This window comes from Silene latifolia, chromosome 2, assembly GCF_048544455.1.
Source record: "Silene latifolia isolate original U9 population chromosome 2, ASM4854445v1, whole genome shotgun sequence".
Classification (NCBI taxonomy): domain Eukaryota; kingdom Viridiplantae; phylum Streptophyta; class Magnoliopsida; order Caryophyllales; family Caryophyllaceae; genus Silene; species Silene latifolia.
In genome coordinates this window covers 193,351,536-193,493,923 of record NC_133527.1, presented here as the reverse complement: position 1 = coordinate 193,493,923, position 142,388 = coordinate 193,351,536, and the positions used below count along the sequence as shown (strand labels likewise).

Sequence of the window (142,388 nt, the reverse complement as noted above, 5' to 3'; positions counted from 1 at the left end):
ATCAAATACTACAAATATATTACCTCAAATCAAAAAAATTACAAATAAAAAATAAAAAATATAAACTATATATAACAAAATTAGCTTAAAATCTCAAAAAAAACACCTTTCATAAAAATTGAAATCATATATATTTAAACTCTTAAAACTTAATATTTCTCGGATTTATATATAATATTTTGAAAGTATCATTATATATAAATGTTAAATATAAAATAATAATACTAAATTACAATATGAACATAATTTAAAAAAATAAAAAGAGTTTTAGATCTATGAAATTCACTACAAATCTAGAAATTTAAAAAAAAAAAAATTGGGCTTTAATTACGATTTGAACATAATAAAAAAAATCGAAACAAATAGTTGGACAAAAAGAAATTAATCATAAATTTATAACAATCGAAAAAATAATATAAGGAGTCAAATAAATACGATATCAGTAAAATCAATAAAGTAATCATATATAAATTGAATGAAGTCGTCCTGTAAAATTATTTTTTTTATAAAATAGTATATTTATTTAAGAAAATAACAATATCACGATCATAATTATGCCGATCTAACAATTTTAAATGACATGCAAATGAATGATTGTTTTGGAAATTGATTTTAAAAACATTTAAAGTTATTACTTACATGAATCTTTTTACATATTTAACCCAAATATCTTCAATATTGACCGGAAATGTCTTAAATACATAGTAATAAATTGGGTTTAATAAAAAAATGGGAGAACGATTGGATGAAGGTAGATGATGAAAACCCATATTTGAGGAAGATGAGTGAGGGTATGAGTGGCACTAAATACATGCGTTTAATTTGGAGTTTTTTAAGAGAGGGGAATGAGTGAGAGTGGGATGCGGCAATAAACAATTTTTGCTTATTAATTGACTCGAGCTTTTAATTGAACTTTTACATATATAGTCCTGGTGTGTTAACCGTTTTGATCAGTTGGACATGAAATCAGATCAAAACTTTTAGCTTGCGGAGCCTAAAAAATAGAAGCTCGAGATTCACTCACTCAGAAGATATGAAGCTCGCGGCTCTAGTTTGGGAAGAGATTGGTCAATGCAATAAACAAAAGACGGTTGTTAGATTAGGGAGGACCGAAGGACTAAAGAGGAACAATCAAGGATCTGGAATCGAAAATTCAAGTTATCTTCACAATTTCTCGCAACTGAACGTTCCTAACAAAATTCTACACATGCAGCTGAGCAGGTCGATGCAAACGCTGCTCGAACAAACATTAGTTCCTAACTAATGAGGATGTCAGCTCCGGAAAAAATCAACATTTTAGAACTTTCTGATGTTGCCTCCTTGGCCAAACGTTGACGATGATAGCTTGGGACTGGGGACTCTATCATCCGGCGCCCCAAAAAGTAAACGAGTCCAATTCATGGGCCTTTCCTCGGGCCTAGAAGGAACTTGGTCACTATCTTCTCCACCAGAAGCCTCATATCCATCACTGGTTGACCTCGACAGAGGGTCCTCAGCCAACAAACCGCCTCCTGTCACTGATGCGCTAGTAAGCCGTCTAGATTCCTTGGCCCCAGAAGAGGAGACATGGAATGGATGAGCGTCAGGTGATTCCAAGCTGCTATCAGGAGAAGATCCCACTGTATTACCGGCACTTGACATGGCCTGGCTGGTCCGAAAAGCGCTCCTAGCTTCTAGTTGAAGTGGGGCCAAGCTGCTGGTTGCTTTTGATGAAGCATTCACTAGCTGCTCCAAAGCCAGATCCGTGGGGAGTCTGACCTGATTATTACCCCGTCGTCTACTGTAGTCGAGCCGTGGGACCATACGTCGGCCACTACTACCGAAACTGCCGTCCCTTTCTACATTGGGTGGGCCCTCCCGTCTTATGACAGGCTGCAGTATCTTAGATCTCTTCTTCGCCTCTGAAGCCGCCTTTGAAACCTCTTCCGCATTTAAACGAGCTAGAGTCCATGGGCTGATCTTTACAGCAGGGTTCTTCTTCTTGATTGGTTCTTCCACACAAGACCTTTTACCATACGAACTTACGGATCCCGTGTCTTGAGGGACTACATCAAACTGGACAACCAAATATAAAATGCAGACATCAAGTAACCGGAAAAATGTTCAAAGTTTCATAGTAGTCTGCCTCTTGTAAGGTACAGGGTCTCAATACGAAACTATGTTCCTAAGCACATGGCTGACAATGACATGGATTAAGAAAAGTTACCTGATCCTCGACAAAAAATCTTGGAGGCGTGCACCAAGCACCTCGACGGAAAGTGTTAAATGAACTAGCACTGCTCATCCCAGTAAAAGAGCTAACTTGAGACATTTGGGGACTCTGTCCACCACCGACCTCTTGTTGCTCCTGCTCTCTCAGCGCCACAATATAGTCATATGTGCTCAGTCCCTAAAACCCAATTTTTCAAGAGAAAAAAAAAATGTACTTAACAACTGCTGATATAAACGTCAACTTTACGATTAACTTCTTCAAAAATTTGCCTGAGGGATTTATCAAAAACTTTTTCATATTGCCGTTTTTGAAAAGGTGTAGCTATAGTGTATTGTGAAAAAATCAGAAAATAAAAGTCAAGTTGACATCGGTTGACCACCAAAGTCAAATGAGAACGATATATATAAGGTGGTGGAAACATGTATTGTAAGATTGTAAGAGGCGACTGAAGCATAAAAGGTTCAAGTTACGAGAAATGAAATTTACAAGAAACCGTCACACTCACCTTCTTGATAAGGAGAATGTGGAAAAATAAAAGTTGAGCCAAAGGCAATGTAGCTATCATGGCTAAAGCAGTGCACACAGCCTACAAAAGCATAACATAATTCAAGAATTTGATTAATGTTATGTTGAGACACAACCAATCAACAATTCTCCACAATTACGAACGAATGATGAGAAGATTCAAAAATGAAGCAAAATTCTAAAATGGTAGAAAATCCCGAGAGAGATACGAAGCTAACCACTACAATGACAAAAGGCACGATAGAGAAACTGCTTCCAAGCTTTGAAATAATCTCCATTTTGAATCTCTTCCTCTCAAGAAAAGAACAGACCAAAACATAGATCCCAGTTGACCATTGCAGAATTAGCTGCAGTCCAAAATGTTAACTGTTAATACGGAGTACTACTCAAATTTTATGGAAAAAAAAAAACAGCTTGTTGAGATTCTATCTTATTGGAGTCGTAGGAGAATCGGTCATAAGCTCCCAGGCACTTGGTATTTACGGACTACTCTGAACTATATAGACGGGTTTGACAGAAGAATGACTAATTAATGACTTTTGTTTGATCACATGGGCCACGACTGTGTCACTTACTAGGAGGTGAAGCTTTTACTTACCAAAAGAAGCGATACCATCATGAGGGTGAAAAACTGCCTGTAGTTCCTTCTGCCTATACAATTATTGAGCCACTGCATACGAATAGTAGTATGCGAGAAAAGCTGGGTCAGTAATCAAGGTAGATCATAACTCAAGTAGTAGATAGCAAGAGTAATCTCAAATACCCGGCAGTGGTGATCAAAACTGTCAACACACTTATCGCAAACTCTACAATGCTTGCTGTACTTGAAAACCTACATCAGAGGCAGAATATGCTTACTTAACTTCATAGAAGGTGAAGAATTACGGTGAATATAGTAAGTACTTGTAATTCTAAATACCTCGACTTCACATAAACTGCAATAAAACATCCCATCTTCACTTGTTTGTCTCTCTGAAGATTCTTCAGACGGACTGATACATTTGCAAAGGAAATTACAAGGAAAGAACAAAATTCCACAGAACCAAGAAGAACAATGGGCTGATCTAGTTTGATGTTCATGTTCGGCATCAAAATCTTCTATGTTAGCATTTTGCTTTGATGAAATGGACTCCCCACCAAGGTTAGCGTCTTTTGCTTTTGAATGTTCATCAAAATTTGATGTCTTACAGTATTTCTTAGACCTGAAAACTCCTGAGTCTGCCGGATCAGCTGCTGCACACCAGATATACAGGCTCACGGCACCTACTATCTGAGAGAAAAAAAATTCATGATAAATTTTCTCTAATATAAAATCAGGCAGCAAGCAAGTACAAATGTTCAATACATGGGGGGCGGGATTCAAAGTTTAAACCTATGGCCTATCATCCCGAGAGCTCAACCTCTTTTTTTTTTTTTTTTTTTTCTGAGACAGCGACCATTATATTACTCAAAAATCAACATGAAATCACCTCAAATCAAAGTTAACATAAAGTCAGAAGAAACAATGTTCGCTATATCCTCCGGCCCCAAGCCCATCCAAAAGTTTAAACTCTAATAGAGTAGTCTATCTTTAAGACAATGTCAAGGCCTCGAGACTGTTTACAATAATACAAATCAGCAAAGGAAGCTTAGCAATAGAAATGTAGATCAGATTGGCGTCACATTTGCTTTACTATCACCAATGATTTGCCTAATACAGAGTATGCAGTATTAAACCATGTTCAAAAATCATAACTGAAAGGCCAGGGTATTCACCTTCACATTTGCATAATGGTCAACATTTATCAACTAACAGTCTAACACTATCTTAGATTGTTGCGCTTAATGATCAGCTACAATTACCTCATACTAAATGCTCTCCACAATTGGAAGTACATATATTTTAACTTGTGCTTGCTTTCAAGCAATTATTATTTCAGATCCCATAAAAAGCAAGGAATTAATGCAAACTATGCATAATCGTTGAAACTCGTGACACAAAAGAGGAGCGTTACACCATGACACGAGGTCCATCCCCCAAAATTTCTAAAAAGCCAAGACCAAACAACGGTAACATCCAGTTGGTCAAAATGACCAATCTATAACAAGTTCAAGGCAAATCACTTAAGTTCTGCACCAATTTACTCAGTGAAGAGAGCAATATGGATGAGTTTCTAAACCCAAAGACGGAATCTAAAACTACACTTATCACAAATCCATCCCCACCTCAATGTTAAGCCCAATGAAACTACGCTCACTTATCACTCACTCGATTGACAATGTACCTCCTACATCTTGTTTTTCAACCCTTTCTGAGCTAATAAATCACTAACTATGACAAAAGCTACCAAAGAATGAATTTTGAAATAACGCGAGCAAAAACCAGTAGTATTATTATGAAGTAATTTCATGAAGGGCAGGTAACTAAACCTAGTATATCATCAAATGACAATTTAAACAGCATAATTTAACCTCCTAAAGATGGTAATTAAATTTGGTATAAAACTAATGCTACAAGACAAATAAAAGGCACATTCCTGATCAACAAAACATGATTCTTTAAGGATGTATGGTGACAAAAACAAGAAACAAGGAAATTATCAAACACAAACCCAGAAAAGGAAACTAACCCATTTGAGTTGAAACTCATAATAACCATATGAACCCAAATAACAACAACCACCACATAAATAAAAGCATAAAACACCCAGATCTCAACTTTCCTTAATCTCACATAATCTAACACAAATACTAGAATAAGACGGTCTCACACTGTGAGACGGCCCTTTTTTATCAATAAAAGTGTGATTTTTATATAAATGGACAGTCTTGCAGTGTGAGACCGTCTCACACAAACATGAATCATCATTTGAAACCGTAACTAATAGATAATCTAATACAAACTTACAAGAGGAGTATAAACTCCCATGATTATGTACTGATAAATCATCTTTTTTCCAACAAATGGAGCAAAGAAAACATAGAATGCAAACCCCAATGCTATAAACACTGCTACAGCAACCACCTGCAACAACAACAACAACAACAACAAAAAACAAAAATTCCATCAACATTAATGAACAATCTTTGATAAAATAATTACCCATTTATTAAATTTAATAATATTAAATGGGTTGTTAATTAATTTACTTGGAGTGGATGATAAGGAAGCTGCCATCCATGCTTTCTCATTTTTTTTGGTAACTACAATGTTGAACTTAGTAAGAAAATTAATGTAAATTAACAGATAAAATTCATAAAAAGGATTTAAAATTTAAAATGTTAGGTAATTTTTTTTTATTAAAAGAAATAATGGGGGAATTATATCATTTATATTATTATATATGTCCTAAATTCCCATAATTTGAAGGGAAATGTGGGGAATTTTGGACTAGAAAAAGAGCCTCATTTTTTGTGTAGAAAGAGAGTGAGTCAATGAGATGGGTATGTAAGACCATCCCCAAGCAAGGTCAATTGCTTGGTCGTGACCTTGCTTGGTCACGGTTAATCAAGTAATTAGTATTGTTAATGTGTGACCAAGGGTGGTTAATTTGTGACCAAAAACAAGAAATGGTCAATTTGTGACCAAGGTTGGTCAATTTGTGACCAAGGTTGATCAAAAGAGGAGTCTTATTGACCTTCTACGTGTCAATTTATTATTGGTTGAACAATTATAAAACAATAAAAAACAATGATTGAGAATGTTGTAAAATGGATAATGATTGGGTTGATGACCTAGGTCGCGACCTTCTGCTTGGGAGGGTGAAAATGAGTCAAGGTTAATAAGTTAGGATTAAGAGTAAAATCGGATCGCGACCTAGTTAGCGCGACCACTGCTTGGGGATGGTCTAAGAATGAGTGATGGAGAAGTAATATTCAGATTGTTTTTGCACGAATTTAGAGATGTTGGATGGTGAATTAACACAAATTATCGTTTAATATGATAATATTCGTCTTAAATTTAAAAATAGTTAAATACAATAGATGAGGAAAAAAAAAGAATGTAAGAATTGTTATTTAACTCGTTTTTATTTTAAAATGGATACGGTGTACTTGGGTCTAGCGTGAGACTTAGGCCGGTTTTTTCGGATGATAGAAGCTGAACTGAACTAAAATGAGTTAAACTATGAGTTAATTTGTGAAAACATGAGTTGAACGGAACTGAATGAAGATAAACGACCTGAACTTAAATGAGATAAAATTAAGTTAGAAAGAACGGAACTTTAATGAGTCGGGATAAATAATATTTGGGTCTCTTGTGAGTTTTTTTTTTAGCAAATAGGAATAGAGAAAGAGAGATACGAAAAGGATGGTGGGGATGGTGGGGAGTAAGCTTTAGTCAAGACTCTTAACCGTCTAGAGGGTGAGGTCTTCTCCAGCTGGAATATTTTTGTACTCACTATAACGACATTTGATCCAATTATTATAGGCTTGATTGGACTAAATTAAATTACGAATAAATTTGATGAAATAGAAAAAAAAAAACTAAAACTCTAAAGAATGAAAGAAAGAACTTTAAAAGAGTGATTTCTTAATCACATTGATAAAATTGGACAAAAATATCTAATAAAATTAGTGAATTCGTTGTTTATATGAATTTAGAGTGTATAACCGTAGCATATAGGGGTAAAGTCCAGTATAGTAGTAGTAGTTGAAATACTTTTATATGTTGATAATTGCGATAGTCTCATCCTGAAAGTTAATTAACGAGCATTCCCTTTATAATTTATCTTTCTTATTCGGCAAAATTCCAGATCAAAATTCTCGTTACTAATTAAAAAATGAGACATTTATCACTTACATAGTTACATTGTCATTCATGAATATTATATGAAGTACTCATTTGTCATGCACTTTCACTTATACAATTATACCTTCCAACCTAAGCCAGCTTTCTACAATAAACTCGAGACCCCAAATCTTTGAGAAATTTGATAACAAAGATTAATAATGCCTTTAGGGCACATGATAAGAAGCTAAATAGGGATTTTCAACATTATATCACTAATTATGGTAAATATGAATTTCAACTCTAATTTATATGATATATTCTCAACAAATTTTTCCTAATTAGCTTAAGAACATATATTAAAAATCCAGAATAAATATTATTGTCTCCATTTCATAATTAAATACTCCATAGGATACTCGGAAGTCTCGAAAGAGCAGATTTTGGATAGTAGCGGTTGAGATGTTTTTTAAGTTTCTATACCCTTTGCATTGTGGCTTCAACTTACCTCCCTCATTCGAAAGGATGAGATAGGTTGGTCCTACCCTAGAGGATCAATCTAGTTTTCTTACCTAAAAAAAAAAAAAAAAAAAAAAAAAAAAAAAAAAAAAAAAAAATACCCTTTGCATTGACATTTGCAAAGCCTGACACAATTCTCCACAGATTCTCTCACTTGATAAACACAAAATCTCATTTGTGACGGCACATATCCGTCACTCTTGAGTGACGGATACCATTTTACCTCACAAAGTACCCACTTTTTCTCTCTCTGCAATACTATTCATGTGGTCCCCTTTCTCCACTAACCCATTTTGTTACCATTTTAACTCACAAAATATCCGCCACAAATGGTAACCCGTCACAAGGGAGACCAATTGCTTGATAAATAATTACTCTACAAATTTAACATAATTTTTTCTTAAATATAATTATTGATCTTAAATTTAAAACAGGTCAAATATATTCATATGTATATAGAATAAATAGAACAAAGATAGATAATATTGGAAAAGGTAAAAGATTTGTCTTCTAATACCTGTATGAGATGATATTTGACCCGGGATTAAATTTAAGACTGGTTATAGCGTCTTAAGAGACTAGGTGGATTAATTGATTACTGATATTTCTTGTTTAATTTAGTTCTTCGTCCACATGCATTTGGAAGGACATTGATTAGGTTATTCCTTTGTATCATTCTAAAGTACAATATCGACCTATATTCGTGATTTCCATTTAGTCAAATCATTGGAATTTGTTGTGTTCCATGCTCATATTTTATGATCATACGTACGTTACATCTTCAGGCTCGAGGAATTTGTTGTGTATAAACTATCAATGTTCGATTCTTACATTGTTTGTCGGTCTGATTGAACATTTGTGTTTTTTTAACAACATTTGTTCAAAACCGTTTTATATAAGAATTTGTAGGTAGAAGAATTAATAAATAAATAGATACAAACAGATGAATAAACAACGATAGTTTTATAGGTAAAAATATTTATAAGTAAAGAATTATCACTTATTTGCTTAAACGATGAAAGGTCTTCCCCAAAACAAAAGGCAAATACCAAATCAGCTAAGAGCATCCACATTGAAGACGATTCACCGTCCTCTTAGTCTTAGATGAAAGAGAATGTTAAGAGCATGTCCTCTTCATTGTGGATACATACTCTTTGAAGAGGAAGAGGAAGAACATCCTCTATTTATGGAGGACGTCTTTGTCTTGGCCCTTGTGCCATATAAAAGAGAAATATGGTGGAAAGGTGGAAAGGAGATGAAGAGAACAACCTCTTTGATGTGGAGAAAAAAAAAAAAAAAAAGAGGAAGAGGAAGAGGATGAGGATGAGAAATTGAAAAGTGCGGCGAAAAATAAGTGAAAATATTGTGTAATGAAAAAATTAGAAAAAATAAAGGAGAGGAAGAGAACTTACTCTTCAATGTGGATGTTCTAATGCTCGACGTCAAAAAAAAAATTCATCTAAATACTTGCATTATTTTGATATTGCAATGATCCAGTTATTGAAAAAGTAACGGTAATTTATTCGTGCCTTAAATAATTTTGACTTTTGAGTGACCATTTTAAATTTTAAATTTCATGTAAGATGAATAATCTTATTTGGAAACCATTTTCTTTATAAATATTTGGACCTCTTCTAACATATTTGGGCCCAATTGGGAGTAATTTGATATGGTACATTGGGCTGAGTACTTAACCTTCATTTACAGGCTTTTCATTTTATGTCCAAATAAACCACTTACAACAACTCTTCTATATGACCGTTTTATAGCATAGGATTGACCCAAAAAGAGAGAAACCCAAAGATAACATTTAATTTAACCTGCCTACTAAAGATCGTCGACACATTACTAATTATCGTCGACAATTATTAATAAACTTCCTTAACTACCCCTCCCGCACACTCCCCCTTATATTTTTCATTTTCTCCAAAAATCACCATTTCACACTTAAAACTTAAAGAAAAAAACCCGACTCACATAACAACGAAAACACCGTCTTCAACCACAACATTTCCGTCATCAAATTCAAACATTCAACAAGGTATGTGTTCTTTAGTAATTTTTTTTTTTAATATTTTCTTAATTTGTATGTTTGTGACGGAATTAGGATAGATGTCTTTATTGGAGACGGAATTAGGATAGATGTCTTGATTTGAGACGGAATCAGTCGAATTGCAACATTTCAATCGATTTTTTTTCAAAAAAAAAGAAGAAAAAAATACACGGTTTGGGCTTTGGACGAAGAACATTTTCGTCCAAAACCTGGACCAGACGAAAATTTCTTCGTCCAAGGCCAATACTGGACGAAGGAATTTTTCGTCCGGGTCTGGATTTGGACGAAAAAGTTCTTCGTCCAGCCCATTTTCTATATATTTTTTTTTTCGAATCCATTTTTGACTAATTCCGTCAACAAATTGATAAGTCCATAATTTATACATATTTATCCCATTATTTAACTCCATTTTATATGTATTATGCACTACCTTTGGTGTTTATGAGCTAATATTTGCTTTCTAGTTCCATTTGTATGTTTTCTCATGTTTTGTAGGAAAATGAGCTACAATGAGCCCAATTCTACTCAATTACAAATACTAGAAACATGAGCTAAGCTAAAGAAGATATGATGGACCAATATGGAAGATGTGCATGGACTTGCATGGATAAAGTGATGAATTAATTTGAGAAATGCAAAATAAGATCTTATGCAAAGTCAAGCCCAAGATTTCAAGTCCAATTAAAGTGGAAACTTTGGATGCTTATTAAAGCTTTGGATGCTAATATCACATTTAACCAAGTGATTAAAGAGGCATTAAGGATTTGCATGGGATTCCTCTTGCAATTACTCAAAAATTGAAAGAAAATTAAGAGTGTGCTTAGGATGCCATTTAAGAGCCTCTACAAATTTTACTCTCTTATTTCCTATATAAGGGGTGCTAATCACACACCTTTAGACACGAATTTACACACCATCTTTCTATACACAATTTCTCATGTTTCTGTCTAAATTTAGTAGTTAGTTTAGGTTAGCTCTTAGTTTAGTTTAGTTTAGATTTACTTTATGTTATTTACATTTCTTATTTACATTACAAGTTATAAAACAATTTACATTTACAAGTTATTTATATTACAAGTATTGTTCTTCCATTTCCAATTGCAAGGTAATTTATTATTCATATTTTCATTATGTTTATCATTTCATTTATCATTAGTTTAATTTACATTTCCACCATGTTAGAGTAGTTGCATTTGTCTAAGGAGTAAGGGGAGCCATGCATGTTTAAGTAATATGTAAATGTCAAAATGAGGATAAGTTAATATTGTCTAATTGTTTCTATCATATGGTTGCACCTTAATGTTTAATCTTTGTTTAAAGGCCTTATTCATTGATTAAGTTTGTTCATTCGTTCTAAAAGTCGAGAGGCATAGAATTGAATTAGACTAAGCATGTGTAGTAGGACGACCTAGTCATGGACGAGAGTTTCTCTAGGACCCGATCTATGGTTGACACTAATATCGTAAAGTGGGTGTCTTTAAGCCTAAACATTTATCGTAAAATTAACTTCTTAACTTGACATGAGCAATTACATAATTAGCATGTGTGACCCGACCTCCCTAGACATTTTATTTATTATTGTTTTATCACTTTAACCCAATCAATCAATTGATAATCTACCAAGGTAAAATTCAATTCATAACTACAATTAATTAAATAACTTCCATCTCCTTTGGGTTCGCCCCCTAAGTACTACATTAATTTGTTACCTAGGGTATAAATATAATCTTTGCATAGGTGTGCGATAGCCATTTAAATTTACTAAACTTTTGTCACTGTTTATTAGTATTTTATCACAAATATTACTACGTTTGTTAGTATTTTGCAACGATTTTTGTTATTATTGTTTTCTGTTAATCGTTATTTCATATATATACTAGCCACCTTTTCCTCCATTTCTCTCAAATCAAACTCAAACCTAATTCAAAATTCAAAAAAGAAGTTTCAGTTTGGCTTTCTAATTTCAAATTCGTCGTTGTTTCTCAATCAATTGTTCTATTATAAATTTCAAGTCTTTTAGTATTTGTTCTTGAGTTTTATAATTAGGGTTTTTGTCAAAGTTTTGCATTCTATTTGTTTTGATACTTAAATTCATCTTGTTTTCCTCAATATTTGTTTTAAATTCGAAAGTTAGGCTTTTGATTCTCTGTTATTTCTTGTTTTTTAAGGGTTTCTTATCATTAAAATCTTGTTATTGTGCTTTGATTTTCTTAGTTTAATCATGGATTTTAGCTTTTTGTTTCTGATTAAAGTTGGTCTTCTGATTCGGCTTTTAAAGTCTCTTACTCACTTTGAGATAAACCTTACTATGCACGTTTGGTTGTATCTGGAAGTGGCATTGATATCACTCATGTATCCAATTCCAAAACCATTAACATGAGTATGTTAAGTCAAATTTTCTTGGTTATTTTCAATATCAATATGCTCGAAGTTATGATGCTATTACCATTAATTTTGATTCCATTGTCAACTTTCTTCAAAGTGTTGTAGCCACTGAGTTTGTTTGTTTTGAGAAACTTAGATTTGAATCTTTTGTCCGTTGTCAACTCGTATGTTCTACTTTGTTTGTCCTATATTTGTTACTGTTTTACATGTTTTTTTGTTATGTTTGTTCAATTTACATGTTTTTGTATTAATGGATGTTTTTTGATTTTCAGGTATTCAAACAGATTTGTCGTTATTGATGCCAGATACACTCTCTTGTTTTGTCTGCTCTCCCTCTTCTGATTCTAGGATGTACATGCATCGTACTGCTTTGGTTGCTCTTACAAATGCTTTAATGGACAAGTTTTCTGAACTATACTTTCCTATAATTTTGTTTCGGCGAGACGGTCGAAGAACTGCGTTTATATCTGTCGATAATACTGTTCTGGTTCCAAGCAATTCAATAGGAGGTTCGACGTTCTTTGCTCAGTTTGTAATTCGCCAATCGTTACTCTTTTCAATGATATGCGATTTGTCGTTTGTGGATTGGACGTTTGCCCTTCTTGCAGACTCATCCCTTCTTATGGAGTTCTTTCTGCCCTCCTCTTGGTCATTCAAGATACTTTTAAATAAACGTAGTTCAAATATTAATTGTAAGATTATTGGTAGTCTTGAGACAAGACTTTTGAAAGTCTTAAGACAAAATTCACTCAAAACTACCAATAATCTACCAAAGTTTTAACAAAGTCTTAAATTGAGTCTTAGAAACTTAACGACTTTGGGTAAGTCTTGACCTCGCTTTCAAAGGAAATTATCCAGTAAGTGAATCTCATGTGTCATTTTTTTAAAAAAGTTTGTAAAGAAAAAAGAAATGAAATGAAAAGGTAGAGTCTCGGGTGGGTGTGAATGGTAATGTATGGAGTTATAGGTGAGTTTGAATTGAGTCTGAATAATAAGAAAATAATAAAAAGTTAATGAAAAGTGGATGTGGCAGTCTTAAACGTTTAGTGAGTCTTACTGATAATGTTACTCTAAGTACTTAACCATAAACAAGCGTTTACTTTTCATAACCAAACATTCTTATGTCACAATATAGAGATGACAATGGACCGGGTTGAATCCAATTTTACATAACTAAATTCGATTTACTAAATTAGTGAAACTCCGATCCATATCCAAAATTTTATTAAGTCGTGGCTTTTTTAAATCATAAACATGGATAAAAAAAATTTATTAAATTTTTTTTTTATATCTTGTTTTCAAAATATAAGTTAGACCATATCAAAATTGTTGTCATTTAATGCTAAGTATAACTTATAAAATATTCAAAGTATATACTCCGTATAATTTTTGAGAATGGTAAACAAATTTAGATTTTTCTTTTCTTGATAAAGTGCTCCAATTTAGAAGTTTTTTTTAGAAAATATTAATTTTCAATGGAAATAAAGGTATTAGTAGTTTGGAGGAAAAAATTGTGATGGTAGTAGTTGTTTTATTATTTAGTATAAATAAATAGATATATTTGGAGTCAAGTGACTGAGAGTTGTTCTAAGACCATCTCCAACCATGATCATTACTCTTGCTCATCTCACACTCTCTTATCGCTTCTTACTCATCCACCTCATTAATCCTCAACTTTTGAATTTTACATCTCCAACAATAATTACACTTAGGGCATTAGCAATAAGGGGTTTATAGAGAGGTTTGTCCATTATATTTAGAGGTTTGTGGACAAACATCTCTATTGTTGGACAAAGTTAAGAAGTTTCATCTATGGGAATGGTTGCAATATTGTATGCAGGTTTGTTGATAGTAAGTGAGTTCTTATGTGTAATAATTTATTGTTATTTATGTATTTTCTTTGTTTGTGGGCCCATAATATGAACCCTCACAATTTTGGTCTATTGTTATGAAGAGTTTTGGTGTTAGAAAGGTTTTTATGATGGATGATTTAGCATGAGATAAACCTCAGAAGAGGTTTGTATATTGCTAATGTCCTTATTCATCATCATTTTCTTTGATCATTTATCTCTCTTACTCTAACATACCCCCACACATTTTTTACATTAAAAATCTATTTTCGGAATTTGCTCGGTTTTTCAACTCGATAATTTATCGACTTCGGTTTTATTATAGAAGAAAGGTAAGACGTTTTATTTCTTTAAAAAAAAGTTATTTTCCAAGACAATTTCTAAAACATAAAAGACATAACACTTAAAACATTGTTTTACAATGTTACATTAATACAACATTTTAAAAAAAAACATCAACGATTACTACCTATGTGTAGAGAAAAAAAATTAGGAATTATGGTGTAATTATTTTTTTCAAAATAATTACATATAAATTATTAGCAGAAATATGAAAATAATTGAGTTGGTGTACGTATATGTTCACAAATAAGATTATACATCCAGTTGTACCACAAGCATTGTACAACCAAGGTATAAAAATTCGAGCTTATATGTATTCTTTCTGAGCTAATTCAAATTTCATTGTTTTATTGTGTAAATGGATGAGTTCAATACTTTCTAATAAAGCTCATATTCTTTAACATAAAGCTCGAATATTTTATCACAAAACTCATATTCTACACGTATAACATATACAACTGGTTGTATAGTCCATGAATTGGTATATGTTACACAAACAATGGCAAGTTTGAGAATATGATTTCATTTTGTGAGCAAAAGGACATTACGTGATTTCCATTATCTCATTTACGCGCAGCGTTTTCATCTTCGAAATATCGCTGCACGATTTCATCCTCAGCTATTTGAAGACACATCTTCACCACTGGACCACTCATTTTTGTATCGGTCGTGTTAAATATCGTCGATACTTTTACTAATAATCGTCGATAATTAACACATCTTTTCAATTTTGCCCCCCATTAACTTCCCCTTGTCTCTCTCTCTAATCTTTTTAAAACAAAAAAAAAGACGGTTTTTCGGGAAAAAAAATCGTAATTTAATTTACGAACTTTTTATTAGGAGATTGGGCCTATACTAGGCCCGGCTACCATTAGGGTTAGCCAAAGTAGGGTTAAGTTCTAGGATGAGTGGTATTATAAATACCCTCACCATAATCATGTAAGTCACAACATCAATAATAACATTTCCTTATGCATTCTCGCCCCCTCTATAATCTTATCATGGTATCAGAGCCTCCTTCCTGAGAGGACTCTTAATATCGCTTCCGCCATCTTGCCGGTGGGCGAAAATGCATGACGCTCACCGGCGGGATTTACATGTGAAGATATATTAATTAGTTTTTGAGTTCGTATTATTTTTAGTTTATTATATTTCAAAAAAATAAAAAAATAAATAAAGAAGATGATAGTACAAGATGCTGCCGTGAGCAATATGGACAAGGCCAGAAGCATCCCCTGATTTGTAGATTGATTTTCGAAGGGAGTTTTGCAAGTCGAAGCATTGAAGCCTCTCGTTAATCAAGGAAATTATTGAAATTTCTTCTTCTTGAAACTTGATTAAAAAGCATCCGACTCCGTTTAAGGTGGTATAAATTTGATCAAGAGTTACGCAATCTAATTTGGAGTCCGAAAAACTTAGCGTTCTCCAAATATTGAAATTAACGGATAATTTTCCGTTTTACTTAAATTTGTTAGGTCCGATTAGTGTTCCTACAAATTATTTAATATTCGACAAGTTCGAAAAGCTTAACGTTCTTGTTCGAAGAAATATTTCTAGCGAGTTTTATACTCGTTTATCTTGCCACCTTGCGAAGCCGATGCAGATTAATGAAGACTAAAAGTTGAAGATTTTGATTATTTTTTTCCTATTTTGATTTTATTTTGTAATTCTCCAATCGTAAAGTTCGTACTACGTCGCCTTTACGATTCTTTGGAGGGTATTAGGAGATTGGGCCTATACTAGGCCCGGCTACCATTAGGGTTAGCCAAAGTAGGGTTAAGTTCTAGGATGAGTGGTATTATAAATACCCTCACCATAATCATGTAAGTCACAACATCAATAATAACATTTCCTTATGCATTCTCGCCCCCTCTATAATCTTATCACTTTTCGATTAAAACGGTTCTAAACATACGGTAACAACGATCAAGTTAGTAACGATTTTAAAAAATTATAATGAAATTCAAAAATAATATATATGAGCTCAATTATATTTTAATTTTTGACATAAAAAAATTGAAATATAAATCAAAAATTATAAAAGCTCGAAAAAAAGACACTTAGGCTCTGTGTTGTACTCCCTCCGTAGACGGTAGTTTACATTTACTTTATTTTCTCTCTACAAAATAATGTAAATGTAAACTATTCACTAGAATATAAGCATATATGAAGTATTATTTATCATGAGATTAATAATGTGGGTGATAAAGAGCAGTGACGATCCTCTGTTACATTTGGTGTCCTATTATATGTGTCACACTACTTACCTTTTAACACGTCACCAAGTTTATATATTTGTTGCAATATTTTATTTTGCCATAAGTAATGTGTTAAAAGATAAGTAGAGTGACACACAAAATGAAACAAAAAAATGAGATAAATAATCCTCACTAGATAACAGATAAAGAGTAGAGTGATATATCTAAGGGGGTGTTTGGTTGGTATCATTGGAATGGATTGGAATGGATTTGATCCATTCCAATGTTTGGTTGGAGCATTTTGGAATCGAGTTAGATACCCAATGGATTCTAACTCTATTCCAATCCCTTGGAATCTCATACCCACCTCCTTCCCATGGATTCAAACTCCATACCTTTATGTTTATTTTTCTAATGAACCAAACAAGTTTTGGAAGGTATGGAGTTGGAAACCCATACTTCTATGGTTTCTCATTCCAATCCATTCCATTCCTAAGCAACGAACCAAACGGCCGCTAAATGTAATCACTTTAGCTTCTCCATATGACAAAAATACGGTCAAAAGTGATACTTCTAAAGTCTAAAACCGTTAAAAGTATTGGCTATAAATCCTATAATAATATTTTGTAGCACGTACTTCTATTAGATGTTACTATTAAAACCGAAAAAACGAAAATTCAAGTTTAGGAAAAGTATGCACATTATTACCTTCAATGTCAAAAGAAAACTTATTCCAATTATCGATAGAAGATATTCCTGAATCCTGATTCATACCTAATATTTGCCTAATAAAGAATATTCGCTACCTAAACTAGTTTTCAAATAATTTGATTTCTAACTCTTTTAAATTAAAAACCATCATTTTACCCATTAATTGCATTCAATATCCCAATAGAAATTGTTCCACAATTCCACGGATGAGATTTTTTTTAATCAACATCCAAAATAAATTTCTCAACCAGAGAATAGGTTATGTTGTTGACTTCTTGTATACACCGTACTTGTCTAGCTCAACTGGAGCTATAGATGTTATGGTTACATGTCAACATTTCATTGCGTGTGAATGAATGGACCGTTAGGCTCCGTTTGACACGACATTTCAGGTAGCTTATTTGACCAAAATTTCAGCTACCTGATTTTTTTGCAAGTGTTTGGCAAGTAGCTTATTTTGTCAAATAAGGTACCTGAAATGAAATGCTATCTCAGGTGGCATTTGAGAAATCAGGTACCTGAAATGACTTATTTTCCATTTTTTACCCATTTATTCTATAATATTAAATAATTTTCATATCCTTTTACGTCATTTTATCAAAATCATTACCTTTTCAATTAGTTTGTCAAACACATTTTTATATAATCGATTACCTTATCACCTCCTAATTTTCAATTTTGCTTTATCGATTCTTACCTTTTCGAGTTTTGATTAGCTTTTCGGTTTTCAAATCCTTTTTCGAGTTTCAACTACCTTTTCAGGTAGTTTTGCCAAACAGAGCCTTAGACTAATACTCCTTCTGTTTTAATGAATTCTTTACGTTTGGTATATGTATGTACATCAATGCTTGTTTTCTTTTCTTCAAAATTATAAAAGTATGATATAATCAGTTAGTTTGCCAAACACATTTTTATATAATCGATTCCTTATCACTCTAATTTTCAAATTTGCTTTATCGATTACCTTTTCGGGTTTCAGTTAGCTTTTCAGTTTTAAGCTACCTTTTCAGGTTTCAGCTACCTTTTCAGGTAGTTTTGCCAAACAGAGCCTTAGACTAATACTCCTTCTGTTTCAATGAATTCTTTACGTTTGGTATATGTATGTACATCAATGCTTGTTTTCTTTTCTTCAAAATTATAAAAGTATGATATGATGTATTCGGTAAGACAATCCCCCTACTATTAAGAGAATAAAAATTCTCAATAATTTTCCCTCCAAAAGGAATCTATTTAAATAAGGACACAAGATTTATTTTTTATTAAATTATTATCTTTTAATTAATATATAATCTTTTTTTCAATTAAATTATAATCTTTTCATTAAAATAAAAAAAACGGGTATAAATCAAAAAATTCGTATATTAAAAATCTATAAATTGATATTATTAGTTTCGTGTAAAAACAATTTACCACGTACTTAATTTGTATAAAAAAGATATGAACTGATAATATTAATTTCGTGACAAAAAAATTCTTTAAAACTATTTGAGAAATTATAAAATGAAATTATTTGTCTTGTGGTAAAAAAATTCATTAAAATACACATTTTATTACTTGACTTAATTCTTTTGATTAGTTTTCCATTTTAAATTTTTATCCTTATTAAAATATGAAAAATTAATAATGTGTCAATTTTAAATTTATAAATAATACATTATAAATTAAATGATTTAGAAATACCGCGCATGAATGTGCGGGATCTATACATTATAAATTAAGTTTGTTATCTTTTATGTTATATAGTGAAGTTGTATTAAAGATTCTACCGATTATGAATGATGCCCAAAAAATAAAGGTAGAGAGTTTAATGGAGCGGACAAAGTAACAAACTTAGAAAGTAGGCCCAATAGGCCAATAAGAAAGCCGTCGTATTTTGCGCAAGATGTGGAGGGGCTGACCCTATTTTGATGGACCCACATTAAACTCGACCCTTTGTTGCTTTCCTATTTCTTTAGATCCTTTTTCTGTTGTTTTCGTTCTCGTTGCTCTTTTTTAAGACAGTTATATCTGTCTTAATTATAAAACGTGTTAAATATTGGAGTACGGTATATAAATGGATGAGATAAAAAATTGTCATTTCTTAGATTTTTTTTTTTAATCTCATTTTACTTGATCCAATTTATTGCTTAAGAATTAAGACGGATATTTCAATCTTATATAAAATTGTTTTTTTTGGTTATTTTATCATACGTAGTTGGTATATCATCTTAGCTGCAAACCATTTAGTTCGTCCATCAAAAGTCACACACTTGTATGGTGAGTTTTTGGCTCTAGTGTTTTCTAGCAAGAAATAAAACCCAGGTTAATCCCGAATACTGTAATTATCATTGTAAACAAAACATGAGAAAGAAAATTAGTAACTTTGAAATCACCTACAAATTAGAGAATAGTGACATTTGCTCTCAATAAAAAAATTCAAAAGAGTGTACAATATAAATAAGTGAGATTGTCCGTTCAGATAAAAATAACTTCATCACGTTCACAAATTTCATACAAGTATATACTACGAGTATGTTTTAAGCTAAGCACTCGATTTTTCATCTGATCAATGTTATCCTTTCATTTATAAACTAATGTGATATATCTTACCCGACTCCTATTCGAAATGATCATATATCTATTTTAAATTATCCGACTTTGACTAAAATTATTGATATCAAATATAGTCTACAAATACCAAACATGATATATATATGAATTATGAAGGTAGGCCGTATGTATGGCCCGTATATAATGATTTAATTAGAGCAATTTATAAGGATGCATGCATGAATGTAGGAAACATGAATCAATATTGTTGAATTGTGTTGGGTCATAGGCAATAGGCATGGCCAATGATTAGGGTTCGTAGGTGGGAGGTTGGCAGAGAAGAAGCGTTAGTTGAAGGGCTTGTATATTTATTGTGACTAGTTCAAAAAAGGCTCTCTTTTGCTTTCATTTTTCATATTCAAATGTTTTTGCTATAATCACCTTAAAAACATACCAAAAGACAACCATAGATTGACATGTATGTTTGGAAGGTATTTGGGGGTAGGTGATTTGTTCCGTTCAATTTCCACCTTGTACAATAACTTTGACAATTTCTTATTGTACTAGGTGGGATTGTTATATGGTTGGAATTGGTTCGATTGTCGGGTTAGACTACATATGACAGTTAGTTTAGTTGGTAAAGTCATGAGAACTGATACTCCTAACATGAGTTTAACCCCGCTGACATTAAAACTGTCCTTGTGTCTACCCTTTACACCCAAACAAAAAAAAAGAAATCGGGTTAGATTGACATCCTATATGAAATGAGATAAGTGACTATGCATGGTATATTGGTATGTAATGTATATATGCAAAATATAGTAGTTAACTCATTTATTGAATGAGATATTCAAAGTATAAATGTTAATATAAGTTTTTTTTTTTTTTTTTTTTTTTTTAACGAGGAGGTTGAATCCCCCGGGCCCATGCATTCCCACACCACCAAATGGACCATGTAAGCCACCCCTTCGGGACTGCAGTGGCCAAGTGATCATCGCCTAATATAAGTTTATAATATGCTTAAAACAGTTGTTTTTGTAATGATCTAACTAAAACTTTAAAACGTACATATCTATTGACTATTCGTATTGTATATTAATTCTTATATATTTGGATTTTGGAGATAAGTTAAACCTTTTTAATTTATATGTCGCTATTAAAATTTACGAGTAAGATTTTGTACTTGTAAAAATTTATGCCTACATTAATAAAATTTTAATTTAATTTTCTACCCTTATCGGCAATTTTCTTCTCTATTATAAAAAAAAAAAAAAAAAAAAAAAAAGCTAGCGAATCGTCCTAGATATTGAGGACGACTTAAGTAAACCGTTGTTATATCGAAATTTAACATACCTCATAATTCTAATTTTAGCCATTAATTGCCCTAAAGAAAACAAATTATGATAGAAATTCAAGACTAGCTTAACTAGTGTAAAGTCATTTAATTTGTTAAGGTGTGTTTTTACTTGCAGCATGTCTCATTATAGACGGGGGATATCCGTCTATAATGAGAGACGGATCGGATCCCTCTCAGACTCTCACAAAGTGGTAAGTGGGAGGCCAAATGGTAACCCATTTAGTTTTCCACTTGCCCTCCCACTTGCCTCTTTGTGAAAAGGATCTGATCCATCTCTTATTATAGACGGATATACCCGTCTATAATTAGAATATGTGTTTTACTTGATAGATGAATTTTCCAAGAATGGGCTGGCAATAAGACAATATCAAATTTTCGAATTTAATTGGCATTTGGTTGTATAGATGTCAACATTGATTACTAACTGAAATCTGAATAAATCTGTTCTACACAACAATTCCAACTAAAAATTCAATTGAAAAATCAATCATTGTCTCCGATTTGGAGATTAGGTGAGACTTAGACAGCGATCGACCTTATTAAACACCATGACCTTCAATTAATAGCTTCTAAACTTTCTTTTTTATAGTAATAATACTCAACCAAGTGAAACACGGGTGCAATCCCGATTACTTCAAAACTCGTTATATATGGAGTAGTATATACCTTCTTTAATCTAAAATTGTCTTTCTAATTTGACTCTTAGTTTTCAAAACTGTCAAAGTGGCAATTTGTCCCTTTAACTTTGTTCAATGGTGAAATTAAACCCTTAACTTTTAAGTGTAGCAATTAAGCCCCATAACCTTAACAAAAAGTGAAATATAAACCCAATTTTTATTTTTCACTTAAATTGCAAAAAAAATTCATTTTATATTTATATTACACAACTAATAAACATAAAAATTACTAATTTTAACCTTATTAATTTATATAAGTTTAGTTATTCATCTAAAAAATAATTTTACATTCATCTATAATAAACAAAATAAAATATGATAAAATTTTATGAACTATTCTTACATTTAGAATAAATAGTCTAAAATTGTAAAATTATAAAAAAATACTCGTTATTACAATTATAGATTGTATACAATTTATAAGGTTATAAAATTAGATTTTATATTTCATTAATTCAATTATAAAAATGAATTTTAGTGGAATTTTGTGAAAAATCAAACAATGGGGTTTAATTTCACTTTTGACTAAAGTTAAGAGGCTTGACTGCTACAATTGAAACATAAGGGGCCTAATTTCACCATTAAACAAAGTTAAGGGGGCAAATTGCCACTTTCGCGTTTTTCGAACACGACTTTAACTTGATTTTCTCCATTTATAAAAATATTTTTATTCAAAATTTTTGTGAAAGACTTTTCTATGATGAATGTATATATTTTAGTTTTATGTTATAGTTTTAACTTATTTTATGGTCAAAGTTCAAAGTTCTTAAACTTTGACCACAAAACCCAAACTATGAAGATTATTTTGAATGAAAGTATTTATGATTACATAAATCAGCCAACTAGCAGTTTTTCCGGTTTAACCGAAAATTGCAAAATCGACTCCATATATACATTACCATTCTACTACATAATTGGTATAATTCTACCCGACTCGAATCTTAATTAAACTGAATGGTATTTAAAACACTCAATTTCGGATTAATCGAATGGTGAAACAAGGAAAAAAAGAGGTCCTAGTCAAATAATAATTGTTATTGAGAAGCTAATATAGTTGCTAAAATGTCCCATTCATAACAGCCGTTCCTAGTTAAACAACATACGTAAGTGTTAGAACCTTTTATAGTTCGGTGACATACCAAATCCATTACGATTACATTTAATAACAAAATTAAGTGCCTTTCTATATACAAGTATTCTAATTTTGTTTTTCAATTTACAAGTATGTTGACCTTTATTGATTAAAAAGTTTAATAACGTAGTTAATGGATGCAAGCAAGAAGCATGCACTATGAGATTCTCATAAGATAACTTAATTGGTAGACCTCTTTTTAATTTAGTTTTTCATTCGTAAAAATCAGAAATCGAACAACTAACCACTTATTTAAGAAATGCGATGTGAACTTTTAACAACCAACTTTGTTAGAAGTATGTTTGGCACCATTTAATGTTAGATAAGGTAATCTTCTATGAGTAGTTATGGTATTTAATAATGTAATAAATGAAATGTAGATTGCAAACACCAATATGTTAATTAATCCATACCAATTATACCAAGCAAGAAAACATCTTAACCTAACTTTGTTAATTAAAACTACGGGTTTTAGTCGAACCTGCTAATAATACAAAATTTGTTATTTATAATCTGTTTTTACAACATGCTTCTAAGTTCTTACAATTTTAATCTCAAATAGGGTAGTAAATATATTATCCATATGGACTTTTTAATTAAAAATACATATATAAAGCATTTAAAAGGAAAGTCTTTCCTGTTAATTAAAATTGAAAGTTAAACCCATTAATATAAAATCTGTTTTTATAATCTGTTTTTACGATATGCTTCTTAGCTGTTAGCCTGTTACAATATTAATCCGCGAAATGTCAAATAGGGTAGTAAATACATAACCATCATACATTTTTGGTTAAAAATACATATATAAAGCATTTAAAAGGAAAATATGTCATACTCCTATATAAGTAAATTACTAGGAAAAATAAAAGGATAATAGAGGTAAAGAGATTGAGAAAAAATAGGTGTGCAAAAATTCAAAATGGGGCAGACAAAAATTGTGCCATGCGAAGAAAACGGATAGGGTGATTGCAATTTTATTCACATTTACATATTTTTATTCCTATTTTATACCTTTATTATCTATCTGTTCTTTTCTTTTTTCTTGTCCTCGATCTTTGTCTTCTCATCCAATAAATTTACTTTTATCGATTTAACGACAAAGATCAAAGAGGAACATTTTTGTTGTTAGAAGAATTTTGAATAATATTTATTGTTGTGGTGTTTAGGGGTGTGAATTCGAAATTTCACCACCCCGACACCACGTTTTTGTTATCAAGATTAATCAATTTTTCACATTTTCCCGTCACAGGTTTGCATTACTTCAATACTACCTTTACGTGGCTTAATCAATGACATTATCCTGTTTTATGATTGTTTTTTAACATTTTTATTATGTAGCAGATGTTAACTAGCTTAGCTGGTGACCCGGTTTAAAATCGCATTTTACATTTTTATTATCTAGTTATGCATGTTACATTTGATAAAATATCTAGATAATCAAGACAATGATAATAATTAACTAATTTTAAGTATACATCATAGATGTTCATATCATAAGATTCACCTGATCAAATACTTTATTTTTCCTCCAACTTGCTTGATTAATTAATTTAATCTATAGACAAATTGTCACATCATATGTTAATTAAACATTTGTTTTAACAAAACATTGAACTTTATTATACAAATCACCTTTGAAAGATTGTTTGAATGGCTATTGGTAGGTCATCTAAAAGACTAATATTAAGATAAACTTTACACATTGTTTTAAAATATATTTAAGTGACATTCTTTGTCTTCTTTTAGTTTGTGATGATGGGGACATTTAATGAGAACTTTTGTATATTTTTTTTTTGGTACCTTTCACTTTCCATTAACAACTATTGATTGAATATAAATAGTGTTTTGCTAATCATTAGAATGTCCCTGAATTTTTCTTCTTTGATTTTCACATTATATTCCTAAAAATTTAACTCGGAAATAATCATCAAGCTTCGGTTTTGGGTTCCAGTAGGGTAAGCACAAAATCTCATTTGAAACTGTCTTAACTTTAAGCCTGACTCTATTCATGCAACATTAGTTCATGTAAATATGTTGCAAGTTTAAGACGATTTTATAATATTAACGTTGGGTAAGAGATAAATATCATGTTTTAAGTATTATTTTTTTTGTATGCTTTTGAATAGTCTTCAAAATGTGTTTCAGTTGACTAAGTTGCAAGTCTTTGTGTAGAATTTTAGTCTTTTTCCCTTTGTAATAAAATATATTATTGTATGTGTTGAAATGTTGTCTAAATACAGTTTACTAACTGCATAAGTTTCTTAATATTTTATAGGGATTGCCAAAAAGAAAGTGTTTATCACATGAACTAAAGATTAATTAATCACATTTGGAAGAAAGCAAAGATCTCTTGTCAAGTGTCACTGATTTTATTGAGGTAACTTTAACTTATGTGTATAAGTAATAATTAGTCTCTCTCAAGACGGAAAACTGGTGAAATACATCCAGTTTGTATAAATAGGTCATTTTGTTTTTGTTTTACCTATGTTATTTTAGTTGTTTGAAGTTGAGTCAGATATTCCCGTCTTAAACAAGAATTTATGTAATAAATTAATGAACGAGATTTTTTTTGAAAAAATTTTAATTTAATTTGCAACTCTTGATGTATGTGCAAAAGTCACTATTACTGATGATGATGTTTGTGATGAAAAATATTAAAATGGACCACCAAAACTTGCAATATGATTAGCTTTTATATAAAAATAATAATTTTCTGGTGGCAATGTCTTCAAAATATAATAAAGGTAGACAAGTTTGTTACTTATGAATATGATGTTTCAATGGAGCATTTTCTCAGTTTGAAACATATATAGATAAAGTTATACATTTGTGTATAGGGGAAGTACTCTAAATCCCAACTTCAATTGTTTTCTGCATGTTTTATTTAAAACAGGTAAATTTTCTGTTTTTTAGTGACGGTTCATGTTAGCCGACCTAAAATCATTTATTTCCGACTAAAATTTAGTTGCTGTTGTTGGTGGTTGATGTTATTTTGTTGTATGTATATTTGGAATTCTTTGATTTCGGAATATAATGGAACAAAAAATAAAAATGACTCGTTAAACTGTTTGCACACTTAATAATCGATGTCTTTTTAGTTCTGTTTCTTGTTACAATTAACATGAACTGCTGTTTTGTTGAATTGAAATGATTTAGGTACTTAATTATCGTCTTCCAGCTAAGAAGAGCGTGAAATCTTCTTTATCGGGTTTACACAATTTTTGTTGGTAGTCGTAAGGAAATTAGAAATGGGGGGATGTGTATCGACTTCACACTCAAGAGTAGCTCCACACAGGAAGAAGTATACCCGGCATTCTAGAAAGGGGCATGGAAAGATTAGTACACCCATCTGTGATGCACCAATCAAAAGGCTTAGTGATGCTGGAAGTCGTATTTCAGTTAGCGAGTTTGTTCAAATTGATTTTGAGAAGGGTGGCACTACCACCTGCAGACGATCAGAAGTTTCTAACAAGTCGTTCCATGTTACTCAAGTTCACTGGAACCATGTCGATGAAAATGGTATCCTCACCTTTCCTGTAAAATTTAGCAAATTTATGTTATACTAGTTCACCCTGGGAATTGGGACGGTTCTGAAGGATGATTCTACCAGCTGACCCCAAATCATTTCGGGATTAAGGCTCTGATGTTGTTATATTGAAATTCACAGGCATATGTCAGGAAGAAGCATGGTTTGATTCAGTAAGCATCCTAGATTCCGAGTCTGATGATGACTTCAGTAGCGTATTTGGAGGTTAGTTATTTACTGGTTTGTTAATTTGTCGATATGATTGCATTTTAATTTCCTGCAGTCTGATGTAAGCATATATTTGGGCATGTCTGCTAGATGGTAAGCTACTCAATATGTCAAGCCTATGGGCAGGTTCACAATTGATACGTCCCCAAGCCGGACTTTTGGTTCCGTGTGCAGACAACGAGAAGGTAGCACCACCCGGTTCCTGGTCTGCCATTTCCCCTTCAGTGTTTAGGGTTCGTGGCGAGACTTACTTTAAGTGAGTTGCTGATTTTATTCTCTGAAATTTTTTCACCTCACTGTTTATGTAAATTCTTTGGACTGATTTTTGACAATTTCGGAAATTCAGAGACAAACAAAAAAGTACAGCACCAGGTTACTGTCCATATACTCCCATCGGTGTTGATTTATTCGCTTGCTCTCAGAAGATTAGTCACATTGCTCAGCACCTTGAGCTTCCCTCTGTTCAAGGGAACGGAAAATTACCGTCTCTATTGATTGTTAACATTCAGGTTTTTGCCACTTTGCCCTATTAGCTTCAATCTTTATATCTCCCACTCTTTCTGAAAATGTATCTCATTACAGTAGCATTCCTGTGGTTGTCTTTGCAGATGCCTGCATATTCTCCGTCCATGTTTATGGGTGACACTGACGGTGAAGGCGTAAGCCTCGTACTGTATTTCAAACTGTCCGACAACATTGACGAAGAAATTCCATCAGAATTCATCGAAAGCATCAAGGTACTCATGTCTGATAGATTTTTTTTTCAAGTCCATTGGTTTTGATTTATTCGACGTGTAAGAGAATCTGTCAAACCCTAATGCAGAGATTAGTGGATAATGAAACCGAAAAGGTTAAAGGGGGGTTCAGTAAAGAGTCAGTGGTTCCTTACAGTGAAAGACTTAAAATCTTAGCCGGAGTTGTAAATCCCGATGATCTTCAGTTAAGCTCAGCTGAAAAAAGACTCCTGAATGCTTACAAGGATAAACCAGTGCTATCTCGGCCTCAGCATGAATTCTTCAAGGTTTGAGATACACATCTAAATTTCGACAAAATTAGCAAAATAAATCGAATTAGAAATATGATTTACTCATGCTGTGGTTCTCTGTCCATGCAGGGACCTGATTACTTTGAAATCGACATAGATGTACATCGTTTCAGCTATGTACCACGAAAAGCTTTGGAATCACTCCGAGAACGCTTGAAATTAGGAATTCTCGATCTAGGATTGACTATTCAGGTACTAATTACCTTGTTTCGGGTTTTTTAAGGGTTCAGATAGTTTTTTTTTTTTTTTTTTTTTGTGGCATTAACACAATCACTGCTGTTTTGTTTCGAGTGTAGGCTCAAAAGCAAGAAGAACTTCCTGAGAAGGTGTTGTGTTGCATGAGATTAAACCAACTAGATTTTGTAAATCAAGGCCAAATCCCGACTTTAATGACAGTAAATGATGATTAACTGCAAAAGAGCTTAGCTTGCAGCATGAAGACGATCGACACATTATTTGTATAGTTGGTTATTGGTATTCTTCATTGTATTTTTTAGCCAAAGAGAAAAAAGGCCAGAAAATAATGAATCCAATTTTTTTTCCTAATACCATATTTCCGACATGAATCAATGATAGTTTGCCATTGGTGAACTAACTGATCTCGGCATAGTATTAGCGCCCGATAGTAAATGAAGATTGTTACAGAAAGTATTTATTTATATCTCATATTCTCATGTACAAAAGAATACATGTCAAAAACAGTAAGCAATATAGTGTATAGAACATGGTACTGAATCTCAGTTTGAAATTTGATCTGGCTATTGGTAGTTGTGACCTAATGTCGACTGTTATAAATATGACCTATACGTCTCAAAATATGATCACGGTAAACTTCAAAACCTTTACTAATCGGTCAATATGCAGCAACAGGAAGTCAGGAACTGTCAAATACAGTACAGCTGGGAAAATCCTGTTTCTAACAGTCTCCGCTTTTCCGGTGTTTAGAAATCTGTATTCTTTTATCTTTTCCTGTTATAGCCAAGGACGACAGGAAGCCGTTTAGGTGTTACGGGCTGTTGAATGTTATAGGTAAAACTGTAAGGCCTGATCTGACTAATCTGAGAGGTGCTATTGTTGGCGGTACTATGGCTACTAGTCCTGGCAGCCGGAGTGTCGTGAATGTGCTTTCCTTCGTAAGTTGTAACAACTGGTTTATGGTCTGTGGCTGCACGCTCGATATGCTTACGGACATTGCATCCTGCATAAGTGCATTTATACTTGTATAGCAACTCCTGTGTAAAATACAACATGTTTCAGCAACCACCATACATCGCTTAACTGCTAAGTCTGATTAACCCAACTAAGGTTTTCGGAATGGTATAAGGTTGGACAACTCAGGTTGTGCCCTAACAGCAAAATACAAACATGTTTCAGCAACAACCGTACATCGCTGAACTGCTTAAGTCTGATTAACCAGAAACCCAGCCCGGTCAACATTGCCTCTAAATCCTGTAGCGGATGTTAGTGCTGAAGTGGCGGTGTCGTCTGTGATACAGCATCGTTATCCGCCATTTTCATCGTCTGTGTTTTTGTCTTCCACTTTTTGAGTGCTGTTAATTGGAGCGAGCAGAAAATAGATTTTTGGCTTGTTTTGGGTGCCGACTATTTTGAGTTCATGACAGGCTTTTCGAAAGTACCATAAGACACGAGGTGTGAGACCAACTGTCGCGATATTTACATTTTTTATTTTTTTTTTGCAATACGCTTTATTTATTTTTGTTCGAGAAAAACATGTCATGTTAACTGTTAAGTAAAAGATGCTAACTCGAGATCAGAAGATCCAACATTTGTAATAGCAGCTTCTTTATTTTTATTTTTCTAGGTATTCCAGTTACGTAACTACTCCCTCCATTCCGGTCATTTGTTTACCTTTGGTTTTGGCACAAAGATCAAGAAAAGAGGAATGGGCAATTATTAGATGACACGTGGACCAAATTAAGTGTGATGATCAAATCCCCCATCAAAGGCATTCCCAAAATAGAAAGGTAAACAATTGACCGAAACGCCCCAAAAATGGAATAGGTAAACAAATGAGCGGAAGCAAGATAGTAAATCGTTCATGTTTTCGGTTCAAATTGTTACTTTCTAGTTTCTATATCCGAGTACCTTGGGAGAAAATTTAAGAAAATGGAGAGGGGTAGGAAAAGATCATATTAATTGATCATATGTATTCATATCCTATTCTGAAACGAGAAAGATCATGGATTCCATGTTTTATATTTCGGCGACTCTTGTTTTTCCAATACAACAGTCAATACATGAATTTTGCATCAGACAATTCTAGCATAAATGGACAAACTAAACGAGCAAACACAATCGCAGGAACATGCGAGTTTTTTCAAAAGGATTTTTTGCATTTCGCCACTCGTTTCTTTAAAAAAAGGCCATCGTAATCTGAAGCAACACTATAGCTAGCTGATATATTCACTAAACAGCGTCACCCATGAGAAATGGCATAGTTCAAACTTCAAAGCACCAAAACATCAAAATCAAAATTACACCCAACTCCCCAAGTGCCCCCTTTATTACTCAAATCACATACCGCCTAAACTGGACCTGACCCTAAAAAACCCATCAGGCCAGCACAAATAGTAGACTATAACTCGCCGAAGACGAGAACAAACGAATACCTAATGCCGATTTCCCAACACAAACTTATCATAAAGATTTCTGACTGATTAGTAGGAATATAAATCTTTACTCACATGTCAACACTGTTTACCAATCACTTCCACTTAACCGTCAACACTATTCACTAATCACTTGATCTACTTCCGCTAAACCAAATTGTTGACCTAACCCAAAAATTCAAGTATAATCGCAGGACCTGCTATTGGCTCCTTATTTTGTCCGAATTTCAAGTATAATCGCAGGACCTGCTATTGTTGACCTAACCCGAAAATTCAACGAAAGCCACACAGATAGTATAAATAGAAAACTTTGACCGACAAAAACATTTACACATCTGGAACGTTCATCTAAGCGGGAATGTTACATTTGGCTTAACTTGGAGGAAGTAAATTAAGAACCAACAACACAAATAGTATACACAGCCAAACACAGATGTCTTTATAAAGCTTCAAAGCAAATCAGTCGAGTTCCTCAAGCCACCCCGAAAATTGAGCAAACAGTAAAGAACCCAAGAGTATAAATCTTAGCAAGCTAAAATCAGATATAACATACTACAGTATGTCTTGAAGACTCATGAACACAACTTAAGCAAAAGTAAGATTATCTACTTGCCTCCTCCAATGTCCTTGACACCACAAATTTGTTCCTCTCCCATAGCCGACTGAACACTCAGAATCAGGTCTTTCCCCTCCGCAAATCCGGTCTTGATCTGTCGGATATAAAACATTGGATTATGTAACATTTCAAAAGTAACATTTCACACACCTGGTGAATAACTTCCCCCCACTAACACAAAAACGCAGAAAAAGTAACAAGAATCCTAGTTGTATAATCGTGAGATGATGTACAGCACTTCATGCAGAAGCCATCTAGATGTACGTGCAAAGCATTTAACAATGGTAAGGAAATCTTATAACGGGCGAAAAAACATCTATGGGCTACTATATTGTGCATTTTAGCCAAAAATCAACACTTACTATATGCAGCTAAATTCTCTCCTTGTAAAAATGAAAATGAGTTTTAACGGTCCATTTTGTAAAAATGACAATGAGTTTTGACGTTTAGCACATAGGTTAAGGTGTTCCAATTCCTTCTTTCTTCTCCACTACTACCTAATGACTAATGGGCGGTAATGGGAAAACAGTTTGTTAGACCCAGGACAAGTATATCAAATTTCCATTATCATTCCTTTATTTTATGACTACATTACCCATACCAAGAATTGGTTAAATTATATTGTTACCTCACAAACCACTCGGCTTCTAGCAAATGAATATCGCTAACATTAGCACCAACTAACATGACTCATAGTTCACACAATATACAGCCTCACTCCAAGTTGAGACGGGAAAATCATGACAATGTCAGTACAAACCTGTTCAAGCAGTTTGTCATCTTCTGGCAGCTTCAAATCATCCTTAGTGCCTCCGTTATCAGTCAGCAGACTAACCTGAAATTTGAAAGATCCATGTGTCAAGCAATGGACAACAGGGAAAAGAAAAAGCTACAAGCCCAACAAAGTTTCTGAACTTACAAAGTCATCCTCGGATATGTCAATGAGCTGGTAATCGGTACGATTAACATGTGGCACCTGAAAACCAGCATGCATTCAACTTCAGATAAAGGGCAGAATAACATGATCAACCAAACTTAAATATAAAGATTAAGAAAATTAAGAAATCTAGGACCATACATCACAATTGTGAGACGAAGGGACAATATCTTCAAGCTTCTTGCCATTGAAAATATCAATAGCAACAAAGTGACATTTTGCATGACCATGCTTGCCAGTCTTGGAAGTGGAAACTTCAACAACCTGTCATGCGCAAATAACAAAGTGTGTGAGACTTCATCCCAGCAAGTATGTCAACGGTGCATTGCTGGACTCGCTCAACCCAAAATGAATTGTTTATCAGTTTGAGCATGTTATATCACGACACTTACTTCAAATATATGTATATAGTACAGTGTTTTAGAGCGTGGAGGTATTGGTTGTTATGTATACGTTTAGAACTAGGTAACCATGTCCCAGCTTGCTCCACAACTTCATAACATAGAACTTATTATCGACAGTCATTCAAAAACTCTTCAAGGCATTTCAGGAAAATCTCCTATATATATTCAGAATGAATATGCAACTGCAAAGGCTACAGGCAAGAAAACGGCCTGATGCTAGACTTCTCAAAGACTTCAGAAGAGCAAAACACTTGAATTTAACACTTCCACGTTTCTAATAACCTCCCACAATCTCGAATAGCCCCATTGATTAATGAGAAGTGACAGCTCATACTCATTTGGTAAAGAATAAGCATTCCACAAATAAAATTGTGCACGAAAAAACAATATGCTGTCCGGCAATTAAATCATCGTCACCACCCAAAAAAATTGGACGTGTTAACAAGTAATCACAAGAAAAATCAAAGTATAACAAAGCACTAATAAAAGCAAAAGAAAGACGAACACCAGATGGTTTCATACTCCCTCCGTCTCAATCAAAGGTAAACAAATGAGTGAGAGGGAGTGACTAACAAGATATTCCGTAATTGATATACACCGTAAAAAAATTGAATTCATCGACTGTAGAACTGTTTTCCTATGCAAACAACATAACCTCCCAAGCTCTTTGAGAATGGCCAAATTATTGATTTATCAGTCAAATTTCAACGTTTCTAGATAAAGGAACACATATCACACATAAACAATATCATCATAACTTGAACAGCCAAAACCCTACGATTACAACCACAATTTATCAACATATCAATCCATTTCTGATAATTTCCACAAGAATAACTAACTGATTATGATCATTACATAATTCCTGACATATGAACGATAATTTAACAATAATTCAATGAAAACCTAATAACAGCAACATAGCAAAATTATAAATGATTGAAAAATTGACGAAAATTGGAGGAACAAAAGGGAGGGAAAAACCTTGCAAGGACGATTTTTGATGACGATATAACCACTCTTGCGAATAGTACCAGCTTGTTGAGGATAAGTTTTGGAAGCACCTGCGTCTCCCTTTGATTCGAATTGATGTTCTTCGTCCGACATTTTGTTTCTTACCCAGAAAAACCCTAATTTCAGTGGAACTTCCTCGTATTTGATTTCCAAAAGGGGGAAGAATTATTTGATGTTCGCGTGAATTTGAAGCGTATTTGATTTTTTACTTTCCTTTTTTATTCGCTTTTTCTACACGGCGTATATATGTAGCCTTTTCGCGATAAAAACATTTGTGTTTAGAAAATGTTTTACTTTGATTCAAACATTACATAATTTTACTCAATTTAATACGGAGTACATTTTTTTGTCGTATTTTTCATTTGTGTAATATTGATTAAAAAAATCCAGTAATGTAATTCTCTCAACTCCTACAATATAAGAATACTATCTCTCAAATTAATCAAAATTTTCAATTGTCAATCTCATTTTGTATGAAACGTGTACTTGATTCGTTAATTATGAATTATCATATTATTTGCTTGATTCATTTTTTGGCAAAAGTTTGGTTGATTCATTAGTGTGTTAGGATAGGGTTTGGTGTTTGTGTGGTGGTCTAGAGGTAGACCGGTGGGACGACGAGATGGTGATTGAAAAGACGACATATGCGGTACGCAAAGCTGGTCCTGAATTTTTTGAAGCCCTAAGCAACATGATAGATGGGCCCCCTTCAAAAAACATATAATACATAATAAAAAAAAATAAAACATACGATACACTATTACATATCTGTTGTTTATACAAAGTTTTAATCATAAAGAGATGGGTTCCATTAGCATTCCGAGATGCAAGATCATTGATGATAACATCAATTTCAATGTTTTTCAAAAGCTTATTCTCGATTAACAAAATTGAAAGATTGAAATTTGAAGATATCAGAGCCCCTTTTTAAATTAGAAGACGAGTTTTTGCGTTTAGAACTTGGAGAAAGAGGATTAGACTACTATAGAGGGAAAGCTTAGTGGGAGAAGGCGAGCCCCTTTTGTGAATGTATCATAAGGGACGTCGATTTAATAAGAAATAGTAATATATTTGTAGACTTACCTTTTACTTTAGGTCTTTTAACTACTCCCTCGATTCAATTCCAAATTATAAGTTTCTCTTTTGTACACTATTCACAAGTGAACATTTAATGTCAATTTTCTCTCGATATATAAGTGAAAATATATTCATGTGAGATCTTATTTGATTCGTCTTTAGGAGTACATTAAGAATATCTAACTTTTATAATTTTTGCAAATACGTAACTTAAGATATTTACTGCGTAAAACACGCGTTGACAAACGTGAAAAAGCAAATTTGTAATGTGGAGTTAAATAAAGCGAGTAGTTTATTATTTTAATGGAAAGTTGTTATGTTGTTTTAAAGTACATTTATATTTTAAATTTTAAGAGATTGGACCCCTTATAAGATTGGACCCTTGTCATTTGCCCACCTAAGAGCTGGCCCTGGCGATACGTGTGGTGATTGTGGTGGGCGACGCAAAAGTGGCCACTACTTTATCAAGATATTGATTGTTATAAGGGGTGGTCGTGGGTTTGGACAATGGTCAACGCAGTGTTGGTGGTTGACGACTTTTTGGACAGTTGAGCAGAGGTGGCGTAAGTGGTGGGTGGTCGGTAAACGTGTACAAAAAGAGAATAACTCAAAGTTAATGTTCAAATATATTGATTCATATTGATTCGAGACCTCAATTCAAATATCGGATAAATACGAATCAAATTATTTCAGATCAGGTCATTTAAATCGGGTTTACATGATCCACTATTACAACGTACAAGCCATAACCATGTTTATGCACTTGGGCCTAGATGCCTAGATAGGCTACCAAAAGGAGAGTCGCGACACGAAATTAGTGAAGGTGAATAGGTGATAAGCATTTATTGATGCAGGTAGTGGGAAAATGGGACCCATAGAATCACAGGCTTCTGTTTTTATGACGTTCTGATTTGATGCTTGAAACTTGGGAAGTTGTCAGCAAGACATATGTGCAATCATGGTCCATGGAACAATTTCAGGCATGCTCACCATTTTGGCATCATCCCATCACCAATTGTTGTTTCTATCACAAATTATAAAATAATCAGGTTTCGTAATATTACAGGTCGGTTCATTTTTATAAGAAAATTATTTATTTAATTCTAATAAATAGAAGTTCTTTTTAGTAATGAGGTCGTGTTTCATAGTATAAAACCGTTTCACGCAATAACTAAACGACTTTAAATAGTATTCTCAATCATTTTTTTTAATTAAAATACTCGCGAGAGAAATAGAAAAATGTAAACAAAAAAATAGGAGATAAGACAAAGGAAATATTAGATAGCATTGGTATTATTTAAGACTGTAACAGTGTTTGTATATTATCAATTTTACAAAAAAGTAATTATGAAAAAAATTATAAAATTATAACTTCAAATATCGATATTTATAGTACAATATGTCAAACACAAAGAGTGACGGAGTCATGATTTAGAGCCAACCGGGGGGCGAACACGTTATAATATAGAGTAACCTAAAATTTTAACTAAAAACTTCAAAAATTTCCTATGATTTAGAGTTAGTGGGGGCGAACAGGTAATAACAAACGTTTGGATCTAATTTAAAAACTTTTTTTTTTGTGTAAAACTGTCTTATACAAGACTAAATGATAATTTACCAAATAATTTCCGCTAGAGTAAGTCTTGCTTAAGACGGAGTATCTGTCTTAAATCGTAAAACTGGTTAAATACTACCACATGAAGAGAATAAAGACAAAAATTTTAGCATTTTCTAAGTAACTTACCATATGATTATATACTTGATCGTCTTAAGCTTAAGACGAATAATTTCCGTTCTAAATGAGAAAACAAAGACCTAGTGTTCACCTAATCACCTGATTAGCTGCACTGGTGCTATTCAGTAAAAATTAAAGCCCAGTGCATCGTTGTGAGCCCATCAAAATATGCCTGAAACATTCCAGTGGACCTGTTCAACATGCAGCCCAATTTGCCAACCTGGCTGCTAAAGGTCGTCGACAAATTACTAAATATCGTCGACAATTTTAATGAACTTCCTAATTTGCCCCTCCCTCACATTCCCCCTAATATTTTCCTTTTTATTCAAAAACTACCTATCACATTCCAATTTTTGAAAAAAAACAACCCGAGTCAGATTTTGAAGAAAAAAACCCGACACAAACGTATCGACCGCATCTTTTCCGTCACGAATTCAAACATTCAACAAGGTATGTGATTCGGGATTAAATTTTTTTTGTAGTATTTTGCTTAGTTTGTAAATGTGTGACGGAATTAGGATAGATGCCAAATTAGTGACGGAATTAGGATAGATGCTTTGATTTCAATCGGATTTAGGCGTGTTAAGCGAAAATCAAACGCAATTATCGTAACAATTAATCGAAAAAAAAAAAAAAAAAAAAGGAAAAACGGAATTCTGGGCTGGGACGAGGAACTTCTTCGTCCAAGACCAGGCCCAGACGAAAGGAGATCTCGTCTCATATGGGCTCTGGACGAAGGAAGTTCTCGTCTGGGCTGGATGTTGGACGAAGAATTCCTTCGTCTGGCCCAATTCTCGTTTTTTTTTTTTTTTTTTTTTTTTCTTTTTGTTTTAGAATATCTCGTCTTGTTTTGTTATATTTTTTCCGTCTCGTTTTGTCGATGTAAAATATAAATTAATTATTACTAATAAACTTCTTTTGGTGATATTTTGTTTTTATATTTATTATTTAATTTACTTAAACTTATATTTGTAAATTCTTTGTTTTATTAATTTAATTAATCAAGTTGTTGTAAAATAATTTTTGTTGCGTCTCGTTTAGTTTACGTAAAATATTAATTAATTATTATTAATAAACCCCGTTCCGGGTTATTTTGTTTTTTTTTTAAATTTTTAATTTACTTAAACTTATATTTATAAATTGTTTGTTTTATTTTTTGAATAGATGGCCGGTGGAGGAAATGACCGTCAAGTTCGAGCTCGAAAGGGCTCCGGTTCGAGTCGAGGTTGGAGATGGTAGTACTGATTCGTGGACTGATGAGCGGTTGGAGGAGGAGCTGGTTCGGTCAGGTGATGTGATAGGTGAGGAGGGGTCGGGTTATGAGCGAGTGCGTAGGGTGCCACGTAGACGGAATGAGGAGGGCCGTTTCCTGCGGAGGTCGGATGGTAGTTCTAGTAGTGTGGTGGCTCCGAAGAAGAAGTCGGGTAAGGATGTCTCTTGGTTGATCGATCATCGTGTTCCTGGTGGTCCTGACTTTCCCCACGTGATTTCTAGCTTCGGGGGCCACATTGCCAACACCATATGGGCGACTCCTAATGAGGTTGGTCGACCAGTTTTGACGGTTACCACCGGTTTGGTAAGACGGGGTTGTTGAGTTGTTGGCGACTCCCTCCGGCGTTAAGACTATTTATGACGGTGATCGGTCTTTCTCACCTATTAGATTCCATGGCCGAGAATTATAACATGCCCCTTATTTCTCGCTTTTGTTGAGAGATGGCAACCCGACACCAACACTTTTCACATGCCTTTTGGGGAGATGTCCATACTCCTTCACGATGTTGCGCGAGATCTTAGGCATTCGGGTTCTTTGTGTAATCGTTGTAAGGTGGAGAGTAAAGACGGGACGTTGGCGGATCCCCTTATGTATGTATGTGGCTTCTTTGGGATTTCATCGAGAGCGATTGAGGTTGCCGTTAAACTCTACTAAGAAGGTCCCTATTTACAAGAGTGGGGGTATATTGGTAGATGCAGTTTGTGAAACGGCGAGAGCTAATTGTGATGTTGTTTTTGCTCGGGGTTTTTGGTCAGTGGTGTTGGGGTCGACACTTTTTGTCGACAAATCGGAGTGATAGGTTACGTCCTCGGTTGTTTCCTTTAGTGTATGATACTTGATAGTGTACACCACTACGCTTGGGGAGCCGTGTACTTGCCTTCATGTACCGACAGGTTGGGGGTGGCTTCACGTCTTTGGTGTGAAGACTATTGGTGGTTGCTTGACCTTGTTGCAATCGTGGATCTATGAGTATTTTCCTATGTTCGGACCCGGTCCACCTTCGGCAATTGACTCTACTCAGCCTCGGTCGTGTTCTTGGAGATCCGTTGGTCCTTTCGCTCAAAATGCGGAGAAATTGTTGGAGTATCGGAGGTTGTTAGATGGGCTTACTTGTGCTTCCATTAGGTGGGATCCGTACGGGCCGCGTCAGGAGGAGTATCATCCTCGTACTTTGTATACCGGTTGTATTCGTTTCATGGACATAGCGGAGCCGTACCGGCTGATCGGTGTTTACGACGGTTTGGGTATGTGCAGATCATACCCAATCCCATTATGAGATTGACAACGCATCGTCCGGCCGGGGATAGGGTATGAGGTTAGGGGGTGGGGTTGCGGAGATCGATCATCTTTGGGATTGTTTGGCGGATCACGTGGTTCGACTTTCTCGTAAATCGAGACCAGTTAGCTTCCCGGGTGAGACGGAGCCAGAGTATGAGGCTTGGTTTAATGGGAATTCTCACCCGTTGATCATTGATCCCGACCACCATGACGCCCCCGCGCCACATGAGGATTTTGATATCCCTGCTGAGGTAATAATATTACTTACTGATGGGGCATATTCTGCACCGCTGACCAAGTCAACACACTGAGCAAGGTCAAAGATATCCACAAAGAAGTCAACGACTCGATCGCTTAGCCGATGCAGCCGTCGGCCCGTCGGCACTAGCTAACGGGGGTATCGGCATGGCAACCCGCCAGCCGGGGCACATATCCGCGTACTCACATCCAAGACCCTCGGCCGGCTGCGCCGTAAGTCCATCGGCCGAGGGTAGAACGGTCATTCCACCTGATAAGCCACTTGGCCACTTGGCCACTACGTGACAAAAGGTGAAAGCCTATAAATACTCCTCAACCTTCATTGAGGAAAGGATCCAAGACATCTCACAACCTAACCTAAATACACTATTCATCCGTAATATCTCCCTTATCTCTCTACAACACACATCTAGCCAAGTAACACGGCTTAATCCTTTAAGTTTACTGACTTGGGCGTCGGAGTGAGTACGCTTGGCACAAAGCCAAGCCCTCAGTTCGTTCATTGTTGCAGGAGAGGCCGAGAGGAACGATAAGGACAAGAAGAATCCAACCCAAGACATTACTCTACAAGCCACGGGTGGTAACGATACTTGCTCTGGAATTACACCCGGAACAATTGGCGCCGTCTGTGGGAATAGACACTAGAAGCTAGTCACATTCATTCCCAAACAAAAAAAAAAAAAAAAACCCGACAAAAACCCACCCAAAAAGCTAAGAAAATGTCGAAACAACAAGATGCAGTCGTAACCGACGAAACTGCATTTTACCAAGATGATACTTTCAACAATTCTGGAGTCATACAGCCCTCCACCGGCGGTGTAGTCCAACCGGAGTTCGGGATGCCATCGATACCCGACACGCCCGCCCGATAACCAGGTCACCATCATGGGACATGTGGTTGACATAGCAAAACTGAAAATGCTCCTAGACCTAATTAGTAGTACGCCCGCTCACACTTTGTCACATCGACAAGAGCGGCGGAAACGTCCGGGAGACCGGGCCCAAAATGTGACTCCGAGAAATTTGGACGGAGCACTAGGAGAAGCCGACCCGGCCAAGCCGCCGGGGAGCCCAAAGTGGGCGCGGTAGACCTAAGTCCTTCCCGCACTCGTGGGAGGACAGCGTCCCCGCCGCACGAACGAGGCTCACCCCGAAGAAGCCGAGAGGAGTCCGACTCGGCAAAAGTTGGAGAAGAAGTCCAAGTCGAAGAAGGAGCCCCTCCCGCTACGGGGGGAGGAGCCAGGTTAGGGACCCACGGAGCCGATCGCCGCGTGCCGTTCGACACGTGGTTAGGCAACCCCTCAACGCCTACGTCCTCGAAGTCCCGGTGCCGAATAAACTCAAGCCGCCACCTCTCGTCATACAAGGAGATGGTGATCCGATCGACCACGCCGAGGCCTTCGAGTCTTACATGTCGGTATGGGAGCAGCCCGATGAGGTCAGTGCCGAATTTTCCCAACAACTTTGCATGGGATGGCTCGGAGCCGGTACAAAGGGCTTCCCGATGGCTCGGTGTACTATTACGCCGACCGAAGGGCGCTTTCCTAGCCCAATACTCCCGCATAAGAGAAGGGCCGTAGAGACATCGACCTCCCGACTATCGAGACGGGGGGGCGAGTCTCTCCGGAGCTATGTGAAGAGGTTCGATGGAAAGGTCCAGCAGATTCGAGAAATTAACCCCGAGCCGGCGGCCTTCGCATCGATGAAGGGCCTCCCGAGGGGAGCCTTAAAAAACGAGCTCATCAAGAGCGGAGGCCTGGGCCTGGACGCCGCCAGAAAGTTGGCCGACCAAGCCATCAAGGTGGAAGACTACCACAAGACACGGGAAGATCCCCGCGAAGCCGAGCAATCGAAAAAGAAGAGTCACGAAGCGGGACGGTCGGACGAAGGACGCCGCGACAACAACGGCTCGCGGTCCGACGGTCGACGCCGTGAGAATAACGGATCACGAACGGACCGACCGGCCAAACAAGACTCGGCGGTGCGGGTGGAATTCGAGAACGTACCACCGAGAGGCGGTATAGTGAAAAAACCCCTCTCGTCGTATCGGCCGCCGAAGTCTTCGCCCGAGCAAAAGCGAGGGCCAGAAGTGGGAGAGACCCCCCAAGCCCAAAAGTGACGGTGATACGAGCCAGTACTGTGAGTACCACGGCCACACCGGCCATTTAACCAACGACTGCCGCCACCTGAAGAATGCTATAGAGGAGCTGATCCGGAAGGAAGCCTCGGCAAGTACGTTGCAAAGGCCAAAAGACTGACGCCAGCAATTCGGATAGGAAGTCCGTCTTCGAGCGGATAGGCGTGATTCATGTTGTCATCGGGGGCAACGAGAACGGAGGGTCCGCTCATGGGCACAAGCGGCACCTAAACGAGCTATATCAGGCCATCAACTTTGTGCCCAACTCGAGGATCCCCTCTGCAAGCATCCCCGATATAACTATCGGAAGAAAGGACTACGAAGGGGTCATCGCCCCTCACAGCGACCCGCTTGTAGTTAATTTGGACATATCCAACCACCTGGTCAAGAGGTGCCTGATTGACACAGGTGCATACACGAACATCATGTTTAGAGAGTGCTTTCTCGGCCTCGGCCAAGATCAAGGACTTAAGCCCCGCACCAACCCCTATACTGACTTCTTCCGGGGCCGGGCTGGTACCGCTGGGATCAATTAAACTCCCGGTGACGTTCGGCGAGAAGAACGCGGCTAAAAATATCCTAGCTGAGTTCGTCGTCATTGACGGCTCATCCGCCTACAACGTTCTCATAGGCCGAGTCACCCTGAGCGAGGCTGACGCAGTGATGTCCATCCGGGCCCTAACACTGATGTATGTCTCGGACCGGGGGGAAGCGCATAAACTCGTCTCCAAAGACGAGAAGGATGAGGTGGTCAACGTCCAGATAGCTGCCCGAGGCTGCAACATGCAATCCCTCAAAGAGGCGAAGAAGTCCGAAAAAGGAAAAAGCCCGTCCTTACAAAGCAGGAGGCGACCTCATGGATGCGACTAGTGGGCGATTGGGGGGGGATGTGCCTGGGATGAGCCGTTAGGGCATTGGTAATCTTGTAAAATTTATGTAGCTACGGAGGTGTCCAAGATAGTCAGTGGACACCCCAACGCATGTTTTTACCTAGTGAAAAACCACCCGCGCCTTCCATCAAAACAAAATTTTCCCATCAGTTATTTATCAAGAAATGGACGCCGGCTCACACTGTCATACCGACAAGAGCGGCGGTCTATGTCAAGAAACAGACGCCGGCTCACACTGTCATACCGACAAGAGCGGCATTCTCTGTCAAGAAATTAGCGCCGTCGCAGTCACCCCAAGTAGTAGACGCCACGGCGAGCACCCCAAGAGGTTTGATGCCGTCGCATCACTCCAAGTGGTAGACGCCACGTAACACGCTATCAAGAAACAGCGCCGGCTCACACCGTCATACCGACAAGAGCGGCATTCTCTCGTCAAGAAATTAGCGCCGTCGCAGTCACCCCAAGTAGTAGACGCCACGGCAGCACCCCAAGAGGTTTGATGCCGTCGCATCACTCCAAGTGGTAGACGCCACGTAACACGCTATCAAGAAATGACGCTGGCTCACACCGTCATACCGACAAGAGCGGCATTCTCTCGTCAAGAAATTAGCGTCGCAGCCATCACCCCAAGTAGTAGACGCCACGGCAGTCACCCCAAGAGGTTTGATGCCGTCGCAGTCACTCCAAGTGGTAGACGCCACGTAACACGCTATCAAGAAACAGACGCCGGCTCACACTGTCATACCGACAAGAGCGGCGGTCTCTGTCAAGAAACCAGTGCAGGCTCACACTGTCCATCCGACAAGAGCGGCAATCACCCTCATAAGGCGGATACCATGACAGTAACGGCCATCACACACTACACTCGCAAAAACAGACGGAGTGTCTTGGAAGCGTTGAAACACAGTTGAGATACGCACTCTAAAACGACCACGGCCAAGCCGAGGCGGAAACAAAAGGGGCGCTCAATTAGGAATACAGGAAGACAATTCTGACAAAGATGAGATAAAGACCTCGGCCAAGCCGAAGGCGAAAGAAACGAACCATTATTAGAAGATAAGTTACAAAATTACAAGTGAAAAGAATACGGACGACGGCCGTCCCCATAGGGATAAGCCGAAACACAACCTACCGAGATTGTACAAAAGAAGACAAAAACTACCACTATGTTCATGTATCAAGAGGCAGTAGGAAGGAAGGGCTGAGTAGCTGGCCCCCGGACAGCTGAAGCAGATCTGCTGTAAACTTGTTCTCATCAAGCAGCACGTGGTAGCACGTGAGGAGCTGAAACAGTTCTGCTGTAAACTTGTTCTCATCAAGCCGCATCTTCTTCAGCAGGCAACCCAGCAGCTCTTCTAGCAGCCTCAGCCTTGGCCTCAGCATCCTCAGCTGCCCTCATCCTTTCGGCTTCTTCTTTGGCTACCCTAGCCTTCTCAGCAAGAGCTGCCTTTTCCGCGGCCGCCTCCCTCTCCATCTTCGCCTTCACCGCCTCCTTGGCCTCCTCCACCGCGGCTTTCTCCTTAGCCTCGAGCTTGTCATCAAGCAACGCGTCGAACCCGCCCCCACGGAAGGAACCATCAAGAGGAAAAAGCTCCCGATAACTTCCCTAGCGAAAGATCTTCGGCCAAATCCGGAACTTGGCGCACGGTTTGGGAAGCATGTCGGTTTGCGATCTCGATGTCCGCCTCCTTTTGCTTGATAATGGCATCTCCGCCCCGAACCACCTCCGCCCGAGCCTTAAACAGTCCCGGACTCGTTCCTCGCTGAGATAGAGGTCGGCACGCCCGAGCGAGCTCACATTTCCTCCGCAGCTTCCGCACCTTCGGCGGCCGCACCTCGCTTTAGCCCTCTCAAGAAGGACCTCCTTTTCAGCGTCCTCCCCGAGTTTTCCCTCCGCCAAGAGCGCCTTCTCGCCTTCTTCCCTAAGCCTCTCGCTCATTGAGGAGACCCGCTTCGCCGATGCGACCACCGCTTAGTGGCATTACGCTCATGAACACGGCCCGAGCCACGGCCTTCTCTTGCTCCCGAGACGAGCGGCGGTAGCCACGTTCCACCTCGCCAGCTCCCTAATAAGCTTCGTGCCCTCCTCTATAAGCTCGGAGACGGAAGCCTTCCGGGATGAAGGGACGGTGGTGGCAATCCGCCACTAGCTGCGGGGCCGGGAGACGAAAGTTTTCTGGGATGAAGGGTTGACGGTGGTGCCTTGACCACCAACCTGTGCAGAGGACCCCACCGCCCGCCGCCCAACGTGAGCAATAGCCGATCGCGGGCCGATCTGCGAAATCGGTTAAAACATCGATGTCGTGTCGACCCATCGAAATACCTAGTGGCACGGCTGAACTTAAGCCACGAGCTAGATAGGTACCATGTTTGGCCTTCTTGACCGGAGAAGGCACTTCCTTGCCCGGCGGTAGAAGGCCGTCCCTTTCCTCTTACGGATAAGGGGAGATCCCTCTCGCGTCGAAATCCCCCTCATCGGGAATCTCAACAATCTCCATCTTTTTAAGGGAGGGGATGGGAGTTGAAACCGGTGTCGACGCCGTTGCCACCAAGGGCCTTGTTTTCCGCGTCCGACGCACCACGCCGCTAACAACCCTCGCTGCGCCTCCTCTTTGCTCAAGACCTTCACCATTGCTCCATGAGATCGTCCGGCGACATCCTGCGGTCATGGGCTGCAGCCTTGGGATGCAAGTCAGCAACAGTTTTATCTTTGTGCAGCCCCATTCTCCGAAGAAGATCCTCAGATAGGTCCGGTCCAAAGTGGTCTACGAAAGAAACAAAGCAAGAGTCAAGAAGAAGAAATGAATCGAAATTCGAAGACAAAGAAACATTGAGAGCGGCGGAGGGCCTCACACCGACCCCACTCACCCCATGCTAGGGCCGGTATGAGGCCGACATAGCAAAGCGGCTCATCCCGAAGAATGATCTCGCGTCGGGGAATCCATCTTTTCGGCATCCCACGCTTGTCCACCTCAAAGAGCCTCATTGCCGCCTCTCTCATCCTCCGTAAGAGGGACCCTGCTAGCATCCATTTTAAGATGCTTCCGAGTGACCCATCTGTCATGCTCCGCCCTAGTCTCACACCGCAAATTAACCCGGTCTTTGGAAGGAGCGGGCGGCGGATAGTCATTCGGCACTTTAACATACACCCACCGACCTTGCCAGTCCTTGCAAGAAGAAGGTTTGTCAGCAGAGACATAACCCTGCTCCGTCTGTACACTGTACCATCCAACACGGCCAGAGAGTGACTGTTTGAGATGATGGAGTCGGCGGAATAAATTCACCGTCGGAGCCTCTCCTTTAAAAAGACAAAGCCGACAAAACCAATTATGGTCCTCATGGCCGGCGGTGCGGTTGGGCAACAAAGAACGTTCATGGCTCTAATTATGGCCACAACGTACCCATTCAGGCGGAACCGGAGCCCGTACTCCAAATGCCGGAGGTATACGCCGAAGATGTCTGACCGACGGAGGACAACATACGGCCTGACCCTCCTCGGGGATAACAATTTCGTACCCCCTACCAAAGAAAAAATGATCCTCGAGAAGTTTCCCACGGAGCAACGGCAAGCTTACGGGACCAAGCACGATCAAGGTGGATCTTACAGACATAGCCGTGATCCATGACGTACCGTCTCCCCTCACTAGGGCGAGACCTTTCCGCATCATCACCAAAATCATCACCAAGATCACCAAAAGAGTCGAAATCCTCCCATTCCTCCGAATTTGAGGATCAACTTCGAGAGAAGGAGACCTCGGGCCCCCGACGCAGTTTACTAGGTCCAAAGATCGCGAAGACATGATTCACAACAAATTATTAGCAAGGAAAATGAAAAGTTTGCTTGTTTACCTTAAAGAAAAACACTCGCCGGATCAAATCTTCCGAAGATTAAGAAGACAAAGACAACCCTTGAAAGTTTGGAGAGATGAAGGTTTTAGAGAGAAATTTTCGAAAATAAAATGGAGGCCAAAATCACGGAATAACTACCCTATTTATAGAGAAAAGCCCATGAAGAAGGACCAATCAGGGCACAGCCCATGAAGCGTCAACCAATCAGCGAACACACACGTGTCAAGCATGCAACCGCGAATGTCAATCGTCGCAACATTGAATGTCAATCAATGCAACAACCCAAACGTCTTCAACACGCCTATTCACATCTCTTCGATTGTTCATCTCCCTCAAACAGATTCCTAGGTACCCGGTCTCCGCCGGCTCATCGATCAACCAAGCCAGGAAGCACCGGCCGGGGGCAATCCAAATCAACCGGCACTCTCAGCCCTGGTCTCGGCCAGCGTCATGTTCTTTTCCACATCGGATACCCTTTACGCATCCATGTGGAGGGGGGATATGGTATATGGAGCGGCCTAGCAAGAGCCACGCTGGTACACAAGAAGACACCGATACAGAAAGATTTTCGAAATTTACTCTGCAGAATATACGCTCGGCATACATCGGAGCCCATACCACGGCATATACTACGGCTGGGGCAAATTGATGGGGCATATTCGCACCGCCGACCAAGTCAACACACCGAGCAAGGTCAAAGATATCCACAAAGAAGTCAACGACTCGATCGCTTAGCCGATGCAGCCCATCGGCCTGCTAGCCAGGGTATCGGCATGGCAACCCGCCAGCCGGGGCACATATCCGCGTACTCACATCCAAGACCCTCGGCCGGCCTGCCGTAAGTCCATCGGCCGAGGGTAGAACGGTCATTCCACCTGATAAGCCACTTGGCCACTTGGCCACTACGTGACAAAAGGTGAAAGCCTATAAATACTCCTCAACCTTCATTGAGGAAAGGATCCAAGACATCTCACAACCTAACCTAAATACACTATTCATCTGGTAATATCTCCCTTATCTCTCTACAATACACCTCTAGCCAAGTATCACAGCTTAATCCTTTAAGTTTACTGACTTGGGCGTCGGAGTGAGTACGCTTGGCACAAAGCCAAGCCCTCGCCGTTCATTGTTGCAGGAGAGGCCGAGAGGAACGATAAGGACAAGAAGAATCCAACCCAAGACATTACTCTACAAGCCACGGGTGGTAACGATACTTGCTCTGGAATTACACCCGGAACACTTACAGTTCTTGTAATTATTGTTTAACTTTCTTACTGTTCGTCGATAATGTTTATAATGTTTTAGTTGTTCTTGTCAATTTGCAGATCGCACGTCTTTGTAATGTTTCATTTTACGAGGCCAAAAAAATTAAGGATGACAAGAAACACTTGCCTTCCTCCGCAAGTGATGAAGAACGTCGACCCATTGATTGAGAGGGTGGGGATATCATACACGTCGGCGAGGACCTCGTCAAACACCCGGTGATGTTGTTCAACAGTAGAGCGATGGTGTTTATACTGATAGCGAGGAAGAGGATAATCAGTAATGGGAGACTAATTTGTGTTTGTTTTCATTTATTTTGTACGTTTTTGAAGACATTATTTATGTTGGATGATTATGGTAGTTTACTATTTGAACGTTGTTTATTTCAAAAAAATTGACGGTTTTAAATTCTGAAATTTCATAAATTTCTTGAATACATAGCAACTGATGCAAATTCATACATTTCTGGAAATAGTAACTACTTCATGACAATGGCCAACATAATGAAAACAAACAAATACAAGATACACTTGAAATAAAACTTCATCATCCTTGTCATTTCCGAAATCTCCTTTTTTATACCTATCACTTGCTCTTTCATCACATTTCCACTTGATGCATCATCACCTTCATCTTGACATGCTATATTCAACTTTTTTGTTATTGTTAAATGATCTTCAGTCAACCACGACACAAAACGATTGCAAGGTACGCACTTAAAAAAGCTTTCTTCGGATTAGTAGTCATCCGGAAATCATAATGATAGCGTTTCTTTGACAACGGTTGCAAATTTGATTCTTAAAATCAAGGCCTTCAATTGGTCGGGTTCCCCACATTGAGGATGATGTTGACATAAGTAAAGATTTGAAGAAGAAAATGGAAGATGATGAAGATGATTGGAAAATAGAAAAGGTTGAAGATGAGTGCAAAATTACAACATTATGTAGATGTTTATATAGGGAAAAATGTGACCGTTATAATTCAAAAATAGCCGTTATAATTCAAAATAACCGTTACAATTAAAAAACAGCCGTTATAATTCAAATTTTATCGTTATAATTCAAAAATAGCCGTTATAATTCAAATTTTACCGTTATAATTCAAATTTTACCGTTATAATTCAAATTTTACCGTTATAATTCAAAAATAGCCGTTATAATTCAAATTTTACCGTTATAATTCAAATTTTACCGTTATAATTCAAAAATAGCCGTTATAATTCAAATTTTACCGTTGTAATTCAAAAATAACCGTTACAATTAATAGGTTATAAATAGGCCATTCTATGTCAATTTCAATCACAACATCCAAATCATCTTCACTCACTACAATACTAATTATTCACTCACAACATCCAATCCTAAAATGGTTCTCACAAATGCTTTGAAAAATCGAGTTTATCAAATAAGAATCGATTTAATTGTTCAAAATTTACCAATTCTAATTGAGCGTCTTGAATCAGTGGTTCCTAGTGACACTGTATGGCACCTGCTTGAAGAGCCTCCAATTGGTACCCTTTGTATAATTTTACAAGGAAACCCGGATCATGTTCTAACTCCAGCAGTTAGAGATGAGGTTGTTTCTGATGAAGTACTAAACGAGAAGATGTGGGAGTTTCGTAGGTTAAAAAGTGATATCTTTACATATTTTGAGCGCATTCTCACCGTGATTGATTACCCAAGACTATCAGACTTATGTGCTGGTAGATTGCCGGGGCAAGGAATTCTATATCTCTACTTGAATGATTTATTGACTCAATATATGTCTACCCAACCTGAAGAAATTGAGATTCAAGATCATGAAGAAGATGAGGAATCGTCATCTTCATCATCGGAAGATAATTAAGTTCGGTAGTTATTTAATTATGTTATGTTTTAAGTTGGGGTTTGGGGTTTGGGGTTTAGAATTTGGGGTTTGGGGTTTACAATAATCGGAAAATTAAATAAAAAAAAATATAAGGTACAATATTCAGATATATAAAATAGAAGGTACAATAATCGGACAAATAAAAGCTAAGATGAACTCGCAAATTCGCGCCACATACGAAACTGATGTCGATACAGGCTATTATAATGATCTACGCTTGCATCATGTACCCAACAAGGGGCTAATGGAGGCATAGGTGACAAGGGGCGTACCCGGAGCCGCAAATAGTGGTTTCCCGCATGTAATACCCATAAGACACCATATGGGGTACGTACTCCGGGGGGGGCTCGTAAAGGCAAATAAGTAAAACAACCATTCCAATGTCGCTGACCTTCTCGATCGTCAAATGTAGAAATACAACATATCACCCAATTGTACATCGTAGCATAACCATATAGATCGAAACCGTCCATCCAATTACCCGAGCCACACGGTGTCTGATCCATAAATGTAATTCTAGCTACCTCCGTATCAAATCTCCCTGGGCCATAGATATGATCACGGTAATCGGGACTACGAATTTCCCTAAGTAAATCTGTTCTAGCCATCGTGAAATGAGATTGGTCACCCCGAACAGCATGTGAGATAACTCGAAAACCACAATGACCGTCTCCGTAAGGATTAAACCATGCTTCTACATACTCGTGAAAAAATGAAGGCAGGTAGTCACGATAAGGAAAATACCTCAAATCACCAATGGTGTAGTCGACCTCAAGAGGTGCGCAATACGTTGTGCCGAAATTCCTCGTAGTCGTGGTAGCAGTGGTAGACGGTGTACCGGGGCCCGTTTGAGTGGACCGGGGGGTTCGATACGGAGTAAAACGAACCGACGGAGTAGAACGGGGAGTAGAACGGGGAGTAGACGACGGAGTAACAGGAATCGTCGGAGTAGAACGGGGGGTACTAGACGGAGTACGTTGGGAAGACGGAGTACCTACTCGAACACGAACCCGTGCATGCTCAACGGCGGACGGATCTCTACGAGTTCCCCTACTCGGACGTCCTCTAGGGTTCTCGTTGACCCGAGGCTCGTTTACATCCTCCTGATCCGGATGTATCTGAGAGTAAAGGGCATCGAACATGGATGATCTCATACTCGGATCTGCATTCCGAATTTCATCGAATAACTCCTCCAACCGATCATCATCACAAGTCGGCATTGCCTCCGAACCATCGTAATCCAACTTCCTCCAAAATGCATGTAACACATCAACAGGGACCCGAGATCCGTTTCTAGAAATGCGGTGAAGTGAACAAGCACATAACAAACCAAGTGTAGTAGCCTTTACACAACCGCAATCGATCGACAAGGCATCTTCCGTCATCTTGGCACCTCTTTCGAATTCTTTACGCAATTCAATGATGGCATTCTTTGATATTTTGCAAGAAAGTCTGGAAAATAATCGCTGAATCCCCGTCAACCGCCTCGATCTAGATAACTCCAACGAGTGTCGGATCTCAACATGTTGCGTTTCCATCAAAGAATGAAACCGACTCCAGATGCTATCAATCGCCCGGTTTCGCTATTCACCATCTCTTCAAATTCGCATGAGCCGACTCAACCCGGGATGTAGAAGTATTGCCAAAATGAGTTATGTTGTTCGTTCTATACTTGGCCCATTTTTCCAAGTGCGGGAACCATTGCCTCTCAATATAAGCCGCCACTCCCGCCCATTCCCTTGCCAATTTGCCCCACGCAACATTAAACTTATCTTCGGTCTCCGCCTCGACAACCGCAGTAAACAAGTTAAAAGTTACGTGCTTAGCCCAATTATCTTGACCCGTGATATCAAGTGCTTTCGTCTCCACGTTAGAATATATATGCCAAAGACATAGCAAGTGAGACGAATCCGGAAAAACAATAGGAATCGCGTTCAACAAACCTTTCTCGCAATCGGTAACAATAGCATTAGGTTGAACGGCATCATTGAGCAGGGCCTTCAGTTTCCGTAGGACCCACAGATATTTCTCCTCCGACTCATGCGTCACAAGAGCATACGCGATGACAAAGCTCTTCCCGACGGGTGTGACTCCAACCATCTCAACAAGCGGAAGACGGTAGTCATTTGTCTTGTACGTGGAATCGATCTGTACCACATAATAGTATGATCGAAACATCTTAACCGCTTCTGGATGAGCCATGAACACGTGGGTTAGCTCATCGGTCTCCGATCGCTGACCCAATAATGAACGTACTTATCTTTGAACCGCAAGTGCTAACATCTGTTGTGCCGGGTTTCTCCCATCTCTTTCCTCGACCCTTACTTTCTGAGAACGGTTGTAGATTTGTCGCCGATTAGGTCTTGACTTTTCCGGATTCCGCTGATGTAAACCCGCACTAATAATTGCCGGTCTAACGTGAGCTCTAACTTGGGCATCGATAAAAGCCAACTCCTCGTCATCAAACTTTGCAAAGTATCTGTCGCCGTCACAATACAACGTTAAACCATGATTATGAAACCCGGATCTCATCACAAGCTGCCACTTATTCTCTTCTAATTCAACAACTTTCATTGAAAATTTGCAATTGCACCACGCGGTAGCGGTTTACCCTCATTAAAGAATCGGCATCCTTATTTACGGGACCTTTTCCACCCATCCGACAAACAAAATAACGTTGTCTCAAATTCGTGTTACGACCAACTTTCTTGTTGCTTGATTTTTTTATACCAAACCCGAGTCGGAGCCCGATCTCATATGCCCAATTAAACGCTTCAGTACTAGATGCAAAAAATCTGGTTGTCGTAAAATGATCTGAGTAATCAACACCGTCTCCATCGTTAATCACCTGCGCACGCATTTCAATAAATTAGTTATTAATTAATTATTTGCTTCGGAAAGAGTCGGAGTAAATAAAAAATATTAATGAAAAAAATGAGTCAGAAATATTAATGAAAAAAATATAATATAAAGACGGTCGTTAATTATTTGAAATGTCGGAAAAAATAAAAAATTAAAATAATATAATACAAAGACGAGACGGTCGTTAATTATTTGAATTGTCGGAAAAAATTAAAAATTAAAATAATATAATACAAAGACGGGAATTAATTATTTTAATTGTTTTATACAAAAGGAGCCGGAAAAAAAAAAAAAAAAAAAAAAAAAAAAAAAAACACGAATTGGGCCTTGGACGAAAGAAATTTTCGTCCAAAACCAGGCCTGGACGAAAAATTCTTTCGTCCAACATGGGCCTTGGACGAAAGAATTTTTCGTCCAGGGCCTGGTTTTGACGAAAAATTCTTTCGTCCAAGGCCCATGTTGACGAAAAGAATTTTTCGTCAAAGACCGAATCCTGGACGAAAATTCTCTTCGTCCAGGCCCAGTACGTGTACTTTTTTTTTTCAAATAAATCCGTCACAAATTCTATCATAATTCCGTCTACATTCATGGCATCTATCCTAATTCGGGATTCAAACGATAATAAAACATAAATTTTTAACAAAACTAAATCGTAAACTAACCTCGTTACTAGCTTCATTGTTGGAATCGTTGTTAAAATCGTTCCCGTTCATGTTGTTAATTACAAAACCCGACTTTTTTTTTTTTGTTTGAAATATTTTAGTGAGACGGTGACTTGTGTTTTAGTGAGACGGAAATTGCATTTGTGTTTTGAGACGGAAATTGCATTTTGGTGAGACGGATATGGAGTTATGATATGGAGGGCAAACTTGGAAATTTACGTTAATTGTCGACGATATTTAGTAATTTGTCGACGACGTATAGCAGGACCCTTTGCCAATTGCATGTGGCCAACAACCAAGACTCTTGAGTGAGATGAAGTAGTCAAATTATAGGTTAAGACGGTTTTTTTACACAAATAAAAATGCCTCACAGTATAAAATCGTCTCACACAATAACTACTTGGTGAAATATGTACTACCTAGAATCAGGGGCGGACCCAGGAATTCAGTCTATCTAGGGCTAAATTTTAAAATATACAAAATGCTAATTTTCTCCGGAGATTTGTAATACAATAGTACAATATAGGCTTGGTACGTAATTCAATACTTATAAAAAGGTTTTATGGATATACATTTTACGTATCAGTTTTCTAGCCTTTGAGCCAAATATAAACAGCCACTAATAAGTACAAGCTATTAACTATCATCGATATTATAATACTTATGTTGAATTGAGCTAATTTGTAATTATTCTAACAATTTTGATAGAGAACTATTAAAATTGCGCTTGTAAACAATTTTAGTGAAATTAAATTAAAATAATGTACTCATATTCCCTTCCAAAAGAATGTACATGTTTTTTAAATTATGAGGTAAATTTTGAAAATTGTATATTCCGTACCGTTTTTATAATGAGAAAAGTATATAATTAACATTTTTCATCTCATATCTCACTTGTTATATCCTTAAAATAGTTGATAATTGATGGAAAACAAAAAATAAAAGAAAGAACAGAAGATGTACAAGTGAAACAAACAACAAAACTTTGTAAAGAAATGGAAAAAAATAGTCACAAACAAAAACACTGTAAAGAAATGGGAAAAAATATTCTCTATGGAGAATTGAACCTCGGGTGATTGTGTGAAAACCAAGTACAATACCACCAGAACACAGGGCTACTAGTGATTCTCTACTAATGCAAACAGTATATATTTTTTCCCTCCTCAGAAACTACTCGGGCTTTAGCCCAAGTAGCCTACCCCTGGTTCCGCCCCTGCCTAGAATTGACTTATCGTTTATCTCCTCTATTTGGTTGTAACTTTTATAAGGAAAATGAGATAACGTGCTACATGTTGAGTTTGTTACTAGCATACTCTCATAAAATAATTTTATTCAATATATGATTATATTACAAAGTACTCAAATTTTATACTGTATTAGTAAGAACTAAGAAGGTACTGAAAGTCAATATCATCCTATAATATTGCGCAATTTTCTTTTTTCTTTCCCCATATAATATATTTTCTTAAAAAGTACGACTAATGTATAGGTTTTTCCCTAAGAAAACAAAATATACTTTTTTTTTTTTTAAACTTTTTGTGTGTTGAGATTGCATGGTTTTGTACGTTATTCCTTGCTACGAAAAAGTGAAAAAATAGTACGAGTAAAAGAGTATTACTCCTTGATACGAAAAGTAGAGTACTTACTACTCCATAGTCCATACTATATAGGTTAAACCGTTAAATAGTGAAAAATATCATAATTCATTAATATTGTTGTTATGTAATGTAACTAATTAACTATTACACATTTTATCGTAACAAATCTTAAATGAGTTAGTTCTACGCTTCTACCTCCTCAAGTCTCTTCGATGCTCGATAAAAATAATAAGATTATAAAAATTCACAAAAAATAATACCACGAAGATAAAGGAAAAGTAGGAAATATAGCTATACAGCTAATCTATTTCCATGGTAGATACCTTACTTTATAAATGACCCAATAAAACAATCCTACAAATGCAACATTCTTAAACAAGGCTAATTAGATTATCCTTTTCAGTGTGAAATAAGTATACAATACAAACACAAAAAGAGGAGAATATGAATCTTATACCATATTTCCATGATACATCGTTTTAAGACTCTTACAATCAACATGTGTAAATGTGTTTATAAAGATAAAACCTTAATATTTCAAACTTAACCCTACTTCATTAATCCAATTCAATCTAATACTAATATACTACTCAATTTAAATTTGCAGTACAAAAGAATGAGACCTAAAACGACCTTTGGTAACAAACTTGTCTCCCCTACTATTAGTGTCGGAGCTAGAATTTGAGTTGGGGTGGGAGAAATGGGTAATAATATAAGCCACTATAAGGTATATTCGAAAAAAATTCGAAAAATATAACAAAAAAACTTCGAAAATTATTGTAATTCATGGATTATACAACCAGTTGTATATGTTGTATGGTGTAGAATCTGAGTTTTGTGATAAAATATCCGAGTTTTATACCCATTCTATTCACTATAGTCTTCCCCTTTCCTTTTTGCATAAGAAATAAAAAAATGATTTTGGATCACACAAAACACACTACCCCACATGTCATTGAATTTAGACCACACAAATCAACCCAAAAAAGAAAATAGGAAAGAAAACCCGAATAACCGAATAAGGAAATAGAGAAGAAAACCCTGAATAGGAAGGAGTATTAAATAATATGAGCTTTATTAGAAAATATTGAACTCATCCATTTATATATTAAAAACATGAACTTTGAATTAGCTCAGAAAAAATACATATAAGATCGGATTTTTATACCTTAGTTGTATAATGTTTATAATACAACTGGATGTATAATCCTATTTGTGAAATTATTACTCCGTACGTTTCAACTTCCAATCATTTATTTACCGTTAATCAAAATCTTCGCAAAAGAATCTAAAAAAAAAATACTAATATTCAACCCGTTTTAAAGTCAAGACAGACCGTTTCAAAAGAACCAACCAACCAAATGACTACAAGATAGAAAGCCGAGAAAGGTGAGGAGAATAAACAAGGAGACCAGAAGTTGACAAAAATTCATGTCACTGTTGTTACAAGGTCGTTTGGTAGTGTGATCTCAAGATTTTCTTATCTAGGATCTCTCTCATTCATTCCCTCTTTCTCTTTCTTAAATAAAAACACATTTTTCTTTCACTTCTCTCTCTACAAAATTAAAACAACATTTTTCATCTCTCTTATTTCTCTCTCTACAACTAGATATTCTATTATAGTTTCAGATTGTGGCCCAGCAGATCGACATCTTCCTTCTTTTTATTCACTTATTAATCCAATTATTATCATCAAATTTTTTTATCTTAAATTTTACTATTTGTTTTTGTTTTTTTAATTAATAAAATAATATTTTTGCCTCTTTTTGTTGAAAACCCATTTGTAAAGTTCATTTCTTTTTTTTCATTCATAGAATTTAATGATTAGACTTTTATTTTCCTTTACTTTATTGTATAGTTTTAAAAAGCGCAAATTCTTGTTTAAGACGGATATATGTAAAGTGGGAAATTAGAGTGAAATAAGCTTGTTATTTAGTGATTATAGGAGTATCATTTTTGGTCAAAATTGTTTGGAAAGAATAATATTTTAGAGAGAGAAGTGGAGTGATCCAAGGATGTGGGTCTAAAGGTAAAATCTTTGTTGTTGTTTTTTAATTTCTTTAATTACCCTTTATTTATTTTTCATTTGTTATCTAAATTAGATTAATGGGGTTTTAATTTCTGGTTGTATTTATGAATTTATGATAATTTGCTCTTGTAGTTAATTAATGATTAGCTGTTAGCTCTTTTATTGCATTAATTAGTTAATTGGTGTGTTTAATTGGAATATTTTCTTGTGTAATTTAGTGTTGGAAATCTAAAGTTTTGTGTTTTACTGTCTATTTTAATGTACACTAGGATCTGTTGCTTCATTATCAATTAACCAGTGACATACCCCTGTCTCGATCATTTGTTTACCTTTGATTTGATTAAAATACCCCTCATACGAAATAAGAAAAAAAGAGGCAAATAAATGATCGGGACTGAGGGAGTATACGGGTTTTGACTATTCAAGGTCTGGTTTAGAGTAATTTTTTCCCCCTGATGAACAGATTTAGTATACTTGGGACTGTACTTATATGTGTGCTCATTTTGAGACTCCTCTACTCTATTTTTTTTCCTTGCATTATTTAGAATTGCAATGGTAATTAGATTGAGTGGTTCTAGAATTCCTTATATTCATGAGGTAATCTTAGCCGATTCGAATGAGTTTAGCTTGTCATTTTGAACATTAAGGTCTGGAATCTAGATTTGTTGGGGTTTTTCGCCACATTCGTAATTGAGGTCTGGATGTTTGTGTGATACTGTTTTTGGTGATGTCATGTTGCAATGTTATTTGATTACATTACAATTTTAACAAAGTTGAGGAATCCTGAGTAGACTTGAAATATCTTTGGGTTGATCATTTCGAGTATGCTGCAATGTCAGGTCGCTTTGGGTCATTTCAGGTTCGACCATGCTTTAGGAGTTTAGTTTGGCTATTGTTTCAGGGTTTAATTTGGCTATTGGTCGGGTATGGGCCGGGGCTGACTCAATAATAATGGAACTGAATTTTGTGATCTGTAAACTTGTGCTCGATACATAAATATAGCGGCCTTTATGTTATGTCATAACTTAATTTAATCCTCGTTACGAATATGTTTCTGTAACTGTCTTTTGTATGCCAACCTACGCTATTTCGTTGTTATTATAATATTCTTACTATAGATGTTTCTTTTGTAATTATTATAGTTTGGTTATGGATTAGCAGGTATGGCAACAAAAGTTCAAATTGAAAACTGCTTGCGTGGCCAGTCTTCGACAAGAGACATTAGTCATGAATCGAATGGTGGCAGTTGGCCTTCTTGTTACACCGATGGCAGCTTGCCAAAAGGCCGATTTCATTATAGCTACTTGGCAAGGACTATAGCTGATTCGCATCCTGGGTATGACAAGGATGTTGTTAAGCAGACAATGCTTGAGCATGAAGCCATATTCAAGGATCAAGTACCCTCTCGAACTTTGCCTCATTTTCTATATGTATTTTTGTAGCAACATTGGTGGATTGAGTTAGTGATGGGTAAACACGGGGATATAATCATGCTTTAGGTTTAACACTTTGGCTCACTAATCTTGGAAGACCTGCTTGCCCGGGAAAAGAAAATCTGTTAACCATATGAGTTCTATACAGTTAGATGGCCTTCTTAACTAGTCTTATTAGAGACCGTCTCTCATATAGAAATTATGAGACGTACAATAAATAATGGTCTAGTTTTATGTGTTAATGGGTAATTACAAAGTAAGTGATAGTCACACAAAATAAAAAAATGAGGGACTCTCTCTTGGAGAATTTCTGTTGAGCATATTCGCTTCTCAAAAATATCCCCGCTTATATATCTGTGATTGCTGCTCAGGTCTACGAGCTGCATCGACTATACAGAGTGCAACGAGGGCTGATGGACGAGGTTAGGAGGAAAGATCCGCTCACATGGAGTATGCCAAACGAGGCATCGTCGTCTTCTAGCCCTCTGCCATCGCATTTGCAGTTTGATGCTGCTCAAAGATGGAATGGTTCTAGTTATCCGCAGGGGAGCCCTTGTTCTGGTAGGCCTCTTATTTCAGGCACAGATATTGTGCAATCGTCACCTAATTCCATGAAAGGAAAGAGCATACTGGCTGGCCCAAGCCCATTTCAAAATTGCTATAGCCCAAAGACCTCAGAGGCCTCAGAGTTCAGACCCACAAAATTTAGAAAACGAACACTTGATCTTCAGCTTCCAGCCGATGAGTATATTGACACAGACGAAATAGAGCAAGTTGGCTGTTCAAAAGATTTACATATCAGTAAGCGTAAAGCGTTGGCTGATTTGAATGAGCCTTTACATGTTGAAGAAACGTCCACATTTTCAGCTTTCGGCATCTTAGGCCATTCTGGCAGTCACAGTGATGCTTCATATAGGGATCTTCCTGCGCAACTTTTGAGTTCATCCAAGGACACTCCACATAACTCCAAGAAACTTAACGGGACTTCGCACAATTTACCTGAAATTCAAGCAAATGGCCAGCATTGGTTTCGGCATGCATTAGGGTCAGGTAATAATTTCTCTTTTAGAAATTCTTGTACGAGACGGTCTTATACTATATATTGTAAGACCCTCCTTTTATAGTTTTGTTGGTTAGACCATCTTTACTGTCGCTTAAGGAAACTTATTGTTTCTCTCGAGGGAATTCTCTTAACGGAATCAGGAAAGTAGATAATCCCTACATCTTGAAATCGTAGCGTACATACCTAAATTAGCAGTGCTACGTGTTAAATCAGTGTATCCGTCATTTTTATGCCGCAGAACAACCTAAAGCCTTTGTGAGGTCCATTGATCAAGAAGTCACTCCAGAAAAGGCTCCTGTGGTTTCTCGGCCAGTGCAAATTTTGACAAGCGAACACATAAAGAGGGAACCTTGGAAAACCAATTCTACTGTTCTCAGCCAAATTTCTGATTACCATATTCTGGGGTCTCATGGTTCAAGTCAAGCAGGTTTGTCATGGAATCGATCTGCTTGGGGAAAACCCAACCTTCCGATCCCGAAACCCATTTCAATCCAGCCAAGCTTGTCTCATACCTCAGTTCACAGCAATGATTTTTTTGGTAAGAGGGATCAAAATAGTAGTCCTAGACCTAATGCAGCTTTTGGTAGTGAACCGTCTGTGAGAAATGGGTATAGCCAAGGTTCATCGGCAGCCTGTACAGAACTACGAGCTCGTTTCCCTAAAGCTGGCTTTGATGATTTAAACTTCAACTACAATGAAAATAGGGCAGCTAATAACCGTCACAACTCCATAAAGGCTACTACTTGCAATAATATCAACCCTGTAAGAGATATAAATTTGAATGATTCACTTCCTAATGGTGTATTTACCGATAAAATGGAGGAGGAGGATTGCAAGCCAGGGGACCCTCTTTCTGTCTTGCCATGGCTTAGAGGAAAGGGTAGTATTGAATCTAAGATGTCGGAGAGCTGCCAAAAAATATTGGGGGTTTCGATATTTGAAAACCCTCCCAAGAAAAAGGACGCTCTTGATATTAGTCATCGATCACGATGTGAAGAGGTTGAATGTAGCAAGGGAAAACACTTATTTGATATGAATCTTCCTTGTGACGACACTAGTGATTCTGAAGTAGGCAAGATGGTGATAGATGAAGTTGTTGTTGTCGAGAACAAAGAAACTAAGTCTGTGAGTTTCCGGAATAATTTTGACCTGAATTGCTGCATGGCCGAGGAGGTGGGCACTGGTATTGATTTAGAAGCCTTAATTAGTCTTGAAATTGAAAACGGGATTCTTTCAGAAGAACATTCTCAAATAACGGAATCAGAGAAGCAGCCACCCGAGGTACTACCCGGAAACAGTGCAGATGATGGAGATGCCGAGTCAGCAGCGTCAGCCATTGTTGCCATGTCATTTTGTGTTAAGTCAACTCAGTTGTCAATGGAGGAAAGAATATGCCTCCTTCCAGAAGCTCAAGGAGATGATCCCTTGCAATGGTTTGTGAGTATAGCTTGTTGTACAGAAAATGACGGGTTAGACGATTTTGAATACATGATTCTGAGACTGAAAGAGTGTACTCCTGAGGAATACTTCCCGAAACCAAGCATTCCAGATTTCACGATTATTGAGAACAACAGTACATGTATGTTGACATCCAGAACACGTAAAGGGCCGGGTCGGAGAGGAAGACAGAAACGGGACTTCCAGAGGGACATTCTCCCAGGTCTTACAACTCTTTCAAGGCATGAAGTCACAGAGGACCTTCAGACATTTGGTGGGCTCATGAGAGCAACAGGTTATTCTTGGCAGTCAGGGCCCAACAGAAGAAATGCGGCCCGAAACGGACGTGGCCGCGGGAGGCGACGATCTGTAGAAACAACACTTGTACTGGAAGAGACAGTATGTGCCCTCCCATTGAAGCAACCAGAGGTGCACTGTGATCTTGTGGAAGTGAGTGTAGTGGATAGAAGCCTGACAGGATGGGGGAAGACGACTAGACGCCCCCGACGACAAAGGTGCCCTGCAGGTAATCATGCCATTCAGGTGACCTTAAGCTAACTATTTGGCTGAAACTGAGAATCTTATAGAAGATATTAATACTTGAGTAGTTTTTTTTCGTTAAGGCGTGTTTGGACCGATTTTTTTTTTTATCTTTTCCATTTGACAAAAGGGGTTTGCCTTTGTACATGATTTTTTTTAATCCATAATTTATCCCCTTCATTGTCTTTGCAAGTTTGCAACCAACTTTTGCATTTGTTTCATGAATAATTGTGCTGGAGTCTTACAGGGCAAACTGTTCTTAGATGTTTGAGTAGCTGGGCTAGATAAAGTTGTACAGCCAGATTAATGTTAGATTTTGTTGTATCTTCATTGTCTTCTATACCGCTTTCATCTGTAGTTATTATGTTGGGATACCGGATACCTCTGGATCATTTATCCGTCTTATCATAACTCATAAGACGGTTTTATAGGAGAGTTGTTAGCCGTATCAAACATCGAAAATGGCTTACTAAACGCAAGCCTACATAGCTTAGAATTTGAAACAAATAAGGCCTAATGCAAGTTAGTAAACCCATCAAGATAGGGGCATACTAAATAACGTCGGCACATTACTAAATAACATCGACAATTAGTGTTGAACTTTCAACATTGCCCTTTATTATTCACATAACTTCTCACTAACCTCCCACTTTGAAATTAAAAAAAACCGTTTCATCATGACGACAATGTACAAATCAAAACCACTAATTAACTTAATGAAACTAACCGAATCAATCTTTTAGCCACCGCTTTGAACGACTATCACGAATGACCTGTGACCATTCAAGTTTTCAAGGTAAATACATGTGAAAGAGGCATATACTAACAACACCATAAACGAGCATTAGAACAAAAGTTTAGAAGTATAAGCTATAAGAACATAAACCTCCCCCAACCCCGAAGTTTGGAATCCGTCTACAACAAGGGTCAACTTTAAACGATCATTACTTAAAGCTTATCCTCTTACGGGTCTAACGGTAGATTATTGTTTGATAAAATTCGATTTAAGGAAAATATTTTATTTATTTAAATATATAAGTTTGATAAAATTAACGAGAATATTGAACTTAACCTTAAAAATAGCGTGAGTAGTAAAAAAAATAACAATAACCAAATGAGTACCGAACGTAATAGTATTAATAACGTGGAAATAATAATATTAACGCAATTATATTTTATAAAAAATAAAAAAATAAAATTTAAATGGTAAATAGACATAGCTCGGACGGAAAGTCGGAAACGAACACCAAACCTAGTTTCGGTTAAAGAGCAAATAAAAATCTCGGAAAAAAAGAGACCAGAAGTTGACAAAGTTGATGTCATTGTTGTAAGAAATGAGAAGTTCGGTTGTTAAGTTAAAGTGTGTCCAGATTTTCTTCCACTTCTCTCTCTAAAAAATAAAAACAAATATTCAATATTCATCACTCTTTCTCTCTCTATAACTACAACTAATTATTGGAAGAATTTACGGGAATAATCCCACCTTTCACTCATCTTCCCATAATAATCTCACCTATTATTAATCTCAAAATAATACCACCTTTATATCATGTCTTCTTAAAACAAGCCATATAAAAATGTTACTTGCAATATCAAGTCAAGTGCATATTAGTCACTCCCTTTACCCTCTTTAATCATCATCCACCTCAACTAATCATTTTCACTCCTCCATCATCAATTCATCACCATTATCAAATCTTTATGCCCACATCCGGCCAAATTAAAAGCTGGCGTAGAATCGAGCTCCGGAAGACCAAAAACCTAATCTCCAATTTAGTTTCTCTAGTATTGTACTAATACTATCACCATTCACCAACAGCATAGCAATCATTGTAGTAGCATCAATACAATCACCAACAACATAACACAAGTGCATAGCTCAATTAATCTCCTTTTTAGTTTTTCTAATACCATAAACCTTAATTAGAAGCAGGAAACATTGTAAGTTGTTCTTGACTATAATATCGATTCAGTCCCAATGTAAATCATCGCTTGTTGAATCATCAAATTATTAACAATCATTTTTCTCCAAATAATTTCTCCTTCAAAGAAGCCAATAACCATAGCAACCATCGATAATCTCTACTTTGAAAATGAATTGATAATAGCCTTTCTTCCTTACTCCCTCTTCAATTTAGTAATGTTTTCTTCTAATTGTAAATATCCTCTTTTTCAATTAAAAATTGTGAAAAATAATTTCTTTTTTAATTTTTTCATGAAATAGAGATGAGAAGGAGAGAGAATAAGAGGTAAAAGAAGGATAAATAACGGTGGTGAATTGGTGACGGTGGAGGGACTACAAAGGGATAGTGGTAATGGTGATGGGGGAGTTGAAATCAGAAGAAGGAAAAAAAATGATGGCATGAATGTTACAGGAGTATGAGGATGAAAGTGATGGAGGATGGTTGAATTATTAGGGAAAAAAAAGTAAAAAATATAAAAATTAACTAATTAACCAAGTAAGTAAGTAACCAGTCACAAGGCTTATTTAGAGAAGATAGTATATAATGGTGAGATTATTATGGGATTAACGAAAGGTGGGACTGTTTTCGGAAGAGAGCTAAAAGGTCGGATCATTCTTGTCAATTTTTCCTTCCCTAATTATTCTATTTAGTTTCAGATAGTGACCCACCAGATCGACATCTTCATCTTTTATGCACTTCATCTAATTATTATCATCATCATCATTTTATCTTTTTAATCTTTTTTTTTAATACTAGTCGGAAATGCGCGTGCGCCGCACGCGGTGTTTACATTTTCTTACTTGCAGAGGTATACTAAAGTTGTTTAAGTCATTTAACGAAATAAGAAAATAATAACATTTGATACGAAAAATTGAAGAGCGTCCCTCCAGAGTTTTTGTGTTTATTTATACACAGTAAAATAATAATTTGAATTTTAAAATTAGCTACAATTAATGCAGCAAATGAGAAAAGTTGGATGCTGAGTGTGGAAAACGCAACAAAAAATTCAGAAGCATGTTTAACCGCAATGAAAAATTCAGAAGCATAGCATCTGAAAACGCAAAAAACATCCACATAAAAAACCATCCACAACAATGACTGTTATGTGTCCTTCGAAAACTTAATTTGTGACAGCACCAAATTGATACCCATTTGTGAAAGAATTGTAAGGTCCATACGAGATGGTTCGTCAAAGACACTGTAAATCGACAAAAGGAAAAAAAAATAAGCAATCTATTATTCATACTAAAAATGATACTGAGTTGATTTAAGCTTGGACCAAAGAGTTGTTTGTCGGAGAATAACCACGTCATTCTTGTTACTATACAACTCCGCAACATCAGAGGTGCTGATGGAGCGGCCTGACACGAGCGTGTCGACGCAGCAAGGAATATAGAGAAATAGTTCCTCCTCCACTATTATCATCAGCTCGAAGTACTATAACACATATTTAAGCAAAGGTACAATATAAGTGTCCAAAAAATAAAATCCAAAATATCTCTTCATTTATCTCTGAATGCTCAACGTCTTCAACAAATGCACACATATAGATATAATGGAGATGCACTTAAATTACCATTTACTACTCCCAAGATTTGATAAGCCGATAACTTGCTTCCATGATTCCTTTTGTTTCATCATAATCATTAAAAAATAAAAAGATCACAATTATTAGTTTGACTATTTCGTGTTCGTCTTCAAGAAAATCAACAAAGTTTTAGTTGCGGGAACTCAATAAAATCAGCAAAATTTAAACAATTCTTTCTCAGAAAAATTTGTGAGCGTAAATAATCCATTGCCAACAATTGTCACTATGAAACTTTCAGAATGCAGCGTTACGTTTCCTATATTAAGTAGGCAATTACTCAAAATCAGACATTACATGCTTTACACATATTCCCAGCTATCAGGCAAGCAAGCAGACTACCCCAATCGAAACGGCAAAAGCTGAACTGCATTGCCGATTTTCTAAGGGATAATTAGTGTATGGTGGAAGTGAGTAAACCAAGTAGTCGATTTATCTCGTTAATATAGCGAACTGAAGTAATATGCAGTAAAGTATGCCAATGCAAAAAAAAGTTGTCCGATGAAACACCAAATCAATGCATACCCTATAATACATCCATTTACGTAAAAATTAAAGGAAAATTAACAATTAAAGAAAGCGCAGAAAAGGAGAGGAGACCAAACATAAACACAAAATGAAAGAAACTGACCTAAAACTCTAAATTCTGTGGTTCAAAATGAAATACCATTGGAAATCTCAGCGAGATCGGTGACGATGTCTACTGACATTCAAAAGATAAGAATGAAAACATGTAGAAGATGAAAGAGCGTTGTGGAAAATTGGAGACCCAAAAAAATTAGAGTAATGGAGAAATACCATTGGAAATAAGTACGAGATTGTCGATGGAATCCATTGATGATCAAAAGAGAACACTAATAGGCAGAGGGTATGAAACTGGTTGTCGACAATGGAAGTGGCTCCCTCAAATTTGTTCGATTATGATGGTTGGTAACTTGGTATAGCACAAGAAAGAGAAAGAGCACTAAAAATATGATAAAACATAAGTGGTGCATGGTAGACAGAAGAAAGCTACGATTAAAAATCTGTAAACAACGACGTAAGTTACGGGAACACGCTGTCTCGCCAAAAAAAAGGTTAAACTAATTAAATCCAATTCTTAAGCAGATTTACATAGTACCTGATATTCATGTATTTAAAAAGTAGGAAATGAGAATATCATGGCCTAATACAAGCCATGCCATTTTCATGTTGGTCTATTACCAATTCAGTATAGAAAGTAACGCTTCCAAGAAGACAACGTCGTATTTATTTCGAAATACCTCACATAAAAGACAAACTAACTTTTGATACATGGAAGTGATGGAACACAATTTTATATTTTTCGCATTATTACATGAGAAAAGGATTTTGAATAAGCTTCCAAATTGACTCACTGCCAAGTCACAGAATCGCAATTCTACGGCTTTTCAAAGACTAACACATACTCACAGAAAGGCCTACCGAAAAAAAAATCGCAAAGTAATTAGAGTAAAAGCTCATAACTCAACATTTGTATCTAATTTAGTACAGAAACCAATTTTGGCGACAAAGCTAAGCTAAGTCAACTCTATAATCAATTCAAAGCTATGTGATAATTTCTAAACCATGGACATGACAATACGACATGTATAAAAAGATTGCAAGCATACACTAAACCAACCTAAAATAATTACTTGAACTACCATTAGATAGAAGAGGAATGCGAGGAAAAAAAAATGACAGAGGGCCTGAAAGAAAGAGCATTTCAGTTTTAATTGGGACAATTCATCGAACACCTGATGAGCAAACGCGGAAAATAGAGTCGTGCTAAGAAAATGTCTGTACCAAATGTCGAAAAACCATCATAACTTGTGATGCAATCTATGGCATAACAACAAATGAAGAAACAAAAATAGCAACGCAAGAAACTAAGAAACTCACCGTAATAGGCAACTTCAGTACGACGAAGGCGTAGACTTCAATAAGTTAATCATTTAATTCTTTAGGCTTAGTTAATTATGTATGGGGAAAATGAGGGATATGTAGAAACAAAATGAATTAGGAAACCAGAAGACGAACTTAATAGGGATATACATGTAGGGAAGACACTAAAACATTACTGAAGATAAGTCAAACCCATTTCATGACATTTGATTTTCCGCCTTCAACTTTCAGCTTCCGCCTTCAACTTTCAGCAACAAAACTCAAGTTTAGAATCAATTCAAACCCCAAAATAATGGGTAATAGGGGAGTAGAGAGAAGCAGAAGGGGAGCTATGAGAAAGTTTAATAATCAGTAAAGGCGGCGGATGAGAAAGATACAAAAATACAGGAGGAAGCTTTAGGGAGTGGCTTTTCTGTAAATAATGATGTCATACAAGGACAACAAACATGAAAGAGGAAAGCTTTAATACATACAGACAGTATGAGTTGTATGACAATAAAAAATAGGAGGAATGGCAAAATTGTAAAAACTGACGTCATAAAAGGGCACAAGCACCTAAAGTATGAGTCATACCAGTATCCTCTTTTATAATAAGGATAGAAATAAATTAGTGTTTTTTTTGTAATTAACTGTTTTTTTTTTGTTACTTTTAAGTGCCGGGTTTTATTGTAAAACCGTCTTACACAAGACTTACGCTTTTATTTTTTTGTCCTAAACCCATTTTATAAAGTTCATTTTTCTGAGAGAGATTAGAGTGAATTGAGCTGGTTTTGATTAATCATTTTAATAATTTTAATAAAATTTTGTTGAGATTAATGTTTTAGATAGAGAGAAGTGGAAGGATTGAAGGATGTGGGTCTAAAGGTACAATCGTTTCACTTGTTATTCAAATTTAATTGATTGATGGGGTTTTAATTTCTGGTTGTATTTATGATCATTTACTCTTGTATGTAATTAATGAATGATTAATTGTTAGCTACTATTTTTATTGAATTAGTTAGTTCTTATTGGATGCCCAAGACGGTTTCAAATGATGATTCATGTCAGCCGACCCCAAATCATTTCCGGACTTTGATGTTGTTGGGTAATTTTAGTGGATTGACTGTGCATATGTCGGACCCCCTTACCCTGCAATTTGCGAAACTATTGAGGCACTAGTGTTGGAAATCTAAGTTTTATATTTTAAATTTTAGTGTACTATTGCATTTTATTTGATGTGGGAATTTCTTTCTATATTTTTGATTGATTGTTGATATATATAACACAAATTCTCATTTAAGACGAGCACTATCCGTATATATAATGGGGATCTATTTCTTCATTATCAATATAATCAGTGATATATACTGAGTTTTGACTATTCAAGGTCTGATTTTGAATATGTTTTCAGATGAACAAATTTAGTATATGTGGACCCATTTTGATAATTAGTTTCAACTTGACCCCATTTGGATAATCTTTTGATTGTCATCCTGAGACTCCTTGTACTCTTTTCTTTCTAGCATTATTTAGAATTGTTAATTTAATTAGATTGAGCCGTCTCGAATGTTTATGATTCATGTTTGATTGGAGGAGCCAATCTTACTAACATATATTTAACTTATTATAGCAGAATGTAATCAGTTTAGCTTGTTATTTTGTACATTAAGACCTGGAATCTGGACTTGTTGGGGTTTTCACTTACATTCTGGCTGGCCGGGTGACATTGTGTCATTTCAGGTTCAACCATGCTGTAGGTGTGCTAATATAGGGTTATTTCGGGAGGTGGGTCAGCTTTGGAGTAGTAAAGTTCAGGTCGGGTTGAATTGGTTCTAATCAAACCTGGTTTCAGGGTATATTTAGGTTATTGTTCGGATATGGGTTAAGGCCGGCTTAATTTGGGTCGGGTGAGTTTTGTAATGTGGCGACCTTTATGTGTTGGTGTGATGTAATTTGATCCTTGTTATGTTTTAGAAATATGCAAAATTCTTCTTGCCTGTGCTATTTTTTTTTCTTGTTATTGTTGTTGTTGTCGTGTCGTACTGTTACTATTTTTGTAATTACTATAGTTTGGTTATGGATTGGCAGGTATGGGAACAAAAGTTCAGATTGAAAACTGCTTGCGTGGCCAGTCTTCGACGAGAGACCTTAATCGTGATACGAATGATGGCGGTTGGCCTTCTTGTTACACTGTCGGAAGCTTGCCAAATGGCCAATTTCATTATGGTTATTTGGCAAGGACTTTAGCAGATTCACATCCTGGGTATGACAAGGTTGTTCTTAAGCAGACGATGCTTGAGCATGAAGCCATATTCACGGATCAGGTACACTCTCGAACTTTGCATAGTTTTCCACGTGCATTTTTTGTAACCAAGTCAATCAGCTATGCTACATAGCTGCATTTCGGTCACTATATAGCAAATTTGGTGGATTGAGTTAGCGGTGGGTAAACACGAGAGTCTAATCAATTACGCTCTTCGTTTAGCTCGCTGTTGTTGGATAATCTGTTTGCCTGGAAAAAAAAATGTTGCCAATATGAGTATACAGTTAGATAGCCTTCTTAAATAGTCTTAAAAAGAGACCGCTTCACATATGGAAGTGTGAGACATACAATTCAGAATGGTCTAGTGACCGAAATGCAGCTATGTACAAAATATAACTTTGATTGTTATTCAGGTCTACGAGCTGCATCGACTGTACAGAGTACAAAGAGGGCTCATGGACGAGGTTAGGAGGAAAGATCAGCTCACATGGGGTATGCAAAGTGAGGCATCATCGTCTTGTAGCCCTGTGCCATCGCATTTGCAGTTTGATGATACTCAAAGATGGAATGGTTTTAGTTATCCACTGCCAAGCCCTTGTTCTGGTAGGCCTCTTATTTCAGGCCCTGATACCGTGCAATCGTCGCCTAGTTCGGTAAAAGGAAAGAGCATACTGGCTGGCCCAAGTCCAAGTCCATTTCACAATTGCTATAGCCCAAAGACCTCGGAGGCCTCAGAGGCCAGACCCACAAAATTTAGAAAACGAATACTGGATTTGCAGCTTCCAGCTGATGAGTATATTGACACAGATGAAGTTGACCAATTTGGCTGTGCAAAAAATTTACCTATCAGTACGCGTAAAGCGTTGGCTGACTTGAATGAGCCTTTACATGTTGAAGAAACGACCGCATATTCATCTTTCGGCATCTTAGGCCATTCTGGCAGAAACAGTGATGCTTCATATAGGGATCTTCCTGCAAAACTATTCAGTTCATCTAAGGACACTCCACAGAATTCCAAGAAACTAAGCCTTAATGGGACGTCGGAAAATTTTCCTGAAATTCGAGCAAATGGTCAGGACTGGTTTCACCATGCATTAGGGTCAGGTAATAATATCATCACTACTCCTTGACACGCTTAACCATTTTCTTTTTGAGGAGCTTAGATATTTACGCTGATTGGCTTACCATTTCTGCCTACTGTTGGAAGAAGCTGCATTAATATTCTTCCATTTTGTTTGGTCGAGAGTCTTCTGTTTAGAAATACTCGCATGAGACGGTTTTAAAGTATCATATTATATGACCTTCCTTTTATACTTTTATTTGTTAGACCATGCTTAGCGTCTCTTAGGAAAATTATTGTTTTAGTTAAAGGAGTTATCTGTTAAATTGGGAAAGTAGTCAATCCCTAGTTCCCTACATTAGCAGTGCTGCTTGTTAAATCATTCTATTCGTCATTTTTATGCCGCAGAACAACCGAAAGCCAGTGTGAGGTCCATTGATCAAGAAGTCCATCTAGAAAAGGCTCCTGTGGTTTCTCGACCAGTGCAAATTTTGACAAGTGAACAGATCAAAAGGGAACCTTGGAAAACCAATTCTGCGGTTCTCAGCCAAAATTCTGACTGCTACTCTATGTCAAACCACCATATTCTGGGGTCTCATGTTTCTAATCAAACAGGTTTGTCACGGGATCAATCTGCTTGGGGAAAACCGAACCTTCCGACCTCAAAACCCATTTCAATCCAGCCAAGTCTACTCCAGTCGTCAGTTCACAGCGATGGACCGTTTGGCAAGTGGGGCCAAAACAGTATTCCTGGACCTAATGCTGGTTTTAGTGGTGAACCGCTTGTGAGAAATGGGTTTAGTCAAGGCTCATCGGCTGCGTTTAAAGAAATACCATCTTATCAAGGCAATAACTCCACAAAGGCTAGTAGATGCAATAATGTAAACCCTGTGAGAGATATAAACTTGAATGAAACACTCCCTAATGGTGTATTTTCCGATATCAAAGTGGATAAGGATTGCGAGCCAGAGAACCCTCTTTCTGTCTTGCCATGGCTTAGAGGAAAGGGTGGTATAGAAACTAAGATGTCGGAGAACAGCCAAAAAAAATTAGAGGTTTCGATATTTGGAAAGCCTCTAAAGCAAAAGGACTCGCTTGATAATAGTCATCAATCACGATACAAAGAGGTGAAATGTAGCAAGAGAAAACACTTGTTTGATATGAATCTTCCTTGTGACGATTCTAGTGATTCCGATGTGGGCAAGATGGCGGTAGATGAAGTTGTTGTTGCAGAGAGCAAAGAATCTAAGTCTGTGAGTTTCAAAAATCATTTTGACCTGAATTGCTGCATAACCGAGGAGGTAAGAACTGGTATTGATTTAGAAGCCCTAATGAGCCTTGAAAATGAAAACGAGCTTCTTTCAGTAGAACATTCTCTAATAAAGGAACCGGAGAAGCAGCCGCCAGGACTACGACCAGAAAATAGCGTAGATGATGGAGATATCGAGTCAGCAGCGTCAGCCATTGTTGCCATGTCATTTTGTGTTACGTCAACTCAGTCGTCAATGGAGGAAAGCATTTGCCTCCCTCCAGAAGCTCAAGGAGATGATCCCTTGCATTGGTTTGTGAGTATAGCTTGTTGTACAGAAAATGACGGGTTAGACGATTTTGAATACATGATTCTGAGACTGAAAGAGTGTACTCCTGAGGAGTACTTCCCGAAACCAAGCATTCCAGATTTCACGATTATTGAGAACAACGGTAAATGTATGTTAACATCCAGAACACGTAAAGGGCAGGGTCGGAGAGGTAGACAGAAACGGGACTTCCAGAGGGACATTCTCCCGGGTCTTACAACGCTTTCAAGGCATGAAGTCACGGAGGACCTTCAGACGTTTGGTGGGCTCATGACAGCGATGGGTTATACTTGGCATTCAGGGTCCAACAGAAGGCATGCCGCCCGAAATGGACGTGGACGTGGGAGGCGACGATTTGTGGAAACGGCACTTGTACTGGACGAGACAGTATGTGCCCTCCCATTGAAACAACCAGAGGTGCACAGTGATATTGTGGAAGTGAGTGTAGTGGACAGAAGCCTAACAGGATGGGGGAAGACGACTAGACGCCCCCGACGACAAAGGTGCCCTGCAGGTAATCATGCCCTACAGGTGACCTTAACTTAACTAAATGGCTGAAAATGAGAGATCTTATAGAGAATATTAATAGTTGAGTAGTGTTTTTCGTAAAGGCGTGTTTGGAACCGATATTTTTTTTTTCCCATCTTCTTTTCCTTTTTCATAGATAAAAGGGGATTGCCTTTGTACATGATTCTTCAACCCCTCAATTGTGTTTACAGTTTGCAATCAACACTTGCATTTGTTTAATGAATCACACATTCATATTTAAGACGGATATATCCAAAATTAAATAGGGATTATTTAAAAATGGTCACTATTTACTCAAAAATAGTTATTTTTTTTTTTTTTTGCAAAATAACATGAAAAAGACCGTTACAACAGAATTATGGTCAAGTTTAAGATAAATATTGTCGTTTTTTTTAACAAAAAAATTGTGTTGAAATTACCAAGGTCCAATGCGAGTTAGTGAGCCCATTAAAAATTAGAATGGAACTGTCCAGTGATCAGTGTAAGAGCCTCTGCACTCCTGCAGTCCAATTTGAGCAACTGCATGTGGACTACAATTAAAAGAATAAATTTTCTCAAATGAATACTCTATTTGGCTTGTCTATTCCCTTGGTAAACACAAATTCTTATTTGAGACGGGCTGTTTTTCTGTCTGAAATAGGATCGATAAAATATTGACATTTTTTAAGAGAATGTAACCATTTAATTCACAGAATATTATCACTAGAGGCGTCACTTTTTACCCTAAAAATAATTGTGAAAAATAATGGTAACATGTTATCAGAAAATAACAACATTTTATTGTAAAAAGACAACATGTTGTCCGTCTTATTTCAGACGAAAAACAACCGTCTAAAGCAAGACGAACTGGTAAGTAAATTGTACAGACTCCATAATACTCCCTCCGTCCCGTTTTACCGTTTCCATTTTTGGATATCTTAGTTATTTGTTTACCTTTCTATATTAAACATGTTTCTATTGAATTATTTGATCATCCAATTTTAAATTTTTAACAGTGTCTACTTGTCATCCAATAACATTACCCTCAAATAATCCCCTCCCATCTTCTTGGTCTTTGTACCAAAAGTATATGTCATCCAATAACACAATTGTTTCTCTTTCTAATATATAGTGATATACGAACGACTTGCGAGTTGCGACTGTATACTACTCGTAAATGAATTTTTTGTACATTCAATTTGTTGACTAAAGTATTTTCCTAAGATAAATATGTGATTCAAAATTATATATCGATTATAATGAGTGAAATAGTAGTCCCTTCGTCTCGATCAATTGTTGATTCATTTTACATTCCGTTTCACTTGATCTTGGTGTTAAAAGTAATACATAACAATTAATTGAGACAAAGAAAGTAATATTTATAGACCACACCGAAAAATGACAGAAGGCCCCCTACTAGGCTCCATAAGTATGATTCATTAACCTGAATCTTGAAAATTGTCTTGACCAAAAAATGACCAATTCAACATGTACGATAAGGTCTAAAATAACCGATGTGAAACAAAATCTTTTCTAATATGACTAGAATTGGTGAGAAAGATCCGAGTGACTCAACTAAATCAAAAATTTTCTAAATCAAAAATAACTCGATTTGATAGTCTCGTTTTCCACATCTCCTGAAATGTAGATAAGTAAAACGAATTTAAAAATCACAAATTCTCATTTGTGACGGTTGTTATCCGTCAGAAGCTTGTGATAAGTTAAATAAAACCTACATGGGAGGATAAAGACAAGTCATTTGCAATTTCAATGCATTTTACTTTTTGTCTTATCTACCCATGTGGGTAATACTTGACCCGTCAGAAGTGAGACCTACTCCGTTCATTCAACTCCACATTACAAGTTTTTCTTTTGTACACTGTTCACGAGTGAACATTCAATGTCGATTTTCTCTCAATATATAAGTGAAAATATATTCATGTGGGATCTTATTTGATTCGTCTTTAGGAGTACATTAAGAATATCTAACTTTTATAATTTTTGCAAATACGTAGCTAAAGATATTTAGCTACGTATTTACAAACGTTAAAAAGCAAACTTGTAGTGTGGAGTTGAAATGTTGAATGGAGGGAGTGTTATTATTTAAAAATAACATTTTCATTTGAGGAGAGTTGAATTATGTGTAACATCTCTTTAAATATCAAAGAAAGCACATGAAAAGTTGAAAACTAAACACTTATGTAAAACAGATTAGAGATATGTAGCGACAATTCTAAATTCCTTTCTAAATATTGATACGAAATAATTCTCAACTGAAGTCTCTTCGCCACATTGTACCAAAAATTTTGAATAAACAAATTTTGAAAGTTGTAAAAATGAAGGGAAAATAAGATTTTTTACGAGATCAATGTAACTTTAACTAAGTCATATTTGATGACTTGTGACCCTGTCTTTTCTGGCTTAATTTCATCTTTCATTTAGCTCAACTTAATTCAGACCACTTTGATTTAGCTTAGCTTATTTCAGTTTTATTAATATCTGTAAATTTCAATTCAGCTCCATTCAACCCAATAAAATAGAAATCTTAATCTATACAAATAATAACATAAATTAATTATGCATCACATACACCGTAACATTCTTAATCAATCACACAAATGTGACTTAACAAGCATAAAAGAAAACTAAAATTCGAACCCGCAACCTATCGTCCACAATACCTTCCGACTTTAAACATAGAAGTCTAAGTACACAACTCCACAAAAGTAATCCGTACAAAGTATTGGTTTAGAACACATGAGTAGTAAAAGCCGAGGAAAAAAGAGACCAGAAGTTGACAAACTTCATGTCATTGTTGTGATAACTCACAACGTCGTTGGTTATGTTGAAGTCTTCCAAGATTTTCTTATCTGGGATCTCTCTCTCTCTCTCCCTTTCTCTCTCTACAAAATCACATTTCTCTTACACTTCTCTCTCTAAAAAATAAAAACAATTTATCAAATTAGTATAATCATAATTTTATAATCTTTTTTAAATAATTACATAATTATATTATTTTGTTGTTATTTTAAATTCCCTTTTGTGCTAAACCCATTTGTAAAGTTCATTTTTTTTTTATTACTTTTTGTCTGAAATTTAATAATGGGAAATTTATTTTGTACTTAAAAAGAGAGAAATTAAAGTGAATTAAGGTTATTAAGCTGTTTTTTTAATGATTTAATCCTTTTTTAGCAAAATTGTTTTGAGATTAATGTTTTAATAAAGAAAGAAGTGTAGTAATTGAAGGATGTGGGTCTAAAGGTATAATCTTTTAACTTGTTATTCAAATTAAATTAATGGGTTTTTAATTTCTGGTTGTATTTATGATCATTTGCTCTTGTATGTAATTAGTGATTACTCACCCGTCTCGATTATTTGTTTACTTTTTTATTCTTAAAGTGAACAAAAACAAATGATTGGGACAAAGGTATTAATTTTTAGCTCTTTTATTGAATTATTTAGTTAATTGGACCAAACATTTTATTTGGTTTCAAATTATGTATCCTTACATTTTATTTGATTGTGAGTAAGGCTGCGTACATCCGATCCCCTTACCCTGCAAATTGCGGGAGGCACTCGGGTAATGTTGTTGTTGTTGTTGTGTGTGTATGTACAGGGGATCTGTTGCTTCATTATCAATTAATCAGTAATTCAGTATGATAGAAAAGTTCTTTCCTTTATGTTTGAGGAATTGATGGTAGGGTTTTGACTATTCAAGCTTTGATTTAGAATAATTTTTCTTGAATAATAAAAATTTAGTAAACTTGGTCTTTATTCATTGTTTAATGTTTAATGTATTACTTTTGACTTGTCTAACAAATTGTGTAAAGAGTAAAGACACTTGTATTTTTTTTTTCCTAATTGTTTAGAATTGTGATTTTAATGAGGTTGAGTGGTTTTTAGAATGTTCTGTGATTCATGGTTGATAGTCTGAGGTAATCTTACTGACATACTCCATCCGTCATAATCATTTGTTTACCTTTGATTAAAATACTTCTCACAAAGAATAAAAAGGTAGACAAATGATTCAGCCGGAGGTATTATTTAAGTTATTAGCAGAATTTTATTAGTTTAGCTTGTTATTTTGAACATTAAGTTCTGAATTCTGGACTTGTTAGAGGAGTTTTGTGATTGAGGTCTGGATGTTACATGATCCCGATTCTGGTAATTTCGTGTTGCATTGTCATTTTGTTCAGCTTTTTATTTTAGCTAAGCTAGGATGCTTGAGTAGACTTGACAAACGGGCTATTAGGGTCGATTATTTCGGGTATGCTTGAATTAAGGTCGGCTTGGGTTTTGTTGGGTCATTTTGGATTCAGGCATGTTTCAAGTGTGCTACTATGGGGCTCCGTTTAGACCGTTTTAGGGTGCATCTTGGGTATTCTGATCGGTATGAGCTGGTGTTGGGATCAGGACAATTCGGGTCAGGTCGGTTTTGTAAGGTTTATGAGTAAGGTTAAGATAACACTTAAAGCTGTAACTGGGTATTGGAAGAATGGAAGGGTTGGTAGAAATCATCAATGTTGGATATAAACTCGATTTCAAGTCTTTCAAAAAACTTCTGGTGATATGTTGGATTGACTGTCATCTCTTTTAAGGCCTCGGCTTCTGCTTCTGTTGTTTATTGGGTATTAGATCTACCTTAATTTATTTTTGGTGGTTGTGTATTTACAGTACCGAAGACTGAGATATGTTTATGGATATTATTTTGTCTAACTTAACAAATCCTTAGATTGCCTATTTTTGATATTAATCATTATGGAATTGAAGTTCGAGATCTGTGGACTTGTGCTTAATATGTAAATATTGTGTCCTATTTTTGGTCATGCCTTAAATTTAATCTTTGTTCTGTTTTTGCCAATGTGAGTTGTAGCAGGTTTATTACTTAAAATTCAACATTCTTCGCTTCTGTAGTTCCGTGTGCTATTTCCTTATTGTTATTATCTTGTAATCATCATAGTTTTGTTATGGATTGACAGGCATGGGAACAAAAGTTCAGACTGAAAATTACTTGCCTCGGCAGTCTTTGACGATAGATCTTAGTCGTGAATCTAATGGTGGCTGTTGGCCTTCTTATTACACTGAAGGCAGCTTGCCGAACGGCCAATTTCATTATGGATTTTTGCCAAGGACTGTTGCAGATTCACATTCTGGGTATGACAAGGATGTTCTTAAGCAGACAATGCTTGAGCATGAAGCCATTTTCAAGGATCAGGTACATTTTCAAAATTTTCGTCGTTTTCCATCCGCTTTTCTATGCACCCTAGCTGCATTTAGATGACGATATGGCAATTTTGGTGGATTAAGTTGGGGTTGGGTAAACATGACAATATATCCTGCTCGAGGGTTAGCTCGCTAAAACTGGAAAGTTTCTTTGCTTATTTTTGGTTAGGAGAAATTGTCAGCCAATTGACTAATTGAGTATACAGTTCGAAAGTCTTTCAAAGATAGTATCCCGAGGAGACTGTTTGGTTTTGTGTATAATGGGTAACTTGAGGATAAATGAAGCGGTCACAAAAATAAATAAATAAATTGGTGAGACCGTGTTTTTGAGAATTTGTTCTGAGCGTATTCATTTTCTCAAAAATATCTCTGTTTATAAATAACACGGATTGCTATTCAGGTCTACGAGCTGCACCGGCTATACAGAGTGCAAAGAGGGCTGATGGACGAGGTTAGGAGGAGTGAACCATTCAAACATGGTATACAATATGAGGCATCTTCGTCATCTAGCCCTCTGACATCGCAAAGGCAACTAGATGGTGCTCAAAGATGGAATGGCTCTAGTTTTCCGCTGACAAGCCCTTGTTCCGGTAGGCCTCTTATTTCAGGCCTTGAAACTGTGCAATCGTCACCTAATTCGGTGAAAGGAAAAAGCATACTGGCTGGCCCAAGTCCTAGCCCATTTCACAATTGCTATAGCCCAAAGACCTCGGAGGCCTCAGAGGCCAGACCCACAAAATCTAGAAAACGAATACTGGATTTGCAGCTTCCAGCTGATAAGTATATTGACACAGATGAAGTTGACCAATTTGGTAGTGCAAAAGATTTACATATCAGTAAGCGTAAGGCATTGGCTGACTTGAATGAACCTTTACGTGTTGAAGAAACGTCCACATTTTCATCTTTCGGCATGTTAGGCCATGCTGGCAGTCACAGTGATCTTCCATATAGGGATCTTTCTGCAAGACTTTTGAGTTCTTCTAAGGACATGCTACAGAACTCCAAGAAACTAACCCTTAACGGGACTTCAAAAAATCTGCATGAAGTTCGAACAAATGGTCAAGACTGGTTTTGCTATGCATTAGAGTCAGGTAATAATAATATAATCACCACTATTCATTGATACACATGATACTTTTTTTTTTTCTGGGATTTCCCTTTTAGCGAAATCGGCCAAGTAAATAATCAAAATTAGTACTGTTCCTGTTAATCATGGTCTTCATCATTTTTATGCTGCAGAACAACATAAAGTCAATACGAGATCCATCCATCGAGAGGTCCATGCAGAAAAGTCTCTTGTGGCTTCTCGACCAGTGCAAATTTTAGCAAGTGAACATATCAAAAGGGAACCCTGGAAACCCAATGCTGCTGTTTTTACCCAAAGTTCTGACGCTTTCTCTATGTCAAACTACCATAACCTGGGGTCTCATGTTTTAAGTCAACCGGGTTTATCATGGGGTCAATCTGCCACGTCTTGGGGAAAAGCGGAGTTTATGACCCCAAATCCCACTTCAATCCAACCAAACTTATTTCAGTCGTCAGTTCATAGCAATGAATTTTTCGGTAAGTTGGATCCAAACAGTAGCCGTGGACCGAATGTAGCTTTTGGTAGTGATCCGCCAGTGAGAAATGGGATAATCCCGCCTGTGAGAAATGGGATTAGCCAAGGCTCGTCATCTGTCTTTGAAGAACGTCCTGCTTGTTTTCCCCAAGCTGGCTTTGATTATGTAAACTGCAATTATGGTGAAAATACGGCACCTTTTAAACGTAATAACTCCATAAAGGCTACTAGCTGCAATAATATCGCTGTGAGAGATATGAACTTGAATGAGGATTGCAAGGCAGAAGATCCTCTTGCTACCTTGCCATGGCTTAGAGGAAAGGGTGGTATCGAAGCTAAGATGTCTGAGAGTAGTCATAAAATTTTAGGGGTTTCTATATTTGGAAACCCTCCCAAGCAAAAGGACCCGCTTGATCATAATCATGGATCACGACATGAAGAGGTTGAGTGTAGCAAGAGAGAACACCTGTTTGATATGAATCTTCCTTGTGATGAGGCTAGTGATTCTGAAGTGGGTAAGATGGCGATAGATGAAGTTGTTGCAAAGAAGAAAGAAACTCATTCTGCGAGTTTCAAAATTAATATTGACCTAAATTCTTGCATAACCGAGGAGATGGGCACTGGTATTGATTTAGAAGCCTTATTTAGTCTAGAAAATGAAGACGGGATTCTTTCAGTCGAAGATTCTCTAATAAAGGAATCAGAGAAGCAGCCGGTAGGGGTACAACCCGACAACAGTGCCAGTGATGGAGATCTTGAGTCGGCAGCATCTGCTATTGTTGCCATGTCATCTTGTGTTGAATCAATTCAGTCATCAGTCGAGGACAGAACTCAAGGAGATGATTCCTTGCATTGGTTTGTGAGTATAGCTTGTTGTACAGAAAATGACGAGTTAGACGATTTTGAATACATGATCTTGGAACTGAAAGAGTGTACTCCTGAGGAGTACTTTCCGAAACCAAGCATTCCGGATTTTGCAATTACTGAGAACACGGATACATGTATGTTAACATCTAGAACACGTAAAGGGCAGGGTAGGAGAGGTAGACAGAAACGAGATTTCCAGAGGGACATTCTCCCGGGTCTTACAACACTCTCAAGGCATGAAGTCACTGAGGACCTTCAGACATTTGGTGGGCTCATGAGAGCAACAGGCTTTTCTTGGCAGTCAGTGCCCAACAGAAGGCATGCAGCCCGAAACGGACGTGGCCGTGGTAGGCCACGGTCTGTGGAAACGACACTCGTAGGTACCCTCCCATTGAAGCAACAGGAGATACAGAAAAATTTGGAAGTGAATATAGTGGACAGAAGTCTGACAGGGTGGGGGAAGACGACTAGACGCCCTCGACGTCAAAGGTGCCCTGCAGGTAATCTTACCGTTCAGGTTACCTTAACCTAATTATGTCTCTGAAAATGAGAGAACTTATAGAGAATATTAATACTTCCTAGAGTTTTTCGTCAAGGCGTGTTATCATCATCTTTTCCGTTTCTTAGACATAAGGGGATTGCCTTTGTACATGATTCTTCAACCCAAAATTCAAATCCCCTCAATTAATTGTCTTTACAAGTGAACAATCAACTCCTGTAATTGTTTCATGAATAATTCTGCTTGTAGTTTTCTCGAGTAGACGGGGTAGGTAAAGTTGTACAGCCAGATTAATGTTAGACTTGTGCTATTTTCATTCACATTGCTTCTATTTGTCAAAATCGGAGTATTTCCCTTCTTTCCGGTTTTTATTTTGGCGGGAGAGCAACGAGCAACAAGGGCAGTTTTGACGTTCATTAGTTAAGGTCGATATGGAACGGCACCATTCAATTGCTGTACATCTTCAAAATGTACTGCATTCATTTGTCACATTGCTTCTATTTGTCAAGATCACATTTTCATTCTTTCCGTTGTTTTCTTTTTGACTGGAGAGCAACGAGCGACAAGGGCAGTTTTGATGCTGACAAGTTAAGAAAGTCGATATGAAGGTTCTGGTGCTTTATAACTCTTATGTTATTCTACACACTCCCCTTAGATTCAACTTCAAGTAAATAAAATTATACAAATGAATAAAGTGATGAGCGTTGAGGCTAGAATCATGTGGTCTCATTAAAACCACTCATAGGCTCTAACTAAAGAGTTTTTTTTTTTTTTTTTTTTTTTTTTTTTTTTCTAAATATTCTTGGTCATTAAATAGGTGCATGATATAATGTGAGACTTTATAAGTTTGCCGTACAAAGTAGAATTATTAGACTTGGAACGCTCTTTAGTCTTTACTACTAGGAGTATATCATAAATTCTTGCTTAAGAATGGGTCCAAATAGATGTATTTTTTTTTTTTTTTTGACAGCAACAAATAGCATAGCTTACACAAGAGCTCCCTGAGCAAGATTATGAGCTATCCTATTCACTCCCCTAGGACAGAAACTAAGAGAGCAACAATGAAAATGAGACGCAATAGACTTAATATCTTGGATAATGCAGTTGATAGATGCAATCGGCTTCTCCGCTCCCGCACTGCAAAAACCAAGTTAAGACAATCTGTAACAAGTCTAACATGAAGGTACCCTTCGTTCAAGGCCCATTTGAGCGCCATGAAAGCTGCATGTCCTTCGGCATGCAGGGCAGAAGAGGCAAACGAGCGATCGTGAGCAGTATTCCTTAAGGTCCCATTCTCATCCAATAAGCACCACCCCATGCCAGCACTTCTATCAACCCTCCAAGCAGCATCACACTTGACAGTACAAACATTTCCGCATCCAGGTCCACCAACGATCCAAAAGGGGAAGGAGTTTCTAATCCTCTTAGCTAAGTTAAAACCAGGGGAGGAGTCCAGCAAATGCGCTCGAAGAAGGCTAGCATCCTTATTGCACACAACCTCCTTCATACACTGAATGTCGCCAAGAATAGAATGTAAAGCACTCATGGGCCAAGGGCGACGATTCTTGAAGATCCTCTCGTTCCTGCAACACCAAATTCTCCAGAGGGTAGCGATTAGGGGGAAAAGGAGGGAGTTAGGTTCTGGGCCAATTAGGTGTATGAGACAAGAAAAATAGTACTCCGTGGATCTACAACAAACTCTTGTAGAAAGTGGTATTTCACACATTTTAGGCCCTGTTCTTTTGGACTTAAAGTCACTTAATTTAAGTTCACTTCAGATTTTCAGTTCAGTTCAATTCATATCCTATAAGTTCACTTCAGATCCTGTAAGTTCAGTTCAGTTCAGTTCAATTCAGATTCTATAAGTTCAGTTCAGATCCTATAAGTTCAGTTCAGTTCAGATTCTATAAGTTCAATTCAATTCAGACCCTATAAATTCAGTTCAGATTCTATAAGTTCAGATCCTATAAATTCAGTTTAGAAAAGTTATACTTCTATACAGAGTATTATTTTTAAAAACCGACGCAAAAACATATGACATTATTAATTATTCGATACATATATACATTATTATTTTTAAAACAAAATTATCACTCTTCTCATTATTTTTTAGGGAAAATGCACGCGGTGCCCTTGAAGTTTCGAATTTTGCCCGAAATACCCAAATTTTTGTTCCGCAAAACTTTAAGCGGCTATAGCTCGTGTCTACGAATTCAGAAAGTGATAATTTTTTTTTTCAAATCGATCATCTTTCCGAGAACTACGATTTGAAAAAAAAATTGTCGTATTTGGATCCCGTAGCTAGGAGTTTTTGTACGTCAAAGTTTTTTTTACCGTACAAACTTTGAGTGACCATATCTCTTGGTCACGAATTCCAAACACGACAATTTTTTTTTTCAAGTCGTAGGTCTCGAAAAGATAATCAATTTGAAAAAAAAATTCGTTACTTTCTGAGCTTGTAAACACGAGTTATAGCCTCTTAAAGATTTCCGGATAAAAAAATTGGGTATTTCGGGCAAAACATCAAAGTTCAAGGGCACCGCGTGCATTTTCCGTATTTTTTATCGTAATGTAACCGTAGTATAATATTTGAACAAACCAATGCATATAAAGCGAAAAAATGTTATTATTTTACCTTGTGTTTTAGACTATATTTTCTTATCAGTGTTCTCTCTTGGCTGCCCACTAATTTCTTGTAAAATTTTTGTTTAATCTCAATAAAAGTTTGCATTTTTATAATAATAATACTAATAATAATAATAAAAGTTGTGGTTTTATAAATAATAATAATAATAATAATAATAATAATATTTAAGTTAAATTAATTTAAGTTAATTTAAATTCGGATCATGTAAGTTCAGTTCAGATCCTATAAGTTCAGTTCAGATCTTATAAGTTCAGTTCAGATCCTATAAGTTCAGTTCAATTCAGATCCTATAAGTTCAGTTCAGTTCATATCCTATAAGTTCGGTTGTTCAGTTCAGATCCTCTATAAGTTCAGTTCAGTTCAGATCAGATCCGTTTCAATCCAAAAGAGCATGACCTAAATACTTACGCCTAATATGACCATCTTAATGGAGACCAACTATGTCTACATTTTCCGTATTAAATAAATCCTTGTATTTATCATTGTTAGCAAATCATGAATATTAAAAAAAAAAAAAAAAAAAAAAAGCCAATCATGAATATCAGCGACCACCAAAAAAAAAAGGCCAATCATGAATATAAAATCAGCGAGCACCAAAATAGTACTCCGTCAAATTCAATACTCCCTTCTATTCAGGAATTGAATTTAAACCACACAAAGGTTTCCAAATAAAAAAATAGAGAACAAAACCTGACTAGCATTAAAAAACACGTAATTATGAAATTCCTTGTATGCTTTTACTAAATTCTACGCAAAATTACCTACTTTTTCCGACTAATTTTTATTTTATTTCAAGTGTAGTGAATGGTGTAGTGGTGGCAGAAATGAGATGGATGAAATTTGTCCCCACTACTCAAAAAGAAGAATGAAATCATGTGTGTGTTTCAGAGTTGTCATGATTTCATATTTTATTGATTTATGGAAACTAAACAAACAAACAAACAAACTGTCTGACAAATCTCAAAGTGTCAACAAGTACAAGTGTACAACTAACAATCTCTTGTTTTTTAGATTACATTTAGATATCCCTTTGTGTCTCACCAATCACTTTTCATTCTACTGTTTCTGCCTTTTTGCTGCTTTATGTCCTACTCCTACCTACAAAAGCTACCCTATTTGCCCTATTTATCTTCTTTACTTTATCATCGATAGTTATGAGGTGCACAAAATCTCATCGAAGACGGACGATATCCGTCACAAGCATATGGGGGTGCCCCACCTTGTCTCCTCTCCCTTTTTGTGAGAGGTCACAAGCTTGTGACGGGATTAGCCCGTCACAAGCAAGACTAGCTGTATCAGGTGATACGGTTTTATACTGTAAGACGATTTATTTTCATAAAAATTATAAGCCTTATTATTCTGGGACTTAATTTTAGCTTATTTCAATTTAGTTCTACTCTATTAGTTTACTTCACTTCAGTCGAGTTCAGTTTAGCTCTATTCAGTTCCGTTTAGTTTTCTGAATATAAACACTAAACATGTCAATGACCATGATGTATCTCGTATCTGGTATCTCGTCCATAGCTGTTCCAAATTTCTGATCGAATTTGATAAATACAGTAAGCTTTAGTCCAATTAGAGTGACAAATTTGCTGCTCTTTATTTTTTGAGCATTAATTCAAGAAAATATTCATTTCTTTTTCTATGATCTTTTACTTGACCCTTTTTTTTTCTTTTTACTCAAAAAATCAGAGAAAATCATCCAATCAAAAATACACAAGTGCTAAGAACAAAAGTTAGCTCAAGTGGTAAAAACTCTTTTACTCCAACCATGAAGCTGGGGGTTCGATTCTCACCGGCGACAAATACACGAGTGGTGATATTATGAGTAGAAAGAATATACCTATTTCTACTAAACAATTCTTTTCCTTTCCATACTAATACAAAGTTGTTTCTTCTCATTTTCGAGCTGTTTTGGCGCGGGTCAATTTGACTTCGGAAGTTTTGTCAGTTCTACGCTTCGCCCTGTCATGACCGCGCCATAAGCATTGCCATCTGCAAACAGCTGATTGATTTATCCGACAGAAGACATTTGTAAGAGAGGCAACTGATCACAAATACTCATCTCAGAGCCGGAACTCCAACCAGAAGACTTGCTTAACCCTCTTTCCTTCATCAAACTCCTCATTTCATCAGCCTTATCCCATCTTCCTTCTGAAGCATATAGCTTACAAAGAAGCACATAGTAACACGCTTCGTTAGGGTGAATTTCAAGCATTTTCTTTGCGACCACCTCTCCAAGTTCAAATCTCGAGTGAAGACTACATCCATGAAGAAATGCTCCTAATACTGAAAAATCCGGCTCAATTGGCATTTTTTGTATAAAGTCTAAGGCTTCGTCTAGCTTCCCTGCTCGGGACAAAATATCTACCATACAAGCATAATGTTTCATGGAGGGTACGAAACTATATTCTCGACACATTGAATTGAAGTAATTCCATCCTTCCCCAACCCTTCCAGAATGACTACATGCCGATAAGATAGCAGTAAATGTAACTTCAGTTGGCTCTACGTTTTCCTTCAACATATCGTTAAACAATGCAAAAGATTCCTCATCATCGCCCTGCATTCCATAACCCCGAATCATAGAACTCCATGTTACAGCATTCTTTACCCCAATCTCATCAAAAACTTTACGCGCAGATATTGCATGACCACACTTTGCATAAAAGTTAACAAGTGCAGTTCCAACACGGGTGTTATTACGTGATAATCCTTGTTTAATTACAACAGCGTGTAAAGAAGAACCGACTGTAATAGCACTGAGAGAAGCACAAGCAGAGATCACACTGACCAATGTCACTGCATCCGGAGACATGGATTCTAATGTCATTTGACGGAAGAGTTTGAGAGCTTCAAGAGAATATCCATTTTGAGTGTATCCTGAAATTATCGTGTTCCAAGCAAACATATCCCTGACCAAAATCGAATCAAAGATGTATCGAGACTCTACCATTAGGTGGCATTTTGCATACATGTCGATGAGAGCGTGTTTGACTTCAGAATCAACCAAACCGTTCACAGTTGCAAAGCAATGAAGCAGCCTACCCATTTTGACATCTCCGACCTGCGCACAAGCTGAAAGAACACTAGCAATGGTCATCGAGTTAGGTACAATACCCTTATACTTTCCTTCGACAAACAATTTCAACGCCTCACTAGGCTGTCCACATTGCGAAAACCCAACAATCATAGCAGTCCAACAAATAAGATCATGATTATTGGAAAGCTCATCGTAGACACAACGAGCATCTTTAATACTCCTACATTTCACATACATATCCAAAAGTGAAGTAGCGAGGAACGAATTTACATTAATCCCGGCTTTTATAATATACCCATGAAGCCACTTCCCTTGATGCAAAGCTCCTAACTTTGCACAACCATTCACTAAGCTCCCTACCGTAAATTGATTCCCATCAACAAGACTCCCTCTCATCCTATTAAACAATCTCAAACCCTCCTCAGCACAATCATTTTGCACATACCCAGCAATCAAAGACGTCCAAGAAACGACATTTCTATCCCCAATTTCATCAAAAACACCCCTCGCCGCATCAATCACCCCACACTTAGCATACACATCAACCAAACAAGTAAGCACAAAACTATCTAAACTCCCATATTTCACCATATGACAATGTACCTCCCTCCCCTTATCGACATACCGCAACATACAACACGCTTTCAATACATTAGAAAACACAATATCATCACTTTCTCTCAGGCATTTCCTCAAACAGTTGTAGAGCATGATTGTCTCATAATGCAATTCATTCAAAAAGTACCACCTAAGCATAACTTTGAAACAATAAAGATCCGGGTTCGGAATCGTCTCGAAAACCATCCGTGCAGACCTCACAGACCCGAAAGACCCGTATGAACTAACCAATTTCGTAAGCGTAAGAAGATAATCTTCATTCGTTAATCCATGAACTGTTAATAAAGAATGCACCTTTTTAAGAGTAATTAAATTATTACAAAGACCCAGAAGAATCAATGAAGGGTTTGAAGAAATTGAACGCATGGAGGATATGGTGGATTCCATTGATGGTTGGTGAATTGCGAGGGAAGATAGAGAAATTAGTGACCGCCATTGATGTGGGTGTTTTGAAAATTGAAGGATTTGTTTGTGAAATTGTGAAATTAGTTGATTTATTATCATGATTTAGTGTTGATTTTGAGTTGAAATGTGATTTTTTTGAGTGTTTAAGCTCTCCCGCCATTTCAGAAGGGTTGCGAGCTTTGGGTTATCATTGAAGAAAAAGTTCGTCAAATATCCCCATGGACTCAAATAACACAAAATGAAGTCAAAATCTCACTTTAGACGGATACTATCCGGGGGAAGTGGCAAATAAGCCCCAAAGGTTTGCCAATATGTGCAAATTCACCCCATCTCTTTTGTTTAGTGCAAATTCACCCCATCTGTTATGATGTATGTGCAATTAAGCCCCACACAATATTTTCAGGTCAATTTCTCGCCGGAGAAAAATGACATGGCACCGGAAATATGACTAGGATTAGATGACTAGGATCAAGTTAGAAAATTAAAATAAAAATGACACACTTTACCCATTGTAGTTTACCCACTGTCGTCATCCATTCATTAGATCAAATAACATGCCTATCAAATTAAGTCACTCCCTCCCAATTTCCTATCTCCCTCTCCCTGCAAATTAATTAGCTCCCAAATTAATGAGCTCTCTACACCTCCATTTTTAATCAAATCTACAAACTCAATGCCCACAAGTCTATCCTTATGTGGTAATTGAAAGTTTGCCCCAAGTATCAAATGAGATTTCAAAATAAAATTGGGGAAAAACTAAGTTCATGTATTTTTTTTAATTTAATTTGGTATTATTTGTACGGAAACATGATTTTTTCTGTTTTAATCCTAACTTGGGGAAAAGCTCAAATTAAGACAACTCAGAGCTGAGCAATGCAATAAGGTATGCTCATCCTGACACAACCATGATTTTTTTTGTTTTTAATCCTAACTTGGGTAGACATGGCTGCTAGAGAAGAATTATTCTGGGATGAAGATAAAGATGGAATGAAGAAAATGATAGGTCTGATGGAGGTGACAAACGGGCGCAAGAATGAATGAAAAACCTAGACTACTGTATAGAAGAATAAACGACTGCCCCTTGCATTAATAAAATCATTTTTTTTTTTTAATTTTCTAATTTGATCCTAGTCATCTAATCCTAGTCATATTTCCGGTGCCATGTCATTTTTCTCCGGCGAGAAATTGACCTGAAAATATTGTGTGGGGCTTAATTGCACATACATCATAACAGATGGGGTGGATTTGCACTAAAAAAAAGAGATGGGGTGAATTTGCACATATTGGCAAACGTTTGGGGCTTATTTGCCACTTCCCCGGATACTATCCCGTCTAAAGTTGTAGGCGGGTCAAATATGTCACCGCTTTCATAACAACAAGTGGGATGGTAGGCTTGTCTTATTATGAAAGTGGTGACATATTTGTCTACATCTTTAGACGGATATACCCAATAAGACTAATTGCTAAAATAAAGTGATAAATTTTAGTGTATTTATTTATCGGAAAATTTGTCCGTATAAATCCCAAGTTTGGTCAGTTATAAATAATCTCAATTATTTTCGGACTCGGGCCTATCTCTCATATCGTTTATTTTCCATCCAGACAAAAATTGATATTTGGAAACAAACTACAAAAAAAAAAGAAAAAAAAAAGAATATGAGAGATAGGCCCTGAGTATCTCCGTTTTAAAAACGGAGATAAAGTATTGTACACATTGAATTGAATAATGTGATTTTGAATTCGGGTAAAAGTTTTAATATATTTGTGTTGAGCCATTCAGCGGAGTGCAGGGATTTTAAAACACTGTCCTTCGGCTACGGAATAGTACACAAGTAACACAACCATCAGCTACGGAATAGTACACAAGTAACACAACCATTAGACTCAATAAATTCTTTCACAAATTCTCACGAGCATATCCGTCGCAAGCTTGGGACGGGTCAAGTATTACCCATGTGTGGTGGATAAGACAAAAGCAGAATGCCTAGAGAGTAGCAATCTGTTTTATCTTATCTACCCACATGGCCACATGGGTATTACTTGACCCCTCACAAGAGGGAACTTGTTCTTCTTCTTGTGCTTGTGCCGATGCACCCATTGCACTCCCCTGGAAATGCCTCCTCCCTCCGTAGCCAAGACAAGAGATGTTTGATACAAGAATGAAAGATTAATTTTAATCACACAAATTCTCAAACTTTTTACAAAAGAACCAGGAGCTTTATTTTACTAAACTGCACAAAATTGAGAAAATTAATCAAATGGAAACAGTAATAACCAAACATTTAAAGGAAAAACAAAAGAATCCAGTGCGCAAGAATAGTGATCTACATCGCCCAATCTGGATTTCGGCTCAGGAGCTAGAAAGAGCAAGAATCGGACAATACACGATTACGCCTGTACAGATCAGTGTTTAGAAGTGATTCAGTAGCCAAACCTATCTCCGGTCTAAGGCCGCTGGTACACGTACTTGGTTCTTGGATCTACGATCAGACCTTTTCCCCCGTTTACTTCCAGATCGTGCCTAAATTGACGAAAATTCATCATCAACAACAAAAGTACTGGCAAAAATTTGCAACTTACTCATGACAACTTAAATAATTGTGTCGAGTTCGATTTTGAGTGACCCCATTTCACAGAAAATTACCATGAAAAATTTAGACTTTATCATGATGATTATAGACCTTACGACGACATCAGAAATATAATGAATGTGAAAACTCAACTGGAATACAAAGTCAGGGATGGTCAGCTGCTCGCGTGGAACATAACGGAATAGTTGTAGCAACCGATCAGCATAGACCACTTTCTTCCACACCTAGGCCCAGTCACAGTAAAAAAAAAAAGCTACTGTTAACTGTGTAACGTAGAAAAGAGATCCGGTATCAACGTTAAAGGATGATGGACACATACCACATTATCCACAAACGTTTGTAGTGCAAAAATGGCTGCTTTCAAACCAAATGTTGGGTGTAGAACATATATTGCCTACATGAAACAAATGAAACCATCAGCTTTTACAAAAATAAAATAAAATTGTGATCTATTATCAAAGACGGTGGAGGTTGATGTATGGTTGAAGCATTTGATAGACATACATGAAGATTACGTTGGTGTTTTCTACCAAGTATTTGTTGTAGTCTCCTCATCCATCCCAGGTCTGGTTGGCTGTACACCACAAAGACGACAATAACATTATTCCAATGCCTAAAGGCTCAAAAGCGCATGCAGTCACACCTATGGTGCATAAAACATAGATATGGAAATATCTCCTCTCTCTCAAGCAACAAAGCGCAAAGGCGCACGCTCAGAGACGCGAATCGCACTGTTTTTATAAATGCATTTGTATTTTCAAGATAAGCGTGGACACGTGGTGAACCTTGCTGGCTGCACCTCATTATCATCTATAAGGCACATCAAGGCGTGTCGGCTAGAGTCTCATTGAGTCTTTGGCTTAGGCACCCGAGGCGCCGTTTTTAAAACGAAGCTTCCAGAGTTCCAATCAGTGTAATGTATAACATAGTGCCGATACTATAAACAAAACATTGCGTTTCATGGACAAAAGGAGGAACAGATTCTTACGGCTGTAAAGATGCAGCAGAGTGGAAGTACACAATACTATATGGCTTCTGGATTATAGGCTCAAATTCCTGAAACCCGAAATGAAGAGGTCACATTAGTTGATAACCAAATTGTATATTCAGATAATGCCAACACTCCAAACAGTATGTTGAAAACACACCGTGATCCTTTACCTTTACCACATACTGAATGAAACGCTCAAGATCAAGACAACGTAGTAAGAAATGTGCTCCAACCACTACCATTACTGGATGGCCTTCACTATCAACACCACCACGATATCTAGAGTAGAAAGCACATGAAAGTAAACAATTATACAAGTCACAAGAATATTAGTTTGAGATGAAAGTTTACCATGTTAGAACTTTAAATAATTAATACAGAATACAACTTAAGTTCAGATTAGACACAAAAAAAAAAAAGCAAGTCTCTAGTCGTCTTCAAACTTTTAGCTTCATATTAATAAGAAATACTAGCCTGATACCAGTCTCATTATTTTCTATTCTTTCAATTGTTAATAAAAAAACAAATAAAACATAGGCACAACAGGTTTAAACCCTACAGTTCTGAATATTTTTGCCACTGTATTGTCACAACCAATAAGATGTATAGCAGCTGTTCCTCGCAATTATCGCAGTAGGATTACAAACTAATCATGAACGGATGTTATGTACGTTCTAACGAATGGTGAAGTAGTATAATAGTAAAACTTACACGATCTTCATTTCTGCAATCTCAGAAAGATTACTTGAGTTTGCTTTAGTAAGGTATCTGGAATGAAGAGTATATTCCTCGGCTGGAGATAATGAAGGTGCACCAATATTGCCAAATCCAAGCATTTTTGTAAATTTAAAACCACGTTGAGCCTCAGCAGCCTTTTCCCACTGCTCCTTACGCCTTTGATCTGGATCCTTAAGTAGTGACATGAAAGAAGGATCCAAATAGGCATCCAAATATCCAGAATTCCTGTTTCATTTGCCGAAAGAATGCTTAAATAGGCGATTATACCACAACCTAAATATAGTCACAATGACCACTCTAAATTAATCTTGTCCATGCGAGCAGCCAAATGGGCAAAAGTTTCATCAACATACGAATTTTACCGTATACAGGCAGTCAGGCATATATGATCCCTAAGAATAACTTATGTGAAACAGCAGTAATACACGGTAAAATGTCATGCGAAGTTAATCAAATAGTAGAGGTGATCAAATGTAGACTTGGCCAGACATGAGTCAAGCTCACGTTGTTTTACTGGCCCACCAAAAAACGGGTTGGTGGATTTGGATGGGCTAGCGGGTCAGGCCTTTGTAAATTCATAAAATACTTTGTCCATACTCGCTCATTTTGTAACCGGACATGCTGGGTTCAATGAACCAGGCTACCCGTGATCAGCTCTACCATATAGATACAATGGCCCTTGAAGTATGCTAAATACTAGTACGTCTCTTGGGTGAATCACTAAAGAAAGAGATTATATCAGCACATCTACATCTCGTTGGAGAGAAGAAAGACTGCAAAAGGAATTGCAAGAAAGCAGAGCTACATGGAAAGACTACAAGGAGATAGCATTTAATATTAAGCGAAACAAAATTGCATTTTGGCGAAAGAATACAATAAAAAAAAGAAAAGAAAAACCAAGCTAAGCTCATACAATTAATATTCTCCAATATGTACAACCTAGAAACACTGACCTCCTAACCAATCCAACATCACTGAGAGGAAGGTCATCTGAAGCTTGTGAAGTTTTCGATACAATCTTTCTTAAATTAGGAAGTGGCTGAATTCTGATTTTGCGTTCATCTACAGTTGTTGCGCCATTCTCATCCCCAACATCAGCAGGCAGCTTAGACATGGCAACCTCCTCTTCATGTTTATCACGAGGGAAATACAGAGGCAGTAATCTATATAAATTAAAGAGGAGATGCAAATAATTTCTCAAGATAGCAGCATATATAATTTCACTTAAGCATGATTACCAGTGAGAAAATGTAATTACCTTTTATATATCTCTGTATCCATTGTTGTGCTAGTGCAAAACACAATGGCTGTAATGTTATCTTTCTGCTTCTCCAGAAATCGTCTTACAGTCCCTGACAAGAAGAAAAATTCCACTCAGCCACATCTTTCGCTACAGTACTACGATACACTTTGGGATTATATCATGAGAAGAATGTGGGAAGTCCAGAGGAAACTGAAGTACAGATTCTGACGTGCTCGATTAAAGCCCTTCATTTTCCCTGTACTTAATCTCAAACAAATAAATGGAGGAAAACATAATTCCAGTAGACGAAATGATAAATTGAAGGACATCTTACTTATAGCCACATGTGCTGCTGGTTCACGAGGATAGTTTTTTGACTCAGAGTAGATACATCCCATTGCTATGCTGCATAAGCAAAAATAGAATAACCAAAAAGAACAATACAAATAGGTCACATAAACCAAAAATAATAGTGTTTCAAACCTCTGAAGCTCATTCTCTATAAGCAGCTCAAGACACGATCTGTAGCAATGACTTAGGGCATTCTCTGCTGCTGTATGATATTTAACTGCATACTTAGGGCCAACTGTATGAATAATCTTCCTAAGAATTAAAAAAAAGAACACAATTCATCAGGGATGAAAGCAACATGTATAATCTACAAAGCACAACGCTTTAAGTGTCCATTCTTATGCTCTCCCAACTCTTGTTCTCCTTTACGTCTCTCTCAGCCGTTGGGATATGAATTGACTTACCAGTCTACTAAATAGTCAAACTTACAGGATTATTAATACAGTCTGGCGCATCTAGTGCATAAAACCAATAGAGAAAATGAATTCTGTTTTAGTGAGTGGCATACTCCACATGGTACGGCCCATAGGGGTGTAAACGACTTACACGTATCAAGAAGTGTAGACAATGATTTTTGATGTGGAGCTTCACTAAAGCAGACAGACTGGTTACCATCAAAATTCTAAGCAAACGGTTTTTGTCATACCTACCTTGCAGGAAGGTCATAAGCACTTGTCATCTTTGCCATTCCTGTTCTGCATCCACCCTGAAAAGAAACGCCAGTATATAAACACTTAACTCATTCATCACTTAAATTTGCCAATATACGTTGGCCCCTAGAAAAATATGGATGGAAGAGAGAAAAAATCTTTTCTGCAAACATAAAAAATAAAATACAACTTTAGAACCTTCAGCAAAGGTGTTATTGTCAGATGAACTCTATGAAATACTAACCAAGTTTTCTTATATGGAGTACTTTTTACATGAAGGCTCTTCGCCCTTGTAAAAGCAAACTTCTACATTACGGATCTGCATTAGTAGCGATCTGTCTTCTCTAGACAGGAAGTGGATTAAAAAAAATAAAAATAAAATCAGCATGACCTAGTTGATGTACTAACAAAAGGAAGAGAAAATTTTGCTTCCACCAATTTTCCAAATTCATAACCGTCCAGCACGGTAGCTGACAAGGTAACAAGGTAACAATTGTAAAAATGCTGGGAATTCAAACTAACTCCGAGAGTGAAAAACCTACCAGTGTAGCACATTCTTCAGCCAGACCCGGCCCAGCAGCAGCGTGTAAACCAGGACTACTATGAGCTTCATCCAAATTCTGTTAACCATAGAAATAGATTAACTAAGCAGTCAGCAAGGCACATAGGCCAGACTTGCTTAAATGTACAATAAATTCACAAGAAGAATCGGGAAAGGCCCAAATGCGCAAGTTGCAGTACACACAAAATATGCCTTAGTACTATCGCTATATGTTACAACAAAAATTCTTCCTTTCCAACATATAATAGTGTCTCGAATGTCTAATATCTACCGCAAGCATAACAATACATTTATCCAAGTGAAGCATGTGGTTAACTTAGATTGTCTTTGACCAAACCAAAATCCGTGGCAAACTCAAGTTTTTGATTACACTTGTGAATAGGGTCATCCATGAAACCACTTTGTGTTTTAGATACAATAGAAAAGGGCATACATCCAATCTCCTAAGTCCAGTGGGAGGTAGCCTTTGAGACAATGGTGTAATGTTTAAATTATATCACTAGTTACGCAACAAGAAGGGATCAGTAGCATTGACAATCTCTTAATTAAGAGTTACGTCATCATTGAATCTAAACGAAAGTGCACAAGACGCTGCACAAATAACAGAAACCTCACAAAAAGAAAACTAAAATCGGTGTATGACAGGTTACCTCACTTGTGGAGTTAACAACAGCATCTACTTCAATGGTCCAAGGATGTCCTCTCCACAAATAAAGCCTCGAGTTTATATCATGATCTACGGGAAACCTCGACACAATTCCATTACTTCCACTCTCTGATGTAGAAGCCGATGCAAGAGGGTCGGGAAAATGATGACTGGAAAAACCAGTCTCTTCACTATTAGGCTCTAACGACAATCGCTGCTCAGCATCACTCCATCGAGGAACTTGATCCAATGTCACTACAGAATCTCCAGTATCCGTAGGTGACCCACCCCTAGTCGGTTCTACGACTTCTACCGGCATTTGGCTATACATCTCTTTAACTTAACACCTTCCCTTCCTATCAAAACCTTCTTTGAATCAAAGCCTCCTACCTCAAATCCTTGATCAAACAGCTCATATTCATATCCACCTAATCATAATTTAGATAAAGTCTTCTTCAGCATCATAAAAACTACTCCCTCCGTCTCAATCATTTGTTCACTTTTCTATTCTTTGTGAGCGATATTTTAATCAAAGATAAACAAACGATTTATTCAGAGGGTCCATAACAATTATATGGTCGATACCCACGTTCCTATTGATCATTAAATCCCATTGAAGTCAAAGACCCAGATAGATTTCACATCAAAAACATAATTCAATCGAAACCCAAATCTAATCTACCTTAAAATTAGAATTTAAGATTAACCCAACTAATCATTTAGTTCAGACAATTGGAAAAATCCCCAAAAATCATAATTCAATAGACAAAAAGAACTAATCAAATATTACTTGTATATCATAAGAAAGCAATTCTCGAAAGATTAAAACTTTCTAAAAGTCTAATTAAGAAACTTATCTAATAAATCAAAATTATCAGAAGAAAAAGAAAACATACCAGAATGTTAGAATTAAGAATAAAGATTATAGGAAGGAAGGGTAACAATGTGTCAATTTTAAGGGAATTATAGGAAAGAGATATTTAACCAATTGTAAGATGAGAAGGTCGGAGAAGGTCGAGAGGAGAAGATCGATATTACTTTGATGAGTCTCAAAAATCTAAAATTTTAAGGCTTTGGATCACAGGCTCATCTCAAATTGACATTTGTTAGGACTTGTCCTTAGGACTTGTTTACGTCCTAATATTATTAGGACTTGTCGTTAGGACTTGTTTTAAAATCTAATTCTTTCGTATCAATTCAAAGGTAATACTCCCTCCATTCAACCCCACATTATAAATTTCTCTTTTGTACACTATTCACAAGTGAACATTCAATGTCGATTTTCTCTCGATATATAAGTGAAAATATATTCATTACTTGATTCGTCTTTAAGAGCACATTAAAGGGTCGTTTGGTTCAACAAATCGGAATGGAATAGAGTTTGATAGTAGGGTGGTATGGGGTTCTAAATCCATACTTGTCTAATGTTGTTTGGTTCACCACAAATTATAAAGAGGAGGAATGGAGTTTGAATCCAATGGGGAAGGGTGGGTATGGGATTCCAAGGGGTTGGGGTGGAGTTAGAATCCATTGGGTATCTAACTCCATTCCAAATCACCCCAACCAAACAATGGAAAGGATCTAATCCATTCCATTCCATTCCAATATACTCAACCAAACACCCCCTTAAGAATATTTAACTTTTATAATTTTTGTAAATATGTAGCTAAAGATATGTACCGCGTAAAACACGCGTTGGCAAACGTGAAAAAACAAACTTGTAATGTGGAGTTGAATGGAGGGAGTATTGAGCAAAATGGTATTATTTATGATCGTAGGGAATTTTTGATATTATTTTTAATTTATAAGACAAAATATAGTTATGTAAGATGTTGTTTGATTTATCGTCATGAATGCTACAAGAATATCAATTTTTTAATGCTACAAAAATATCATTTTTTTATAATTTTTAATAATGTGTAGCTAAAGATATTCATTTTACAAAACGTGTCTCGGCAGGTGTGAAAAAAATCAATGTTACCTTTGGATTGGTATGGAGGGAGTATCAATATATTTTTTTTTTATTAGGTAAGAAAACTAGGTTGATCATCTAGGGTAGGTGAGTTGAAGACACCGGCTATCAAACCACCTCGAAATGGGGAGTATTAATATATTCCTCAACCAATTCATTTCAAATTGAATTTTTTAAAATCTTTCAGAAAAGCAAAGTAGATGATTATCCGGGGTATGGATTTGATAGATACGGAGTAAAATGTTTAGTATGGGCGTATATCCCATGATGTATATTCTCACATACGGAGTACAACTATTATTAGGGGTCAATTTGCGAAACAAATTGTTGTGAATGGGTGAATAATAGTGTTGTATTATATTCAATTGTTGTGTTTTGTACAAAGTATGCAGAGATACATATACATAAACCAAAGTACCAAACTAGATATTTACGGAAAATATTACATCAACAGCCATCAAATAATTAGGGAAATAAATTGTAGGAATTGTCATGTTTGTGAAGATGCAGGGCAACGACTAGGAGCCTTTGGTGGAGCTAATACCCTCTTCAAGTTGGAGCGTGGACTTGTGGAGAGTTGAGACGCCCAATTTGGATAGAAGATCGTCAAAAGTTGTGCGTCCAAGAGTTATTGTAAATAGATCGGCCAATTGGTGTTTGGTATGCACGTAGCTAGGCTTAATCGTGCCTTTAATAATTTCATCCCGAATAAAGTGGCAGTCAACTTCTTTAGCCCAACTTGGATAAAAGATCGTTAAAGATAGAATCATTAACTATCGTCAGTGTAACACCCCCTTCTTACCCAGTCAAGGTAAGTAGGAAATGTTACCGTCTCGGTTTCCCTAGGCAGTGAAATCACAATCACAATTAAGAAACTTTATTAAATAAATAACAAATTTAGTGATTACAACATAAACTAATGAATAAAGGTAAACTATACAAATTACAAGTCAACTACCATCTATGTCATCTATACTATGCTACTCGACTCCGAGTCCAAAGCGCGACCCAAATCTCGATCACGTCAACAAGCAAAACATGTACTTAAGCTGCTCCCCTTATGATCGGAAATATCATATGGATCGACACGGGTCACCCCGGAAATAGGTGACAATTACACAGACAAAGAAACGTCATTTTCAATAAATAAATAGAGTGTGACCCAACTCAAAGTGTGTGAGTACGCAACATGACCGTGATATGAATAACATGCTTTTAAACAACCACTACCACGGTACCGGGACACGTTTAGACGTACCAACAACCACAAACAGGTACCGGAACGCGCCCAGACGCACCGAGTCCGAAAGCCAACCGGATCCCTTGCCAGACGTCGTGTCTCAACCACACGAGTCCCTCCGTAACTCAAGTCATTGATGTGCACATCCCTTTTGGAGTGGGAAACTCCAAGAGATGACCCGAGCGTGAGACGGTCTCCAAACCGCCTCACATCTTCATAACAACAAGTAAGCCACCAAGTCCTCCGACATACAAGACAATACAATAAATGCAAGATACCGTATAACATGCCAATTACCGACTCATTCAATGCAAATGAATTGACATATGACTCATTTTACAATTAGACAAATTATTAAAACTGAGTAGGATAAACCTACTTTTAGCAAATCTCCATAAACGATCGAATAAAGTAATCTTCAACAAAAACCGTCACCTTACCATCTCGAGGCGGAGGGACAAAAGATGATTTTCCCTTTTTTCTCTCTTTTCTTCTCTTTTTCTCTCTTCTTTCTCTCTAGGATTTTGGTGGATATTTGAGATTGTGTTTTGGATAAGGATGATGGGTGGATAAGGGTATATATAAGGTGAGTGCGGTATACGTGTATAATACATGTATAATACATGTATAGTATATCGTATTATTATTACAATTTATTATTATTACTTCCTCCATTTTCATATGATATACCCATTTTATTAAAATACTTCACTCATATATTCAACAAATAGGTACATCATATAAAAATGGAGGAAGTATTATCATTACCATCCTATAATAATTATTATTATTATTTCATTATTTTGTCACATACATAATTCGTATAAAATACGGAGTATTAGAGTCAGAGAACCACAAGAAATTTTTTTCTTTTCGGAAGAGTTTGAGGAGGAAGACAATTCTTCTTTAAATTTTGATTTGTCACCTATTTTTGATGATTATGGTGATGAGGAAACTGCTGATGTTGTTTATTGTGAAATTACAATTATAGATTTTCATACGGTCATTTTTCAAAAATGAAAGGGAGTGTATCAATCTCCTCTTGATAAGTTCATCGATGAAAAATTATTAAGCAATGCTTGTGGGTATGATTATTTCATCAGCCAGATTCCTATGGAGGTTATAGCTGACATTGGTTATTCAGGAAGATTAAAATTTAATTTTGCTGATCTCGTACAAGGAGGGTGGTGGGGGTGGAAGACACGAGTTAAGAAGGCACGCTCTGATATGGCATATGTGGCATAAGGAAGGTTTGAAATTAAACAAGATGAATGAGCTTGAAGTTTGCATCGAAAACGATGAATTAAAAGATGATTTGACACTGAGTATAAATTCATCATTGTTGCTGGTAGTCAATTTTGCATCTAGGCCTATGAGATTTGTATTTGATCCGGGATGATTGATTCAACAAGAATTGAGGTCAATTCTCTTCAAAGGGGGAGGGGATGATACGATTCTAATGGCATGTTAATTAATTTAGTGCAAGGACAAGGATCAAACACGGGTGAGCTGAGAGAGTCGGGTTCGAATTCGGAGTAGCTTATGCAATTAGCAATAGTTAGGACGAAATAAAACTAATCAAAAGATTAGATTTAGTTGGTTGTTAGATTATTGATTAAGTATTAATATTTTATTTTGTATTTATATTTATATTATATATATATATATATATAGGAGTATTGTTAGTTAAGAGGACGATAACTATTAAAGTAGGAATTGTATGTTATTTTTATGGAATCAAGTTTAATAAGAAAAACAGAAACTTTTGCGTTGCAATTGTTGAATTCGGATCGACGAGTCTCATTCCAAACTTGTTTATTGTTTGACGCATTTCAACCATTAACTCGATTGTGATTCAATAGATATTGGATATCAATCACCATTGTTCGGATTAGGTCTAATTCGATCAAATATCCCCTTTTTGTGTTCGTTATTTTCTAGTTTGTTTGTCACGCCAAACACGTGATACTTGTTCAGTTCGTTAAAGTCAGTTATTCGCTTTCGCATTCATATCATTAATTTAAAAAACCCCCAAAATACAACCCATCTTTCACCACCGCCTCCAGCCGCCAGAACACCACGCCACCACCAACCACTGCCCAACTCCCATCCAACAAATAACATAAACACAACTGAAAAAGTACTTTATTTGATCATATTTGCTCCAAATTGTGCTTTATTAATTATTTCGCCAACTTGCTAATTCAGTTTGCAAAGCGTCTTGCTTGTGACGGGTTAATCCCGTCACAAGCTGAAGACCTCTCACAAAAAGGGAGAGGGGACAAGGTGGGGCACCTCCATGTGCTTCCCCACTCACCTCTCATGGGTATTTTGTGAGAGGAAATGGTATCCGTCACAAGCTTGTAACAGATATCGCCGTCTTCAATGAGATTTTGTGTTCAGTTTGCTTGAGTATCCAAATTACCAAACTTTTATGTTTTCTCCAAGAACTCAAGTATTGGAGAAATTACCACGGTTTTACCTTTTTACTTTTGTTTGATTAAATATGCAAACTTGAGCAAATTTATGATAATGGTTTTTGATAATTTCGAATTGGCGTGTTGTTGGCGAAGTCAGGTGGTTTTCATGTCGATTTGGATGGTTGTAGCCTGTAGGTGTGTCGTGGTAATCGAATTTGGGGAAGGAGAGGATGGCCATGACTAAACGTTGAACATCAATGATGAACTATGGTCCAAACGTTGATATTCAACGCTTCACCATGGCCAATTATAGACGTTCAACGTTTGGACCATGGTGCAAAGTTGATATTCAACGTTTGGCCATGGTACAACGTTGATATTTAACGTTTGGCCATGGTGCAATGTTGATCACCTCTAGTGCAACGCGGCCGGTTTTGTTAGAAAGGCCATGGTGCAACGTCAAATGGTTGATGGTTGAACATTCACTTTTCTCCATGGGTTGGATGATTGAACCATGGTTGATGGTTGAACATCAACTTTTCTCCATGGGTTGGATTATTTCGCATGTCCGCTAAATTTCGCAATGTTTAGTCCAAATTATGCAAAATTGAGCAAATTTATGATATTGGTTTTTGATCATTTCGAATTGGGGTGGTGTTGTTGGGAAAGACGGGTGGTTTTTGTGTCGATTTGGACAGTTGTAGGTGTGTCGTGGTAGTCGAATTTGGGGAAGAAGGGGGTCATGGCCAAACGTTGAACATCAACGATGAACCATGGTCCAAACGTTGATATTTAACGTTTCACCATGGCCGATTGTTGATGTTCAGCGTTTGGACCATGGTGCAACGTTGATATTCAACATTTGGCAAGGGTTAAACCTTGAATATCAACATTTGTGCCATGGTTGATTGTTGAACATCAACTTTTCGCCATGGGTTGAATGATTTTGTATGTCAGTTAAATCCGCAATGTTTAGTCCAAATTAGTTATAAGATGACGTAATTCAAGTAACGAATAGAATAAACGATTCGGGAAAAAAATTAACTTAATTAACAATGCGATTAATTTGTTAACGTATCGGTGATTCGGGTTTCGCCATGCCAATCGAAATTCTTAGTTGTTGGTTTTTTTTACTTGGTTTTAGGAGATTTTGAGAGAAAAAAGAGTAAAGAGAAAAAGTTAGTTTATTGTGTCGAGGGCAACATTTTTTGGAAAGAAAATGTCATCGATATTTACTTAAACATCGTCGATATTAATTAATAGGTAAATAAATGACCGGGATGAAGGGATTATATGTTTGGTGCAACATGATTTTACACAAATAAAGTCAGGAGTGTGTGAATTATGTTCTCCGTAGTCCGAATGTCCAAACTAAGAGATAATAAAAAGTGATGTGGAAGTCCACATTCATTCATTTCTCTATTTGAAAAATGCAATTAATGGATAAGTAATGCCTACTCGACAAATTGGAAGGAGTTACACCTTACAAGGAATAGCGACACTAGCTATATATGATGAAACTTGCACAAGAAAAAAAAAACTTGATGAAACTTGTTGTGAAAACTATTAAATTTTTACTTTATGAAGAATAGTCTAATCAAATATAAATAATTGATTGAGTTAGTGGAATACTCCAAATACCAAAACTTCTAATTTAAATGTTTATTTATAATAATTTTATAAATAGAAGGAAATACCATATGTAATGTTGGAAGCATAGTGAGTTGGAGAATCGAAGAAAAACATAATGAGAAATAGGACATACCATAGAATAGTAAACGACAATTGTCTATCGGGACGACAAGATATGTCCCAAAGGGGTGACCTGAGAACACAAGATGTAATTAATCGATTCATTTACTTTATGATCAATGCATAATTAATTCAGCTTGAGTTCTCCAGATCACACCTTCGGGCTATACCTTACACTCCTTCATGCTTTTTATTTCTTTTTTCAGAAGGATGAGCCATTTTCAATCTCTCTATAACTCTGCTTGATTACGTTTGGCATGTTAATTGGTAAAAAATGAAAGCCATAATTTCCTATACATTTTATAGGGTTTATATGCATTCATGCTCATGTCATTATGTTGACATTACAACTCCAATAACACGACAAACGAACACATAAACAATTATGTTGTCATAATAGCAACATAATGAACCGCTTGTGTTAGTTGTTTCTTGTTACATCTCATTTTTTATTTATCTTTTACTCAAGCCAATTTCATAATAAGATACACAATCCCACGTGAATAAGAACTAAGGACAAAAAATAAAGAGAGGAATGAAATGTAAATAAGTCACAAAAATTAACAGACAGAAAAGATAATCCCTCAATATGTTGCACTTTTATTTTTATTTTTGAATATTTCAGTTAATAATTTACGTTTTTATTTTGATTATGTTTAATTTACTCTCCACTCTATCTTTTAATAATAATTTACTTTTTAATAATAATAATAATAATAATAATAATAATAATAATAATAATAACAATAATAATTTTTTCTTTCTCTGTGTCATTATCTTGTGTATAAAATATATGTAAACATTTCATTGAGATTGATGGGGCATATTCTGCACCGCTGACCAAGTCAACATATTGAGCATGGTCAAAGGTATCCACAGCAAAGTCAACGACTTAGACAGCCTAGCCGATGCATCTCATCGGCTGTCACACTGGTCTCGGATGACAACCACCACCGGGGGCACATATCCGCGTACTCATATCCAAGACCCCTCGGCCAGCCTGCCATAGGTCCATCGGCCGAGGGTAGAACGGTCTTTCCACCTGCTACCACTTGGCCACTTGGCCACTACGTGACAAAAGGTGAAAGCCTATAAATACTCCTCAACCTCCATTGAGAAAAGGATCCAAAAATTAACCTAATAACCACTATTCATCTGGTAATATCTTCCTTATCTCTCTACACTATACTCTTAGCCAAGTAACAACAACTTACCTCTCTAAGTTAACTGACTTGAGCGTCGGAGTGAGTACGCTCGGCCAAAGCCGAGCCCTCAGTTTGTTCATCGTTTCAGGAGACCGCAAGGAGGATTCAAGCAAGGACATCATTCTACGAGCTACGAGTGGTAACAAATATCTGCTCTGGAATTACACCCGGAACAGAAATAAAGAGAGTAATTTGTTTTATGAGATGAATTTCAAAGAATTAATGTGAGCCTTACCCTAAGACCAAGGTACTACTTTTTGTTTTTTTTTTTTTTGAAAAAGAAAGCCCGAAGGCTTACTGCATTGAGATTAAATCAAACGCAACAGAACTGTTCGCAATCGGAGGCAAACCATCCGACCACACAAAACGACCAACTACTCTAAGAGAAATGTGAGCTAATGCATGCGCTACACTATTGTTCGTGCGACTAGTATAAGACCATGAAATAGAAGTAAACTCAGAACGTAAAAATAAAATGTCATCTAAAACTAATGAAAAGACGCTTGTTCCTGTAGATCCTTTTTTCAACGCTTCAATAACTGTGAGACAATCGCTCTCTATGATGACCTTCTCGTGACCTCTGCTCGCCGCTTCCTTGACCCCTTCCAGAACAGCAGCTGCTTCTGCTAAGAGGGGATCCTAATCCTGTGCCAAGTTCGACGTAATGCCCCACAACACTCTTCCCTGCTCATCTTGACACACCACTCCCAGGCTCACGCCATGGCCCCTCCTTGATACCGGCATCGACATTCACCTTCACACACCCTCCTCTCGGTGCATCCCAACCCGCACGTTCAGGCCGACCTCCACTCCCCTGTCCCTCCTCCCTTCCTTTCACCCTTATGTTCTCGCCACCATCCATCTCTTCGACCACATCCCTAGCACGCCTTACCACTTCCCTATAATCAATCGTCTTCGAGTAAAAAATGACCTTGTTACGATGTTCCCATAAGACCCAGCATCCCACCATAAAAACCACCTGTTCACGCACCAACAAACCCCTCCACTTCGCCTCCACCCAGTCACGAATGCTCCCCCCATCTCCATCTTTTTCCTCAGCAAGACCAAGACCCTCCCAAACCCGTTTAGCAAAGACATAGTCACAAAATAAATGACGACTCGACTCAATATTAGAATTACAAAGAGAACAAAAATCACACTCACCTCGAACTCGCGCCGCAATGTTCGCTTTCGTTGCCAAGGCTTCGCTGCACAGCTGCCAAAAGAAGAGCTTCACTCGGGGCCAAACCGGGACTCTCCAAAACCTATTCCACAACCATTTTTCGCGTTCCCAATTCGAAGCACCCCCTACTTTTTGTTGGTAAGTCATAAAGGGGTAGAATGAAATGTGTAAAATCGTTATATTCATACGCATTTAATTAAATTTAAAGAGAATGAATATCCGCTAAATAAAAATTAATATATCAACGCTAATTGTAGTCACTTTTTTTTTTCCACAGTTCAGCTATATTTGGTTTACCTAAACCCTACCCAAACCCAAACGAAAACCCATTTCCATGACAATATAAATCATTACAAATTCTCATTTGTGATAACACTAGTATACTTAAACCCGACCCAGAATCATATAACACTGAAGTATTTAATTCAAGTATAGAGATATCATTTGGGCGAGCGAGGATACATGTAAGCTCCACATACTGCTCACTAAGAATACTCATAAGTCATACCCATATCTCGCTCCTATCACTCCTAAGTCCTAACTAGAGGTGAGAATGGCTTAATCGGGTCAGTAGGAACCAGTCATTTCGAATCGGCCACACATTTTATTTGGGCCGAGTTGGATAATCTTGGATCAGAATAATTACAAGTCATAGTTTTTTGGGTTAGGCCATCTCAAACCGGGTTGGTTAAAGTTGGCTTAAGTACATTCTAAATTCAGTCATATTCCGGCCAGAAAATTTCAAATCACCTCTTAAGTTTCAAATCATTTTTATCCATTCGAATGTTCGAAATTCGGATCAACTTTATCAACTCTATACATAACGGATACAGATTTTTAAAGCCTTACTAGCAAAATTATGGAGAACACCGGAAATGGCCTCCCACCGGATGACCCTCCTCCATCAAATACGAAAAACTCAAAGCGCAAGACCATGCATTTAACTGAGTTTATTCATAATCCTCCATCCAATCCCTCCCAAGAGAATACTCATACCGTTTTGTTTACTCCCGTGCCCAATGCGAACATACAGGAGAACAGAACAATCCTTTCCTATTCTGATACAGTTCGTGGCCGTGGATCAGAATCCTTCCTGCTTGATGATCTATCTCTAGACGATATAGATATAGATTCTGAGGATGATGAAGAGGAGTTACTTGATGAGGATGATGTTATTTGCCCTCGCATCACATTGACTAAAGAGGAAAAATCATCCCTACGCAGACCATGGAGAAGATCTCTTATCATTAAAATGTTTGACAAAAACATAGGCTATCTATCTCTTATTCGCAAACTTCAAGCGAAGTGGGCAATACGAGGTAAACTAACATTAACGGACCTGACTGGTTCATACTATATTGCTCGCTTCACATCAAAAGAAGACTACGAGTTCGTCGTCACCCAAGGACCGTGGATGATTGACGATCACTATCTTACAATTAGGAAATGGGTTCCAAATTTTGTCCCGTCTGAAGACAAATCAAGTTTTTAACGGCGTGGGTTCGTATCCCCAACCTACCAGTGGAATATTTTAATGAATCCTTTCTCAAAAAAGTTGGTTCGAAAATTGGGAAGGTTATTAGAATTGACAAAAATACAGCGTTAGCAGAACGAGGACAGTTTACGCGAATGAGCGTGGAAGTCGATATCTCTAAGCCCCTGTTATCCAAATTCCGGTTGAATGGTAAAATCTATTGCATTCAATATGAAGGCCTAAAAATGATATGTTTCAACTGTGGGAGGTTAGGGCATGATTCAGAAAAGTGTCCAAAGACAGGCGCCATGAATGCGGATTCTGAGCATAACTCAGAAGGACAGAAACAGGGGGAGGACGAAGTAGTACAGGGGAATGCGAATTCACTTGAAGCAGGTCTACGACCGGAAGAACAAGACGATTTTGGCAAGTGGATGATGGTCACCAAACCTCAAAGGAAAAAATCAGTCAGCGGACAAGGGAAGCAGAACCCCACCTCCGGCCAACCTATTCCCGCCAAATCTATTTTCAATTTTGATAAAAACAACGCAAATCCCGGGTCAAGATTTGAGATATTGAGCAATCAGGAAAATATTCCCAATATTGGGCAACTTCCTAATTTAGAGACGGAAAATATTCAATTTTCCTCCAAGAATTCCTCAGAAAATAATTCCAAAATCAATCAAAGAATCCATTCCTTTAATAAACAAGCTAATAAAATTCTTTCCCAATCCCGCACCCCTTCTCGATCTACCAAATATTCACCTAAAATCAAAAATAATCCACCTTCCAATAATACTAATTCCATTAATTCCTTCCCTATTTTAAAAGATATATCCAACACATACAAGCCTCCACAGTCAAACAAAAAATCACTCGAAACTGACCCCCCTGTTCATGTAAGCAAAAGCATTACGCTCTCATCATCCTCTGTTTCCAACACTAATGGACCCCCACATTCCATACCTCGACCTCAAATTACCACAACCCCGTTACCTCCCTCAACTTCCTCAATTCGAAGTGATACCACCCACACAGATCGATATTGAAGAAGTCGGTTTGGAAGAAGACTCTCGCACCCTTTATGGCGGTGACAGTACCGGAGTGCCCGATAATGGACCTCACATTCAAAGCAATCCAGCAGGACCAATCGACTCTTCAACTGGAGATGTCGATTCCATGGAACACTAATCAAATTCTCTCGCTTGTAAGTCGAGCTTATCTAACTCACCTCTTATACGCACCGTATCATATGTCGGATAGAATACCAGCTTTAACTCCCAATTTGTCCCCCATAACCTGTATGGTTTGGAATATACAAGGGACAGGAAATAAGAATAAAATTAATGCTCTCAAAGAAGTGGTTAGAACGTATAAACCCGCTATTATCGCACTTGTCGAAACTCACATGAATGGTGAACATGCCCTCAAAATACAAAAAATTCTTGGGTATAATGGTCATACACGAGTAGATGCCAACGGGTTCAGTGGTGGTATTTGGTTGTATTGGAGACCCGAGTTTGTTTCTGTTTTGCCTGTCAAAGAACACCCACAATATATTACTATTGAAGTCTCGCGCAATGGTGAATTGCCCTGGTTTTTCTCGGCTGTTAATGCCAGCCCAAATCCCTCAAATCGAGTGGAACTTTGGTCAGAACTGGAACGTTTTGCGCGGAACAATGATCACCCATGGATGTTAGCGGGTGATTACAATGAGACTCGGTCTTTAACTGAGCGGCACGGAGGCAATAACAACATGGCACGTAGATGTGAGCTCTTTAATAACTGGATCGAAAGTTGTCAACTTATCGAGCTCGAGTTCTCAGGCCCTGCCCATACTTGGTCACGAGGGAATTCGGAAGCAACAAGACAGAGTGCTCGTCTTGACAGAGCATTATGTAACAGCGAATGGGGTACAATGTTTGGGGATGCAAGTGTCAGACATCTCCCTGCATTCCAAAGTGACCACTGCCCACTACTAATATCCCCGAATGGTTTCGCTCCACTCAATTCGATCCAAAGACCGTTTCGATTTCAAGCGGCTTGGATGACACACGAGAATTTCTCTTCCTTCATTGAATCAAATTGGACGACATGCGAGAATTTAGTTACAAATTTATCAGAACTCTCTAATAAATTGCAGAGGTGGAATGAAGATGCGTTTGGTAATATTTTCCGACAAAAGAGGCAGCTGATAGCACGCATAGAAGGATGTCAACGCATCCTTTCGACCCAAAGGCAGAGCCACTTGATTAAGCTTGAAGCAAAGCTACACAAAGAACTAGACGACATTCTTGAAAGGGAGGAACTTCTTTGGTACCAAAAATCACGGGTGGAATTTATTCGGGACGGTGATCGCAATACTTCTTATTTCCATGTAAGTACGTTAATTCGTCGGTGGAAAAATCGCATTAACACACTAAAGAACGATGAAGGAGTATGGATTGACAACAGTGATGATGTCAAGAAAATAGTGGTGGAATATTATAAAAATCTTTACACGGACGATACTCCAGACGACTTCGATGCAGACATCCCATACGACCTTTTTCAAGAATTTAGCCATGAACATTGGACATGGTTAAATAAGTACTACTCCAGAACCGAGATTGATAACGTGATTATGCATATGGGGTCGCTTAAAGCACCCGGACCCGACGGATTTCAGGCCCTCTCCTATCAAAAACAGTGGGACATCGTCAGACGAGATGTATATGAAATGGCGATGAAAGCACTAGAAGGCAAGGGAATGCCCGCTGCTCTCAACGATACACATATTGTATTGATCCCTAAAGTTTCTGCACCAGAGCACATATCCCAATTCCGACCGATCAGTCTTTGCAATGTGGCGTATAAAATTATAAGCAAGACCATAGCCAACCGTATTCGAAAAGTCCTCCCATGGCTCATTTCGGAAAACCAAAGTGGCTTTGTCCCAGGGAGACAAATAACGGATAATATCGTAGTCTTTCAAGAAGCAATTCACACCATGAGAAAAAAGACAGGAAAGACGGGCTATATGGCAATTAAAATAGACTTAGAAAAGGCTTATGATCGTCTCAAATGGAGCTTCATTAGACGCACCCTAACTGATATGGGATTCCCTTTACTTATGATCGACACGGTCATGGAGTGCGTGACTGCCACAACAATGAAGATTCTATGGAACGGAGAACCAACCGAAACTTTCAAACCCTCCCGTGGGGTTAGACAAGGCGACCCGTTATCCTCTTACCTATTTGTGATGTGTCTTGAAAAATTGCAGCAAGCGATCGACAATCGGGTTCGTAATAAGGACTGGATTCCCATACCCATATGTAAGCACAGTCCTAGCATCTCAAATCTTTTTTTCGCAGACGATATGGTATTATTTGCGGAAGCAAGAGCTGATCAAGCTCACGTCATCAATTACGTTCTCGACAATTTTTGTCGCGCCTCAGGGGAAAAGGTTAGTGTGGCGAAATCGAAAATTTTTTTCTCCAAGAATACGGATAGTGCAGCCATTGAAGAAATCAGGAATATATTGGGTTTTGAGGTCACAAATTATTTGGGTACATATTTGGGGATGCCAACTATTAATGGTCGCGTGACAAAAGAGACCTTCGCTCACCTCGAAGAAAAGTTTAACAGAAGGCTAGCGGGATGGCAGACAAAACATCTATCACTTGCAGGTCGGAATACTCTAATTCAATCCACTTTATCTACTATGGCGAATTATAGTATGCAGACAGCTAAAATTCCACGTTCAATTTGCGACAATTTAGACAAGAAGACTAGACGTTTCCTATGGGGAGGCACTAAGGAGCAAAGGAAAATCCACCTTATTTCATGGGATACAGTCCAAAAGCCCAAATCAATGGGGGGATTAGGCATACGATCGTCACGACAATCTAATGCAGCTTTCCTAACAAAGCTAGGATGGAGAGTTCTCACCGAACCACAAACCTTATGGGCACGAGTTCTCCGTAATAAATATTGCAATGGTCGGTGCGATGTCGATATGTTTCAGCCAAAACCCAACATGTCTAATGTGTGGGCCGGTATAACATCACAAGCTAAAATAATTAATCGGGGCAGCACTGTTGCGGTTGGAAACGGGCGCAAAACTCTCTTTTGGGATCATTCTTGGGTGGATTCAGGAAGTTTATCGGATAGGACCATTCTGCCAATACCGGATGATATTTTGGGAGCCACAGTATCCGACATGTGGGACGAATCTTCGGGATGGAAATGGGACGTCTTCTCCAACTTCCTATCACGTGAGGACCTTTTAAAAATAGCCGCTTATTCTCTCTCCCCGGAACCATATCTAGAAGACTCTCTCTACTGGAATGCCTCGTCAAGTGGTAAATTTTCTATAAAATCCGCTCTAGCTCTCATCAAAACAGCGGATACTCCACCAGAAACGGATACCATGGCATGGCACGTCATCTGGAAATTACCGGTCCAACAACGAACTCGAATGTTTATTTGGCTAGCAGCTCACGGCCGGCTTATGACTAATTGTAATCGAGTAAGACGCGGTATTCATGACGACCCTATATGCCCACGATGCTTAGAAGCGGATGAAACAATTGATCATCTACTTCGCAAATGCCCCTTTTCGACCGAGATTTGGGAGCAGCTCGGTGAGTGTGCTGTTTCCTCCACTTTTTATACACTGTCCTTTTCAGAATGGGTCTCAAAGAATGCTAGCAATAGTATACCCCTTGCTACTCACGACTGGTCCATGAAATTCGCCTTGACTTGTTGGTGGATTTGGCGTTGGCGTAATAATGTCTCATTTGGCCGTGCAAATGAAAACCCGACTGATCCGATTAGTTTTTTGCGAGGACAGTTCGAGTGCACAAGGAAAGCTCTCGACCCGTTTTCCTTATTCATACCCATTCCAGGTACGGCTCATGAAGAGCGCTTTATCCGATGGTCTCCGCCTCCACACGATTGGCTATTACTTAATACCGATGGTGCATCCAAAGGAAACCCGGGACCGGCTGGAAGTGGAGGCATCCTAAGAGATGAGGCGGGTAACTTTGTTAAGGCCTTTCATGTTTCTTGTGGCATCTGTAATTCCATGAGGGCGGAGATGAAAGCTTTGGTTATCGGGTTGGAACTTGCTAGATCGTTACGGGTACGTAAGTTGTTGGTCCATATGGACAACTCACAATGCGTGAGTTTTGTCCAAGAAGAGCAGCTCCTCAGCAACAGTCTTCGACCACTAGTCCAAAGATGCATCGAACTCACTAAGCTAGAAGGATGGACCGTTAAGATCGATCACGTGTTTCGCGAAGCTAACAGAGCAGCAGATTGGCTTGCAAACGCCGGGGTTAACTCGAGTATTTCCGTGACTTACTTCGATGCCCCTCCTGATGGCTTGCGCAATATTATCCGTGAAGATGTACTCGGAGTAGCTATCCCCCGAATAGTTCGTGTTTAAGTTTGTTTTGTATCTGGGGCTTGGCCCCTCTTATGCACCAAAAAAACCACTTGTAAAAGTCACCGGTCAACACTTGGTTCGTTCGTAGAACGTCTTGAACCCGTGTTAGTTCGGTGGCCACGTAATAATTCCACGGTCTTCCATCCCAATAAAAGCAACAAAACTTCCCCAATCACATACATTCATACAATCAAATCCCTAAATCCCCAAATTCTCAATCAAAAACCCTAAATCAATGGATCACCATTATCAAAACAATCGAACAAAACCTAATTCATCCAAACCAACATCAAGTTCCGATCTTATGTCTAGCGCCAAAATCCTCGCCGACGCCGCCAAATACGCTCTTGAACACGAAAACGACAAAATCGACAAAGCTAGAGTCGCCGGAGCAGCCGCCGACTTCATCGGCGCCGCGAAACACTACGGAAAACTCGAGGATAAGAGTTTCGGAAAGTACGTCGATAAAGCTGAAACCTACCTTCATCATTACCACTCTTCTTCGTCTTCCTCCGCCGCCTCTACCACCTCACCCGCAGCCGAACACGGAGGTAATCACGGTGTTGGTGGTGGGAAGCATGATCAAGGTAATGGTGGTGGTAGTGGTGGGGCGAGTGATTATATAAAGTTGGCGCAGGGGTTGTTGAAGAAAGGTGATCATGGTGGTAACGGTGGCGGTGGCGGAAGTGGTGGTGGTGGTTCGGGGGATTATATTAAGTTGGCGCAGGGGTTGTTGAAGAAAGGTGATCACGGTGGTAGCGGTGGCGGAAGTGGTGGTGGTTCGGGGGATTATATTAAGTTGGCTCAGGGTTTATTTAAGAAACATTGATCTGATCGATCTCGGCTCGGGTCGGGGGCGAACTAGTAATGTAATACTTGGAAAATAAACTGGAATGGAGAAAAATTGTTGTATGCTTGTCAAATTGGAAATTAGAATTTAGATAGATGATTGTGTATTGATTGTTTGATTTTAGTGTTTTTGTCTTTGAAATTTGTAAATTGTTCAAGCTTGATTTTGTTAAGTTTGTATGATATTTCATGTTTTTGATTAATTTTCGTTGACTTTTGGTATACTTTAGGAATCAAAATTAGCTGATTTTATTTTTTCGCAATTGTACTCGGTCTCAAAATTCATTTATTTGCCATTTATATCCGTTTGAATTGAAAATAATAAAATGAATGGGCGGAGAGATGATAAACGAGAGGTAAATCAAGCATTCAAGCACAAAAATACGAGATGGAAGGACTTAACCGATAAGACAAACACGGAATAAATCGCTAAAAACAGAGGTTTGACGATGTCAAATTTTGTATTAGCGCAGTTCTCCATTTTTGCTATGATTTCTTGCCTCTCTCCAAGATTTAAAGAGAATTGAGTATTGCGTATATTAGCACTAACTCAATTACTCATAGTCGTATGTAAATATGTAAGACATGTTCAGATTTCAAGAAGTAATAAACGAGGATGACAATTGACAATAATATCGGTATGAAAAACTCAAACTCGCATCTCGAAGCTGCATCTAGCAGAACAAAAAATAGAAAATACATCGTACTCTATAATTTAATCCAAGGTTATCTTCAGCAAGTCGTACGTGCACATGTCCCATATTCCCATTATTAATTGATCCAGGGATATACAATAATCACAAGCAAAATGCATGACTTTGTAATAAACAAATCTACGTTTCTACCACTCACCCATTCACTAATATCTTTCGGGAAGTGCTAGGGCGACACCGGGTGTTACCGAGTTTCGGTAACACCATAATAAAATAATAGAAAAAAATTAAAAATTAAATTGTAATTTTCATTTTTGTGCCAATATCGTAGGGATATAACCGTAATTCACAATCATTATATTAACAAAATAAAATATAAAAAATACTTCATACTAGTGAAAACTACACTATATCTTATACGGAGTATTATACAACATACATATCATAACAAACACATCTTTATCTTCATCATCAAATTATACGTTTACCGATTAACAAAAAACAAAGAATTTTATCCCCAAACGTAAAACGACAAATACCTTATGGAAATTTTCCACTAGATTTATAATTGTTAAAGTATGTTCAATTGCACAAACGAAAGATGAAATATAAATTGTTCATTGAATTTGTTACAAGTATGTTTTAATTCACAAAAGGAAGAACAAATTAACATTTAGTGGGAAAAAAAATGACAAATATCGACAATTCAAGTAAACAGGGTTGTCCTTGGCATTCGTATGGTCTATATGGAAGAACAAATTACAAATTTGCAACACCCGTCGATCTGGTTTTACTTTGGTTTATAAGATTGTTCCACCAATATCATACAGAATCTTTCAAATTTTTTTTATTTATTTATTTATTATCATTATTGTTAAATTAGTTAATTAATGTTAAGTTACTAAACCACCCTTTAGCATTAATTAGTTTAAAATTTGAATTTAGATGGAGGGAAACTAAAATGCATAGGTAAATTACAATAATATCCTGGGTGTCGCTCAATTTGAGTAACACCCGGTGTCGCCATCTCATTTTCCATATCTTTATATACCGTGACAAAACCAAAATTTGAAGTTTTGAATAAAAATTTAATCGAAAACAAAATGAGCTAATAGGAAAACATTTTCTTATAATAATATTATAAATATATAATTTCAATTTTTTCATTATTTAAGTAACGTAGATTAACGTTTCTCCCAAGTCAAAAGTCAAAATTCAATCAAAGAATAATAAACCCATAAAAAAAAGAGTAGAAATGAAGAAATTTCTTCTGTTAGCTGCTGAAACCACCTTAGTCCTCCTACTCTTCTGGCCTCACGCCACCACTGCCTACGAAAACGTACTCGACATCAACGGAAAACCGGTCCTAGCCAAAACATCATACTACACCATTCCAATGAACCGTACCCAAGGTGGTGGCATTACCCTATTATCAAAGTCATCAAACTCACCATGCCCTTTCCATGTGGCTCTTGACCCGTCAAAAGATTCACGTGGTACCCCACTACAATTCCGCTTCTTTAGAAACGATGACAAAAAGAACATGTTTTTGGACGTTGACATTAATGTTGTATTCGATTTTAATGGCAAAAAATGTCCTGAACCAAAAGGGTGGCGATTAGCGACTGGATCGACATCTTATGTGACTACTGGTGGCGAAATTGGACTCATTTTTCAAGAGATGGATTGGTTTAAGATCAAGAAAGCTGGGAGTGAGCCTAATGTTTATAAGTTTGTTTGGTGTCCTGAGTTTATGGGTGCACCTACTATTTGTTTGAATTTGGGTGTTGTTACTGAGGGTGGTAATAGTTTTATTGGTGTTAGGTCTGAACCGCTCTTGGTTCAGTTCGTCCAAGCTTAAACCTTAAAGTGTGTACTATGAAGATTAAGATAGTTTACTGCATTGACTCATTGTATAGTTGACTAAGTGTATAGTTGACTCTTTGTATATAAACCGTCTGACTATTGTACAGCTAATTATTCATTAATAACAACTCATTTTATTTACCTCTCTGTGTGACAAAATATCTCACTACTTTCTCTCACTAAACACTTCAACAAACATCTTAGCTTCAAGCTCTAACAATGGCGATCCTTCTCATTAATGGTGATCACCTCATCACTGATTCACCATTTCACATGGTATCAGAGCAGGTTTAACCTGTCTCTATACTCGTGTTGAAATCGCTTCGTTATTCCGCATTTTTCTTCTTCATAAATCAAAATACCTAAAAATTAGGGTTTCGTAATTTTTTCTTCCAATATATTCTTTTAATTCTTCAAATTCTCAAATTCTTCTTTTGATTGAACGATCTCTCATCTACGATCTTCAATCTTCGTTTTGTTTGATCGCGATTTCAAAAATTTCTTCGATTACGCCCAAATTCGAGTATTTTCTTGTTTTACTTCGACGATCTTGATCGATACAACATGACTCCTTCTCCGAATACAGAATCCGGCTCGAGTTATATCAATCCTTATGATAATCCGATTTTTCTCTCAAATAGTGATGCTCCTGGTATGATCTTGACCACGACGTTGTTCGATGGCAAAGGTTTTCTCAATTGGAGTCGAGGCATACTCATGGCGCTCGGTACGAAGAACAAAAGAGGTTTCATCGACGGCACAACTCCGGCGCCGGCACAAACTGATCCTAAATACCAGCAATGGTGGAGGACAGATAATATGGTGCGATGTTGGATACTTAATTCGATGGTTCCTAAGGTAAAGGAGATTTTCTTGTCTTCAAAGTCTGCGCAATTGCTTTGGTCTGAAATTAATGACATGTACGGTCAATCGAATGCGCCTTTACTCTTCCAATTGAAGAAAGAATTGAAGAATATTTCGCAAGATGAACAACCTGTTGTCGAGTATTACAATAAGTTGAAGCGTAATTGGGACGATATTGAAGACTTGGAGGCCTTTCCCGAATGTACCTGTGGAGCCATAGACAAGTGTTCTTGCAGGTTCTTGAAGCGTATTCTTGAGATTATTACTCGAGAAAAGGTGTTGACTTTCCTCATGGGACTTGATGAGGCTTATGACACTTTGAAGACTAACATCTTGTCCATGGATCCTTTGCCTAATATTACCAAGGCCTATTCCTTTGTGCAGCAGATTGAGAGTCAAAAGAGGCTGTCCAAACTTGTTCAGACACAAGGAGAGTCAAGTGCAATGGCTGCAAATAAGAGATTCTCACCAGGAAATTGGAACAGATCACCAGGACATTGGAACAAACCTGCTGAGGAGAAAGAGGCAGTCAATAATCCTTGGAATGTTTGGACAAGAGACTCCACAAAAGATTCTAAGAAAGCAAAAAGGGAAAAGAGATGGTGTGATCATTGCCAGAAGAATGGGCATACTAGGTCCACCTGTTTCATTCTACATCCTGAACAAAAGGAGCAGTATGTTGCAAGATTCTCAAATTCGCAGGCTCATAATGCTGAGCAGCTGGCTGGAGACAATCCTTTAACTCCAGAGTCATCTATGAATCATGTTGCTAATACAGATGCCTCTGCTGATATGGATTTTGATCCCAAGATGATAGCAGCAATTTACAGACAAATGGTGCAAATGAAGCAGAGGGGTGATTTCAATAATCATAATGGCATGGAGTATTCTGCTGTGAACTTTGCAGGTACTATTCTTGTCTCTAATGCAGTTTCTTCTTCATCTTCTATGCAAGAGACTGTTTGGATTATAGATTCAGGGGCAACAGACCACATGAGCTCTTTGTTGCATCATTTTGTTGATATAAGAGAATTAGACAAACCTGTGAAGGTTGGGTTACCTGATGGTTCTAATAAGATTGTGACCTTAGCTGGTAATATACATATAAAACCAGGGATTACACTGTACAATGTGCTCTATATTCCTGATTTCAAGCATAATCTGTTATCAGTAGGAAAATTGTTGTCTGATAATGGATTGCTAATAAGCTTTGATGTGGATAAATGCCAAATACAGGACCCAGTCCATAAACAAATTGTTGGCTTTGGACTGCGGACAGAAGGACTGTACAAGTTGAAGTCTCAACTGTTGGATTTTTCACATCATAGTCAACCTACTTTTAGCAGTAATAATAGTAATGCTAGCTTACAAAGTAATATTGGTTGTACTTGTAAGCATGATAGTAAGAATAAGATAGATTTGTTCCATGCTCGTTTAGGGCATACTTCTTTGTCTAAGATGAAGCACATTGAAGATCTTAATTGTAATGGTGTAAGCAATATTCAATGTGAAACTTGTGTTCTTGCAAAGATTCATCAATTGCCTTTTCATAGAAGTGATTCTAGAGCTCCAAATGCTTTTGAATTATTACATGTTGATTTGTGGGGACCCTATAGGCAGACCACCTTCACTGGAGCATCCTATTTCTTGACCATAGTTGATGATCACACTAGGGTAACCTGGACATTCTTACTAAAAGACAAGTTGCAGGTTCCTGAAACCATTAAGGGTTTCATTATTCAAGCCTTTACTCAGTATAATGGTGTTGTGAAGCTTGTTAGGAGTGATAATGGGACTGAGATCTTTCAGAGAACTTGTCACAATTTTTTTATGGAAAGAGGAATTGTGCACCAAAAGAGTGCTCCTGGTGTCCCTCAACAAAATGGCCGAGTTGAAAGGAAACACAGGCATTTAGTAGAGACTGCTAGGGCATTATTACTGTATAGTCATTTGCCTAAGAAGTTTTGGGGAGAATGTCTTTTGGCAGCCACTCATATCATCAATAAATTGCCAACACCCGTTCTTGGTTGGAAAGCACCTTCTGAAGTCTTGTTTAAAAAGAAATGCACCTATGATGATTTGAGGGTTGTTGGTTGCCTATGTTTTGCACTTATTCCATCTCATTCAAGGGATAAGTTTGAGCCCAAAGCAAGAAAGTGTATCTTTTTGGGGTATCCTTTTGCTCAAAAGGCCTATAAGCTGTATGATTTGGCCACTCATAAAATTATCATAAGTAGGGATGTCATATTCCATGAAGATGTTTTTCCCTACAAGTCTTTGCCTTCTCATTCTGCTACACCTCAAGCACCTGATTCCAGTGCAGTGGGTACTTTCTTTCATCCTCTTGCATCAGATAGTGAGGATTCTGACTTGCTCTCTCCACAACAGTCAACTGATTTTCATAATCAGCAACATTCTTCTCTGGATTCTGCTTCACCAACTGATGATACTGGTGGTACAGCAGTTTCTTTGGATACTACAGCCCCTATCACTACAACTACAGAAGTTAGTGAACCTGTTCATCAGAACATAACTTCTGGTACTCAGTTTGTTCCCAGAGTATCCAGCCGGCCAACTCAGATACCTGCCAGGTTGCAGGATTTTATTTGTCCCATTTTGCCACACAAAAAGTCACCTACATCTACTGATTCAACTTCTCTCACTGCTCAAAAATTTCCTATTCCTGAACCCACCACATTTCACCAAGCCAAACATAATCCACACTGGACATTGGCAATGGAGAAAGAACTGCAAGCTCTAGAAGAAAATGGAACTTGGGAACTCACTTCCTTACCTAGTGGTTTCAAGCCAATTGGGTCAAAGTGGGTATATAAAGTAAAATACAAAGCAGATGGTTCAGTTGATAGATATAAGGCAAGATTAGTGGCTAAGGGATATAACCAAGTGGAAGGGAAAGACTACAAGCATACTTTTAGTCCTGTGGCCAAGTTTACTACTGTGAGAACTTTGTTGGCTGTCTCTGCTGCCAAGGGATGGCCCATTCATCAACTTGACATCAACAATGCTTTTTTGCATGGGTTTCTTGATGAAGAGGTCTATATGACACCCTCAGATGGTTATGCATTAGCTCAGAAAGGTCAAGTTTGCAAACTTAAAAGGTCCTTATATGGTTTGAAGCAAGCTTCTAGGCAATGGAACCTAGAGCTTACCAAATTACTATTATCTCAAGGTTTTACACAGTCTAAGAATGACTACTCACTCTTTGTCAAGTCTTCTACTGGTCATTACACAGCTGTCCTGGTCTATGTGGATGACTTGCTCATCATAGGCACACATGAGGATTATATTTCCACCTTGAAACAGGTCCTTGATAAGGCCTTCACCATCAAGGATCTAGGTCATATTAAATATTTTCTTGGTCTTGAAGTACACAGGTCTGCACGAGGTATGTATTTGAATCAGAGAAAATATGTCAATGATATTCTTGCTGATTGTGACATGACTGACTGCAAGCCTGCTCCATTTCCATTGCCAAGAGGCTTACACTTGTCTACTGACGAAGGTACTGTACTTCCTGATCCAGAAGTCTATAGAAGGCTGGTGGGTAGACTTCTATACTTGAATCTCACCAGACCTGACCTTTCATTTGCTGTACAACACCTTAGTCAATTCTTGAGTGTCCCACGTCAGCCACACTTCCAAGCCGCTCTACATGTGGTACGTTATTTGAAGGGCACACAGAATGCCATGCTATTTTATCCTGCTGATGGCCACTTTACTCTGAAGGGCTACACTGATGCTGATTGGGGAACTTGCTCATTCAGTTGCAAATCTGTTACTGGACAATGTGTTTTTCTAGGGGATGCTTTAATCTCTTGGAAGACAAAGAAGCAGAAAACTGTTTCCAAATCCTCAGCAGAATCTGAGTATAGGGCCATGTCCTATACATCTAGTGAAATAGTTTGGTTGCAACGATTGCTTGAAGATTTTGGAATCAATGTGCCTCTGCCTATTCAACTGTTCTGTGACAACAGGGCTGCTCAACATATTGCAGCAAACCCTGTTTTTCATGAACGGACGAAGCACCTAAACATTGATTGCCACTATGTACGAGAGAAGGTGCAAGAGGGTCTCATTGCTACACGGCATGTATCAACAGGATCCCAGCTTGCTGACATCTTAACAAAACCCCTTGGACAACAGCAACATCTATACTTAGCTTCCAAGATGGGCATGTGTTTTCACACGCTCCATCTTGAAGGGGGGGGTATGAAGATTAAGATAGTTTACTGCATTGACTCATTGTATAGTTGACTAAGTGTATAGTTGACTCTTTGTATATAAACCGTCTGACTATTGTACAGCTAATTATTCATTAATAACAACTCATTTTATTTACCTCTCTGTGTGACAAAATATCTCACTACTTTCTCTCACTAAACACTTCAACAAACATCTTAGCTTCAAGCTCTAACAATGGCGATCCTTCTCATTAATGGTGATCACCTCATCACTGATTCACCATTTCACATGTACGGCGGTTTTAAACAAGTATTAGTAATTTGTGTTACGTACTGAAGTTGTATTCTCTTGTACGTTTTACGGTTTTAGAGTGCAAATGTTATTTGTTCGCTTGGATGTTATTATTAATAATAAGTCGAGTTCATCGAAAACTGGTATTTGACACACATTCTCATTTAAGACGGTATTATCCGTTTTTAGGGAGATTTACTGATTTTTGATACCACCTTTAATGAAAGGACTTAATTAGGAATTTGACTTGTTTTTTAAGAATAATACTGATCTTGCACATCATTTGAATGAAACCTTCGACGATTAAGAGAGACAAGATTTATCATTCAGCATGCAAACAGTAAATAACATTTATACGGAGTATACCGTAGCAAATGATACTTCTAACTTCTTGTTATCGAGGTCGTCATTTCTTAAGTCGAACTTATCTCATGTTATGTTTCATTCTCGATCAAAACCAGTAACAAAATACTACCTGGTATCCGGAGCCATCTCAACCAAAAGTTTAACCATAATCGATTTTATAGGTCCATCAGCCTATCGATAGGATAATTGAAATTTGTTTAGCCCTAATAACCGACCGCTTTAATAAACGGCCGTCTGCTTTTCATATATCGACTATCCAGGATTTTCTGCACTGACCGTTGAGAGGCTGTTTTGGTAAAAATTTACCGACTACGGATCTTTTTATGTGAGTGATAGTGATTAATCTAATACCAATTATGTTTTAAATACGATAATGGGAACGACGGAATAGAGACAAGTAAAGAAAAAGGACACGGAGAATTTTTGGTGACGCGGAAAACCCGGTGTGGGAACAACCGCGGGGGGAGTCGGAATCCCGCCAATTTATGCACTATAATCGATGTAAAATGCCCCAGTAAGAAAATACAACTTTCGCACTGATTGATGATTATAGCTAACTACTGTTGAATTTTGTAGAGTCTCGTATTGCTTGTTGTGAATATTGGATGCCCCCTGTTTGACGTTCCTCTCCGTCTTATATAGCCGTTTAGGACCTGGACTAGGGTGTTGGGCTTCTCCCTCAGTCTGCTCCTGGAATCTCGGACTGTTACCTTAAAGATAGGTAACAGTTGTTGACAAAGTCCAAGCCCAATATCTTCCTTGTTTCATACGTGTTTCCTATGATGGCCCAACTTGTGTTTGTTTGTTGCTTTTAATCCTATGGTCTTAAGTGTGCCACCTCAGCAATCCATCTCTCCTTCTCTCGACCAATCACTGCGAGCCATGTCGTCCTTGATTGTCTCCCCTTTTTTCTAGTAGAATGATGCCACGTTGCATATGATAAAAATCAATTTTTTATCCCTAACAATTGCCCCCAAATTTCCGTCTCAAATGTTTTTAGGCGGGAATTTCTGTTGCGATGCGGAGAACTGATGAAGCTTTAGCAGTTACCTTGGTTTCTATAACTTCCCTCATTTAACTCTTCCCAACCGTCCATTAACTTCCCCACTTGCCTTCAAACTCTCCCTCTCACGCCACTCCCTCGGTATCCTCCCTCTCTTTATATTCCCCAACTCCCTTTATTGTTACCTCTTACTTCCTATCACCATCAATCATCTTCCATCTTCTCCGCCGGTTGCTTTGTCTCGCAGGTACTTTGTCTTCACCTTCACTTTCTTTTTACTTCTTTGCATACCATGTCACAAAGATCGGCCTCTTCGACCTCGGCCTCGGATCCGGCAACGCCGTCCGACGCTTTCCTTTCCTGGCGTCCTCTCGCAAACATTCTTGTGACTCAGACTTTACCTCCGAGGACTTTGATCATATCAAGAAAACCTTTGGTTTTTCTGATGATGTGGTGTTCCACATTCCGACTCCTGGTCAGAAGGCTGATTCAGTGCGGGTAGGGTGGATTTGCTTGTATGAATATGCCTTTCGTCTAGGTCTGCGATTTCCTTTCCCTCCTTTGGTTCAAGAGTATCTGAATTTGAATCAGTTGGCTATTTGTCAAGTGGCCCCATACACTTGGCGAACTTTGCTTGCGATTGAGGCTATGAATAACCGTTTTGGTTATGAGATTGGCCTCTCGGACCTTGCACACTTGTTCTCGGTCAGATCCCTTGCTCGGGGTCAAGTGACCATTCGGGTTCGAGACGGGGAGAAGAACTGCATCATCTTCCCCGTGAAGCCGGATGATAGCAAATGGTTCACCCGCTTTATCTTTGTGAAAGTTGATACTCTTCCTGCTCCGACTGACTACATTGTCAGTGTTTGGCGATAAACAGACGGTACTTGCATGCCTTTATTCTTGTGTATTTTCCTTGATGCTCATATTTCCTTACTTGGTTTTTTGTGCAGGTTTGTGCCCCTTGCCCTTGTCTCCTGACAAAGCTGCTTCCCTTTCCAAGTTGTTCAGTCCACCTCCAGAAAATAGGACATTCCCCAACTTGGTCCAGGATTCTGCTGCTGTGGTGAAGAAAACAGCTGCTGAGGAGAAAGATTCAATGTCGACTAGTGCGTTTGTTCTTCCTTTTTTGACTTGGCTTTGTTTCTGGATTTTTCGTATATCTGGTTCTAACTCGATCTTTGCTGCTTCCAGGTTCTGCAAAATCTAAGATTTCATTGCAAGATGTCCTGGCTCAGAGAGTGAAAGAACAAGTTACGGCTGCCCCCAAGCCTGCTGAGAAGAGGAAGTCTACTCCTGCCCCTGGTTCTGGACCTCGTCCCAAAAGGAGATCTGCTGCTGCGGAGCGGACTAAGGAGCAGGTCCCTATTGAAGCCACACCTCTGGCTGTGAGGCCTCCATTGCCTGGGCACGGACTGTCTGCTTCTGGAGATGCTTTGATCTCCAAAGCTGTTCCTGGCTCGGGTCCAACTAAGCCTGCGTCTGATGGGACTCCAACGCCTGCAACCACCCCTGCTTCTGGAGCTGCTTCCGCTTCTAAAGCTGTTCCCGCTTCAGGGCTACTTACTTCAGTGCTGCTTAGCTTCTAAAGTCGCTCCCGCTTCCAGGGGCTACTTACGCTCTAAATCTGCTCCGGGGGTTATTGTTTTTTCACTTCCGGATGACTTTGGTAGGAATAAGTCTACAAGTAGCTTGGACTTAATGAGCCAGATGCTTCTCCCAGCTCCTAGGTCCGCGTTGGATAGCGCTCCTTTGCCAGACTTGGTGGATCGTGCTGCTGAGCATTCTTTCGAGGTAAACAATCTTTTTTTTTTTTTTTTTTTTTTTTTTGACACTTTGTTCTGGTCTACCAGTCTTTTCAGATGGCTCTGTATTTGCGGGAGAAGGTGTCTCTCCTGGTAGCAGAAAATGCGAAGCTTCGGAAGCTGGCGAAGGAGGCCAACGAGGATAGGCTGAAAACTCAGGCTGATCTAAACAAGTCCCAGGATTTGCTGTTGGAGGAGGCCACTCAGAAGCAGAATTTACAGAACAGTCTTTCTCTTGCTGAGGGGCGGATTTCTAGTGCTGAGAAGAAGATTGCGATCTTTGAGAGGAAAGTCGTCTTTGAGAAGGAGGCTGCTGATGCCAAGAAAGAGGCTGCTGATGCTAAGGAGAGGGCTGCTGATGCTGAAAGGCTCACTTCAGAGGTGGAGAAACGTGCTTCTGATGCAGAAAACCGTGCTGCCCAGATTCAGGAGGAGAGGGTTTCTGAGGTGCAGGAGTTGAAAAGGACTCTGGTGGATGCCTTGTCTTATGCTGCTTTGGAAACAAAGATTGACTGTATAAAGATGTTCCAGAAGGGGGAGCATTCGGCCTGGGATTTAGGAGCTGAAGAGGGGAGGCTTGCTGCTACTTTTCCAGATGGTCTGAATCTGGACGTACTGTCTGGCTTGGTGGAGCCTGGTACTGTTCCTGCTGATGATCCTGGCGCTGAGGAAGAGGTGAACTCCCCTGCTCCTGATGCTCAAACAACTGCTTCTGACGCTGTGGAGCACATTGTCGTAGATTAGTATTTCTCTGCACCTAAAAAACTTGTGCTATGCTTAGTTAGTTTTTGGCCCTACGGGGCATAACATCTTTATTTTGAACATTTTATGTACTTATGGTCTGGTTCTGGTGCCAGACATACTTTGCTTTATGACTTAAGTATTTCCTACTTAGTTATCTTTTTGCGTCGTACCGTTTCTGGTGCTTTGATTTGTGCATGCACGTCGTTTGTTTGGCCATCGCTGATAGATTGCTGGCTAAGGGGTCTAGTATGCCCACTCGTCCAGAGGAGCCAGGCTTGCGTGGGTGCTAATGCATCGCGGGAGGCTGGTTGTCCCGGTTGTACGTGCTTAGCCACGGACACACGCCTTCTGTAGTAAATACAAGCTCTGCCAGATTAGTTTTGCATTTTATTTCCTTGGCTTACTTGAAAAAATGTTGGTTTTGCAATTTAAAGCATGTTAGAAAAAATGTTAGAGAAAAAAGATATGAGCAAGGTTTTTAGAACCAGAAATGTTGGATTCAAAAATAACGTTTTTAGAGCCAGAAAACATTCGGACTCAGGAGATATCTAGACCCAGGAAAATATAAAAAATAGAAAAATATTTTAGAAGCGGGAAAATATTTTACGAGCGAGAAATATTTTAGAAGCGAGAAAAATATCTTTCGAGCGAAAAAACATGTAAGGCAATGTCTAGAACCTGGTCAAACAGTATCTGTAGGCCGAGTACCGGTTCTTGACCTTCTTTGGTGGCTTTAAATAAAATATTTTTTCAAGTGGGTGATATTCCGGATCCGGGAACCATTTGCCCTTCCATAGTCATGAGTCGGTAGGCTCCATTTCCAACTCGTGCTTTCTACTTGGTATGGCCCCTCCCGATTGTAAGCAAATTTCCCCGCTTCTTTGGTTCTTGGTATTCTGGAAGACTTTCCTTAGGACCAGATCTCCCACCTGCAGGGTTCTTACTTTTACGTTCTTGTTGTAGCTTTTAGCCACGATCAGTTCGGTAGGAAGCCATCCCGATCCGGGCGCCGGTTCTGAGTTCATCTATCGTGTCCAGTGCCGCTTGCCATTTCCACCTGGTTCCGATCTTCGTGATGCATCCATATCTCGTGGGTTGGGACCACGACTTGAGATGGGATGATCGCCTTCGCTCCGAACACCAGTGAAAGGGGTTTGCCTGTTGCAACCTTTGGTGTGGTTCGTCGGCCCGAGAACCGAGAGGTAGCTCTTCCGCCCATTTGCCCCCAATCTCCTCTAGTTTCTTTTTCGGGTTTTCAATGATAATCTTATTGCTTTGGATTCACTTGTCCGTTGGATTGGGGTTCCTGGGAGTAGATTTACAGTAACGAGATATTCCACCTAGCACAAAAAGCTTGATCTTATTTCCAATGAATTGGGACCCATTATCACATATAATCTCGGATGGAATGCCAAACCTGCATATGATATTGCGTTTAATGAAAGATATCACCTGGGTTTTACGTAACCTGGGAGGATGATTCTGCTTCTATCCATTTGGAGAAGTAGTCCGTCATGGCGAGCATGTAGACTTTGTTTCCTGGTGCTCTGGGTAATGGTCCCACGATGTCCATTCCCCATTTCATGAAAGGCCATGGTGAGATAACCTGGTGCGGAGGCTCTGGGTGGTGACTAACATGAGCGTGCCTCCGCAAGCGTCGCATCTTTTTGCGAATTCCATGGCATCTTTGCGCATTGTGGGCCGTAGTATCCCCGCCTCGGTCCCTTGTTGGACAGGCTCCGCCCCCTGCATGGTTTCCACATTCTCCATCGTGGATAGCATGCAAAACGACTGAGACTCTTCCCGATCCAGGCATCTGAGGTAGGGTCCAGCGTGGGATTTTCTGAAAAGAACATTATCGATTAGTAGGAATCTGGATGCTTTCATTTTAAAGCCCCTTACCTCCTTTTTATCTGCTTTGGTAGGATGTCATTCTCGCAACCGATCCGGGTAGGGCTTCCTCCAGTCTGGGTACTTTCTTCATCATGCTTTGGTGCTGCACACTTTTTCGCTTCCTGCTGAGATTTTAGTGTTCTTTGGCTCCAAAGACGTGGACAATTGGTATCGTGGAGACAGTTCCTGTTTTGAAGGTTGCCCCCAGGGTGGCTAGTGCGTCTGCTTCTGCATTCTGCTCCCTGGGGATTTGCTTGATGTTGAATGTGACAAATTTGACTTTCAGCTCTTTTGCTACATCTAAGTATGCCATCATCCTGGGGTCCCTGGCCTCATAGCAGTCATTCACATGGTTAACTATAAGCTTAGAATCACCGCAAACCTGAAGGTGTCGATTTTCGGATCCGAGCCGCCCTTCACCCGGGATTAGTGCCTCGTATTACGCCGTTGTTTGTGGCTTTGAATTCACATCGTACGGCCTGGACTATGAGGTCTCCTTGGGGTGATTTGAGGACCACCCTACTCCCGCTCCTTTGGCATTTGAGGCTCCGTCCACATGTAACTCCCACACTGTTCTCCTTTGTCTTCTTCCAGTTCGGGGGATGTCCTGTTCGGCCTGGGTGCCGGAGTCTTTGGCGTGAAGTCGGACACAAAGTGCGCGAGCACGAGACTTTATGGTCATACGGGGTTCAAACTTCAAATCGTATCCGCTCAAGTGCACGGACCATTTAGCCATTCGTCCTGACAATTCTGGTTTTCTCATGATAGTTTTAAGAGGATAATTAGTTATCACAGAAATTGTATGAGATTCAAAGTAAGGACGCAGTTTATAGGATGCAGTAGCGAGTGCAAGGACAAGTTTTTCTAGTGATGTGTACCTGGTCTCTGCTGAAAGCAGAGACTTACTGATGTAGTATACCGGATGCTGTGATCCTTCCTGCTCTCGCACTAGCACCGCACCGATCGCCGCTTCGGATCGATGATATAGGAACAGTGGTTCTTCTGGCTCTGGTTTCGACAGGAGAGGCGGGGTGCTGAGATAATGTTTCAGCTCCTGAAATGCTTTTTCGTGGTCGTCCGTCCATTCAAATTTTTGGCTTTTCCTAAGTATATCATAGAATAACCTGCATCTGTCCGAGGATCTGGATATGAATCGGTTTAAGGCCGCCACTCTTCCAGTCAGGCGCTGGACGTCTTTTGGTTTCTGCGGTGACTCCAGCTGCAGGATTGCTTTTATTTGCTCGGTGCTGGCCTCTATTCCTCTCTGGGTCACCATGTACCCTAGGAACTTTCCACTGGATACTCCGAAGGTGCACTTCGTAGGATTCAGCTTCATTTGGTACTTCCTGAGGGTATTGAAAGTTTCTTCCAGGTGCTGGTGGTGCTGTGAAGCCTGCTTCGATTTGACGACCATATCGTCTATATACACTTTCATAGTTTTGCCTATTTGTTCTTTAAACATCATGTTTACCAGCCTCTGATAGGTGGATCCTGCATTTTTCAGTCCAAAAGGCATGACATTATAACAATAGATATCTCTCTCGGATCTGAATGCTGTCTTTTCCTGGTCACTGGGATGCATCTTTATCTGGTTATATCCGCTCCAGGCATCCAGGAATGTCAGCATCTCGTGGCCTGCAGTAGCATCTACCATGGCGTCTATGTGTGGTAGAGGGAAGGGATCCTTTGGGCAAGCTTTGTTTAAGCCCGTGAAATCGACGCAGACCCTCCACTTGCCATTCTTCTTTGGGACTACTACCACATTAGACAACCACTCTGGGTATTTTACTTCACGGATCTTTCCAAAGAAATGAGCGGGTTATCTACCTCTTGATTTATGACCTGGTTTCTTTCAGAAGCAAACTTTCTTCTTTTCTGCTGCACGGGTTTATAGCTTGGATCCACACTTAGCTTGTGAGTTATCACATTTGGGTCTATCCCGATCATGTCATCGTGTGACCAAGCAAAGCAATCTATGTTAGTTCTCAACAACCGAACGAGTTCTTCACGAATCTCACCTCTACATTCGGATCCAATGAGAACAGTTCGCTCTGGGTGCAGCGAATCCAGGATGACTTCGTCTAGTTCTGCCTGCTGAGGTTCAATGTACTCGTCCTGGATGCGCTGGCTCTGTAATTGCTATGCGGGTGCACCTGTTGTTGGCTTCAGAGCCACCTTGTAGCAATCCTTAGCTTCTTCCTGGTCCCCACGTATTTCTTGCACCCCCAAGGTGTTGGGAACTTCAGGCATTGGTGGTACGTTGAGGGAATTGCTTTCATCTCGTGGATCCAGGGCCTGCCAAGGATTACATTGTAAGTAGAGGGCCCATCAATAACCAAATATCTTACCTGTTTGTTTATGCCTCCGGCGTAGGTTGGGATGATGATTTCTCCTAAGGAGTGCTTTGTTTCGCAATAAAAACCAACCAAGGGAACTGCCTTCTTTGCTAGATCTTTTTCGGTGAATCCCATTCCTTTGAGTGTTTCCATCATGATCAAGTTGACGGAGCTTCCGGTATCCACCAGGATCTTCTTTACCTTGCAATTTCCTATGGGAAGCGTGATGATTAGAGCGTCGTGGTGCTGTTCTGGAGTAGATCCTGCGTCTGTTTCGTCGAAGGTGACTGACGGCAGATTCTGATGGTTAACCCTGCAGGAGCTTTCTGGTCTGTCTCCTTTAGCCCTGGCTGCGTGCCTCTTAGCTGCTGAGTAAGTCAGCCCACACAACTCCGATCCACCTGTAATGACATTCACAATTCTAGAGCAAAGGGGAGGAGGAGAGGGCAGAACCTGATCCGCTGAATTTACTCTCGTTGTGTTTCTGGGGAGGAGGTGATCCAGGTTTCCTTGGTCGTAGTGGAATTTGACTTCCTTTCTGAGGGAGTGGCATTCATCGGTGTTGTGAGTGTTGCTGCCGTGGAATTCACACTTTTTGCCTGTGTCTCTGCTGCTGGGGTTTCCTTCTGGAAGTTTTGGCCATCTGACTCTGCGTCCCAGCTCCTTCAAGGCTTTGAATAATCCTGCAAGATTGGTAGTGAAGCCATACTCACTTACTTTCGGAGGCAGATCTGCTTCTGACTTTCCTTCTGTGCCGCCAGAAACTTTATTCACGTTCCTGCTGTAGGGTTTGGATCTTTCGCTTTTCTTCTCTGTAGGAGCCTTTCTGGATACTGGGTCTGAATCGTAAGTGCTTCTTACAGGTGCAGCGTCTTCCTCCAGCCTCATGACAGCGATTGCCTTCGACTGCACCTCCTCAAAGGTAGTGCATGGATGCATGGTTAACTCCTTGTATAACTGTGAGTCCTGGTGCAGCCCTCGGCGGAAGGCTTGTATAGCGGTTGCTATATCGCACCTCGGAATTGACACCTTTTCTTTGTTGAACCGGTTCAAGAAATCACGGGTGGATTCCTCAAATCCTTGCACCAGCCGGTAGAGGTCGCTGGTCTGCTTCTCTGGCTTTCTGCTGGCTTTGGCAAACTGCTGGTTGAAGGCATTGACTAGGTCGGCGAAGTGGATATGGTCTTGTTCGGTAAGCCGACGAACCACCGCAGGGTCGCCCCGACGGTGTTGATCCAAAACCTTTGCACATGCAAACTTCCTTTAGAGATCCGATTGCGGTTATCACCATCATTTTCTCGCTTGTAGTGGTTGATATGGTCAAGTGGATCGAGGTCCCGTCATAGAGTGTCATAGGCATAGGCGGCACACATCCTTTAGGAACACCGATTAGAGCTATGTCATCCACGAAAGGTGAGTCTGCGTAGCTATCTTTGGTCGCTTTCTCCAACGGACCAGACTACGCCGGTATCCTATACATTAGTTCCCTCGGCTCCTGGTATTCTTGCTCCAGGGAATTACCCGCTCCTGCAAGAGGGTTAGAAACAGCGGGAAGGAACCGGCGGTGCACCTCCTTGCCGGGGTGCTCCGGAAGATTGGCCGATCTTTGGGTGACCGGTTCTTGGTGTTGCAGATTATGGATCCAGTGCCATCCTGGTGTCTCTTTGTACTCCTCCGATCCAGGCTCCACTAGTGAACCGGCTGCGGGATGGAATTGCTTGTGTTGGAGACAGTCCGGGCGCCATCCCGGTGTCTGTGCGGGGTACCGAAAAAGGTGGAAGGTCGATCCGAAGGGTGCTAAATAAAGCGTTACATTTGTCTGCTGCAGACTAGGTGGATTATCAAATGACAGACATCCCAATCCTCTTGGCTCGATTGGTTCGCTAGGCGCCACTCCCGCAAGATCCGGCTGGTAACTAGTTCGATGGGATTGGACGACCCGATCCTCCACCGCCGTTACGGTGGAGTCTCTGGTGCGATCTTTGGTTTGACGGATGCCGTCACGATTTGAGCCATCATATTCTCGTTGTCTTTCCTCGGATCTTCAATGACCGACGCAGAATGTCCATCCCCCGAATCATCACCGCATCGGATCAAGCGGCGGACCCTGCGCCGGAGAACTTCTGCTGAACTTTCCCCGGGTCGGGCTTGAATGTTGTTTCGCCTCCTCTCTTTTGAAATGGGCTTTCTCTGGATCTGGGTCGATTGGATGCACTGTTGCCTTGGGAATCTGCGGTGGTTTCGAGGTGGGCGCATGGCTCATGGCTCGTCGACATCTTTGGCGAGGATCGTTTGGTGGATCTTTGGGGATGCACCGACAGTCCATGCAGATGCGAAGTAATTCTGCTGCAGAGGATAGGGCCGGCATACTCGTCAGCTTGGAAGGATTCTCGGCCGTTCCGGACATTGTGATGGGTCGGTTCGGTTTTGCGAGGCTTGGCTATAGAAAGTGATCACTATGCCCCACGGTGGGCGCCAAACTGTTTTGGTAAAAATTTACCGACTACGGATCTTTTTATGTGAGTGATAGTGATTAATCTAATACCAATTATGTTTTAAATACGATAATGGGAACGACGGAATAGAGACAAGTAAAGAAAAAGGACACGGAGAATTTTTGGTGACGCGGAAAACCCGGTGTGGGAACAACCGCGGGGGGAGTCGGAATCCCGCCAATTTATGCACTATAATCGATGTAAAATGCCCCAGTAAGAAAATACAACTTTCGCACTGATTGATGATTATAGCTAACTACTGTTGAATTTTGTAGAGTCTCGTATTGCTTGTTGTGAATATTGGATGCCCCCTGTTTGACGTTCCTCTCCGTCTTATATAGCCGTTTAGGACCTGGACTAGGGTGTTGGGCTTCTCCCTCAGTCTGCTCCTGGAATCTCGGACTGTTACCTTAAAGATAGGTAACAGTTGTTGACAAAGTCCAAGCCCAATATCTTCCTTGTTTCATACGTGTTTCCTATGATGGCCCAACTTGTGTTTGTTTGTTGCTTTTAATCCTATGGTCTTAAGTGTGCCACCTCAGCAATCCATCTCTCCTTCTCTCGACCAATCACTGCGAGCCATGTCGTCCTTGATTGTCTCCCCTTTTTTCTAGTAGAATGATGCCACGTTGCATATGATAAAAATCAATTTTTTATCCCTAACAGAGGCTTTACCGATCACTACAATTGTCCATAAATAAATTACCGACTGATGACAACTATCTAGTCAGTAAATGTAATTACTGACTGATAATTATATTTACGGATCGATTTTTAATCTTACCGACCACTGATTTTGGACGGTAAGATTAATCAACCAGATCCTCACTGTGCCCAAAAAGTCATCGGCCCACATGCACCACTGCGCCAATGACTTAAACTACCTTAAACTAATAACGTAACGAAATGCATGAAATATAAACTTCGTATAAAAACCATGCATGTTCACGCAATATTTATTATATAATCTCTAGTACCCCGTAATCAGTTATATAATTCATTTGTTTACATTTCCGTTATAAAAATATGCGTAACTTCATCATTAGCATTCATTTGGTTCACTTATTATCATTCTATAACAATTTTTACAAATAGTCTTTTTACATTCGTCTTTGTGACAAAACTAAATAAAGATAAACAAATAACCGAAGAACGAGTAAGTTTAAATATGGAATAAACAGATTAGTATAGTCTTGCTCACAAAACCAATAAACACCGAAGAACAAAAAATGAAGCACCACCCTCTTTGTCTTGTTAAAACCACCCTAATCCTCCTACTACTATGGGCGGCCTCATCAACCACCACCGCCCTCGAAAATGTCCTCAACATCTACAGCAAAACGGTCCTAACTAGTACCTCATACTAAGTCGTCCCATTTAACCGCACACAGGGTGATGGAGGGCGATAAATCAATAATATGATGTATTATGATACGGAGTATAATACAAATATAACACTGTAAAAAAAAAAAGCATTGTTAACTACTACTGTCATATTTCATATTTTTGTATAATGTTTCTCATCAAATTTTCAATTGCAATCATGTTTCCCGCAATTTTTTTTATGTATGTACAAGATGGTAACACGTACAATTTTTTTTTTTTTTTTTTTTTTTTTTTAATTATTATATGGAGTACAAGTGTTTGATGACAATCAAATGAGCTCATTAATGTTATATATCTACATTAATCCATTCGTTATCCAAGCTGTAAATTTAGCCATGCATATTTGATATTATTGGAAATATATATATAGGTTATATTGAGAAATTGTATGAATAATGAGATACAAGATGTCTATTTATACTAATACAAGAAAATTTCCTAATCTAACTTGAAATACTCTGTATTATATTAGGGGCGGCCAACATATAGAGCATTTCAGCTCTTCGCACCGGGGCCCAAATGTATAAGGGGCCCAAAATTTCTTGATCCACTTACTAGCTAAAAAGAAAAACTATTAGTATTCTTAAATCCTAACCCAATATACAACGACCCAATAAAAGAAATGATAAACTTCTAAGGCCTAAAATTTACCCTTCCCTTAAAACAAATGGCAAACTCTCATTTGTTCTGGGCTTCCCCAATAAAACATTTGTTGAGACATACCGGTAAACCTCAACATTTTTTTTTTCAATTTCAAAGATCCTATACAAACCTCCAAGGCCCGAACTTTACTTCTTCATCATCTCCCCATTTTCATAGGCTTTAAATCTTTAATCGTAATTTCTTATATTAGGCCATCGTATGCTATAGGACGGTCCTATAAGAGTTTTTTTTTTTTTTTTTTTTTTTTTTTTTGCTTTTTTCATCAGTTCTTTAATTTTTATTTTTGTTGTTAATACTAACTTTTTCTTTAGTTAATTGTATATATTTACTGAAATTCAGTCGATAATGAATTGTATAGTTGTGCCTCAATAGCCCGGGTGACTTCTCAGTCTTTTTTTTCTTTCTCAATTGCTCATTTGCTTATATGTTTCGTCTTCTGCTAGTTGTTAAATTTTCTGTCATGTGTGCTAGAGTTTGCTTCTCAAAATGCAAGGAAGAAGAAAATATTCAAACAAAATCAATAATGTCATTGAAGATTGTTTTATTGTCTACTTCTTTAAGAACAATATATTGCTTTCTATGATGTATTTTTCCTAAAACGGCAATTTTAGATTGGTTTTATTTGAAAATGAAATTTATTTATGTATCGAGGCCTCACTTTTAGATATTGAACAGGGCCACCAAAATTCATTGGCCGCCCCTGTATTATATTTACATGATTAAACGTTTTCCTAATCTAAAACAAATATTCACAATTAGGAAGCATAAGACATTAGGAAAGTCTAACAAGACTGAAGCCTGACTTAATTTAGGAATTATTTCCAAGAGATATAGATATTCCTTAGCTTGGTGAGCAAGGAATTCAAGAAATAAACTGATAAGATTATAGAGGGGAGAATTGCATAAGGAGGGAATTGTATTATTGATTGATGTAGCCATAGTGATAATACAATGGCTTTATATTAGCTAGCAAGTAACCCTAATACTCTAAACCCTAGACGATAGCCGTCTTCCCGATAATACCTAATTATTCTCTTTGGTACATTTTAGAATACCGATATTCGTCAACATAAACCCTATATAAACCTCAATTCTTATTCTTATAATTAACTCTATGCAAAAACTTAGCCACCATACATATTTTTAATTTACAATTTATAATTTATAACTAATAATGTCAAAGAGAAGAAAAGAAAGGATGAGGGTTCCATTGCCGTACCTTCCTCAAAATATCATGGAAGATATATTTCACAAGTTGTCTTATACAGACATGGCACACTCCAAATTAGTATGTAAGGAATGGAACTCGATAATTTCTATTCCAAAATTCATGGGTAATCATTTGATCGTCTTGGATTACAATATAAGGGAAAAGATATCGAGTTTCTACACCTCAAGTTATAATAATCTCGTAAAGGAACAATCGTCGTTGTCGTCAATGATGCTCCCCGTAAAAGAGAATCCAGAATGGTGTAGTTGTACAAGGATCTTGGGATCGTATAATGGTTTGGTGGCGATATCATTAAACAATCAGTCGATATTATGGAACCCTTTAACAAAAACATACTCGTCGATTCCTATATCAGTATTAAATGACCGGTATTATATTGGACATCAACTTTTATACGGGTTGTGTTATGACGGTGGAAGGGATGAGTATAGTGTAGTAATCTGGTCAAACTATCAAAGCCCACCCGTTTCGCCCTCGAATTTTGACGGCTTCGTATCATATGAAACTATGAAGGTTTCCCTTTGCAGTTTTAAGGATGGTCATGAGAGGACACTAAATCCAAAAATTAATCCTTCGAATATGCGTCTATTCCACAAATGGTTATATTGCCGCGATATTGGAAAGGTTATTTATGGATTGCCACATTGGGTTGTCGAATTATACGATTTTATAGACCCGGATTTGAAAACGGAGATACTTTACTTCGATTTGAAGGACGAGAAATTTAAGCAAATGCCTCGTCCTTATTACGACTATGGCCGTGATGATAAAAGGTTGCTCGGGTTGGCGACAATAGATGATGAAAACAATCTTGGTTGTGTTTTTCATGATAAAGTTAGTTCGTCATTAGAGTTATGGGTTATGAAAGAGTATGGGAACTCGGAATCATGGACTAATATGTTCACAATTCCTTATATGAATGTGACTGTTAATCGTCATAGATCGATCAAGTATATTGATGTCCTTGGATTTATGCCGAATGGGGAGTTGTTGCTTTATGTGAATGGTAAACGATTATGGATTTATGATTTTCAGAAAGGAAATTGTCGGGCAATTAAGTACAAAAATATAAAATTTGATTTGGTCATCACATATCAGCCAAAGCTGATTTCTCCACCCAAGCCATTAAAACGGTTGAAGAATCGAAGACGAAGATGAAGTGGACTTCGACAAATACTATTAGCAAAGGGTTAATATCGTAGAAGGTACTGTAGGGGCGAACCTAGAACTAAATTTTTGAGATAGAAACTTTTCTTCATGTTATTTTATACTTATGTTAACATTTTATATTAAGAATTCTTGGATAGCAAAAATTAATTTTAACCATTTTTTGCAAGTTTGGGATCTCGAGTGCTACCATTCGCTTTTAGTCAACTAGGTTTTCCTATAGAAGGCAGTTGCCATATAGGCTTTTAGTATTATGGCATAGAATACTCTTATGGCATATATGCATATTTATTTCTTTGATGGGATCATTTAGCATTTTAGAAAACTATAATCAAATTTCGTGTTTTTTTCTAATGAAAGTATTATAGTACGATGCATTATGTGGTTTCTAGTAGTTCCATGCTTGATAATTCATGAAAAATGCATACATTTATGATTCCGCTACTAAAACTCGAACTCGAAAAAATACATACTAACGTCATATTTTACACCGCGGTATACATTAGAGCTAGCCCGATCGAAACAACTGAATAATAAAGAAGGCCTAGAACCCGACTTCTCCACCGACAATTGCTCATACAAGTTTAATTTTCCGTTAAGTGGTCGATTAGGTAGTGTTAAGGAGGAAGACGGCTCTAGGTCGCGAAACACCTCCCTTTCCATCTCGTGAGTGGACACTAGCAAGCCCTTCCAACCCCTTTCTCGGGTTCGAAGGTTAGGTACTTAATTCCGATTTCCAACTCCCCCAAAATCATGCATTCCAACTCGTGAGTGGACATTAGTAAGCCCTTCCAACCCCCTTCTCGGGTTCGAAGGTTGGGTACTTAATTCCGATTTCCAACTCCCCCAAAATCATGCATTATCTCAAGGGTGGTTTAAAATAGATTTAGGTTCATTAATCACGCGTCATAAATCCGGGTCATCCCACTCCCTCTCTCGAGGGTCGATTTCAAACCCAAAATTAGGGGTGCTCTCCCAAGGTTCTCCCTTTCGATCTCAACCAAGGTTAACAAAAGACAAGATAAAATCACTCAATCCTCCACCTAATTGATTTTCACCAATGGACAAGGGTCAAGGATAAGAAGAAAATTCCAACAAGTCAACAACACAAGTCAATCCCCTTAATTCACCCTTACCACCACCTAAAAATCTAAAATGACCAATTAAATGGGTCTTAAACAAGTAGAATACTCATATCGTAGATAATCGAGTCCTAGTTAAAGGACTAGTCACTAATCATGTTGATTAAACTCAAACAAATAATAAAAGTTAACACTTTGGCAATTGACATGTTATGAAATTGATTGCTACAACTAATCATGCAATTAATAACTTGGATGACGAAAATTGACTAATTAGACCCTGTTCTTTCTGGCTTTTTAGAGTTGAACTGAACTGAATGGAGCTGAGCTGAACTGAACTGAGCTGAACTGAACTGAATGGAGCTGAACTGAACTGAATAGAGCTGAGCTGAACTGAATAAAGCTGAACTAAACTGAAATAATCATATTAATAATAATAGTATTTAATATTATTGTTATTAACAACTATAATAATATTAATATTCATAGTATAATATTAATATTAATACTTATAGGAAAAAAATTATAATGTTATATATGAATAATCATAAATTATAATAATTAATAAATAGTAATTTTTTACTAATAATATTCTTAATATCATTATTAGTAAAAATAATTGTTTCAACTAAAAATACTCAAGTAAGCGTTGCTCGAATCCGAGTCGGGTCAACGCGCTCATCTCAGATGGCACCTCGAGCCTATGCTTGCTCTCTTCGGATGGATCTCGCACGCGTAACAAACAGGGCCTCAAAGGGTTCGCAAGAGCTCCTTCTCTGATGCCTTACAGTACTGGTGGATAATCGAGACCGTGCTTGAAGCTAAGGTCTATGTGCCCTCTCATAGTAGCTCGAGTAGTCTTACTTCTAGAGAGAGGAAGTTGTTGGTGAGAAGTATTTTACCATTGATTGGTGAATAATGAGGTATTTATAGGTTTCTATGTGTACCTCAAATGATGGCTTGGCAAGCATGGTTACCAGATTCGCTATGAATACGCCTTACCGATTCGTGATTCGCTTAAAATGTGTGATATGTATTTTCAGTAATCAACTTGATAGAAGTCGCTTTTAACGATTCGTGATTTGTAGGGTATCAATTGTAAGTGAATCCAGAACCATGTTGGCAAGTGTGTTGACTTGTATGACCCCGTATTGGCTAGTGAGACAAGTCGGTTGGGAACTTGAGAGTGCCCTGTCAATAATATTTATAATAAATGTTACTAATTTTAATAATAATACCAATAATAATTATAATAATAATAACAACAACAACAACAATAATATTAACATTAATAACATTATTATTCATTTTAATAATAATATTCATAATAATAATAATAATTATAATTATAATAATTATAATAAATAAATTATTATTAACATTATATTAACAATAATAATAATAATAATAATAATAATAATAATAATAATAATAAAGAGTAAAGAATAATAATATTTAAAAAATTAGTATTATTGATAACAAAATTAATAATAACTATTAAATTTAAGATGAGTAAAGCTGAAATGAGCTGAACTTAATTGAGCTGAACTGAACTGAACTGAACTGAATGGAGCTGAGCTGAGCTGAACTGAACTGAATGGAGCTGAGTTGGGCTGAACTGATTGAATGGAGCTGAACTGAGCTGAACTTAACTGAATAGAGCTGAGCTGAACTGAAGTGGGCTGAAAATAAGTCAGAAAGAACAAGGCCTTAAACTATAATTAAAATGAAATTCAACTCAAAGGTGGTAACTTTAGCTATAAGAAGTGTAAACAATTCAAATTTAAGACAACAATAACGAAGGAAATTAAATGGACGAACAAAACAAGAAATTAAAAGAAGGAAAAGAAAATATACCAACAAAAGATGAAGGAAATAAGAATACTTGATTAATTGCTTGAGAAAAATTGAAGAACAAAATTGGATCAATTTCTCTCTACCAAATGCTTAAACCCTAAATTTTGATATGAAATGAAGTCTAATGTGAAGTGGGTTACAAAATTGAGAGTTTGGGTATATATATGATGGGCTAAAAACATCAAATTATAGACAAAACTACAAGTTAGGCCCAAAGTTGTCCGTCACTATTTCCAGCCGGTGTAAAATTACACAGGCCGCCCTTGAGTTACACCGGCTGGGCTTGAGTTACACCGACAAGGCTAAAAGGCTGGACCAAGATACACCGCTCCTGATCACAATGCACAGGCTGGAGTCTGAGTTAAACCGACAAGGGTAAATGAGATACACCGGCTGAGACTAAGTTACACCATGCCTAATCACAATGTACAGGCTAGAGTAATCTTGATCCTTGAATTCCAAATGTTGATCGATTTTGCATGGAAAAGCATGCAACACTACAAAAAGCTTAGCAAACTACCCGGTGAAGCTCATTTAAGCAATTTAATCGTAAACTCAAGCAATTAGCGATTAAATGCACCAAAATTAGGACTAAAACAAGGGTTTTTGACATAAATAATGGGACGATAACATAGTTTTAGGCGGCTTTTATCTCAACCATTTTGTAGCCCCTACTGCATATCACTACCATTTTGTAGTACAAATTGCAAGCTTTTATGTTGTTGGCATTGAAAGCCGCCGCTAGGATTCCTAGCGTTGTTGCTCCTAAATGTGTGTTTTTTTTTAAAATAAAACAGGCTTATCGTATACGTTATTTTTCTGAAAGCTACAACATGTTTAGAAGATGACATTTTGTGGAGCCGCTAGGAACCTCAGCAGCTTTACCTAAAATCTGGAAAAAAAATAAAAGTGATAACATGGACCCATTGATCCTAAATAGTTTAAACTAATCCCAAAAGTCCAATTAATTTGGTATATAACTCTATTTACCCAAAAAATTCTAAGTTCTAAGAATATCTACCTTTTATTTTTCTTGTTGTTGACTTGTTGTGTTAAAATCAAAGATAAACAAAAAAAATAATCTCTCTAGTCCAACGCATGCATATTCGCATTACTTCGAATAAATACACATGAGTTGAACACAACTTGCTCACAAAACCAATAAATACCCAAGAACGAAAAAAAATGAAGCACCACCCTCTTTGTCTTGTTGAAACCACCCTAATCCTCCTACTACTATGTGCAGCCTCATCAACCACCACCGCCCTCGAAAATATCCTCGACGTCTATAGCAAACCGGTCCTAACTAGTACCTCATACTTTTTTTTTATTAGGTAATAAAACTAGATTGATCCTCTAAGGTAGAACAACCTATCTCATCCTTTCGAATGATAGGGGTAAGTTGAAGCCACCGGCTTTCAAACCACCTCGAAAGAGTTGGACATGAATGTCCAATAGAAGCCATAAAGTCGGCAACTTTGTTGGCTTCACGAAAGTAATGTTTAATATCACTTCATCAAAAACTGAAGATCCAATTTTACATCCTTGATAATACTACGGATTGAGTTGATAACACATAAATTATCACCTTCTACAATTAACTTCGAGATTCCTAAGTATTTAGCTGCTAAAATGCCTTCTTTTAAAGCGAGAGCTTCAGCAACAAGAATACTATTAGATCCGCACTTTTTTTGCTCCTAGCAAAACGACTTTACCATTATGATCTCTTATAGAATATCCTAGATCAGCTTTATTACCATCTGTTTTTGATCCGTCAAAATTTAGCTTTAGAAACTCAATTTTAGGTTTCTCCCACCAAATTTCTTCCTTACTAGTAGTATTTCTAACTGACACGTCTTTATTAGGATTGTTAAGATCCTTATGTCTAGTCTCATTCCAAATCTTGATGTTATTATTACATAAAAGGATAATTTTGATAATATTAAAATGAACATCATTAAAAATAATGTCTTTTCTATGAAATATGCATTCCACTAAATAAATACAATATTAATGAAATAGACTTTTGGAGTTAAAATTTTAAGATGATTAAATTTCTCTGGAACCATGCATTCTACAAACTAGTACCTCATACTACGTCGTCTCATTTAACCGCACAGAGGGTAATGGCATCATGCACAATGATATTAAACTCAACATGTCCTCAACACGTAGCTCTAGATACCTCAAAAGGGTCATCTCCTTTTCCTTCAGTTTATCAGTTAAAATATGTTTTTTTTTCCTTCGTTACAATCAATTCTATATATTTGAATAAAATATAACTCACATATATTTCACAAATATATAGAACTGAAGGAAGTATTAGTTTTAGATAAATGTTCCGCAATTATATTAAGTTATGGTTGTAATAAATATTCAAGTATGTTATTGCATTTTATTATAGTTGCTTATAAATGAAATTAAAAATAAAATCAATTACGTATTGTGTTAAAACTATCCAAATTGTATATTTTGCTTGATCCACTTTACTTTCACCACAAGTCAAAACACAACATATATTAATTCAATCGCATCGAGCGGGTCAAAAGGAGGAGGTGAATAGAAACTCAAAAGTCAATGATAGGAATGAACTTTTAATTTCGATGTTATAAATTTGCACGTCAATTCCTTATTAAATTTGAAATTTAATCCAATATAGGGAGGGCGATAAATCAATCAATAATATATATGATGTATTATGATACGGAGTATAATACAAATATGTGAAAGTGGTAATTAATGCCTTGTTCTTTTGGACTTAAAGTCACTTAATTTCAGTTCACTTTAGATCCTATAAGTTCAGTTCAGTTCAGTTCAGATCTTATAAGTTCAGTTCAGATCCTATAAATTCAGTTCAGTTCAGATCCTATAAGTTTAGTTCAGATCCAATAAGTTCAGTTCAGATCCTATAAGTTCAGTTCAGTTCAGATCCTATAAGTTCAGTTCAGATCCTATAAATTCAGTTCAGAAAAATTCAAATCCTATAAATTTAGTTCAAAAAAGCTATATACGGAGTATTATTTTTAAAGACCGATACAAAAACATTTGACATTAATTATTCGATACATACATTATTATTTAAAAAAAATCACTCCTCTCATTAATAATTTCAGCGTCACAATAGATTTGGGCATGTTTGATAAAAAGCGGAATAAGGTCATGTATTAGGTACGAAACAACATAGTCAAAAACATTTGGGGAGGCAATGGATCCGTTGTTGAGAGTGATAGTGAAGATGAAAGTGATGAGGATTATGATAATATGGAAATAAATGGTTAGAAAAAAAGATATAATATGTGATTTATTGGTTATCGTAATGTAATCGTAGTATAAATGTATAATGTATGAACAAACCAATGCATATAAAGGGGAAATTTTTTATTATTTTACCTTGTGTTTTAGACTATAATTTTTTTTATCAATATTCTCTCTTGGCAAGTAATAGTAGTAGTAGTAGTGGTAGTAGTGGTAGTGGTGGTAGTAGTAGTGGTAGTAGTAGTAGTTAAGTTAAATAAAATAAAATAAAGTTAAGTTAAGTTTGGCTCCTATAAGTTCAGTTCAATAAAGTTCAGATCTTATAAGTTCGATTCGATTCGAGATCCTATAAGTTCGATTCGATTCGAATCCTATAAGTTCGATTTAGTTCCTATAAGTTCGATTCGATCCTATAAGTTCGATTCGATCCTATAAGTTCGATTCGATTCGATTCGTCCTATAAGTTCGATTCGATTCGGATCGATTCGTTTCAGTCCAAAAGAACAGGGCCTAAGTCTTTTACCTTTGTTCAATTGTGAAATTAGGCCCATAAGTTCCATTTGGAGCAATCAAGCCCATTAAGTTACACAAAAAGTGAAATTTAACCCTATTTTTAAAACAAATTCACAAGAATTTTAATTAAAAATATTTTATATTAGTACTAAAAAATTTATTAATTACTAAAAATTACGAATTGCAATTTTACGAATTTCTAAATAATTTATTAATCGATGAAGAACACTTTTACATACATATTTATTAAATTGTTTATAATTTATATTGTATTATACATATTGTTCCGGGTGTAATTCCAGAGCAAGTATCGTTACCACCCGTGGCTTGTAGAATGATGTCTTGGGTTGAACCCTCCTTGCTTCTATCGTCTCCCTCGGCCTCTCCTGCAACAATGAACGAACTGAGGGCTTGGCTTTGTGCCAAGCGTACTCACTCCGACGCCCAAGTCAGTAAACTTAAAGGATTAAGCTGTGTTGCTTGGCTAGGTATGTATTGTAGAGAGATAAGGGAGATATTACCAGATGAATAGTGTATTTAGGTTAAGTTCTGTTGGCTCCCTTCCTCAAAGAAGGTTGAGGAGTATTTATAGGCTTTCACCTTTTGTCACGTAGTGGCCAAGTGGCCAAGTGGCTATCAGGTGGAAAGACCGTTCTACCCTCGGCCGATGGACCTATGGCAGGCCGGCCGAGGGTCCTGGATGTGAGTACGCGGATATGTGCCCCGGGCTGCATCGGCTAGGCCGTGACCCAGGTGACAGGCCGATGGGCTGCATCGGCTAGGCCGTCTAAGTCGTTGACTTGCTGATGGATATTTTTGACCTTGCTCAGTGTGTTGACTTGGTCAGAGGTGCAGAATATGCC

The 142,388-nt window shown here is 37.8% G+C and overlaps 14 protein-coding genes and 1 long non-coding RNA gene across 25 annotated transcripts; 9 read left to right on the top strand and 6 right to left on the bottom strand.

Moving 5' to 3' along the window:
* Positions 1-1,077: 1,077 nt before the first annotated feature.
* LOC141644124 (putative protein S-acyltransferase 22) lies at positions 1,078-6,170 on the bottom strand. The gene is made up of 9 exons (XM_074453582.1): positions 5,867-6,170; positions 5,625-5,741; positions 3,657-4,007; positions 3,501-3,569; positions 3,336-3,407; positions 2,956-3,084; positions 2,718-2,798; positions 2,207-2,389; positions 1,078-2,055 (listed from the first exon to the last, which is right to left on the bottom strand). Exons 1-9 carry the CDS (start codon positions 5,906-5,908, stop codon positions 1,297-1,299), a joined length of 1,803 nt encoding a protein of 600 aa, XP_074309683.1. The 5' UTR covers positions 5,909-6,170; the 3' UTR covers positions 1,078-1,296.
* An 18,037-nt stretch (positions 6,171-24,207) lies between these two features.
* LOC141644123 (uncharacterized) lies at positions 24,208-28,732 on the top strand. 6 transcript variants are annotated; one of them, XM_074453580.1, is made up of 10 exons: positions 24,243-24,447; positions 25,474-25,575; positions 26,355-26,717; positions 26,866-26,949; positions 27,079-27,208; positions 27,299-27,461; positions 27,561-27,689; positions 27,776-27,973; positions 28,067-28,189; positions 28,294-28,732. In XM_074453580.1, the coding sequence occupies exons 3-10, from the start codon at positions 26,447-26,449 to the stop codon at positions 28,405-28,407; spliced, it is 1,212 nt and encodes a 403-aa protein (XP_074309681.1). In that variant the 5' UTR covers positions 24,243-24,447; positions 25,474-25,575; positions 26,355-26,446; the 3' UTR covers positions 28,408-28,732. The 6 variants fall into 6 exon arrangements, with proteins under 6 accessions (XP_074309682.1, XP_074309680.1, XP_074309681.1 ...); XM_074453577.1 differs by having other exon boundaries at positions 27,043-27,208; XM_074453578.1 differs by lacking the exon at positions 24,243-24,447 and adding an exon at positions 24,496-25,153 and having other exon boundaries at positions 27,043-27,208.
* Positions 28,733-31,043: 2,311 nt separating this feature from the next.
* On the bottom strand, positions 31,044-33,878 carry LOC141644122 (eukaryotic translation initiation factor 5A-5). The gene is made up of 5 exons (XM_074453575.1): positions 33,569-33,878; positions 32,322-32,444; positions 32,163-32,219; positions 32,004-32,078; positions 31,044-31,337 (listed from the first exon to the last, which is right to left on the bottom strand). Exons 1-5 carry the CDS (start codon positions 33,689-33,691, stop codon positions 31,233-31,235), a joined length of 483 nt encoding a protein of 160 aa, XP_074309676.1. The 5' UTR covers positions 33,692-33,878; the 3' UTR covers positions 31,044-31,232.
* A 21,897-nt stretch (positions 33,879-55,775) lies between these two features.
* LOC141644120 (uncharacterized) lies at positions 55,776-61,040 on the top strand. Of its 2 annotated transcripts, none has more exons than XM_074453573.1 (4): positions 55,776-56,375; positions 57,537-57,772; positions 58,180-58,858; positions 59,110-61,040. In XM_074453573.1, exons 2-4 carry the CDS (start codon positions 57,539-57,541, stop codon positions 60,864-60,866), a joined length of 2,670 nt encoding a protein of 889 aa, XP_074309674.1. In that variant the 5' UTR covers positions 55,776-56,375; positions 57,537-57,538; the 3' UTR covers positions 60,867-61,040. The 2 variants fall into 2 exon arrangements, with proteins under 2 accessions (XP_074309674.1, XP_074309675.1); XM_074453574.1 differs by having other exon boundaries at positions 57,534-57,772.
* Positions 61,041-63,478: 2,438 nt separating this feature from the next.
* On the top strand, positions 63,479-71,952 carry LOC141644119 (uncharacterized). Of its 2 annotated transcripts, none has more exons than XM_074453570.1 (5): positions 63,479-63,567; positions 66,903-67,166; positions 68,370-68,605; positions 68,958-69,648; positions 70,013-71,952. In XM_074453570.1, the coding sequence occupies exons 3-5, from the start codon at positions 68,372-68,374 to the stop codon at positions 71,725-71,727; spliced, it is 2,640 nt and encodes an 879-aa protein (XP_074309671.1). In that variant the 5' UTR covers positions 63,479-63,567; positions 66,903-67,166; positions 68,370-68,371; the 3' UTR covers positions 71,728-71,952. The 2 variants fall into 2 exon arrangements, with proteins under 2 accessions (XP_074309671.1, XP_074309672.1); XM_074453571.1 differs by lacking the exon at positions 63,479-63,567 and having other exon boundaries at positions 67,000-67,051; positions 67,136-67,166.
* On the bottom strand, positions 64,052-66,716 carry LOC141632228 (uncharacterized). The gene is made up of 2 exons (XR_012537773.1): positions 66,300-66,716; positions 64,052-64,438 (listed from the first exon to the last, which is right to left on the bottom strand). It is a non-coding gene; the product is annotated as an uncharacterized LOC141632228 (long non-coding RNA).
* Positions 71,953-74,473: 2,521 nt separating the features above from the next.
* On the top strand, positions 74,474-80,158 carry LOC141644117 (uncharacterized). Of its 4 annotated transcripts, none has more exons than XM_074453566.1 (4): positions 74,474-74,949; positions 76,668-76,903; positions 77,312-78,002; positions 78,151-80,158. In XM_074453566.1, the coding sequence occupies exons 2-4, from the start codon at positions 76,670-76,672 to the stop codon at positions 79,869-79,871; spliced, it is 2,646 nt and encodes an 881-aa protein (XP_074309667.1). In that variant the 5' UTR covers positions 74,474-74,949; positions 76,668-76,669; the 3' UTR covers positions 79,872-80,158. The 4 variants fall into 4 exon arrangements, with proteins under 4 accessions (XP_074309667.1, XP_074309670.1, XP_074309668.1 ...); XM_074453569.1 differs by having other exon boundaries at positions 74,524-76,138; positions 76,183-76,903; XM_074453567.1 differs by having other exon boundaries at positions 74,561-75,115.
* Positions 80,159-84,213: 4,055 nt separating this feature from the next.
* LOC141644116 (pentatricopeptide repeat-containing protein At2g03380, mitochondrial-like) lies at positions 84,214-86,793 on the bottom strand. Its single transcript, XM_074453565.1, has one exon. The coding sequence runs from the start codon at positions 86,648-86,650 to the stop codon at positions 84,500-84,502; it is 2,151 nt and encodes a 716-aa protein (XP_074309666.1). The 5' UTR covers positions 86,651-86,793; the 3' UTR covers positions 84,214-84,499.
* A 1,905-nt stretch (positions 86,794-88,698) lies between these two features.
* Positions 88,699-95,478, bottom strand: LOC141644115 (uncharacterized). Its single transcript, XM_074453564.1, has 15 exons — positions 95,220-95,478; positions 94,328-94,751; positions 93,658-93,735; positions 93,116-93,171; positions 92,598-92,717; positions 92,449-92,519; positions 92,130-92,223; positions 91,825-92,034; positions 90,845-91,096; positions 90,304-90,412; positions 90,131-90,198; positions 89,647-89,716; positions 89,462-89,536; positions 89,275-89,366; positions 88,699-89,072 (listed from the first exon to the last, which is right to left on the bottom strand). Exons 2-15 carry the CDS (start codon positions 94,652-94,654, stop codon positions 88,997-88,999), a joined length of 1,698 nt encoding a protein of 565 aa, XP_074309665.1. The 5' UTR covers positions 94,655-94,751; positions 95,220-95,478; the 3' UTR covers positions 88,699-88,996.
* Positions 95,479-103,206: 7,728 nt separating this feature from the next.
* Positions 103,207-104,242, bottom strand: LOC141641871 (uncharacterized). The gene is made up of 2 exons (XM_074450515.1): positions 103,667-104,242; positions 103,207-103,551 (listed from the first exon to the last, which is right to left on the bottom strand). The coding sequence occupies exons 1-2, from the start codon at positions 104,240-104,242 to the stop codon at positions 103,207-103,209; spliced, it is 921 nt and encodes a 306-aa protein (XP_074306616.1).
* A 6,814-nt stretch (positions 104,243-111,056) lies between these two features.
* LOC141644112 (uncharacterized) lies at positions 111,057-112,055 on the top strand. Its single transcript, XM_074453558.1, has one exon. It carries the CDS (start codon positions 111,239-111,241, stop codon positions 111,830-111,832), a length of 594 nt encoding a protein of 197 aa, XP_074309659.1. The 5' UTR covers positions 111,057-111,238; the 3' UTR covers positions 111,833-112,055.
* Positions 112,056-113,760: 1,705 nt separating this feature from the next.
* Positions 113,761-114,366, top strand: LOC141641870 (kunitz trypsin inhibitor 5-like). The gene has a single exon (XM_074450514.1). The coding sequence runs from the start codon at positions 113,761-113,763 to the stop codon at positions 114,364-114,366; it is 606 nt and encodes a 201-aa protein (XP_074306615.1).
* A 6,021-nt stretch (positions 114,367-120,387) lies between these two features.
* On the top strand, positions 120,388-122,687 carry LOC141641869 (uncharacterized). The gene is made up of 3 exons (XM_074450513.1): positions 120,388-120,609; positions 122,052-122,207; positions 122,293-122,687. The coding sequence occupies exons 2-3, from the start codon at positions 122,198-122,200 to the stop codon at positions 122,685-122,687; spliced, it is 405 nt and encodes a 134-aa protein (XP_074306614.1). The 5' UTR covers positions 120,388-120,609; positions 122,052-122,197.
* Positions 122,688-122,711: 24 nt separating this feature from the next.
* Positions 122,712-123,801, top strand: LOC141632221 (uncharacterized). The gene is made up of 2 exons (XM_074444786.1): positions 122,712-122,892; positions 122,952-123,801. Exons 1-2 carry the CDS (start codon positions 122,800-122,802, stop codon positions 123,645-123,647), a joined length of 789 nt encoding a protein of 262 aa, XP_074300887.1. The 5' UTR covers positions 122,712-122,799; the 3' UTR covers positions 123,648-123,801.
* Positions 123,802-133,594: 9,793 nt separating this feature from the next.
* On the top strand, positions 133,595-134,809 carry LOC141641868 (F-box protein At3g07870-like). Its single transcript, XM_074450512.1, has one exon. The coding sequence runs from the start codon at positions 133,595-133,597 to the stop codon at positions 134,807-134,809; it is 1,215 nt and encodes a 404-aa protein (XP_074306613.1).
* The last annotated feature ends 7,579 nt before the right edge of the window (positions 134,810-142,388 follow it).

What these genes read in the sequence shown, in the direction of transcription:
- LOC141641870 (XM_074450514.1), top strand. Translation starts at nt 113,761, where the DNA reads ATGAAGAAATTTCTTCTGTTAGCTGCTGAAACCACCTTAGTCCTCCTA.
- LOC141644124 (XM_074453582.1), bottom strand. Translation starts at nt 5,908, where the DNA reads ATGAGAAAGCATGGATGGCAGCTTCCTTATCATCCACTCCAA. An exon ending in TGGGAGTTTATACTCCTCTT is followed by an intron (nt 4,008 to 5,624) that starts GTAAGTTTGTAT and finishes TTTTTCTCTCAG; the next exon opens with ATAGTAGGTGCCGTGAGCCT. An exon ending in ACATTCTCCTTATCAAGAAG is followed by an intron (nt 2,390 to 2,717) that starts GTGAGTGTGACG and finishes ATTGGGTTTTAG; the next exon opens with GGACTGAGCACATATGACTA.
- LOC141644115 (XM_074453564.1), bottom strand. Translation starts at nt 94,654, where the DNA reads ATGTATAGCCAAATGCCGGTAGAAGTCGTAGAACCGACTAGGGGTGGG. An exon ending in ATAGAGAATGAGCTTCAGAG is followed by an intron (nt 92,520 to 92,597) that starts GTTTGAAACACT and finishes TTGCTTATGCAG; the next exon opens with CATAGCAATGGGATGTATCT. An exon ending in ATTGCAGAAATGAAGATCGT is followed by an intron (nt 90,413 to 90,844) that starts GTAAGTTTTACT and finishes TTTCTACTCTAG; the next exon opens with ATATCGTGGTGGTGTTGATA.
- LOC141641868 (XM_074450512.1), top strand. Translation starts at nt 133,595, where the DNA reads ATGTCAAAGAGAAGAAAAGAAAGGATGAGGGTTCCATTGCCGTACCTT.
- LOC141641871 (XM_074450515.1), bottom strand. Translation starts at nt 104,242, where the DNA reads ATGACTTACCAACAAAAAGTAGGGGGTGCTTCGAATTGGGAACGCGAA. An exon ending in CGAGAGGAGGGTGTGTGAAG is followed by an intron (nt 103,552 to 103,666) that starts GTGAATGTCGAT and finishes GCACAGGATTAG; the next exon opens with GATCCCCTCTTAGCAGAAGC.
- LOC141644120 (XM_074453573.1), top strand. Translation starts at nt 57,539, where the DNA reads ATGGCAACAAAAGTTCAAATTGAAAACTGCTTGCGTGGCCAGTCTTCG. An exon ending in AAGCCATATTCAAGGATCAA is followed by an intron (nt 57,773 to 58,179) that starts GTACCCTCTCGA and finishes ATTGCTGCTCAG; the next exon opens with GTCTACGAGCTGCATCGACT. An exon ending in TCGGCATGCATTAGGGTCAG is followed by an intron (nt 58,859 to 59,109) that starts GTAATAATTTCT and finishes TTTATGCCGCAG; the next exon opens with AACAACCTAAAGCCTTTGTG.
- LOC141644116 (XM_074453565.1), bottom strand. Translation starts at nt 86,650, where the DNA reads ATGATAATAAATCAACTAATTTCACAATTTCACAAACAAATCCTTCAA.
- LOC141644112 (XM_074453558.1), top strand. Translation starts at nt 111,239, where the DNA reads ATGGATCACCATTATCAAAACAATCGAACAAAACCTAATTCATCCAAA.
- LOC141644117 (XM_074453566.1), top strand. Translation starts at nt 76,670, where the DNA reads ATGGGAACAAAAGTTCAGACTGAAAATTACTTGCCTCGGCAGTCTTTG. An exon ending in AAGCCATTTTCAAGGATCAG is followed by an intron (nt 76,904 to 77,311) that starts GTACATTTTCAA and finishes ATTGCTATTCAG; the next exon opens with GTCTACGAGCTGCACCGGCT. An exon ending in TTGCTATGCATTAGAGTCAG is followed by an intron (nt 78,003 to 78,150) that starts GTAATAATAATA and finishes TTTATGCTGCAG; the next exon opens with AACAACATAAAGTCAATACG.
- LOC141632221 (XM_074444786.1), top strand. Translation starts at nt 122,800, where the DNA reads ATGAGCCAGATGCTTCTCCCAGCTCCTAGGTCCGCGTTGGATAGCGCT. An exon ending in CTGCTGAGCATTCTTTCGAG is followed by an intron (nt 122,893 to 122,951) that starts GTAAACAATCTT and finishes CTGGTCTACCAG; the next exon opens with TCTTTTCAGATGGCTCTGTA.
- LOC141644119 (XM_074453570.1), top strand. Translation starts at nt 68,372, where the DNA reads ATGGGAACAAAAGTTCAGATTGAAAACTGCTTGCGTGGCCAGTCTTCG. An exon ending in AAGCCATATTCACGGATCAG is followed by an intron (nt 68,606 to 68,957) that starts GTACACTCTCGA and finishes ATTGTTATTCAG; the next exon opens with GTCTACGAGCTGCATCGACT. An exon ending in TCACCATGCATTAGGGTCAG is followed by an intron (nt 69,649 to 70,012) that starts GTAATAATATCA and finishes TTTATGCCGCAG; the next exon opens with AACAACCGAAAGCCAGTGTG.
- LOC141644122 (XM_074453575.1), bottom strand. Translation starts at nt 33,691, where the DNA reads ATGTCGGACGAAGAACATCAATTCGAATCAAAGGGAGACGCAGGTGCT. An exon ending in CTTCGTCTCACAATTGTGAT is followed by an intron (nt 32,220 to 32,321) that starts GTATGGTCCTAG and finishes GCTGGTTTTCAG; the next exon opens with GTGCCACATGTTAATCGTAC. An exon ending in ATGACAAACTGCTTGAACAG is followed by an intron (nt 31,338 to 32,003) that starts GTTTGTACTGAC and finishes TATATCCGACAG; the next exon opens with ATCAAGACCGGATTTGCGGA.
- LOC141644123 (XM_074453579.1), top strand. Translation starts at nt 26,447, where the DNA reads ATGGGGGGATGTGTATCGACTTCACACTCAAGAGTAGCTCCACACAGG. An exon ending in CTTCAGTAGCGTATTTGGAG is followed by an intron (nt 26,950 to 27,042) that starts GTTAGTTATTTA and finishes CATGTCTGCTAG; the next exon opens with ATGGTAAGCTACTCAATATG. An exon ending in TATTGATTGTTAACATTCAG is followed by an intron (nt 27,462 to 27,560) that starts GTTTTTGCCACT and finishes TTGTCTTTGCAG; the next exon opens with ATGCCTGCATATTCTCCGTC.